This window comes from Coloeus monedula (assembly GCF_965178545.1).
Source record: "Coloeus monedula genome assembly, chromosome: 9".
Lineage (NCBI taxonomy): Eukaryota > Metazoa > Chordata > Aves > Passeriformes > Corvidae > Coloeus > Coloeus monedula.
The window spans coordinates 14,490,438-14,634,616 of NC_138789.1; the positions used below are offsets into that span (position 1 = coordinate 14,490,438).

The 144,179-nt window shown below is 40.4% G+C and overlaps 5 protein-coding genes across 8 annotated transcripts in view; 2 read left to right on the forward strand and 3 right to left on the reverse strand.

The window, feature by feature from the left end:
* Positions 1-28,807: 28,807 nt before the first annotated feature.
* Positions 28,808-39,812, reverse strand: RWDD3 (RWD domain containing 3). 2 transcript variants are annotated; one of them, XM_082287120.1, is made up of 4 exons: positions 39,717-39,812; positions 33,871-34,349; positions 33,044-33,159; positions 28,808-32,945 (listed from the first exon to the last, which is right to left on the reverse strand). In XM_082287120.1, the coding sequence occupies exons 1-4, from the start codon at positions 39,799-39,801 to the stop codon at positions 32,831-32,833; spliced, it is 795 nt and encodes a 264-aa protein (XP_082143246.1). In that variant the 5' UTR covers positions 39,802-39,812; the 3' UTR covers positions 28,808-32,830. The 2 variants fall into 2 exon arrangements, with proteins under 2 accessions (XP_082143246.1, XP_082143247.1); XM_082287121.1 differs by lacking the exon at positions 39,717-39,812 and adding an exon at positions 39,347-39,515.
* A 5,819-nt stretch (positions 39,813-45,631) lies between these two features.
* On the reverse strand, positions 45,632-52,300 carry HCCS (holocytochrome c synthase). 2 transcript variants are annotated; one of them, XM_082286757.1, is made up of 7 exons: positions 52,199-52,300; positions 51,629-51,778; positions 50,788-50,936; positions 50,039-50,187; positions 48,808-48,927; positions 48,179-48,265; positions 45,632-47,936 (listed from the first exon to the last, which is right to left on the reverse strand). In XM_082286757.1, exons 2-7 carry the CDS (start codon positions 51,741-51,743, stop codon positions 47,738-47,740), a joined length of 819 nt encoding a protein of 272 aa, XP_082142883.1. In that variant the 5' UTR covers positions 51,744-51,778; positions 52,199-52,300; the 3' UTR covers positions 45,632-47,737. The 2 variants fall into 2 exon arrangements, with proteins under 2 accessions (XP_082142883.1, XP_082142884.1); XM_082286758.1 differs by lacking the exon at positions 52,199-52,300 and adding an exon at positions 51,941-52,074.
* A 7,584-nt stretch (positions 52,301-59,884) lies between these two features.
* LOC309576270 (TLC domain-containing protein 4-B-like) lies at positions 59,885-82,425 on the reverse strand. Of its 2 annotated transcripts, none has more exons than XM_082287458.1 (7): positions 82,325-82,425; positions 77,124-77,289; positions 72,559-72,648; positions 69,663-69,721; positions 67,724-67,818; positions 65,732-65,805; positions 59,885-62,462 (listed from the first exon to the last, which is right to left on the reverse strand). In XM_082287458.1, exons 2-7 carry the CDS (start codon positions 77,276-77,278, stop codon positions 62,147-62,149), a joined length of 789 nt encoding a protein of 262 aa, XP_082143584.1. In that variant the 5' UTR covers positions 77,279-77,289; positions 82,325-82,425; the 3' UTR covers positions 59,885-62,146. The 2 variants fall into 2 exon arrangements, with proteins under 2 accessions (XP_082143584.1, XP_082143585.1); XM_082287459.1 differs by lacking the exon at positions 82,325-82,425 and adding an exon at positions 81,939-82,073.
* A 14,804-nt stretch (positions 82,426-97,229) lies between these two features.
* On the forward strand, positions 97,230-117,667 carry ALG14 (ALG14 UDP-N-acetylglucosaminyltransferase subunit). Its single transcript, XM_082287102.1, has 4 exons — positions 97,230-97,388; positions 99,612-99,763; positions 104,311-104,433; positions 117,323-117,667. The coding sequence occupies exons 1-4, from the start codon at positions 97,256-97,258 to the stop codon at positions 117,551-117,553; spliced, it is 639 nt and encodes a 212-aa protein (XP_082143228.1). The 5' UTR covers positions 97,230-97,255; the 3' UTR covers positions 117,554-117,667.
* Positions 117,668-131,979: 14,312 nt separating this feature from the next.
* CNN3 (calponin 3) overlaps positions 131,980-144,179 on the forward strand; it is a 24,292-nt gene continuing 12,092 nt past the window's right edge. The window contains exon 1 of the mRNA XM_082287101.1: positions 131,980-132,190. Within this exon, the coding sequence (XP_082143227.1) occupies positions 132,134-132,190 (57 nt within the window). The 5' untranslated portion in view covers positions 131,980-132,133. The remainder of the gene's footprint in view (positions 132,191-144,179) is intronic.

Genomic DNA, 144,179 nt, shown 5'->3' on the forward strand with positions numbered 1-144,179 from the left:
ATATGAGCTTAATCATAAATAGAGACAAATTAAGAAGTGCATAATAATTTTCAGCTCAGAGGCCAGCACATACTGTTCTGCACAGGGATTAATATCTTACTTAAAAACCACTGTACACTGTGATTTGGAAGGAAATCATCTCCTTTCTCATGTTTGCATCTATCTAGCAAAAGGAAGTGATTAATGCTGAAGATATTTTCCACGATGAAAGAATCTCCTTCCTCCACACCTTTTGATCTACTCTCTCTTATTTCTGTGTTGTATTTTGATAAAGGACATTGTACCCATCCATCAGGTCTGGTCTTAATCTTCGTAACTAATCCAGTTCCTGAAATCCTCAGGCTTCATGCAAACCATTAGTACTTGTATACAACTGTATTACCAATTGCTGCAGACAGAAAGCAGCTCCTTGCAGCCAGGCTACCCTTTTATATAGCCTCAATATTTCCTCTTATAAGGAGAAATATAATCAAGACGAGGCACCAGCATTCATGCTGCAAAGCGATATTCATTTTAAAAAGCATAATTTTATGGCAGCAGCCTTATTTCCTACCAGTTGCCAATATATTGGATCACAAGTCCCTTTCTCTCAGAATCAGTACAACTGATTTTTTTTCTCAGAAGGTTTTCCTATACACACAAGAGGAGGAGAGTCCCCTGCCCAGTGCTGCCCAGCAGGATGGTTTTCCAGGGAGGGCTGCAAGGGGCAGCAGTGGAGGCATGGGGCTTGCCCTGCCACTGTCACCATACAGCCAGGTACCACCTCACTCAGGCACAATCACCTGCCCAGCAGGGATCCCATCCATCCTGACTACAAGACCATGCCTTCCTAAAAACACAAAGCACTCCCTTCCCTGTCCTGGAAGCTCACTGCACAGGAACCTAAATCCTACACCTCCATGGTCTCCTTGGTCTTTTGCCCATTCTCCCTTCCCCTCTCAGCTGTCTCTACCTGAGGCCATCTCAGCACACAGCAGACATGGCTTGTGCCTCCCACAGCCTGTTCTCCACACCCAGCTGCAGCAGAAAAACCACTCCAGCAAGCCACAAAGAGGGAAGCTCCTACCTGCAAAAGATACCCCAGCCAGACCTTACAAGCCCCATTTTACAAGAATGCTACCACCTGTTTGGCTATGACATCTACCTAAATAAAGGTTAAATATCAAAAAATACCCTAGTTTTAAAGCTAATTTGAATATTTTTACAAACACTTGTTGAAGGGAGATGACAACTTGCCAGGAGCACAAATGCTCTAGGACGCACTGCATCCCAGTCTGACTAGCAGCATTTATTCCCTGCAGCATATTGCTCAAAATAGGATAAATGCTGGGAAATCTTTCAACTCACAGCACATAGGAGCCACAGTACAAAGCCATGTTTGTTTTAGAAATAAGATTACAACATATACAGTGATTCATAAATATTTGCATTTTATAATTCTTTCTGCAACTGAGTTGGTAAGTCAATCCACATAGGAATGAGATTCTTCTCCTACAAAGGGAATGAGCCACAGAATTTTAACTGCCTGTGAGGTCTGGTCACTTTCTGCCTCTCAGAGCTCTTTCCTCATTTGTGCAAGGCAAAAGTTACTAACTTTTCTTCTGCACATCTTCTTACTTGGAGCTGTGTGGAAAAGGCAGCCATTCCTCAAAGGCCACAGAAGTGGCAGGAATAAAGCAATGGTCCATTTCAAAACAGAGCTGATGATTCAGCCACCTTCCTGCAGTTCCTTCCCTCTATTGTACAAAGAGTGTAAATACTTTGCTGCCTCAAAGAGTCAACACACTTCAGTCATGGGGTCTAAAGAGCACAACCAGACTTTCAAATAGTTTTTACAGTGATATTAAAGAAAACCCTAGCAATACTGGGGAAAGCAAAGGTCTAATTAGCTCCCAACAGGGATGCAGGATAATGCACACCCTCAAGGGAGCTTTTCCTGAAGTCCAGGTATCTGGAGTGCCAGTGCCACATTCTCTTCATCCTGCCCGACCTAAGGATATGTGGAGGCTGGAGATCCCTCTCCAGGCTGATGAATGGCAAATCAAGACTACATAGAATTACTGAGTCGCTTGTATCTCCTTCCTCATACACCATAGAAAGAAAGGGAGGGAACACAAAAGGTTAAAAAAAAAATCCAAGTCACAAAGCAATGATCACATAGCAGCCCAAAAGCAGCATGGTCACCTACCAGTGCACAATGCAGAGACAGCATTACATGGAGACAAAAAAACACCTAAGGCTGCAGCTCACAGCCAAAACACCATGATACAGCCTTCCACTGTGCCTCGTGGGCTTCCTACTCAGCAATGATGTTGCTCTCCCAGGCCTCCAGCATAAGGATTGCCTCTCAAAGGAGAAAGAGAAAATGGCATGTGCAGGACTTCACTTAGGAATAAACAGTCTTAAGCCCTCCTTTCCCTCACTCCTCTTCAGACACTCCTCTCCACCCAGACAGACAGGTATGGTCACTGGGCAGCTTTGCTCTTTTTCCACACTGGGTTGGACTCTGGAACAGGCAAGAAAACGTAAGGCAGAGGTGGCTGCTGCAAACACATCAGCTGGTGTGCCCTCCCACTCTACCCAAGGGAAAGTGCTGCCTTCAAGACAAGCTTGCTTATTGAGTAAACCAGGCTGAGGAGGGAGAAGATAAGCATGCCTAAAAATGAAGGAAAATAAACACACAAACATCACAAAGAAACTGCCCCTGTCTACCTGCCACAGGAACAGTCCTGCACCACTGAAACAACAAGGGCACAGGAGGAGGTCCACATGTGCTGAATCCAGGCAACCAGAATTGTGTTTCAAACCACATTAAGCCAAGTGCACATGCTTAATCTGATGGTTCCCTTCTCCATTTTGGACATCGACTCTTTTCTTTCTTTATCCCATACACCTGGCAAGCTCCCTGAGATATCTCCCAAATTCCAGCAAATACACCAATTTCTGACCATTTGAATGAGGCTGTTGCTAAGCAACACCATTTTCCTTTCTCTTTTGGTTTGTTTTTGGGTTTGGTTTGGTTCGTTTGGGAGATTTTTTGTTTTGGTTTGGGTTTTTTTGTTGAATTGAACTTAGGAGAAAAGCAACATAAGATTAAAAATCTTTAATGTTTTTTATGAAAACAGTGCCTCAAAAAGCAGCTCACTTTTGTGGAGACTAATTGCATTTCCTATATTCTTCACACGAAGTCTTCAAATGAAAAACAAGGTTGTTAATAACATGATGTTACTAATTCTTACCTACATCCCATTTTATACTTTTGGGGGCTCCAGAGCTAATCAGCTCCCTTACATCCATTCTTTTCTTCCCACCTGTACATCTACTCCTCTATGTAAAAGATGGAGGGCCCTTTTCCCAACTGAGTTACAGTAAATATATGAAATTTAAAAATCCACATAAGAGATGACCCAAAGTACGCAATACTAGTGGGAGATTTTCTTTTAATTTCAACAGATTTTGGATCTGAAAGGAGTCAGACCATTTATAAATTTCCTTGCAAACACTGCACATAAAATCATGAAGCTGTTTCTGTAAAGCGGCTCATTAATTTAAAAGGGTGGCTGATCCCTGAAGGGAAGACCCACTTCAACAGGAAGGTTCTGATGTCACACCGGGATTTCATTAGTGTACCGGCTAGAAAAAATGCTGAAATAAAATGTAAATAACTAACTAATTATGCATGCAGTGCAAAATGGAGCGCCTCCAAAGTAATTAGAAATGTCCATACATGGCAGTCAGAACTGCAAGCTGAGCACAGAGGGTTTGTGCTCTCCAGCTATGACAACAGAGCGATCACAGAGACCTTCTAGGCTGTGGTGGGGCAAAAGAGATGGCATTTCCTGTGTGCAGCCTGTGACTAAATTTAAATTAACAAAATTATGGGGGATTGAACCATTGCCAAACAAAGACATTGGTTCATCCTTGTCCATCAGAGACTTGTGTTAAGGAAGGCTGAAATCTTACATTAGCAGAGAGGTAGAACTGGATTGTTTTCAACAGAGCTGAACCTCAGTAAAGACAAATATAGCTCTGTATATTGTCAGTGAAAATGGTGGGAGCAACAAGAGAGGATGAACATAGTGACGAGTCAGGAACTAAGATGTTTCCCTATCCCTTCACCAATTAAAATTTTCTTTTATTTTCATGTCATTATTCTACCTGTAAAACCAAAGGATTCAATGTAAATGCTTCATTATTTTTTTTAGAACTCCTTGTTAGATCTTTTTAATCCTTGGCACAAAGAGATGTCATTTTGGAATTATTTTCCTTCTAATGAAAGTACCATCTTTGCTAGGAGATGTAGGAAACTTTCTTTGTAGAGAATACAATTATGCAGAATGGCATGAATTTTGCTGTCATTTGTAATCCTAAAACTCCTGTGGAGCTATTGAAGCTACATGGGCATTTCAGAGAAGAATCTATTTTAACTCTTAGACACTCTCTGCTTTTTTTACAGCAAGAGCTGTCACTTCCCACTCAATTCTTCTGCCAAGACGTCACTTCTCCTGTGCTGCAATCTGAACTGAGCCCTGTTCTGTCACAGTGATGTGATGCTTACTCCCCGGGCCAGAGGTTTCATTCTGAAAGTCAGGTCACACCTGTAGGAGCATTATTAGCAGCCAGAAAAAACACCACTACTCAGCCTGTGGGTTTTTCCCTTCTAAAGCCTCCCCTCCATTTGATTTAGAAATTGGTAAACTAAGGAAGAGTGTCTCATGTCTCTTGTTTTTGGCTGGGTGTTGTAGGTGCTGCTGCTAGTCCCTTCTTTTTGGTTTTTTGTCATATCATAGTAAAACAAGAAACACCCATCAGTTTTAAGGTTCTTTATGGTTCACACTATTGTCATGCAAGCCACTACATTTCCTCCTATAGATCAACTTTCTGTGCTTCATGCAAAAGTCTGCCTTGTTGTTGCCTTTGTCACATCTATTCATACCATCTTCTACTCCTCCTCCAAAAACGCTTCTATCTAGGAAAGCCAGACTCCTCCTCCTATCTTCAGAGTTATTTAAAGTATTACATGTTACAAGAGGCTTTCCAGCTCAACTAGCAACAATTTTACATATGTTTGTGTAATTCCTTAAATGCCACAGGTCTCTTACGTTTAACCCATACTGGATTAGGAAGCCTTGTTCTCCATCTCCCCAAGGATGCCCTGTGTTTAACCTCTTTTGCACCTTTAGGTGAAAGCAGAGCTTGGCCACCCCCTAAAACAAAGTCCTCCTCTGAAATGGCATTGGTCTAGTTAGTAGGAACTCCTGCAAAATGAGAGCCATCGTCATCACACTTGGCACAGTAACCTACATTTTGGAACAGATGCCAGATAAAGTGCAAACTACTTTTACTGCCTAGTTTCAATGTCTTACTCAAGTCAGGTTTCTGATGTGTGCTTCTGGAGCAAGCACTGCTGTTCCCCTGCTCTCACCTCAGGTCAGCAAAGGCTGCCTTATTAATAACTGAATTTAAAAGTCAAATAAATTTAAGGCAAGTAAACACTCCTTCCCAAACAACGAAAGAGCTGATTATGTGATACCTTACCAGTGCCTTCTGGTAAGACCCCAAGATTATCATGGGCTCTGTTATGATTTCTGTGCAGTATTTTTTTAAAGTGTGATGTTTACTTACCTTGGGTGTTTGGGGTCTCTAACCCAGGGCTGATGTTCCCATGTTTTGAGGGAAGGAGCCTGCCCATTGGGGAGAGCACTGTGGGAGTGAGGCAGGGACGGAGCTGCACACCAGGCTGCGCCCATGCAGCAGGCACAGACCCCATGGTGCAGGGCCAAGGAGGGCTCACCTCGCACCAAACCCCAGCCTCACCCGTACAGGATGTCACATCCCCAGCATGGGGGAGTTGCCATGGGAACCACCTTATTTTCCCAGGCAGAGCACACAGATGCATGCAACCCACCAGGTTGCTCTCAGTAAATTACTGTTTTCTCAAGGGTTCAGTAACTTATGGAGGTGCTTCTTCAGAAGCTGCTTGAAGTGTTATTAAATAAACTCTTTTTGGGGCACTGTAATGACACCTGTGCCACAAAAGGCAGGTGTTGGCCAGAGAGAGAAGGGCAGGGGGACAGAGGTGCTGGGGGGGGAAACGCTACCTGGCACTGCTGCCTTCAGAGCTGCTGCACAGCCCTGGAAACACGGGGACACAGTTAAAGGAGGGAACTCCTATGTAGAAAAATGTGTTATGGAAATAAAATTTCATCTTAAATACATTGCGAATATTGTGAATTGATTGATCCATTATAGCAGACTTCAATGAAATCATTCTTGTAAGTTCCTAAAACCCACAGGAGTTTTTTTAATAGCCTGTAATTTTAAAAACCACCTGCAAGTTTGAAAACATACCTAGGTTGAAGTTTAGAATTGAGAACAGGGCATGAACAAGGTGAGTTTATTGTGGTATGGTTATTAAATAAAAACAAATTATCTTTTCAAAGTTTTAGAAGTGAAAAAGAAACAGTTTAATAATGCAGATACATACTGTATACCCTTTCAGAATGACCAACAAAAAAGGTCAGAAATCCCTTGAGCATAGAATTTAATTGCCAAAATAGACTAAAATAAATAAATAAACCAAAATCAGTGCATTCACAGTCAATTACTTCTCTGCCTTAATAAACTCTTCAGAAATAAACATACATTTCTTAAACTTGAAATACTCTATTCTGTTGAAGTCAAGGGGCGAACACTGGATTCTAAAAAGACAATGGATCCAAAGGGCAAGACACTCAAATTTCTTTGGGAAACATTTGCTCTGTGAGCAGAGCATTTACAACTCTCTATGTGCAGTCTTTGGTTTTTTTCTTTTTTTTCTTTTTTTTCTTTTTTTTTTTTTTTCTTTTTTTAGAAGATAAAGATGGGGGGAAGGGGAGAGAGCTGCTTCTGGTTTACAGGCTACAAGATGAGATTTGCAACATGCCATATTTTGTGTGGTCTAGCAAGCTACTACTGGTTCAGGGAGCATAGTATTTGCAACTGTTTTCCTGGATAATAACACCACATGCAAGTGTTTTATAACCGAATCATATAGAAGGTTTGTAATCCAAATATATAAATACTCAAATAACCTCGTGTTAAAGCAGGTAAAAATGCCAGAGGGAAAACAAATAATAAGAAATCATGTTTGAGGAAAAAAACCAACCAAAAAACAAAAAACAAGGAGAGTGAGGGAAAGTGCTACTGCCATTTTTCTCATGCAGCAAGGTGGTTTGTCAGGAGGTTTACATCCCTGGAAGATAATGTTAAATTATAACCATATTTTATCCGTTCAAATCAGTAACAAGTCGATTTAAACTATCTCCTGCTGAGGACTTGATATGGGGGTAGGAATAAATAAGAAAGAAGAAGGTGCTTCACTGCTTGCTGTATTCTGGAAGTATTACTTATATTATATTCAAGTCATCAGATACTTATGAACTTTCTTTTCCTTTATATTTATACGGAATATTTATTGAATCGCACAGTGTGCTTTTACAAGAAAGTGCTTTTTACGTTGGTTTCTTTGTTCATCCAAAATAAAACTGACAGTTATCCTTTTATAACCTATTCTGAGAACATTTTCTCTTCTTTGAAACTGATTGATGCACTACTTTAAATGTTCCTGCAAATATCGTTTCAATTCAAGTTTCTGCATAATGTAATAAGAAGATAAAAGAATTCTATACTTCAACAAGAGACATTACAAAGCAACTAGAGACATTATCAAGGGCATTAACAAGCTCCTAATAGCAATAAAACCTTTTAACTGTCTGATGTAGAACATGCTCCCACCAAACCACCACATATTATGGTAATTGGCTCCAATTTCTGAATCTTTCATTGTAAAGTTACAAAGAGTTAGGTAGAACTGAAAAATGAACCTGGAATTCACAGCTCAGTTGCTTATCTTCTTTTTGTTATTGTTATGATGGTGTTTTCTGTACAATACACGGAATCAGCATGAACTCCAGCTGCAGCAGCATCATTTAATATTCTGGTCTAAGATTCCTGAGCCTCATCTTATTCTTGTTTCTCAATATTTAAAGGTATATGGTTTTAGTCCTTCCAACACCTTATCATGTAAAGACTGTTACAATGTGTGAATTAGTCATATTTCGGCAACCTCATTTGCTCATTCACTGCAACACACTTCTTCTGAAAGTTCAGAAAATGAAATAGAACTTAACTTCAACGTTCTAATTTACCTTAAGAAATAACCTGGGGTAACAGTTGCTTACTTCTCTTTTTTGGATTCTCCTCTCAAAAACAAAGTTCAGGCTTCACCCAGGGTCCCACAAAAATACATACAAAATTCAGTACACAATAAAAATGAAATGAGAACCTGCAGCAGAAAAGTGGAGAAGTGACATGAGGCTCTCTGGTGATTAACCTGCAGTGTAAAGCCATATGTCCTGCTGACATGTCTACAGCACCACGCCATTCTTTACAGGCTGGCAACCTGTTTACTTGAGAAGGGCAATCCAATGGGTATCTAGAATCATGGTCCAAAAAAGAAGTTGTCATTTCATGTCTCTGGAACTATCCTGGCTTAAAGGACAAGACACCAAGAAAAAATATAATGCAAAAGGAACTCCAAGGAGAAAAAAAAAAATCAACCAACCAACCAAAAAAACTTATAATGCTTCCAGACCAAAGCTTGGTGTTCAGACACCACCAAACCTGCCACGCTTGATCTCCGTTTAACTGACAGGCTTTGGGGGTAGATGCGCAAGAATTAGAAAAGAGACACACACTGGAACCACCAAACAGGATAACAGGACTACACACATGTCTCTCTCAGAAGAGGGAGGAACTACCTCATTTCTGAAGTTCTGGCTGATGGCCGGAAGGACAATCACTGGGACTTCAGTGAGATCATAAAAGCACAGCATGCAATTTCTACCTAGCCTGGAAAAGCAGTTCCACTATTTCCAGTAACATTTAATGGCACAATCCTTTCATTTCAGTGTAAATTAAAGCAATCTTTTATTATTGCCATTATCAAAGGTTGCTTTAACTAGACTCACTTAAAGATTTGTTAAGGTTTTTGGCAACAGACCACACAACTATTACAGTTACAAACAGGCTTTCAGCATGGTTACTGACAAACCTCCTGAAACCTACTCAAAAGAAGAACATAACCAGGACAAACAAACTTCTTTTCCCCCAAAGCTTTGTGACTGTGGTCCTTCTACTGCAGTTGTTGTAAAAGTTTGGGAGATTAAAACAAAACAAAATTAAACCAAAAAAACGAACAAACAAACAAAAAATTAAAAAAAACAGCTTGAGGAACAACAGACCCAGGATACCAATTATGTAGGTGAAACACTTTATCAAAGCATTTTATTACCATGACTTCATTTTCAGAAAATACAAAATGGAGTTTTTGCTTGACACCAGGTTTTCTCCATAAATTCCAGTGAAGTCTGTAAAGCCTTGCCTTTTTTTACTTCAATCTATTGTATCTCTGGTGTTAACTCATTAACTATTACGAGTGAGATATTAGCCTTGGGAAAACAGAAATTGCATTACTCAATGCCATATTACCTTACACATTTCTGTGTTGAAGGAAAGACTACTGTGGTGCTGGTCTCCACCACAGATCAACCTTTTGAATGGTAATATTGCTAAAGACATTTTTAGGGCGTTTTAGATTATTTCCATTGTTAAAACAATACCTTTACAAATCATTACTTTACAGAAATCGAGCAGAAAGAAGCCAACAACTCCAGAGCATGGCAAGAGGAATAAGCAGGGACCACGACACCGTCTTTGGCATATAGCCAAGATAAAAATTGCGCTGATACTGCCTTACGGAAGGGAGACGCGTGAGTTATCCCCCTGCGAACACATTCCTCTCTGATTATCGCTGGGGCTGAGCGACAGTCGGCCCTTCACAGCGTACCGGCGGGTCGGGACCCAGTTTAAATCGCCGCGCTCATGCCTTGGGGCAAAAAAAAAAGAAAAAAGAAATCCCGTGCGGGGAATTAATTAATTAGAGCCCGCATGGAGGGGCTGGCGGGGGGCGGCAGGGGAGCGCCCCGCACGCCGCAGGGAGCGGGGCGAGGGGAGCGCGCAGCGGGGCGGTCGGAGCGGAGCGGGGCGGTCGGAGCGGAGCGGAGCGGAGCGGGGCGGTCGGTGCGGAGCGGAGCGGAGCGGAGCGGAGCGGGGCGGTCGGTGCGGAGCGGAGCGGAGCGGAGCGGAGCGGAGCGGGGCGGTCGGAGCGGAGCGGAGCGGAGCGGGGCGGTCGGTGCGGAGCGGGGCGGTCGGAGCGGAGCGGGGCCCGGGCCGGCCCGGCCGCGGTGCTCGAGCAGCCCCTGGCGGAGCCGCGGAGGCGCTGCCGCCGCTCCGCCCGGCCAAGGGGCAGCCCCGGCCGCCGCACCGCCCGCACCGGCCCGCGGGTCCTGCTCCCCCAGACACGTACCGCTCCCTTCGCCGTGTGCTTCCACACCGTCTGTCTCCTTCTGGCACTCGGGGAGAGGAAAAACCAGTGGGGAGTGTTCAAAAACGTCGATTCGTCTCGTTAAAATGCCGTTATCTTCACACAGGTGATTTACCAGACAATCTGGCAATTCTACAAAAATTTCCTCTCAAAAACTTCCTCCGATCGCGGCCTTTGCTGAGTTTAAAAGGGCACCTATGATATTTGGCGTTGCATATGGACCCCAACTTTAGGAAACGAACCCTCGTATAACGAAGACCCCGGGAGGAGCCCCGGAGTGTCAAGGGCCACCCCCGCCAGCGGCCACCTCCCCATCCCGGCTCCCAGGGGAGGCGCAGCTGCCCCCGGCTCCCCACTCCTGTCCCGCAGCAGGACGTGCGGAAAGCTCAGACTGATCCACAGCCCCGGCCCAAACTTGGCTCTAACAAAGACTGTTGAGCTCTGCAAGGCTGAACTGTTCCTTCAGTACGCAGGAAAATGAAAGGGGCAAGATCAGACAGTTTCTGGTTACAAAAATCAGTTTGATTATGAGTTAAAAAGATCAATGAAATCAAATAAATCACTGAAGGGGGGATAAAAAGCTCCACTGTAAGTTTCTACTAAATGTCACTTTATTTGAACAAGAAAGGGAGGAATGAATGTGAGGAAAGCAAACAGTGTGAATAATCTCAGCCCTAATGATTAATAATTGCTACTTACCTGACATCCGAAGGCCTCTTGAGAGCCCTGGGGACAGAGCTCTGCAGGCACTGACGGGGCTGCTGTGCAGTGACTCGAGGGGTTCATGTTAAACCCCAAGCATGGGGGCATCAGGCTCCTGCACGTGGGGTCTCTACACAATCTCTTCTACATCTTTGTAATCCACTAAACGCAGCAGTCTGGACACATTGAGCATGAAGTACAGGAGCCACCGCTCAGTTCTGGGTGCCTGCTCAGGAGCTCAGGCCACTTCACCATGACACCCTGGACTGACATATCTCGCAATGACCTCTTCATGAGGACAAACCAAACCACACCACTACCATTTCTTCTCCTAATCCTGCCTCCTTTTTACAGGCAGAGCTGTGCAAGCACAAACCCATCCATGGGTTAGGACAGCACCAGCAGCTTGTGTGCTGCCACTGAGCTGTGGGAACTGACTGCAGGAACTGCCGTACCGGTTGGAAGTCTGAGATGAAGCACATCTGCCTAAATCACAAACTCTAGCACAATGCATGACTCATTCTTGCACCTAGAAAAGGAATTGCTTTTGCTCAAGTGGCACCAGCAGCTGAATTTTACAACCAGTTTTCCAGCTTTGTTTGCTTCCTCCTATATAAAAAAGTGGGGCCCTGCATTTTTCAGACAGCTCCTGAAAGTTGTCTACTTCACTGTGCCTGCATAGTACTTAAAACACACCCCATCCTAGACTACCAATTTTTCAAAAAATAAGTGTGCAAAATCAATCTCTTAATAAAAAAAAAAAAAAAATCACAAAATAAAATCCCAAAAAGAAAAAAAAAAGGGGGGGGGAAAGGAAAAAAATACCTACCTTTAAGAGCCCCATCTGAAGTTACAAATATCTCCAGGGTCATTCAAGCACTAGGACAAGTAAGTGGGCCCAGGCTGACCTGAATAAAAGCAGGTAAATCAGCTCACAGCATTATTTTCAAGTAATTATCCAACCAGAACAAATACAAATGATTAAATTTAATCTAAACAGACTGCACTAGGCAAACAGATTCTGGACTGAGGAGTCCACAGAAAACTAAGTGTTTAAGAGCCACAACATTAGGGTGTCTACCACTGAATTTTTGAGCAATATATTTTGATCAACTCTTCTTTCTTCCCACTTCCCCTCCCACCACTTCCTCCCCCTTTTTCATATTCAGTTGTCTGAATTATCAGACAACTCAAATTGGAAGGGAGGACAGGAGTCCATCCTATCCAGCCTGTCCTTAGGACAGGGTGAGCCAGGAGACCAGACCAAGTGACTCCGGGCTTTGTCAGGTTCTTGAAAACCTCCAAGGGTGGAGGCTGCACAGCCTCCCTGGACCCTCGCTGCACTGCCTCCCACCCACAGTGGGGAAAGTGTCTCCAGCAGGCTGCTGGTAGGTGACCCAATCCATCCATCCATATCCTCCCCTGGCTGAGCAAGTCCCCTTCCCTCAGCTTCCCCCCACAGGGCGCCAGCCCCAGACCAAGTTGGTGGCCCTTCACTGAAATCCACTTTAAGGATGTCTTTACTGTATGGGAGATACAAACTTGATGGATATCTAGACAAGATCTGGCAAGTCCTGAGGAGGAGATAATCACTTTCCTCAACTTCCTGGCTTTGCTCCCACTAAGAGAGCCCAGGATGCTATTGGCCTTCGTTTCTGCTTCACTTTTCCACAGACTTGTCCTCAGCCCATCCCGGGGGAACCCTGGGGGTTTCTCCTTCCCCAGGGCACAACTTTGCATTTGTTGCTGTTGAATTTCATGAGGTCCCTGGCAGCTCACTTCTCCAGCCTGGCTAATATTCCCTAAAGAGCAGCCCAGCCCTGGAGTATGTTGAGCAGTATCCCTCCCCAAGCTGCAGCTGGGGACATCTGCACACTTCCAAGTCACCTCCCCAAGTCACTGACCGGGATGTCAAACAGGACAGGTCCCAGAATAGACCCCTGCTACCACACTTGTGACATGCAGAGCAAGACCCATGACCCACAACATCTGAGACCCACCCTGGGTTGATATCCTCATAGCTGTCCACCCATCCAGGTTTTAGCATCCTAATCTGGGTGCCTGCCAGTCTCTCCTATTTACAAGTGTTTTCTCTTGTACTGATGTAACACAAAAAGAAATGTCACTGCACAAACCTCCTCCACAGGCAGTAAGCAACCCAATCACTGGAAAAGACCATTACTCAAAGACCATTACAACAAAGATTGGAGAAGTAAGAAAACCACAGGAATGTCCTACACTCGACTTTAAAGACAAGCTTGTTTATGCAGCATTGCCTTATGCCATAAGTGCCTGAGCAATTCAAGGAGTCATTACAGAGCATAACAGATGTTTCAATACTTTACAGATCTAACAGGCAAGTAAAAGCCACTCCATGCTGCTGTCACCTGCTTCAGTGCAAGCAGGGAAAATGTGAACCCCAAGCCCATTTTTTTTTCACATCATTAACTTCTTTCTTCAGTACTGCCTCTCCTCCGAGTCCCCATTGCCTGTGCCTTTCTGTCTCCCTGTGCCAAGGCCCCCATCTCCCCACTGTCCCTAGAGCCCCTATCTCAGTTTCTTCTCTCCTTTCTACTTTCACTCCTGAAGGACACAGGCAGCCAAAGTTAGTCAGGCCAAAACAGACGTTTTCCATGGTAAGAGAGACCCAGGTGAGCCTCTCCTGACTCTCACCTGTCTCCTGCTGGGGCTTTGCTGCAGGTTGTCTCCAACATTTCATGGCAAACATTTTCCATTCCATTTTCCATTTCCAGCTCTCAACCTTTCTATCATATGATTTCAGGTTAAAACAGCAGGAATTTTGTACAGCTTATCTAGTACAATATGATTTTTCTGTCAGCTGCTGAAAAAAGATTGTAGATGTTAAAGCCAAAAGCCAAAATCCAGCTGCGATTCATCTCCAACCTCACCCTAGAAACTTGACCTCATCCCAAATACCGGAGTTTTTCTAACTGAAACCAAAGGCTTATACACATGAACCAACATCTGTAACCTTAACACTCACCACAACACACTTTCAGCTACCATAAACAGATTTTTCTCAGCTGTGTACGGTTTTTACTGATTAACGTAATACAGCTAAAATAGAAAATACTATGTAGTTTCAGCTACTGAACCTGTATTTAACAGCTGCTTTCTGCCCTGTGGGACTGCCAACGCTGCTTTTGCTCTAGGCAGATAAAGGAAGAGTGTGAGAAGAGCCGCGTTGGCTTAGACCACCAGTGCATCCAGGCAAGGACTCTCACCACGGCCAACAGGGAAAAGGAGGAGAACACATACACCTACAGGGATATTCCCTCTGGCTATCTCTGGCCTTAGAGATAATGCCTTTATATTAATAAGAAAATATACAGGGAAGAACACCTCACTACTGTTTCCCATTGCATTCCTGAAAAAGGGGGAGAAAGCTTCTGAAAAAACCAGTTCTTCCCCAAACTGACAGTCTGCAGTGCTCCTGTTAGAACAGCTCTTCCAGGACACCCGGAGCAAGCTCATGCCCTAAACCTAATGCATAACAGCTCTATAATGCACATGATTTATATGAATTCTACTGGATTAGGAAAGAGACAAATTATATTTCTACCGTTTTAAAACTACTCCCATATTTAGACTTTTTATATAGTTTCACAGAAGGCTCCATACTCTTGTGTTAGCTGTCTCATCTGTAGCAGGTTTTCCCATATTTTCCATCTTCCTCATGTCAGAGCAGTGGTTCCTGAACTGTAGCCCACCAAAGCAACTGATCCCCAGGGAAAGGCACACAGATCTGCATTGCCTTGGTAATGTTCAATAAAGTTTAGTGAGGAGGACACTTCATTCCTCCATCAGCCACTCCTTGCAACTTCATAGTTGCCCTGTGCCGGAAAGGCAAAAAAGGTTGGGAATCACTTTCTGCTCTCCGTTCCAAAGAATAATGGTTTTATAGTGGAATTTTCCAATGAAAAAATTCATCTGATCATATAACCGATTAGGATAACTAAGAAATTCACAAAAGTATGTCTCTGCAGCAAAAGACAAAGATTCCAGAATTTTGCAAATCCTACTCACTAACTGGCTTGATCTTCTAATTTACACTGACATGTTACAATGACCTGCCTACATCTGACATTAAGCATAATTTAATGCTTGTTAATCAACAATGAGGGGAAATGTAAGCCCTGTGTTCCTTATCTAATGCTTTCCCTTTCCTCTGCTGAGAGAGTTAGAGGATTTGCCTTGTTCTGTCTATCATCTTCTTTGGTAAATACCAATCGCTGCAGTAAATCTGGTAAGCAGGCTGACTTCTGACCTCTTTGTTCATATTTGTGCCATATATAAATATGTTGCTGGCAATATTTTCTGGTGGGTTTTTTTAACACATTAAACAGAAATGCATTATAGAATAGAACAGAAGGGAATTTCAAAGTATTATAAATATAGGATTAGGAAACTTGCCAGCAATATCTATTGCTGACAGCTGACTTTATTAAAGTTCATCAGCATTAATTGCCTCATTGTTGAATGACTTTTGCATGTAATTATCACCAGTCTAAACACAGATTGCCTCAGGTACAGTATCTAATGTGATCATGCATTCTGAATCCTATTAAAATAGCCAAGATGTAGCAGAAATTATTCTCTCCCTACCAGTAAGGAAGTGAAAGATGCAACAGAAACAGGGGAAATTTATTTTGTTCAGCCTAAACAGTGTTATTTCTCTGTCTCATTCCAATGTTTCCAGCAATACTTTGGTGCCATGGATGCTGAAGCAAGACTTAAGAGATGCCAATTCTATACCAGTGTCATTTATCTCAAGGACAAGTGAAAATTCCTGTGCCCCACTAGAAAGACAATGCCTGAGGCATGATTGCTAAAATGGGCTTTAAACGTCATGCTATATTTTAATAGACAGAAAGATGGATACATCAATGTCTAAAATAATAATTCTTAGATTATATTTATCAGAACAATGCAAGGCTGGAATTGTAATTTGTAGAAGTCTGAGCTCCAGTACCGTGAGCTAATATCCAAGGAGAGAGGACACACAGCTCCTTCTTTGAACTTCTGTGCTGTTTTAAGATGTTTTCAAGATCTAAAGGCTCAGCATCAAATACAAGATTTCATACTTTTTTTACACCACCCTAAAATCTTCATACCATATTACTATCCCATTCCCAAACCCTACTTTCTCAATAAAAAAATAAATAACTCAATTACTATTCCCTTTCCTCAATGTACCAGCTCTTTTGAGACTGAACAGAATACACTCTACTCTTTGGAATCATTACATGCAATAGACATATAAAGGATTTTTTTTAAAAATGAAATAGAATAAAATTTCGCAATTTAGCTTGTAGATTTATTTAAATTTTTCAAAAGGATCATCTTAAAAGCTTCAATATCATCTTAGAAATTAGTTGCTCATCATAGCCAATTTTGTCAATGTCAAATACCCACCATTCTACTGCATACGCCTCCTTATATGCACATCTACCTATCACCTGCCTGGGTTCCAGAGTGACTTTTCAGACAAATTCATATTCAAGATTTTGCTTCAGCCACAGATTTAACAGAAGAGGGGTTCAAAACTATTACACAGTATTTAGAAAAACAGCATGAAAACCTGTGTTGAATATGGACTTTCAGCAAAGAAAAAAAGATTTGACTATGGAACACAGCTTCAGAAGTTCTACAGTCTTTTTAAACACTACTAATCTGTTCTCCATTTGATGTTGTCTGTTGTCAAGGGCTTTTGCAGTTCTCTTGTAAGAAAAGTAGCTGCAGACATAAATGCTTGAATAAAGACAAAACTTGCCACATGCTACCTTCCCTTACGCCTCCTCACATTGCTTTTTCTCTCAAGTTTATTAACATTAATAACTGGAAGCACTGATGTAGCCTTTTAGGGTATTAGACCAAACCTGTAAATTAATGCATTGGTTCATCACAATTCATTAATCAAGCCTGTGCTGGATTTAACAGACAGCAGATTATTAAAGACACCAAATTACACAGACGAAAAAACTCAGTTCCCAGAGGGTCAGCTGTAATGTGAATGGTTTTGCATAAAACCATAAACCTGCTATTAAATTAAAAACAGGAAAAAATTATGTCCACTGCTTATCTAAAGTAATTTTTTTTAAAAGGGATGCTATGCTAATTTACTTCTTAACTGGTCCTGGTTACACAGCAAAGGACTAAAGGTTAACGGCAATGGCTCCTCTGATGCTTGGTTAAGCAACTTACACTAACATATCCTGACTGAGGTGAGGAAATTAATGAAATTACTACTGTAATTCATTACTAATGGAAAATTGTCAATGTTTTCAGCCAGCAGTTCACACAAATTTTCTGCAGACATGAAGACCTAGTACAGTGACTCATGCTCTTAGACTTGCTACTCTTATTTCAAGTCCTGGCACCATTCATCACGGCCGAACTTTATGCCATGCTATCCAGCAAAGTTGAGCAACCTTTGATCTCAGTAGCTGAGGTCTTTCTGCTTCTGTGACACAGGTTTATGAAGGAAGAAAAAATAACATGCAATTTTCAGCATCAATCTAGGGAATGCTAAAACAGAGGAAAGAGGCAGAATCACTGCAACCAGAATCCAAAGTATAACAAACAGGAAAGGTTGTAATTTTCCAACTAATGATGCCAAAAACAAACAGTGTAAATTAGTGTAAAGTTTATATATCAATTACCAATTTAAAGGACAATATCTGTAGCAAATAGTGAACATTAACAGTTAGTGAAGAGCCTAAACAAGATTGTCCTGTTGTGCTGCGTGGTCCTGGTTTCTCTTTATATTCTTCACTATACCAAAAAACAGAACATCAGACCAAGGATAGCAAAAGTTTCCATCCCAAAAGACAGATTCATCCTTGACTACTCTAGTAATGGTCATATACAGGGAGCAAGTACATGTTATATTCAGTGACTTTGAAATAAATAAACTATTTAATATTACTTGACTGCATATAACAGGAAAATCCTAACAGGAACATCCTTTTATGTTAATTTATAGAACAATGTTAGTTTATAGGACATAATTTTATGGTTGTGGAGTTATGCAGGGAGGAAGATAATGAAGATAATCTTTATGATCTTCCCATTGATTTGCTTTTCATTTGTGAGCAAGAAAGACACTGTTTCTGATGGCCATAAATGCCCAAGAGATGAGAATTGTGCAGCATGCTTCCCAAAGGAGCAGCAGGGTTACATTTATGCAAAAAAAAGTGAAGTCTGAATATCAGTATAGTTTTCCCCTATGAGGAAGAGCAGAATTAAAAGAAGTAAGGAAATCCCTACCCATATAGGAACTCAACAAAGCACATCCAAAACTGCTTTGACTCTTCTGCGCATCCCACCACGTAAGATCTGGCACAACGGTAGTAACATCAGCATAAGGAGAGTTTTTAATGGAAGAAGAGGGCAGATTTGCTGTCACATTCTTCCCCCGCTGTGGGGAGTGGGGCTCTGTGGGTAACATGGCCAGAAAGTCCCTGTACATCACCTATTTTAAGTGATAGATGGTCTCCTCAGGAGAAGCCAGTGCGAGTAAAAACCAAAACATGGACCAGGGAAGAGCCTGCTGCCCATTCCGTGCTGTTGCTCTACAAGCATCCCATCAACTGCTCACAGGGAACAAGTGCTGAGACAGACAGGACCTCAGTACACTCCAACTGGTATTTCTCAGGTAAAGCTGAGTTTAAAAATTAGCATTTCTCATAACTCAGAGCAGGGTATTATAAGAGCTCTTACTCAAACTCCAGCTAACCCTGGCATCACAGTGCACACCGGGAGCAAAGCGCTGTGTGAGAAAGTGTCTGCCCGCTTCGCTTTGAGCTGTTACTCCTGCGGATTAATACAGCAGCAGAGTTCAGAAATGCAGCCTAGAAATCACAGGAACAGTAATGTCTTCATGGAAAAAAGATGCTCAGAATGCATTCAGTGTAAAAGTTTCCAGTTATGTTATTTAATACATAAAAATTGCCTAGACTTCTAAGCTAATTCTCACTGAAATCAGAGGAGTATTGCCTTTGCATACACAGCTATAATATACTGGGAGACTACAATGTACTGCATCAAGCACAGTCCTTTTGCCAGTACCACAGGCCAAATCTTCAAACATTGCACTCATAATATCTTACAATGCAAATCAGTAACCCTTCTATCAAATTTTAAAGCATTTTAAAGCATTGTTTTATTTTTATTCTAGATTAATGTTTTATTACTATTATTATTATTTTAATTTTAAAACATTTCAAAGCATTATTTTGCAAACCCCAGTCTAGCATTCAGTGGGATGGTACAACATAGTCCCATCCTTTATGCCAAGCGTCCCAAATCCCTGGGGGATTAGGGAAACACTTAGCACACATACATAACACTGCTGCAATAGCTGGACTTCTCTATATTACAAGCAGGTGAAAACAACAACTGGTTTAAGAGCAACAACAAAGCACACCTTCTTAGCACTATAGAAATTACAAAACATTAATGTTGAATGTGCTCCTTAATTATACAAAACTCTGCAAAGAATAACATGATTTAAATTTATTATTCAAATGCTTTTAATTTATAACAGATTGCTACTTCAAATACAAGTATTAAATCTCTATTAGATTCGTTGAGGTAATGCACTAATATGCATGACTGAGATCTTAAATTCCTAAGCAGCAATAGTGTTGGCTAGATGCAATAAGGATTACCTTAATTAAAACACTCTCCTCAGCATCTCAGAAGATTTAATCCAAATCTTTATATAGGGCACATTCATTATCTATCTCCAGTTAATAAAAATATGACCTACTTTGGTTACATTTTAGAATTTAATCTTGATTACCATTTTGTTAATAGAAATAAGATACTAAAGACTTTAAAGACAAGCCAAAAGCAATTTTGCCAGCCTAATTAAAATACTATTTAATGGCCTCAGAAGGAGCTTTATATTTATTCTAACTGTGGATGTAGACTTTTTAGAAATGTTTTTAAAATATCAAATTAAACAACAGACTCCTAAAAATATACCTAAGAATAACAAGTGAGGTTTATAACCAACAAGCTTAAAGTAGAGCCTGAAGAGATTCAGAGAAGAACTCCTAAACCCCACAGGGACACTTTGGAACACACGAGCTGTTCTGATAAGCTCAACAAGACACTGCACTTCTGTGGGAGGAGGCCCATACCATGTGTCTTTGCAGAAGCAAGGCTTAAATTAATCATAACACTCCAAATGTAGCATGAAGTTACTGCTAAGTAGTAGTTTCCAAGGAGACATGATGCTTATCAAAATACTCTGATGCACTGGAGGCTGCCAGATCTAAGACAGCATCTGAATGGTTTAGTGAACTTCTTAGCAAAATGCAGCTTATTCTGCTTTAAACCAGGGATGCAGCAGGCTCAGCGAGAAGGCAAAGTTTTGTGAGAGAAGGGGGAGGACACATCCACACCATCAACCTTCTCTTGTACATACTACTGCCATATTAAACAGGATATAAGGAGTAAAGAGAGATCACAGCCGGCCAAAGCATGTGGTCAGAGCACCTATGGGGCCACCACTTCTTCAGAGCCACCCACTCACCTCCATGGATTTCTCAAGCTGAAATTGTCCTTTCAAAGCATTGCTCAGCAAAATGTAACCTCCCTGCACGTATCATCTTCTCCATACAGAAAGGTTGGACAAACGCATGCATCCTATGGAAACAGCATGTCCTTCAAACCCCCACAAAGGTGTCACTTACAATATCCTAAAGCAAAATACTTATTTTTGAAGGTAAGAATGTCGAGTGATGGCTGAATCCAAAGCCTTGTCCATTTATCACCCAACAAAAAATTTTAGCATACAGAGTTCCGCTTGAGAAAATTAATTTAGATTGGACAGCTCTAGCTATTACTGGGTTTCATTTGTTGAAAGGTTTTGAGAGATGAAAGAACCTTGCTGCTTTCAAGAGACACAATGCTTATGGCTTTCTACTGAAAGTGATTATCAATTCCTACATTGAAAACATGAAAGCATTCTGGGTGAACAATGCCACAAACCTCTCACCAGGGTTCTCACCACAAGAGGCAATTCCCAGTTTAATTAAAGTCAGTACTCACTGTTTTCTCTTGATCTCCATCATGTAGAAGCCACCTGCTCCAACAAGGGATCCAAGCAGTCAGTGGCTACACTTGGGAGTTTTCAGAGGCTGGGAGACCAAGTGACATGAGTGACACTGCTCAGAGGAGGCTGCAGGGAGACAGAGAAGCCTTGCTGCAGCCTGTGGTCTCCACTCACACTTTCTGCTCCAACACACTGTGCTCTGTCTGGCATGCTCTGCTCCCCTCCCTCACACTGGTTTTAGCATCAGTTTCTAGTCCAACATCTTTTCCCTTCTCCCTTGTTTAGTATTTTGATTCTATTGCTTCTCTATTTTGTAATTCTTTGCCGGTCCCTTGTCACTAAAAAATGATAAAAAAGCCTCTTCCCAACTCTCAAATACAGTTTCAGAAAAAAACAAGGGTAATGATGCACTTTCATAGAATCATAGAATATCCTGAGTTGGAAAGGATCCACAAGGATCAAGTTCAACTCCTGTCCCTGCACACTACCATCCCCAAGAGTCACACCATGTGCCTGAGAGCATTGTCCAAACTCTTCTTGAACTCAGTCAGGCTTGGTGCTGTGACCACTTCCCAGGGAGCCTGTTCCAGTGTCTGACTACCCTCTGGGTGAAGAACCTTTTCCTGATATCCAACCAACAATTTTGGATGCTGTCACTGGTCACTACAGGGAAGAGATCAGGATCTGCCCCTCTTCCTCCCCTTGTGAGGAAGTTGTAGACTGCAATAAGGTCTCACCTTAGTCTCCTCCAGGATGAACACTGATTTTGCCACGTTCAGTCCAACAGCAGTAGCTGTTGCCCAGAGCCATTTTGACTGCTAAGTGCCCATGGCCAGCAGCATCTTGTCCTGTCTCTCTGTGGGTTCCCAGCTCCACAGCCCCCCAGTGCTCCCACTGGCACACACCCCCGTGGGGCTGCTCTCCGCAGCTCCCAAAGGCTGATGGCCGAACATGAGGAGTTAATTTTATAAGAGAGGCAATTTTGTAAGCCTAAAAAAAACTGATGACATTAGAAAGCTCATCGTAAATTTTACATAAAGAGGTCTTGTCTCTTTATCATGTACATAAATGTCACCCACTGGAAGACTGTTGTCACAAATGCCTCCCATGAGTGCCAGATCTGTCTGTAATATGGCATATAAGATGCTTGTTCTTCTAGCATCTGCACTTTTCAGCAATTATTAATTCCTTAAACATTTAAAACAGACCTTTTCAATTGTGCTTTCACCTCTTGAGGTCAATGCAGCAAACTCAGCTTGTGTGGCTCATACTCTCCCTTTTAACATTCATTTTCAAAGACATATAAAACACTCAGACAAACCAAGAGTCAAAAGCAGACTCCTGAGGCTAAGATCAGTTTTTCCCCGAAAACTCTTCCATATGTTAATATGGAACCCTTTTACTAGGCTTCATGCATGAGACAAGGGATTCTAAAATATTCCTTATCTCAGGGAAAGCACAATAGTCAGGATTTTTCCCCTTTCAACTCTCAGCTATTCCTCTCCATGAGACCATAGGCTGCAAAGATGATAAGGAGAATATTCTAGCAGATCTATCCCTCTCTCTTCCTCTATTATTAAGAAATGGAAAAAATAAAAAACCCATTACTTCCAAAATGGAGGTAGGCTTTTTGTAAGATAAGCCACTCCTCCACATCATGTATTCCACCAAAGGGATTCATATTGGGCTCAGTATCTTCTAATGGTTTCATCAGTTAATATTCAATTGGTTTCAGATAGGCAAAAAGAATTTTCCTTGCACTGCACTAAATAATTTGCCTTTATATAGACTGCATAAACTACATTTCTGAAGAGGAACAACAATTATTGTTCCATTTATATAAGTGACAGATTGACAGTCGACATCCCATACTGTCTGTAGTTTTGCTGTGTAGTTGACTTTCATCATTCAGTTATTTTCTTACTGCTTACAAATGGAAAGACATTTCATGGTAAAAAGACAAAAGGATGGTGTTCTATAGCACAAAGCTCTGGAATTAAGGTCTTCCCATCCTCATGACAGCAAGATAGTCCCTTTGTCAGGGTTAGAAATGCCCATATATACAAAACCACCCATGTAAGTTGGACAGTTGATGGGATAATGTGGCATATAATGTATGTGGGGTGACAGTCAGGTATCCCCACAGGCACTCTCAGTACCAGTTCTCATGCAGCCTAAAACCAGCTTTGATACCCACCTAACCCCTTGTGCCTGTCACAAGGTGGCCAGGAACAGCCACTGCTGCAAACAGCCTCTGCCCCCTTTGCCTGGACAGAAAGGACACTGCTTTCCTGTCTGTTCCAGCCCCAGATGCCAAAGCCACTTTCTCAGCTCTGGGGGCAGCCAGAGTGAAATCCTGCCCATCTGGCACCCCTTCAGCCAGCAGCTGCACCAACACAAACTGCAGGAGAAAGCCAGGGAGAACGCTGCTCTCAGCACGTGCCTGCTCCTGGAACAAGCAAACCTTTACTCTCTTCCCCAGGTCAGTATTGGCAAGTGGAGACACTGAAGTAACACCAGGCCTGTCCTGACCACAAGCACCCTCCATGGAAAGCAGTGGCTTTACCATGCCAGATACAGTTTTCCAGGGCAATGACCCTTCATCACTGAAAACATCATAAGCCAATCACTACACCTTTAATTATAATTAATAATTAAATTATTATTAATAATCATTAGTCCTTTAATTACCCTCCTGTCTGCTTTCACTACACAAGGGGTTGTGAAACAAAATGGACCAAAGAGCAACATTAACCCATTGCACATTCCTGATTTTTACCATATTGTGTAATGATCTTCCAGAATTGCCAAAGTTTCCTATTCTCTGAAGAACTTCAGTCTTCATTTTATCAGTGGAACATCCACCTTTCTTACTTTGGCTCCAACCATAACGAGTACCTGCTAAGGAAGCTTCCCTGTCTGGCCATCCAGGAGCCATTCCTGCAGTCCCTCTCGCACCACCGGAGCTGGGCCTGAGGCGCTTCCCAGCTGCACATCCCACACTCGGTCACACCATGCTTCCATACCGGCTCGAGCCCAGGTGTCCCACGGCAGAGCCTCAGACGTCCTGTTCTGAAAATAATTCAATCGTCATGCAATAACTAAATAACAAAGTAACAGCTGGAGCTGGTGCCTCTGAGGAAGGACCCCGAACAAAGGAGCGACGGGGCTTTATCCCCTCACAGCCCAAGGGCGGGAAAGTCTGGGTTCCTGCCGTATCCCCGAGTGTCCGGTCCCCAACTGTGCCACAGGTCAAGGGCCCTTTGTGCTGCCAAGTGTCGCCAGTTCAGGCCCTTTTCCTGGGGCTTGGGCTCACCCAGAGCTCACCCTGCAGCTGCTCTCAGAGCTCCCTGCACTGAATGTATTCCTCAGCATACCTTTGGAACAACTCTCATCATGTTTGACCTTGAGGGGCAACCTGAGGTTTACTGCAGATTATTTGTTCACATACTCGTTCTTGCTCAAATGTTTCAGCACATTCCAGCACCCCCTCTGGCTTTAACAGGAAAAAAAAAAAGGACAAAACAAAACCAAACCAAAAACCATCCCTCACCTGTGCAGACAACAATCTCTCAAATACATGTGCACAACCTAAGAGCTATCACTTCAGGTTGCCACAAGCTGTATTTTACCATGAAAGTAATCTTTTCCCAGACTGTTCTGGGGTTTGCTTGTCTTTGGTTTTGAAACTTACAAATGAGGCCTACAAATTTGTTAAAAGTTCTGTTACCCCTCCACGGTATTCCAGAAGTATATCCCTTTTCTTTCTGCTGTCAGAAAATTGGCATGAATAGAAACTCTTGCTGCTGGCCAAGAACAAAAAATTAAATCCTTATTGCTATTTAGAAAATTCTGACCCCCCTTGCTGCTAATCCCAAGGGTCCCACAAAATACTGAATAACAGGACTTACATTCACAATTTTCTGCTGTAGTTTATTCCACAGCAGTTGGAATTTTCTAACACTTTATGCATTGCTTTAATGATTTGCTGTTAATAAGAAATTTTTAGGGAGCTGTAAGCCATTCCTACTTCAGATCCATAAGAAACCTAACAGTTAAAACTTCTCTTAGAACTCTCTCACATTCTACCTAAAGCAGGAAAAATTTTGCTGATAAACAATTATCCACAACTCATTTGTTTCAACTTAGCAATTAATTTCTAGAAAAAAATCCATAACTAGATGAGCAAGAATCAATTTTTTCCCCTTTTTTTCATTCCAAGGATTAGCTTTTCATTGTCCCAGCTGCCAAAAACTATCCAGCTTTCAAAAACCAGTGTTCTCCAGTACTGAACAGCTTCACCCTCTACAGTCACCACCTCCCTTTGGGACTGATTACACAACTTCTATTTTGTTATCTTTTCCAATAGATTTGATCAGTTAAATAAGAGCCAGTACCAGAGCTCCTGTGGCTATTACTAACAGTGTTACACAGTGAGTAGCCCAGCTTTCATGGCTGTTCAAGAGCTGAGACCCTAAAAATTGTTAGCATGCTGCCTGTGCTTCCAAGCTTTACCTTTAGCTGTCCCCAGTCTTCCAGCACAAAAAGCTCTTTAGTGCCAGCATCAGGTACTACTGTGTGGAAATACCTGTTCTCCTCTGCTAAGCATTAATATCATCTTCTGCCAGAGCTCAGACAGATGGTAACTCTGGACCACTGAGGGGACATGTCTTTATTCCCACGCTGCTTTATGACTCTTCTTCGTCTGACAGATCTTTTTTTTCACAGCTCCAATATGTAAATTAACAGCTTCTCCTGAGATTTTATCTCTGTTCCTTTATTTGTTTTAAAAAGTATTCCCCTGCTTCTTCAAAATTAGTCTGAAGGAAACCTGTAGCATCTTTTAGTAATTAGTATTGTAAGAAGTAAAGAACAGAATTCATAGCAAGCAACTGCTATCTCCTTTCCTGCAGCTGCTTTCAAAATAAAAATTAAAAAATAAAAGGGGAGGAAAAATAAAGAAATCTGGTGCAATGCTGGAACAGAAGATACACATACTGTGCCAAGCACTGTACAGCTCAGAAACTGTGACTGACACCCTCACATCCAGCTGAGTTTACAGCATTTGGCTCCTTGTCAATACAAAGGTAACCCTGAAGTTCTCCTTTGCCACACGAGTACCTCAGAAACATGATTTTCTGGATTTCTTGTAGCTATTCCAGTGGAGTGTTTTCTTTCCCTCCTGTTTTTGTTCTTATTAGATATGCCTTGTCTAATTCATACTTAAAAGCTGTTTCTTAATTGCATTGCAAATCCTTGCTCCAGAATAGGTTTGCAGTACTTCAATCTTTTCATGCCACTGACCACCATTATCACCCAAAATGATCTTTGAAATTCATGTGGAACTGAAATAGATCAACTTCCCAAGACACTAGACGCTATTTGAGCAAGGACCATCTAACATCTCCATACCAGGTGTCTATAGTATCAATGCAGAAAAAGTCTTGTAAAAATTAAACACTTACCTGAATTCTCCAATTCCACAAATAAGCAGAATTTTTTTTCCCCACAAGCGATTTGTCAACCCCCTTAGCCCTTGCTTTCCAGAATGCCCAAATTTTGTAGAAAATCTGGTCCTGGGAGCTGCTAGTCACCTCTTCCATCAGTGTTCCCAATCGCTCAGAGCCATGACAGCCTGGTTTCCAAATGATGAGACTTTTGGAGTTTGTTGCCTCAACAAAGTCTCTGTCATTCCTGGGTCATCTGAGGACACTTTCTAAGAATTGCATTAATTCCTTCATGGACAGCCTACAGCTCTTGAGTGAGGTTTGTCATTCCTATACCCATGAAAACTTCCACTACTTGCTCTCAGTTCTACATGCCGCTTCTGCTAAAAAGAGAAATGACAATGAAGCTGCATATTTATTTCAGACATTTCTACTTGAAACTTGGATACAGTAGCAACTTCTTTAGTAGCTCATACTCCCGAATTTCTTTCCAGAGAGAAATCAACGCAAACACCCCCTCCTTCTGGCTTCTCTGAGAGCCACATCACCAGTGTTTTTATTGCTGTCTGTCCCTTTCTAACACCTCCACTTCCACCAAATAAAAACCAGCCTCTGGCACAGCTCAATTCATACAGCTCAGCTTCTGTTCAGCATCTCACGTGGACAGTGTTCTCACAAGTAAGTCAGTTATTTTACTTCAAAAAAGAAGTGCATTTTATCATATCTTGACTGAAAGGTAGTCGTAGCACCATCTCCTATAAAAATGTACCCTGCCTCTGTGTACCACTACAGATGAGTGACTGACCAGAGACCAGCAAAATCATTTTCCGTTGGTCTTTTTCCTAAGTATAACTGAAAACCAGAATTTACCACCTTCAGTCTTAAAACTGTGGCACTGATTTTGCTGTGCAGTGTTCCCTGTGACTATCAAAAGTGTAAACTTCAGCATATTACCCTCCATGGCATTAACATAAAAGGAGTACCAGAGAGCTTTCCTGATGTAAAGGTTGGATCAAGCAACAGCCAACCATTCACCTTCTGCATTGGTGGAATTCACTCCCTCGATTCTCTACACAAAGTTCAAGAAATATCCAGCTAATCCCTTCAGTGGAGCAGTTAGATGTTGTCAAAAGTGGTCCCATAAAGGCCTGGAGAGCACCCTGCCTCCACCCAGCTGGCATCAAGATCTGATATAACACACTGGCTTGACTTGTCAAGTTCAGCTCCAGAAAACTCTGATCATTTGACAGCTTCCCATAGCTGCAGGAATGTAAAAGGTGACAATAGGAAAAGCAGCAGAAAAGTAGAGTTATTGTTCTCATGCAGAGACCTTTTGTAACAAGTTTCATCCTAAAATAACACTTTGCATTCAAGGTGTAATAGATAACAATGTATACATATAAAGAATCATAGATACTTACAATGGGAAATACTAATAAAATGTTGACCCAAATTCCATGATCAGCTATGTTCTAAAATAGGATACAGATTACTGGTATCACATTATGAAACACAAAGGAAATTTAAAAGTGCAGCAGTTGCTACCTTATTAGCATAAAATTAAAGCATCTGAGTGCATAATTAACTCAAAACATTAAGGGATTCATCTTTAGAGTCCAAAGAATTCCTTAAATTAATGTATTTTAGGCAAATTTTTCTGTCACCCTGAAGAGTTCTCTTCACTGAAGGTTAATATTTTGAAGTTAGACAACATAAACTAATATAAAAGCCAATACATGAACATAGCACAGAACAACAACTGCAAAATGCTATCAGCATATTTATATTCCAAGTTCCTTTTATGTCTATAATTAAGAATATAAGCAATCATAACTCTTGCATAAGATAACAAAAAATTAAGTATACATACAAAATACAAAACCGCAACAGAGTGCTGCATGTGTTACACACAAAAAAGACAGGATGATAATGCTTAGTACTACTGTAAGATATATTAAAGTTGATTCTAGCAATTGCACTATATCATAATATAAGCAATTTCAGTCTCAAACTCTGGCAGAAACACAGTGAGTGCAACATTTCATCATCTTATTTCAAATGTACTATAGCATGATTAGGTTCATATTTTCACAGATACAGCTGAAAAAATCAAGGGACACTAGGCTTTAAATCATCCATATGCAGGGTTTATTAAACTATTTTTAAAAGGAACAACATAAACAAAGTATTTTTTCCACTATGAAGTTTCTTAAGGCTCATTACAGTACTTCTGCATATAATTCATACTAATCTCAGTGGGTTTGGTGGGTCATTCACATCAGAAGTAAGAGACAAATGATCTTATTATAGGAAAATGAGATGTAACTACAAAACCACAAAAATCAGCCTTATTCACAAAACAACCAAATCTACTTTCAGTTATTTTTAATTTATTATGTCAAGGATTTTCATATATGACTTCCTACAGTGTCTTCTCCTCCCTCTAACACCAAATAACAAATTCGTGAGTAGAGGGGGAAGGAACTAATGAGACTGAATAGGTATGAGAAACAGGTAAATCCCTAATACTGATGTCCCCCATTTTTTCCCTTCTCTGGATCTTTCTTGTTTCCTTAACCCATTTTTTCTTTTGTTCACACTTAATAAGCCAAGGTATTCAAAAAGACCAATCAAACCTCAGTTTTGTCCTAAAAAACTTGATTCTTCAAGTTGTCAGTCCTATGGCAACATCTTTCCTTTTAGCCCGATTTTTAAAGAAAACTATGGTTATACATCTGTGCTGTTCATACAGAAGTAAGCGTATTTACACTACAAAGTCTTCCTAGAACTTTTGAATTTAAGTCACTTCAATTAAAATGAGAGATTAACAAGCTGAAAGAAACCAAGTACCTACAACTTTGATGAAAAAGTTAACAGGTGGGAAAATGCTATTAATATTTTAAAGATTTATGCAAGCAATAATCAATTTACGCACAATCAATACCAGGCACTGGGAAAGCCACCTGGGAGAACACCATCAGGAATGTATCTCTGGCAGGTAAGACTTCATGTGTGCTATAGCTTAGAAACTAGCAAGGCCACAGGAAACAAGGCTTTACTAACCATGCTGTTTGAAGAACTATTTGTAACACAATATCTACAAGAAAGCTAGCTTCTAATTTGTTAAATCATCTTTAATTTGTGGATTTCTTCTTCCTTTCAACTGAATTGTCAGATTCTGATAGTTACATACACTTCACTAACATTTTAGACACTGATATGCATTTTTTTCCCTGCATCTTATTCTTCTGTATCTGTGCATTTTGTTCTTGTGTGTGCTTCGATTCCCTTGGAAGGCAGAACATGCACCACAGGACCCATTTTGATGACTTTTGTGCCCCAGAGGCTTGTAGGCTAGCTCATCTCTTTTTACAATGAATGCAAACAAACCATCAGTTAACAGACAGCTGCAACATCCTTCCAAAAGAACAGCCTTTAAAAATATTGTTTACTTGTCTGAACAGAAGATATCCTCCTACCCTTCAAAGTAAGTGACTGTTTGATAGGGAGGAAAAGCACTTGCTTTAACAGAATCAGATTGACATCAGTTTTCATGTACTCTGCTGTCTGAACAGTACCAAGCTGATCAGATTTGTAATTCTCCTGAAGCACATCAAACCAAGCTAAAAAACTGTAGTCCTTTCCTACACTGAACTTGTGGATTTGTCCACTGTAAGCTAGTGAATAACAAATTCAACTATGGTAAAAATCCATTGTATAAAATGCATTTTCCAACTCCTGAAACACAGAAATCATCTAGCTTCTTACAACAACTTCATTTTGGCAGGATGATGAGTAAATGATCAGGAGAGAGCTGCAACTTACCCAACTGGCACTTTTTAGTTAGCTGTTGCAGAATGCCAGCTCTGACCAAATAGTTGACTAAGAAGGCATCAGGCAATAAAACTCAAAAAAATACATGGGTTTATATTCAAGTGCAACTGGCAATCACTGATGGCCACACATGGCTTTTCTAGTAGGCAGGAAAACTTTAGTAAATCTGCATCTAATCTTGCAAGAAAGATGATCACAACAACTTACGCCTCAATTCTTTTTGAAGTCACATGCAATTTGAGATCACATGAGTAGGTATGCCATTCAACTTGATTCCTAAAATCAATGGATTTACAATGCATCTGGCAAAATCTGACAACATTTAGTTTTGCAGAGAGATACTGATTATGTTTTCTTATGCTGTACATGCATAGGCCTTTTCTTGAGTTTGATACTTGTCAGATCTGTCACACAGTATGAGGAGAGAGCCTCTGAAGCTTTTCAAAACTTTATACTGCACTGACACACAATTTTTCAACAGATATTTTACCTGAGAACAGTTTGATTCTGGAAACTGTAATTTAAAATACATGTTATTTTAATATTTTAAAGATACTTGTGTTTTGTTCTTCCTTATAAAAGCAAGAATTCATCTTCACATACACTTAAAATGATAGAAAATTAGATTTCCTGTCTCTCAGGAAGCCATTTCAAAATAATATAGAACAGATTTGTAAAACCTGTTCAACCCAGTCTGTTTTCTACTGTGCCTGAAGTATTGTACTGATAAACATGAAAGACTAATTAAGAAGAACTTTGCTACTATCTCATTAAATTAGCATCAGTCCCTAAAATAGCATGCAGCATACATATTTTAGACACTCTTTATTAGGAAAATTACCAAACTCCTGAAAAACTTCAGAAACTTTCAAACAATCTACAACCCTTTATGCATCTGTTATCTCAAACAGTGAAACATAAAATCTTCCTAGTCTGCTTTAGATGCTTTCCTAGAATATACAAAGAAAGAGGTATGATCTCATGGTCTGAGTATGAAACAGGAAATCAGATCCTACATAATGATTAGCCAAACCGCACTTTTGGAACTAAACAAATTGCACTGGTCTTCCCCCAGCAGAATGGAAATAAATTAGTTTATACTGAATTGATCAAATCTGTTTAATTAACACAGAATACATGAGACATTTGGCTTCTGGGATTGAGTTTTAGAGAGCAGTAAAGCACGTGTTTAGCTACATGCTAAAACCAACTGAAGTAGCAAATGGCAGTGCTAAGTTACTAAGAAACTCATGACTGCAAGATTTTTATTGCTAGATAATTTATCTAGTCTTGCTACAGAATGGCTTCAGGTAAAATAAAAACCAAGGGATACACATTAATAATCCTAAGAAATAAGTATCCAATTCTCCCTAGGTAAACAGAACTTGCACAACTTGCACAATTTATAAAATTATGCATATAATTTGTAAAACTATACAGATGTAAAACACAGACTACCGATAAAAAAAGAATATGTAAGTTGGTCAAGGCCAGTGACCAATTCAAAAAACCCAAACAAACCTTGACAGAAGTCTTGAAAGACAGAAGACTGAAGTCTGTATATAAACTGCTCCAACAGTTTAATTGAATCAAGATATCTAAAGCTGCACAGACAGTAAAACCAGATAAAGTGTAAAAAGACATCTGTAAACTATCAAAGAAAATATTACAATTGGCTTTAACTCAGCTTTTCATCAATTTAAAGCCTCCATGTGGGTGTTTTTATGCATTTTAAAATAAAAACTAATATTCAAAAAGACACTTCTAAGTTTTTTCAGGCCCCAAGTGACATGAGCTTTTTCTTCAAATCAACCATCTAGCATTTACAGTCAATTAAATGGAGAGAATGAAAAATTAGCAGATGAACTCTTAAGGGATATTAAGTGTACACTGTCCTCACATATTCAAATCTGTGTTTGCTATGTTTCTTTATAGAAATATCTTCATATAATCTTACAAAGCAAAATTAATCATGCTTTCCAGCAGGCCATTATCAATAAACTCTACCATGAGAAGGAACAAAACATTGAAAAACAGGGACTGCAAAACAGAGTCTGACTAGAAGACTATGTTTTTCACATTATTTCTTCCCAATCTCTCATGCTTGCCATGCAATTATCACAATCAACATCACATTGGTTGGAAAAAGCTATTAATACATAAATGCCAAAAAATTATCAGTTCTTAATGTGCCGCCTTCTTGCAAAAGGATGACTACTACTGGTATTTTTTGCAGAAATGCTTCAACATTGTTTGCCACAAGTCCTTTCATCTTCCATCAGCATCTGCAGTCAACTACTGCTTTGGTCAAAGGTCCAGTGTTTTCTTTTAATTTTATTTAAAGAGAGGAGGGACAAACTCAGAGAAAAGAGCTTTAAGTCCTGCAGCTTCAAATTCCTTTTGTAGCTCCTCCAGTGCTGAATATTCTTTGATTTCGAATGTCTGAAACCTACATTGTGAAAGAGAAAGTCATGAATATACCTAGATTTGTCAGAATGTAATTACCAATTCTGTTACTTTTCTATCCACAACAGTACTAAATTATACCTTTTATGCTGTGACTGTATTTCTGTCTCACACAGTACACTCATCATTTTCTCTTTGCATTTCTTTCCACCTGAGTCCACATCTACCTTAGAAGTTTTCTGAAGAATCAAGTACTCCTAAAAGACAAAAAAATCCCAAAATATTACATGCCACCTAGTATTTTCAAAGTTTAGTAACATAAAAAAGCCCATTGAAAACATAGACTTTTTTTCAGAACATAGCAATCAAACTTTGAAAGTGCTCATCCCAAAAAGTGCATGACTGCTTCTATTAATCAGTTTTAAGTTAAGTGCATGCCTAATTGATTTAGAGAACATGATTAGAAAAGCCAAAACATTCTCCTCCAACATCACCACCAAAACCAACCTAATGCAGTGGGAGGTCAAATATACAGGCAAAAATTTCAAAGCCCAGGCATGCAGTAGCAGTACCATGTGGTTTTAAGTCAAGGAAAGAGACAGTTAGCAATGAGTTAGAAATATGTCTGTTATTAACTTCTCACCAAAAAATTTTCAACTTTCTGGAGCATTTGGGAAATACAGGAAACTGAATCTAGGCATATTAAGGTCAGGGAAAAAAGGGATACAGGGTATAATTACAGTGGGAAGCAATGCAATACAGGCCACAGGTGTACAGGTATCACTGTAGACAGAACTGAATACCTTCTTTTTTTTAAATACAGAATAAAGTTGCTGGGCCTTCCTACTCTGATAATGATCAATTTGTTTCCAAAATTGCTAATCTTAGAAAAACACACAGAAAATATTCAGACACAGAGGTTTCAGTGGTAAATCAATAGAACTAGTCAACATTCATTGCTCCTGCACCTTAATGCTGCTCCTGTCACCCTGAAGAAGAATCAATATTATCTTGCCCATGAACATCAGTCTTCCAGTCAGCCTTAGATTTGAAGCCCATTTTTCCACAGTTTTCACATATTTTGCCTTTGCTCTCATGTGATCTAAATGCAAAAGAAGCATCCAGATACCATCTTCTGTTCCTTTTGACAAAGCAGTTTTTTCATTGCAAACTGTTGCTGATTGCTTAATGACATCTTTAAGATGCTGCTGTACCCAAAGAATCAGATCATGCACCATGGGTTCAGAAAGATGCTTCTTTGCTTGTTCAAGTAATTTATCTTTCACGTCCGTGCATTGGGCCCTTGTAAGCTGGTCTGAGTTAACAGAAATATCCGGTAGAGTTGATGGGTAATTGACTGGTAAATGAAATAACAGCTTTAAAACTACATCTGTATCCAACACTTCTTTCACACTGATTTGAATTCTAAATGAGATTCCATGTGTTTCTGGAAAATATTAAAAAAAAATAAACATTAATAGTTTGCTTGAAGTTGAAATACATATATATCACTAAATCATGTTATTTTCTTTAACAATTCAACACAAATAACTGCCATTTCCTCTAAAATAAAAGGAGGTGATTTTTTTTGCAGGGTGGGGGCTTGCAACCAATGGCTCAAGCTATACCTGCAGGGAATCCTGAAATGAAACACTTCTGTAGCATAGCAGAAAGAAAGTTATTAACACATCCTAAAAAGCATTCACACCTTTTGGTTCTTTCAAAGTCTAGACAAGCCAGTAATAAAGAATTGTCTCTCTCAAACACATAACTCAGCTTCTACAACTCAACAGCAAAAGCAAGGACAACTGAAAATAGAGACTCTGCTGGATGGACTCAGCACTGCTCTAAGTTTGCTCCTAAAGAAATCTGTAAGACTTCTAACATCAATACTAATGCAAGGCAAACAGACTTGCACGGGGTATTTTTTAAGACAATCATTCAAAAGCAGTTCCACACTTAGGAGAGGCTTGGAAAGAAAAAAGTCAGATTCTTTGTCCCCTACAACTTGCAGAGAAAATATGCTTAAATCTTTTCTGCCAACTCCTCTACAACAGTTGCACTGACATAAGGAAAACATCTCTGTTGGACACCTGACCCTAGATACCACATATATAAATATGCATGTACTCATATTAATGTATGTTTATATATCTTCATATCTGCTCAAAATATGTTGCAGGTCTACTTAAGAAAAGAATTATTTTTAGAGTGAAAAGGATACACACAGTATGCAACAGGAAAAGCTAAAGACAACATCATCCTGATAAATCATAAAATCAAAGGTGCTTAATATGAAAGTTATGTACAGTCATTCATGAAATAAAACCTTCTTAACTGAAAGTGTCACACAAAAACAATACAAAACTTGACAAAGTGAAAAGCGGGGACAAAGACCTAACCTACTTTTGCTCCTCTGCCATGAAGTAAGAGCGTATCAATCAGATAAAAGATTATCTTCTTCAGATGTTCTCTGCTTCACCCCTTTGATGCATTCTAAACACTTCACCCCTTTTCTTTCAAAAATTGCTAAAATGTCAGGTTGATTCACTCTATGAGGGCAGGAGAAGCCAGATTTGAAAGGCAGATTAGAGCAGAGCTGAGTTTCAGAGCAGGTCTTTTGAAGTGACTTGTGCTCTTCCCCCCGTACCTTACCTTACCTTCCTTTACACGGCAGTCAGTTGAATTATGTTTGATTAGTATTGCTGATGCCACTAACCAACCTCTCACAGTGCCCTCTATGATTTTATATTTCAAATCTACTAAAAAAGTGAAAGAACCTAAAAGTGACTTGGACAGACAGAAGTACTTTAGAGAGCTATCCAAGGGCTTGTTTCCAAACCTCCTTCCTGGGTCATACAAAGAACTCTCAAGGTCAGAGAAGCCACAAAGTAAAATGAGAAAAGCCTCCAAGCCCAATAATCAAATTCTAGCAGTACCAGGAAGACCACCACCTTCAAACATCTACATCACTACCTAAGACTCAAATCCAGTGGTGAAAGCAGTAGATGCAGATCCACTGAATCCAATGAAATCACACCCAACCATGCCTGTCCTTATGGGCACCATATGTTAAAAGAGTCGCTTCCTGTCAACAGGAGTTTGTCTTCAATCCTCCAAGACCCTATCAAAGGCTCCACACTACTTTTAGGGCAAATGTATTCCTCAGAAAAACACCAGCCTTGGAAGAGACCCTTGCAAGTGGTCAGTAGCTACAGAGGAGGACCTCAAACCTTCCCATTTCAATCTCTGTCTTCTGCTGTCCTGAGAAATGTCTCCTCCTGGGCTCCAGCAGCGGTAGCTCCTCTGCCATTACGCCAGGCTCAGCACACATAACCACAGACACAGGCAGAAAAGCCTGTCCTGCGCATCCTGGGGCCGCGGTCACCCCTCTGGCCACCACAGAGGTGTCTGCACACACAAGCATTGCACCAGACAAAGTGCTGCTACCCCATGCCCTTCAGCTGCCCCCTCTCAGGGCAGCCTCACCAGGTACACAGCCAGCTGGCATCTGGCTGAACGGGATTAGCATTATTGTACTTCTCCCCATGAATCACTTTATTTTAAACTATGTCATCAAGAGATTTTAAAATGCACAGCCTATACAAATTGAAAAATACTACTCCATTGCCAGCTTAATTACAGTGACAGAAAAACATGTTACCTTTCTGATAATCTTCCTAAGATTTTTCCACTAGCTTGTCACAACAGATCTCACCACAGCTCAGAAGTAACAGAGGGATAGAGAGGCCAACCCTGCCCCTTTGACAAGAGCCTCCTGCTGCAGTGATCTTATCTTAAACCTGCAAAAATCTCACACCTTTCCTTGTGATGAACTAATCTGTAGGAAGCAAAACAGCCTCGCATCCCAAGGTGTATCACCCTGAGCCATCGGGTAAAGCCCAGCCGTGCTCATTTACATCTGCTTCAGACTTACTTTTAAAAAGAAGAATCAGTTCAAAACCTTTGCAGGGCTACAGCATCTAAAGTTTATTTAAACCTTGCAGCATCCCTTTTCTGCACCAGCGCTGCAGACACTGGCAGAACAAAGAGCAAACCACCGGCGCCCTGCGCAACCTGGCTCCAAAGAAATATTTCCTTTGTTTGCACATGCTACAAGGGCCGAGTTGTCTTCACAGCAACACAGCAATTATTTCTGAAATAAAAGGTTGGGTATGACTGTTCTGCTGGCATTTAATGTGCTAATCAGACTAAACTCAATACATTTTAACTCGTTTTCCCCCATAGCTGCGTGCTTATCAGTATATTTAGCTCTAGCATTCTTCAGATTTTTTCTTATGTTCCATGTCAACCAGACAGATATCCCCCTCCTCTCCTGCCCAAAGGCATTTTATGCAACACATGCAGTCTATTTTTAAATTCAGAAAATGGCACCTACTAACGTACAAGCTTAGAATATCTAAATATACTTTTATAGCAAGCTTGGTGAACAGACCAAAAGAGAACAGATTAACAACTAAATTACGGATTTCTATCTGTAACACTAATCTTTGCAAATAGATATGTAAGGTAAAAAAGATATGCCATAATTAGTTTATTTAAATTCATCCACACATTGGTTTTGATAAAAACACATCTTGCATTCTGAATACTTCACTGTTGAATTCCAAAAAGCCAAAGTTTTTACCATACCAAGAGACCTGTAAAAGCATTCTCTTACATTCCTCAACACCATGAATCCCCAATGGCCTGCTTTTTGATCCCATGGATCTACACACAAATTACTCTTAATGTCTTACAGATTGTATAACATAACAGTCTTCCTGGAAGTTATGTCTGTGCACCATTTGTCAATGACAATTTACATGGTTTGAAGAGATAAAGGAAATGTAAGCTAATGACTGAAGCAAAAGTTAATTGTATACTAGAGGATTCTGCAATTCCAACAAGTAAATTCCAAGAGGAAGAAAAATACCAATAATCATTGTTGTAAAGAATCTTTTCAATTCCAGCAGAAAACTATGTAAATCAATCAAATATACCTGATCCTAACATATCATGAACACAGCCTGGTTAAAGGCCCTCCAAGGTCACATAACATTAATATAAATAAAATAGCCTGTTCCTATTGTGCACTTGTGACACCTCATTTTATGTACAGGAAGGTTTCTAAACCTCTTACATTCTGGCAACTTATAAACACAAAATCTTTTCCATATATGAAGCACAGAGAAGAATGTGCCTATATTTCTCAACAGATTTGGAGGAACAGACGTGTATTTGCAATGTTCAGATACGCTCACATTTTTTAAAATTAACATCTGATAAGCCTGGATACTGTTTTTTTAAACTATGCCCAAAATTAACATTCTTGAACTTTTTCACTTAAAAATAAAGCTCAGTTGAAACATTTCATCAATCATATTTTAAAGATACAACCCTAAATACCAATTAAAAAAAAAAAAAGGCAGAATAACATGCCTGCACTGGAGCAGGCGGTGCATCATGCATATTGAGATACAAAATTCTGGTTTTAGATTACTGTGATTAATTGTGCTCCCTGCAGACACAAATGTCTTCATCCAACCTCTCCCCTCAAGCACAGTCACCTACAACAGGAACAACTGCCCAGGACAATACCCAGATATTCTGAGTATCTCCAGAGAGGGAGACTGCACAGGCTCTCTTGGCAACCTCCAGCACTCAGTTACCTGCACAGTAAAAACGTGTTTCCTTATCAATCCCAGTTCTTTAGGGCTCAATACATACATGTGCAGACAAAATCTGACACCAGACCACTACATCCATCTTTAGCAGCATTCCCCAGGACTTCACTGCAGTCCAACCTGCAGGAAGCTCTCCCTGTCCATCACTCTGCTGGGGAGCAGCACTCTGCAACAGCTCCCAGGACACTGGGGACCTGTGATACAGAATATAGGCATATTCTGTGTGCCTATGTGCATGTGTATCTCTCCCCAACAAATATGTAAGAGTTGTCACATCTGTGGTAGGCACTAAGCAAAATTTACTAATTGTCTGGATCTGAACAGACACCAACACTTGCATATCCAGCCTGACAGCAGCAGCTATTATACACTGGAACTATTGAGATTCATTCTCCCTTGCTGAAGGGGCATCTTCACAGCAGTGTACAGTGCAGACTGATAAAATCCATCTCTTAATACTACGTTCTGATCAGTGGCCACCAAGACTGGTGCAAAAACCATGGAGGCGTCCAGGCTTCCTGCATTCCTTGCCTACATCATCCAGCAGATGATGGGGGCAAGTACTACCAACCTGATCATTCCACCCACAGCAGACACATCAGCCTCGGTACCCCGTAAAACCTACAGCCGTACACATCTTGCTGAAGCAGGAGAACATCTGGCACGTCACAGTGCCCCGGTGGTCACCTTACCCCAGAAAAATATAGAGATGACCCAACGCTTCTCATGCACTGCAACAGCTCCTAGTCAGTCTTACCGGATAAATACCTGGTCTTCATAACGCGTACAAGATTCACGTGCTTGTTTACCTAGCGGGCAGCCAGCCCATTCTCAGGCTGCTCCTCGCTTGCCCCCAGGGCGCGCAAGGGCCCTGAGAAGGTCCCTAACTATAACCGAGCAGGGCCCGCTGGGCTCCGTGTCCCAAGCGAGGCGGCGGCACAGACACGCGGCGGGGCAGGGACACGCGACAAGCGGCAGCAGCGAGGGACCGAGCCCGTGCTGCCCCGGGGGCTGAGCCCCGCCGTGAGCGGCCACGGAGCGCTTCCTCCCGAGGCTCTGCCGGGCCGAGCCGCCGCGCGGGGCAGCGGGAGAGCCCGGGCTGGGGGCAGAGAGCGCGGCCGCGTCACCTGAGGCCGCCAGCACCTCGCAGGCGCCCGGCTCGCAGTAGATGGCGGCGAGCGCCGACAGCTCCTCCCGCGCCAGCTCCGACATGGCCGCCAGCGCGCCGCAGCGCCCCCTGCCGGCCGCGGGGCCCGCACCATGGCCGCCAGGGGGCGCCGCCGCGCCGGCCCGCGCCACAGCGAGAACAAAATGGCTGCTCTGCGCCGGCTGAGGCCCGCGCTCTGTCCCTCCGTCCCTCCGTCCCTCCCTGTCCCCAGGAGCCCGCGCCCTGTCCCTCCCTCCATCCGCCCGGCCCTGTCCCGAGGAGCCCGCGCCCTGTCCCTCTGTCCCTGCCCCGGGGTGCGGAGCGTTGTGCGACGATCTGACCCATAGTGAGGAAGAGACGGCTCGGCCTTGGGCTGCACACGACCCACGGAGTTGCATTTGCACACACCCCTGCACAAAGAGTTACTAGAATATAAAATTATGTTTCTTACAATCAACTACTGTGACTTCGCAATCCTGTTACCAGCGCTCATACCGAGGTTGTGCACTGCCAACAGTACAATTAACTCCCAGGCAAAATCATTCCGTATCTTCTGTTATTACAAAAATCACTTTAAAAAACAAGGGCTGGGGGGGTTACTTTTCAGGAGATTATATCCTGCTACTTTTAAGCCCCTAACTTGTCTTGAAATAACAAGAACTATGAGGGGGCTGAGCAGGGGAGGGGGGAGATGCTGGGAGAGAGCAGCACTAGACTTGGCAGCTGTCAGAGAGAAGGCTGTGGTGGAAATTGGCCTTAGAAGTGTCTCCATTCTATTATTAAGAACTTCCTTGCCCCGGTCTTTCCTCCTTCTCCTCTGCTACTTTGCATATTCCATTTTACATGTTTAAATAAAAAAGTCGATGTAAATGTCTTGAATTGACACTATCACTAGACATGGAGGTCCCTATGAATAAGTTACTGCACTCTGACATTTGGAAGTCATCAAATGAGACAGTATAATGTCAGCTTGATATTTTTCACTCTATGAAAAGATCAGCTTCATGTCAAAGATCTAAATTCCATCTTAATGTAATAATTTTTCTTGTATTCACAGACAACTGAAAATGCTAAATATTTAAATTTGAAACGAACTTCTACAGTTACAATCTGGCCTTCATAGTCTATTATTATGAAATTGAAAGTCAAGCTCTTATTTCCCCTCTTCTTTTTTTTTATTTCTTCAAGCATTGCAGTGTTTGATAGAATATTAGCCATATTCTCTAAATGGATAGTTTTCCATCAACATGTGGCAAATAGTTAAAAAAGAAAAGTCTCGCTTTTTAGAGTAAGCCTATATTAAACCAGCTCCAACATCCTGTCACAAAATGATTGTGCCACCACAATCTTCCACTTTGCCTGACAAGGCAAACAGAATGCAACCTTTCATACATAGGTAAGATTAGTCTTCCCAGTGTTATTTGCAAAAGCAGTATCCTTTGCCTTCCACTCACTATAATTACAGCCTTAATTAGGTGTTGTTTCAACAACCACCAGTGAATACATATAAAATGGTGCATTTAGACCGGTTTTTCCCTAACCTAACAAGCAAATCAGAGGAGTAGACAGACATTTGGAAAAGAGTTAATTTGGAACATCCATCTTATTCCTTTTACCATCATTTCCATGCCAGCCCCTTTGCCATCTCATTGATCGCAGCTGCAGGCGGTCCTAAAAACACACGTTCCAGAAGGCATTAAAGGACCACTAGGAAGTCTAGATGTCACTGCAGTTGCCCATTTTGCGCTCATGAGACAGACACTAATGAGGAACCCATAACCACAGCAAAGGTGACGGCTGACCAGTGCAACACAAACCACCTCCGCCTTTTGGCACTGCTGCAGGACAGCTGCAGTTCCCATATTTTCTGGTACAACAGTGCTGCCAGCTCTAATGCAGCCAAAATGGCATTCTTACCAGTCAGAACTGTTCTTACCTGAGTTAAATAGCACTGCTTTTTCAGAGGCCTGAGAAAGAAGCTACCATTTCTCTAATAACAACTGTAAGTGTTATTGCAGTGGTAGAAGTCTTAACCAAAGTGGCTTGTACAAAAATGGCAGAGATAAACCAACAGGAAACCTGTAAAAATCTCTCCAAATAAACTAAGAGGCAAAAGCTTGAAGAAAACAGAAGGACAAACAATCCCGGTAATTGTGTAAATACATGATAAAACATGGAATTATTTTTCCCCAGTATTCTCAAGTACAGTTAGTGGAAAAGTTTTCTTTTTTCTTTTCTTATTTTCTTTTTCATTTTTCTCTGTTTTTTTTACAGTTGAAATAAACTCATTTAACAAAAAGTTTACATTGCGAATTAAAGCTGCCAAAAGTTGCATTGTTTGCTGTAAGGTTAAATTTTCATGAGATTTTGCTTTTCAATTTTTGAAAATGAGATAACAAATTCTCACCGATATATTTTAAAAAATCTCTAATTTGAGGAAAAAGCAAAGCGGAGGAAAAACCTTTTCTACTACTTTTGCATTACTTTTCTTTGTAAGTATTTTAGAAGCAAGTTTTTCATGGATTTGTGATCTAGCAGTGCTTTTTAAAGGCACTTGCATTTATCCTCCATGCATCAAACTGCTCTAAGTCAATTCCCTGAGACACTTAATCTTTTGGCAGATGGAAACTCATTTTGAAAGTGTACTAATGATCAATTAAAGCATTAGCTATCTCTGCAGACAGGAGGTTTATGGGGTCATAGTCTTCAGAAGCTGGAGGCAAGAACAGCAGCATGTTAGCAAAATAGCTAAAACTTTCTGTAGTTACCACAAAATTGGCAAAACATTGGAAAACAAAAAACATGACAGGTTGATTTTTTTTGCCATATTATGTAGAAAACAAATGTTATGGTTTCTATATTATGAGAGGCACAATGGTTCAAACTGAACATCAGCAAAAGAAATGATCTAATATTTTAAATTTTCTTAATGAAGCCTAATAACTATCCCAATATTTCCAATAAATTTACATAATCCTTTGAAAATTGGATTCATTCAGACTCCCATCAAAAATATGTACCCACGCCACAAATATGAAGACACATATTACGAGGAGCTGCCATCGGAATCTGTGGCTCCCCGGTAAATAATGTGTCATTTCACACATGCTCAAGGCTCCACAATTAGGTTTGAAGCCAAGTCCTCTGCCCAGAAGTTTCTATGCAATGTGATGTGCAAGTATTAAGACCAAATAGCTGTAACTGTCACATTCATAAAAGAATATAAGATTCTTCTTCTAGGAGGTTGACAAGTCATTTTTTCTTGAAGGAGAAGCACCTAAAAGTGATTAGCCATCTAATGCAAAAATCTAATGCTTTTTATGACATGACATGTCTAGTATGACCACAGATTCTTAATACTAACATTGGTGAGAGAATCAATACTTACTTGATTCACTGCATAAAGATCTTTGCATGCAATTTACCTTGTACAAACATAGACTAATAAAGAGAACATATTTTCTTTCAGTGAGAATAAAAATGCATGAAGTTGCCCACTAGAAATTTGTAAAAAGCTAGCAACCCTGTGCATTTTTAAAAAGAACATATGTAAAAATACTTGTGGGTAGGGAAGAGTATGATACTGAGGACATAAGCACATCTAGCATCAAGTAGTATAGCCTATCCTCAAAACGTTCAGCTTCCACATCAAGTACATTGACTTGTGGAACCTTACTACATGGATCCTCCTCCAGGTGTAAGCAAAGGGAGACAGAGAATTAGCATGCCATTCAATTTAGTAAGTGTTGGGAACAGATGTCTTTGAAATGTGATGATTCTGAAAAAGGCATTTCTACCCTCTATAAAAACCAAACTTCAGTAGGAGTCCAAATATTAGGCAGTGCTTCTTAGTCTACCAGTTCATTTTTAGCTGCTGAGCTACAGCAATGTACCTGTGCCTCCATCTTTTGCGATTAGGCACATTAACTACTCTTCCCCCACACTTTGATACAGGAGTGGAACAAACACAATGGGAGTGCATAGGATGACAGACTATTTATGACTACTTTCAGAGCACTGAGAGGTCCTTTGCCACTCTCACACCTTTTGAAAGTAGAACAGTATTCATCAGCGCATTTGAGACTTCAAATTTACAGAGCACATTAAAGTCCTGATGGTGAATACATTATGTAAACACTAGACAGCATTTCACACTAAACTAGCATGCCTCTTTCACCTCATAATTCAAAAGTGGTAATTCAGAACATTTTGCTTTGGGAGTAGAAAGTAGCAATAATCAAGAAGGGACACAACTATCTTCTTACAGCAACACAGTCTCCTTCTTTTACAGCAAAGCAGGACAGAAAATTTTAAGGCTTAGCTTAAAATTCTTAGAGGAATTGAAGCTAGGACCATCAGCATAGTATGAAAGGAAGGAGCAAAGGTGTTTCTAGGGCACAGGGGAAAGAAAAATAAATGAACAGGAGAGCTACAGCTCCCCCTTCCAAACTGCCTGCAAAGGCAAAATGTTGCAGGCTCAACAGATGTCAGGAACTCCAGGCATCCCAGGAAGATAAGCCTCTGAATTACTCCCCAATTACAGAGCACTCGTGTTGGCCAGATCCTCACAGGACAAACTGCAGAAGAGCAGAGAGCTGATCCATCGTGACTGAGCAGGGAGGGTGTTGGAGGCAGAGCACCCAGTCTGGTGCCCGTGTAGTGCAGCAGTGCCAGGCACCCCAGTGCAGGGGAGCCACTGCAGCCTGAAGCAATGCCAACAGCAAGTAGACAAAACCCATACCTGAACGCAGAATAGCTTCCTGCTCCAGGAAATAAAGGTCAGTACCATTCCTGACAGTATGTGACAGCATGTGCATGACCCAAGGCCTAATTACAGTTGGAAGTGTTATGCTGGAGTCCTTTTCCACCAGTCCCAGAGAGTGCAGTTTCTGGGCCCTGCAACATCCTTCAGAACACGTCTCCAGGGCAGGCCAGGAGGGCACCCCTAACTTGTTTCAGCTGCAAGAGTCAAATACCATAGGTCAAGCAGGGCTTTGATAGAGTAAAGCAGAACACGGGTGAACTTTAGATATCTAAATACAGAACTAATTTTACAAGCAGGCTTTTTTTAGCGAGTGTCTGCATTTTCCCTTTGGAATGTGCACAAGGTTAACCTTGGTTTGAGATGTTGGGTTCCAAAATTCTGTTTCAGCCTGACCGGGACTGGGAACCTGATGTCACTGCAGAATTCCCTGAAAGGGCTGGATCAGGGTACTTCTTCACTTTCTTGGGCTCCATGAACTCTCCATACCTTCCTATACTTACAAAAGAAAGGATATAAATGTATTTATTTATGCGTATACACAGATTTCTTTTAATATAGCCTGAACAATAGCTTTTCAGTTAAAACATCCTTCCTAAGGATTAAAAAAAAAAATCAATTAAAATCACTGTTTTTCAGATTTACATTGGAATTATAATAATTCTGACATCCATACATCATGCATCAAGAAACCCAAGCCTAAAGAAGAAAACTCCATTCACTTCCTTAAGTCTTACTGCTTGTAGAAATTAGTTATTTTCATTTACTCTTTTTTTTAAATTTCCTTGCATTCCTCTCAAGTTAGCCAGACTCAGGATGAATATATTTTTTGTCATAATATATAATAATATGTAATATGCTCTTATTCTCAGAACTGCTCTTTCAAGTTAGCAAACATCTGAATTTAGTTCCTTGGGTTTTGGTTCTATATTCACCTGAAAAATGAGTAAATATATATTCAAAGATGTGACAATACTTAAGTTGTAGTAATATACAATAATACCGAGTAACGATATCAAATATATCCTCCATAGCAAGATTATAGTTGCAACAGACTATAATCTCATATGACACATGCAGAAGCTCATCTTAATAATTCTTACAGCTAAAAGTATGATCACCAAATACCAAAGTTAAGAAAAGTATATTTATTTGAGTCTCCTTTTAGTTTGATGACAAAGTAGTACATTTCATTAATAGTAGCACAGAAAAGAACAATTTTGAATCTGTGGAAGATGGAACGTAACAGGAGATAGTAAACACATGAAGTGGCTTGTGACAGTTTCCCCAGATTTGGCAGCAATTCCAATTTCCATAATGCTCTCCACATCATACTGCTGAAATCAACAAAGCAAACTCGTTCTTTTGAAGCTTCTGAAGTACTCCCTACAGTGGTGTAGCCTTTCCGTATTTAGTTATGAGAAATACAGAATCCTCAGTGTATCAAGCTGCCAAATGCATAAACCAACAGCTACAAAAATAATCCCAAAAACAACCCACCACCCCAAAAAGAGTGCTCCTCAATCTTTACTGTTAGAACAGAGCAGTTCCTTCATTGTCAGATATGCTTCATACAAACTCACTTTTCATTTATATCATCCATACAGTGCCTACTCAGATGGAATTTTTTTCTTCTGTTTATCATGCATATATCTATATCTGAATCACTGAAGGTGAAAAAGGAATAAGCAAAGTGGATATGGGCAAGAGCATGGTTTTCCTCTTAGGATTCTGCATAATATTTATTCCTACCTTGCACAATAGTTGCCTCTGAAGTAGGAACTATTTGTGACCATTAGAATTCTGAAGTAGGAAAGCTTCCCTGACTAGTTTTTCCCTAAATGGGAAATGACTTTCCTGAAACATTGAGAAGAGCTTCCCATCAAAAAAAAAAAAAAAAAAAGCTTCCAATGTCAGTTAAATATAGGCCACTTTCAGAAAATGAAATGTACAGCTAGTTCCCCGTTAAGGCTGGGGAGTTTCAAGAAGGCAGCTTCCCCTATCTGAGAAGCTACAATGTAATATTGTCTTACTCCTTTCCATTCTCAAGTGTTTTGCACAGCACCTGAAACTTAATGAGTTGTGCAAACTTAAAGGTATTACAGTGGAAGACTTAAAAGAAAAAAGTTAGTTTCCCTTACTAAGCACAAACAATAATCAAATCTTTACACCGTGCATCGCTCCTAGAAAACACTCCAATCAACCCTGGCACTTTTCATACCCTTTTAGCCCAGTTATATACACACCTGGAATATACTTCACTATACTCACATGTGTGACTGTGTAGTCACTCCTCCTTGTGCAATTCCTCATGATATAAAAACCCAAGCTGTAATATCATTAACACAGCCAGGATGCTGAATACAGATGCACTGCAGGAGGTTCTTTAAATAAGGCTTAGCTCTGTCCTGAATTCATTACATGGCACACATTAAGGACATAAAAATACTAAAATAATGCATTTTCTTACATCAGAAAACCACCTTCAAATTCAACATTAAATATTCAAATAAATAGCCATTAAATATCAATTTTTTGTCCTTTAAAAAAATGCTGTTTTAAAAGTAACACTTATTTCCTGCTTCTAACTGGTGTTCTTCTGCTCCAAGATAAATTGCAGATTAAGGCAGGAGTATATTCTCCTTTTCTACATAACATACCTTTAAAATACTCACACTACACTACACCTCCTTTAACTGATTAACTGAAGTTTTCTGAGTTAGTATGTATTTGAATAGGTAAAATGTGAAAACAAATACATGGTTCTACAGTGTAAAATAAAACATGTAATTTGAAAGAGTCCAGATCTTTTACCCTTTATTCATCATGGAGGTATCCAAATACTTTAATTATGTGAAATAATTTATGAAATTTCCAGTTTTCACTAAGTAATACTCAGAACTCCAGTCAGAATCAGAATAGTAATGTATTTGGAGCAGCACTCAAGTCATTAAATGAAAAGAAGGCGAGCTTACGCAGAATCTGAGACAAAGTAAGAAAGGCTTCCCAGTTTTTAAGAAAATTAAGATACATGTTTTTGCCACTGTAACTTTATTATTCCATTTGAAACACCACATCACATTGGTGTACTTAACAAGAGATTTTCGCACCCCCAAAGAACAGTGGTGATGATGAAAGCAATGACAGCTGCAGTGAACTTCTCTCTCAAGTCCTGATATTCACATGTCCCTTGTCTAGGAGGAAAGTGGTTACTGTTTGAGTACACACCACAGCAGCAGTTAGGAAGTCCAGCGCCACCAGGCCACCTTCACTCTGTCCCAGACGGCTGAGAGCGAGTCCAGCGCAGGGCGCACATCCAGGATGGTGAACTGGTAGTTCTTGTCCACTGCTCCGCCATCATAGTAATCGATAACATAGCGCACTTCCTTCCCACAGCGGTCCACTATCCAGTCGTGCCGATCAAAAGGCAGCTCGTACCTGGAAAGGACAGGTAACAAGCCATGGAGATATTTTAATGGATGTTATGAACCTGGGAGAGGGACTGAAGCCCAATTCAAAGTTTATTTGTCCGTAAGATCCCATTAGTACTGCTATTTTCTGGCAATTCTAACTTGCAATACCAGTTCTGAAACATCGTTAAATTAATTCTACACCATGGTTTCAGACACACGTCTCTAGCCTCCCATCTCACTGGAAGACCTTCTTTCCTGCCCACGTACCCCATCCATGAACGTATTCTGGCTCTTGGTGAGTACTCCTTTGCTTTGCCTCCAAACCGCATCAGTGACGGCCCACATGGACATTCCCTGTGCACACAATTAAAAAGGAAAATAGTTTTTACCTTTTAAAACAGTCTTATTTTCGGTGATTAAACCACTATGGTAATTTGTTTTAGTAACATAGAAACTGAGCAGAAGAAAAAGCAACAGTAAAAAATTAATTACACATAATATAAACCAACTTTTTTTCTTTCTTTAAAGGTTTGAAAAGCCACCCAGTTTCTGCAAGCACTTACTGCTGGTACAATAAAGTATCTCTGATATGCTCCACACCATTGTTCTAATTTGTCAACAAGGCAGTTCTCTGCAAATCTAATCCACAGATTTAATAAAGAACAGAAAATCATAATCCAAACTACTGTGTAACAATGATCATGAAATTTCAGAGAAAAATATATAATACCAAATGCTTAACTAGTCTGTCTCTTGTAGGAACAGGGACTATGCTGACCTAAACAAAAAGTGACAGTTTGCTTTACAACAGTCATGCTAATCTAAGTTTACAACTCATATCTTTGTTATAACATAATGACAAACATTCCATATGCAACATTTCATATGTAACGTACATAGCATGTAAAGCTTCCCACTTCAAAATCTCCTTCCAAGCTTGCTCATTATTTTGGTTGTGAATCTTAATAATGTTGGTCATGTCTTCACTTGTTATGTCATCGTCTTTCCACCTCCACCTAAAAAATAAGAAGTTGAAAACAGTTTATAAACATTACAACGTAACTACTCCACCTTCCTCAGTTTATCTGAGGAACTTCTGAATTGAGATTTAAGGTTGTATGCCAGACACAAGACAAGTATGCAAACTTCTGGCTCATCTGCTTAAGCATCTTGAGAATCACTTCATTTTCTGTGCAACTTATCATCAGAGAGATCCACAAATCCTACATAGCTAAATGAACAGCTTAACTGGATCAGAAAGTTATCAGAGTGTGCAAACATCACCACATCCACAGTATTCATAAAAATACTTAGGAAAAATCCCACTTGTATTCCTAATGCACAGAAGTCCTGTATTCAATACATTTTGCAAACACTTAGAAACACTTTCCATCTCTCTTGACACTGCACTGTGACTGTATGCGTGCTTCCTTTACAACTGGCATAACATTTAACACACTTCAATGTTTACAGGACCAAAACCTGTATGTTCATACAGGCTGCTCACGTCATACTGTGTTATGAACCACATCAACACATAGAACAAAGATTTAACTTGTTCCTAAAGTAAACCACCTGTAAAGTTCACCTGTTCGAGAATGACAAACAAGTCATTACAAAAGAATGAGGAAACACAGCACAGGAGGGTTTTTAGACCACAGGAGACATTAATCATTCAGTTATTTCTTGTCTACGCTAAATTCCTGTAAATACCGAAAATATCTACTTGCAAATTTCCCCACTTTCAGCAATTCTGCAAAGTTAGATGCTCTCACATAGAACTTCTGCTGTCATTTTATATGATTAGCGTGAAACCAACTGAGTTTGAAAGCTGGCAATCATGGAAACTTTGTCTATGACTGTGCATGGACTTTAATTTTCTGAGCCAGTAGCAGTTGCTTGACATTCCTTACTATCTTCCTGATCACTAGAAGACACATGGCCTTTGAGACCAACTCACCCTTTAAAAGAAAGAGGTTTATAAAAATAGTATTTTTTAAAAGAGCTACTTTATTATTTACTGGCTAAAATCCACAAACTCTCAAAAAATAATGAACAATAACTAATGATACTAGTTCATGAATTCCAGGCTCATAGACACCATCTGATAATTCACAGTGTATTTACCCTTTTCTTAGCATAGCATTCCAGAACATTTGCTCTGAAGGGTAGACCCATTTCTTGTCAGAATGTGCTCTAGGAATAGAAGATTCTTCTCTAACAGTTGACAGTGGAAATGGTTGACCTGGGGATGGCTGCTGATTGGGAGGAGGCATCTAGAGAACAAGGAGAATCAACAACAAATTAGAGTATTAACATTTTTTTAAGTTACAGTGTTCAAGAAAAATCAAAGCATAATCAGTCAGCTCCTACAAAGATCAAGAAGTTCAGCCTTTATTTAAATCCACTGAAATTATCTTTTTTTGCAGCAGAAGTCTCTGCTCAAGTTTGTCATCAGAAGACTAAAGGAATGCTTTCTGCCTCAACTTCAACTTTCAAAAGAGCAATGCTTTCTGTAAATCAGAGGAAATCCTGGAGAGATACTAATCAGAACTCAACCATACTGCTATTACACAGAACCTAAAATGCACTAATGTATCATAAAAAACATATGGAACTAGTAAGTAGAGAGCAAGAGATATTTAAAAACTGGAAAACCACCAGAGATGTAAATTTTAATACAATGTTAAATAAGATGTAATTTGTTTTGAAATAAAAATTTTCACACAAAAGGAGAAAAAGCAGCATTTAAAAAAAAAAAAAAAAAGTTACTTCCCAGAGTTTCCAGCTTACATTGTAACACTATTTACATTTCCAGGTATAATACTTCAGAAGAAACAAGACTAAAGAAAACATGTGAAATGAGCAAAAGTTACCATATTGCTGGGATCTATGTCATCTTTCACTTGAGATGCACCAGACTTCACAGGACATGCTACAAACTCATAAGCTCTTTCTTGATGTGCAGGAACATCATCTGTATTCTCAGTTCTATGATCAGCAGTCTTCATGTGCATTGGACAACCTTAAACACAAGAGTAGTATACATTCTGCTACCAGATGAAAACTCTAAGACGTGAAATGGAAAAGTTCACTGAAGGCTCATGTAAATGCAAACGGCTATTTCACTCTTTCTTCTGAGCTTTTCAACAGTTTTAACTGCTCTCTTTCCTGCATCTCAGGACCCAAAATCATTATAAGATCTGAGTTTCCTGTGTAGTCTTTGAATATTCATTTCCTACCCCATGCTGGCCCCAATACTGAATTGTTTGTACTTAAGATTTCCTCAGGGAAGTTAACCCAGTGCATTGACTAAGTCAACGGAAGAGCTGATGTCCTTCTCCAGGCATTCATCTCACCACCCTTCTGCAGCCCTCTTCCAGATGCACAGGTTTTAGTGACAACCAGTCAAGCAGTCACCATCTCTGTAGGGGTTCCCTGACCCTCTGTGGTGTACCGCACCACAGAACAGATTTATATGGCCCCTGTGAAATGGGACAACTGGGGGTAACCCACAGGTTCTACAGCAAGCACCTCCTGTCTCTCCAAACAAAGCAGCTTACACAGCATTCTGGTGAACAAACGACTCTTCCTGAAGAAAATTTACTTGAGAACGAAAAACTGAAGTTTATTTGAAGAATTTCTCCCCTACCCCCAAAATTTTTCAGTCTGGTTTCCATGTAGAGTTTAATTAATTTAGGTTTCAAGAATGATTACCGCTCATTTTTTCCTGATGCATGGGACATTCTGACGGCGGAGACGCCGTGTGATATTGCCTGGATGCATTCGGTGACTGCTCTGCAGCAGCCGGGGAGGATGCGGACAAACCCATGGCCTCTGCACACCGGGCCTTTTTAGATCAAGTTTCTGAAGAAAAAGAAAGCAAACATTCGTAACACAAATCTACACTGGTTATTTATTAAGGTGAACGGCAAGTGCAGATACAGTGCTGCACCACAATTAAAAAATTAACTGAAAAATCGATTTAAGTAACAAGCTTCTAGCCCAAACAGAAACCCAAGCGCCTACCAGGGCTGCCCCGAGCTCCTCCCCAGCCGCTCCTCACGGTCACTGGCGGGGGCTGTGCCCGCACACCCCGTGAAGGGCAGCGGCTCCCGCCGGAGCGCCCCGGCCCCCGCCGTGACCGACCCGCAAGGTCAGGGCAGGCCCGCCCCTCTGCGCGGCCCGGCGGCGCCCCCGCCTCAGCGCCCGCCCCCAGCGCCGCGGCCCCCGGAGCTGCCGCTGCCCCATCGCACTCCGCATCCTCCTCCTCCTCCTCCTCCTCACCTCGCCCGGCCCGGCCCGGCCCGCGCCTCCGCGGCGGCCCCAAGCTCCTCGCGAGAACGCGGCTCCGCTGCACGCCTGCGCCCGCCGGCGAGGGGCGGGCACGGGACCGGGCCCCGCCTCGCCCGGTGCGCAGATGCCGAGGTCTCGCAGCGCGGGGGAGGCGCCGGGGGAGCCGGCGGGGAGCACCGCCGGGGACAGGAGCTGGGTCTACGCTTGCCAGCGACAGCGAGCTGTGCGAACCGAGGCTCGCGGTAAGCCCGGGCAGCTGCGCTAGCGAGAGCTACGTGTGCTTGTACCTCGTGCTGTGGGCTTGTTTGCTAAATCGTTATCCCTTATAAATAATTGTTTAAGTGTAGAAGGGACTCACAACGTACTAGCAGCACGCATCGTTACCGTAAAGGTGTATCCTTTTTGGTATTAAACTTGCAGAGATAGTAAGGTTCTTTAAGATTATTTTTGAACATCAACTAACCAAGAAAAGTATCACTTCTCTTTTAAGATTTCCTAAGAATATTGCCTTATTTCCAAGCCAGAAGATGCAGTTTAACTATATGTGTGAAATACCGTGCATGACACACAGAAGATGGAGCTCACTGTGCATCAGAGCATGGAATACTACCTTCATCCCATCCCTTTTTGACCAACAAGTGATAAGACCTGGCTACGTAGTAACCACTGTAACAGTAGGTACAAACCCCACCGACTATTTCAATGTTCATCCCACCACATGGACTCTCAAGGGGCTGTCGAATACAAAAAGCAGGTGGGGAGACGAGGAACATTCATTATAAATGTAACAGAATTGATCAAAAAATAACCATAGCTTTTCCCCCAAATACTCTATTTCATTGCAACAATTAAGAGTAAAACTAAAGTAGACAGGAATTTAGTCTTCAAGTGACACAGTTACTACAGTAGCTTAGGATGAAGAAAAATCAAATTCAAATCTGAAAGAAGGGTGCACATAAATACAGAAATGAGTGATTCTCTCCCATTTCTTTCAAAAAAAAAAGATCACAAAGATTTAAAAAGACAAATTCTAAACCACACTGAAATAGTTGAAGCAGCACTATTTCAAAATATATAACTACCTGAATTTAAAAAACTTTTATATATTTCTCTCAAGAGTGCTTTTAAGATAATTTTCACATCCCATCTTTCAAAGTAGGATCTTTCTTATTAACAAGGATATTGCCATTCAGTGTGAACATGAAATAAAAATACAAGTATAAAGCAATATCAAATATTCATCCTTTCAGTCATTTTTGCCCTTTTATAGTCCTGATTACTTAAGAGGAAATTGTTTTCTACCCTTTCTGCATGCAGAAATTATTACCATATTGAGAACCTTAAGACAGAAATGTAGCATCATGTCAGTAACTGAATCTCTACTATATGCCCTAGAAAACATTCTGATTGCCTCCATCATTTCCCAGTTTAGGCATATTTGGCCTTTCTGTAGTATCTAAGACTACACTCACAGTAACTCCTGTGTAAGCAGCACTAAACAATCATTTTAAGTCTTCACTTGCTACACATACAGAACCACAGAACAGTTTGGGTTAGAGGAGACCTTAAAGATCCTCTTCTGCCAACCCCTCTGCCATAGGCAGGGACACCTTCCCCGACACCAGATAGCTCAAAGCCTCATCCAAGCTGGCCTTGAACAGGGGCATCCACAGCTCCTCTGGGCAACCTGTACCACAGGTATCACAGGGGAATATTTCTTCCTAACATCCAATCTAAACCTGTCCTCTTTCAGATTAAAGCCACTCCCTCTTATCCTATCACTACTTGCCTCTGTAAAAAGTCCTTCTCCAGCTCTCTTGAATCCCCTTTACATACTGGAAGGGACTCTAAGGTGTCCCCAGACCCTTCTCTTCTCCAGGCTGAACAACCACAAGTCACCCATCCTGTCTTCACTTAACAATACTGTTTAATAAGATCCTCCCACAGAGCAACTGAAATCTCTGCTTCTAAGTATTTCAAGTCAGTGGCAGAAGGACTCTATGGTAAAATAGATTTTCTCTCTTCGATGTTCTCAAATGGAAAATTGGTTCTCCTCCTTCCTCTCAAAGTACATAATACTGTAGATGTCAGTGTGCCATCTCCCTGCTTTCCGCCATCACACTCCACCAGAAGCAACAACTGCACTGTGAGCCATTGTATAGATAATCGTTTTCACCCTCTGTTAGATACGCCAAGTAGCAAATATTTTTTATGCAATATAAAGCACTTTTTACAAAGATGACCAAGGTCCCAATCTCAATGAAGCACACGGTCTACCCTTAGGTATATTCCCCTGTGAACTCCAGAAAAGCAGAGCAAAAGAAGATACCCCACAGTAGCCCACCATCTAAAAAATTACAGATATCCATTGCGAAGATTAAATAATTTTTTTCTTTAAATCTTAGTACAAAATTACCACGCCAATACAACGAGTGAAACAAAAGTTTTCAGCAAGAACATGAAGAGTAATAAAAAAAAACCTGGGGAGAAAATGAAAAGCAACTTTGCACCTGAGTATGACAAAGAAGTGGATATACAAAATACTTCCTATATCCTACATCTTAGGGAGAGATGATGTTTCTCATGCTTTAAGCAAGACTTGTTGAATGCATCAGTTTAGGAATGGCTCACTGAAAGGCATCCCTTGCTCCCAGCCATGCTCAGCCCTTCCTTTCCACCATTCAGTGTTAAAAGCTGCCTAGTGCCAATACGAAAGCCTCTTACCAAGCCCCATTGTCCTTCCTCAAGCAGTTGGAAATCTGACCTATATAGCATCTGACCCCAAAGAATGTCTGTTTCCAGAAATTCCCACTCACTTTCTAACAGACCAACTAGTTAATGAGTAGTTTACTACACTAGGAGTGTAAAATTAGTACCCTACGTATATAATTTACATATGCAACCAAATACCCGTCAAAAGATGAGAGGAAAAAAAGTAAAAACACTGGACTGCTTTATGTTTTCTTCTAGTAACTTAACCATTGCATAACACAAAAAAAACCACAAAGAAACATGAGTAATTCCTGAGCTTGGAAGCCAGTGGTTAAGATATAAAACAGCAGCAATCTCTAAGGATGCTCGAAGAAACCTCTGGGCTTTACCACACAATTCATGCTTCCATGCATACGTTGACTGCACATACAGAACCTAGGAACTGCCATACTGAGGAACTGAATTGCTCATCTTAGTGTTCAGTAAGGGAGTGTGTAGTGCATCACATTTATACTGCACTGACAATAGCAGCTCTTTATCCTTAGAGCCTTCAGACAACTGTCCAGCCTATGCCCTGACACATGTGGTATTACAAGAGAGTAATACATTATATATATATATATGAAAAAAATATATAATATAATGATACTATCCAATCCAAAAGTTCTTCCCCAATACACAACAAAAACTTTAACTGTAAGTTACATTCCTGGCCCTACTAATGTCCTACACAGAATTTCAGCATTGAAAAGTCCACCCACCTGAGCAACAGTGTGGCTCAGACCTCATACACTCATCTTCACCTTCTTTAAAATAAATAAGACACAGCATGGAATCTCAAGATACCATGAAAGCCAGTTGTTTCAGAATTGAACCCCGCAAAAATTGTTCTTTCATGATGCACTCATTATAGGTACATAAGCTCTTGTCATATTAAGAAAGAAAAATTCACAAAATAAGAAACTGTGTTCCTTTTCTTTATTATGAAGTACCAATACCTTGCATACAACATGCAATTTATTGCTTATTGACATTATTGCATATATCAAAGGGAAAAAAATCAGCCAATATCATTTTATGCAAGCTCCTAAACTGTTCAAACAAAATACAGAAATGCTTTACAATATCACTGAAATGCTAACAAATAATTCAGATTTTTTTCTTATAATAAAAAGTATATTTAAACCTATAATACTTAATCATTCACCTTACTATGACAGATTACTTTTATCACCAATCTTCAGAATCATTATATTGCATTTTTAAGTTCTTGTGCCATGATAAGGATTGCTACTACAATCAGGTCACGTTACTAGTTGAATTTAATAATGTGATCCTGACATTTTGTGACAGTATTAGAATTTACTGCAAACCAGATTGTCAAGATTTACCAGAAATCAGTCTAGCAGGATCTACAGTTTTCATCCTTGCTCTGCACATCAGTTAGATAAACTCATCAAGTTTCTTCTTAGACAGAAGATTATATAAACGTTTTTGAATTACAGGCTCCATTACTTATGCCTAACTTGTAACTCATTTGTTCCAAACAGGTTTTGTAATTTGATTTTATAACAGGTTAGGTGTGCTTATTCTACATATATAGGTGTCTGCCAATATTGAAGAAAACACTGGTAAATGCATGCTAGAAGCAAATCCAGGATATTTGGATGTGTGCATATTAAGTGTGCAAATTATATAGCCGAGCTTATGATTAGCCCTTTTCCTCCCTTCCCCCTATGATTTGATGGATTTTTCTTGTGAAACTGGAATAGGATTACTATAAACAAAACCACATTGCATTTAAAATTTTGTATTCGGTATTACAGCTTAGTATAAATATTTAAATGTTGCTTTCAAACTTAGCAAATTTTTAAAAATACCAAAATTTTAAAACTTAGAAGACAATTTACATGCAACGTGTTCCATTTGGGTGCAGATTCTCATATACTTAAATACTTATAGGCTCGTAAAAGCACGTCCTGTCCACAAGACAAGTACAATGTTTGACATCCCACACATAGATTAAAAATAAAGATACAATACAGAATATTTTATTTGCTCTTATATTTTCAATTTCAGTAAGTAGGAAGTTATAAATAGCACACTGAATCATTATATGGTTGATACCAAGCCATGCTGAACTCTTCATACTTTACTCTCTTAAAGACATTTCTTTGACTTACAAGAAGGTTAAAAATGTATATACTTCATAATAAACAGATGCCCTCTCAGTGCAGGACATCACACAATGAAACTGTTCTCAGAAGAAATTTTGCCAAAATATTTCTTATACCAAACGATAGAATTTATTCTCCATAGCTACCTTCCATTCTTCACTGAGCTATAAAGTGCTTGGTTATTATAAATAGAACAAGAATGTCAAAGGAGGTAGCTAGTAGAAATTTTTAATGGATAAGAAACCTTACCAAGTGTTACCATCTAAAAGTATGACTTGATGCTTAATCCCAGATCCCTAAACAACCCAGGCAGCACATATTTCATCTTCTCTGCCATAAAAACAACTTTCAGGTTGCTTTCAGAAAATCCTAAGACCTTCACCTGTCTAACAGAGATTTTATCCAGGTTTGGATTAATGTTAAAAGTTCATAAATATTATCACTATTTCCATTTGACTGCTATCAATCAGAATATCAGCAATGCTTGCTGATAGTACTGTTCTTTTTCTGGCTGTATTCCACAGACAGAGAAATTTGACCAGGAGCAAACTTCCCCTCGTGAAGTTCCTTGTAGCCAGATAATGCTGTTGTACAGTAGGCTATTAAAAATATCAAAGGGGCTTGTGATACTTTTCAAAGTGTTCTACACTTGCACTTTTTCATCTGAAAATTCTAGTCCCTTTCTGTTTGCTTTACTGATGGTTTTCAGCAGCAGCCAACACCACACCAGACCCTAAACTGGAGTAATTGTCAAGCAGCCCTTTTATTTTCCTCTGAATGGCTCAGCAGAAGCATCACAAAATTTTTCAAACTTCTCTATTAAATGGTCTTTTACAGAAAGCTTGTACGTACATATGCTTAAACACACACAAGGCCATGAGAAAAAGTCCTCTTCATACAGTAATCAACAACTGGTATTCCATTTTATACAGCTTGAAAATTTTAAAGAATAAAGTTTCATTTTCCATTGCCAACAGACACACAGAAACACCTAAACCTTTCTGCTACGTATCAGTCTGCTGTAGTCCCAGCTACAGCAGTAGGAAGACATCTGGATCTCTGTGTGTGTACTCAAAACCTCCTCCTCCTCCTCTCCTCTTTAAACCTGCCTGAATGCATGTCTTGGGGTGACTTTATGATGTGTATCCCATGTCGCTGGCCTATGCCCAGGAATTAACTTTGTGCCTTTCTATGCCTCTAAACTGATGCATTTGCTCGCTCATGTAAGCTTTTATCCTTAGGGTAACGTTAGTTCTGCAATATAAGTAATCTTCTCCCACAATATTTTAAGTAAAGATGGAAGTAATTCTCTTCCAAACACTGTAACTAATTTACCTTTTAAAAAACTCTAGTACAAAATTTGGAATTGTTAAGAATTTATATATTAAGTCAGCTCCCCTCATTTTCCTGTGCATATATTTCATTATTAAATTGATTATTTTTTATGCACTTAAGTTATTAAATTACTGAGCTCAGTCAAGATAGCAAGTACTTACAGAGGTAGAGTAGGCTTCAGAGATGTAATTCTTACCAGTGAAGAATTCACACAACCCATACAGCATCTCGTTTTGTGAGACTTTCCACTGAAATCCACTGAAACACTCACTGAGAAAATGAGTATTTGAAGTATAATTCCTCTCTGCAAGTACTCATTCCAAAAATCAGTTACAGAAAGCCTGACCTACCCTTCTCCTGTAGAGTTCTGAATGTGGTATTTACTCATCTTTTGATGAAAAATTAAAGCCATAAAAAAGGGTTAACTTGCATTTCTACATACAGCCTAACCGGTACAAATAGTCTCTCCTGTGATCAGCGAGCTAATTTTATGTCACCTGGTATTGAAGAATGGAAAAGAAAAGATAAACAGCAGTTTTTACAAGAGTCACTCCTTCCATTTGATATGCCCACAGAAAAGACACCTGGTGACATGCCAAGAGTCTGCTTTTACAATGCATCTGTTAAAAATAGAAGTTTTAAGCCACTAATAAGATATTACATTCAAAAGCATTTGTTACAATGCTAATTGTCATGCATTTACTTTTTTGCATAAAAAAGCAAAGACACAAGCTTACAACATTAAATTTCATTATTTCACTACATTTTTAAAATTAATAAAGTGCAATTAAAAATGGGTTCCTCAGCTATCTAATTTGCTGTATTATAAGCTTTTAATGGCAGGTAAAAAGTGCCCTATATACTACTGTATTCAGTACATCACAACTTTGCTGCCTGTTTACTAAAGTCTTTGCTGAAACCACAACTGTTAATAGTTTTTTCATAAGAAAATTTTCTTCTGATGCATCAGGACATAACTGTAATAACTTTTTAAAAAATGATAAAATTTGAAGCTAATGCATTGCAAAATAAAATTTTAATTACACTAATTTTGTGCCGCAATCCAAAATACTAGCTGTTCTGAAAGAATTTGTCCTACTGCTCTTCAATTCTGGACTGTTGGCCAAAGTGTAGTATGCAGAGTTTTGGATTGTTTTTTGTTTCTAAATCTAGTTTTAACATTAATTTAACATTTTATTATAGCTTGACTTACTTTTTTTTTTTCCCCTATCAAACACAGTCTATCTAGAAGTGGAAGAAGTAGACCATTTTGATGAATGGCCTCTACTGAGACCAAAATATTTAAAATACTGAAATATTAAAATCAATGCTAAGAAATGATAAATTTCAGATACTTTTCATGAGTTATCACCCCAAGAGTTTCTCCAAATCATCTTCTCAGTTTTCTCATCCTACTTCCCTAAAAAGAAAAGCAGACTTCTACTTTCAAGCGTAATTCTCCAAAATGCTTGAATTTACTCAATTTATTTTAGAAAAGAACAAGCTATTACAAAATTATTAAATCACAGGGATCTAGTGATTTAAAAAGCAAAGAAAAGAGTATTTCATATCCATCTTTAAATCATAAAGATGATAAAAAACACAGCCTTTTCACAATTTTGCATTAGGTACACTGAAATCACATTTTAAAAGATACCAGGTTCTGCAAATTAGCATAAAAGAGAGTCTATTTCTTGGAGCAAAGCAAGTCACAGGATCAACTCTCACAGACTGTGGATTTACTGGTACCCAAATGAGGCACTGTGCTCACTCAGATCATACAGCTCAACAGATTAATTGCTAACTCTCCCAAGGCATAAATAGATTTTTTGTCTGTAGGCCTGTGAAATATTAATAATCATGGGGTCCAAAAAACACAAATACTAACAATCCTTGCTATCTCCCTTAAAAAGGCAGGATTGGGAAACTGTTTTAGAAAAAAGCCTGCCCAGCTGAGCAATGGAGCTAGGCTGTTAAAAGTGCATTTTACACAAGTCCAAACAATACTCCCTGACAGCATTTTAACTGGGAAACTAAACTCATTGCAGCTGCCTTGGTAAAAAGGCATTTCAGCCTATGCATTCCTCTTGGGTCTTACATCCAACTTCTGTAAGCGGGGAACACTGAGTCCCTCACCAGGGAGGACAGCACAGGGCACTCACACCTCTGACTAGGGAGGGGAGAGCTCACATCACCCAGCTTTGTCAGCTGGAGCAGGACTAGTCACCCAACACAGGGAAAATATGCTATCTTTCTGTTTGAAAAGAAATTGCTTTAACAGATTGCTACAATAATTGGGATGTGCGCTAAAGTCTCAGTGAAAACAGACACTTTTAGCAAACCTACACCAAGGAAAAAAACCAGAAGTTAATCAGTCCCAATTCCAGTTAAAAGAAGTGAAACAAAACAAATTTACACTTAAATATAGCTCTCAAAATTATTTTAAATAAAACAGAACTCAGAATTTCCCCAAATTGTATTATAATTGAGATTTAAGACTATTCCTAGATGGCAGGATTCCTCTCTGATGACTTCCAAGCCTTCAAGTTCACAGAAGGAGGAACTGAGTACCTATTGACAAATGTGTGGTATAAAAAAAATATATGTGTCTACAGAGGTCAACTGTTCCTTCTGCAGAATTACCATACAGCTTTAGAGGAGTTTGGCACAGTTGATACAAGAGTGTTTTTAGTCAACACCTCAGATTTCTGACTTGATTAACAAGGAAAATGTGACCAAAATTCTGAACACTTCGTATCAAATAGGTCATTTCTGTGATAAAAGAAAAAAGTATTACTGAAAGTTACACATCACATATACAGAAGATTTTTATTTCTTTGCTATTAAACTTTGAATCCAAATAGCCAATGGTTAAAAATACTCTGAGAAGAATTGCAGCCCTTCTCAAAGGTAGTAGCAGCAAAGGAAAAAGCGCTTCAGTAAGAATTATGCCATTTCCACGCATCATCTACCATATTAACTTACAAAAAAAAGTTCCATGGGGAATTTAGATGTACTATTGCATGTAACCTAGCACAGCAAATGGTAATCCTTCCCATCAAAATGAGAATTTTAACAACTTTTAAGAAATCATATGGTCTTATAATACAGCATTTTAGATAAAATTATTTCATAAATTTCCCAAAATGGTTTGCATTCATATAAGGCAGAAAAAAAAGCAGTAAAAGTCTTCACAGAATCAAAGCCAAATTTTTAGCTTTTCTTGCAAAAATTAAAAAGTTGTCAAGAATGAAATCTTGATTGTTATTCCTAGAAGAAACCATAGAAATGTGCCTGGAAAATTGCACCATAATCAGGAGTTTGGGGAATTTTTCATTTTCTAAAAAAACAGATATGTCAGTATTCACTGGATTTATAAAACATTTTAATCAGAGAAACCTGAGAAAAACACTTTGAACACACTGGTGGACAATAAACAAGTAATCAGTCTCCTCCTTTCTAATTTCTGATGCTTGCAACTGCTTAGATCAGGCATGTGGAACTCATCTGTGTGAGCGTTTGCTTTTATTCCTCACTGGACAGGATCCGCAAAGCGTGGCCCTGGGTGTGCAGGCAGTGTGGCTAGGGAAAGAGTAAGGTCAGTACAGAGGTAATACCTTGTTTCCATAATAGGAGCATTCCATGGCAGAAATGTGCACTGTTTCAGTGAACCCAAAATATTTTCATAGCAGAAATTTCATTTTATGTATGATTTCTAGGCAGATTTTCCATTTCTATGAGTTTTCGCTTCCTTCTGTCCAATAAGACAAATGACCTTGTAGCATCCTTTTGCAATTTTGACCATCCACATCACATTCATAATATCCAAGACAACACTTGAGATAATCCAGGCGCTCTGGGCTGCAAATCCTAATCTCTGGAAACCTTCTGTTCCAAATGAAGAAATTACATGGCTGTAATATACAGGCATGACGGCAATCCTCACCACGAAGAACACAACTGTCATCAGCACACCATTGATGATGTTGGCCTTTGAAGATCTGGGATATCCCAGTACTTCAAAAAACCACCTGCAAAAGAAGTGTTCACAAATACCAGGCAGACTTGAAGCCATCTCATTAAAACTTATTCTACGTCATGTTTCTTTTTAATTCATCATTTATTAATTCTTTCTACCTTTATTATTTCTAAATTATTGCACTGTGTCTTGGCTTAGTTAAAAATTCTTCTGCTTAGCTGTACTTTTTGCCCACCACTTAAGCCGTGTATGATATCCAGTATATTGCAGAATAACACAGAATATCCTGATATGAATTGTAAACCAGTTTACAACCAATGTGCATTTCAGTGACTATTGTGTAATATACATTCATAAAATTATCTTTTAAAATCATAAAGACATATTTATTACTTGCTATTATAGTTCATACCAACAGCAGCTAAAATTCTCTTTGTTTCACTGAAAGCAATTCTAAAATTGCATTTGGATTTGGTAATCCAGGTGGAGCTCTAATTTCTCATAATTGGGATTTTCTGACTGCTTCTGTTCAGCCCAAAACCAGAACATTTTCAGAACAAGACATTGTAAGCTCTTGATCATATCACATCTTGGAATATTATGCAATTAAAAAGATAAATCTCCCTCTCCATCTACTACTGGGTCATAAATGGTTTTTAAAAAAGAATTCTTGCAAATTTATTCCTCAGTAGCCAGGCATAATTTATCTATTGCCTAGCACACAGAACCCGAGGGTTGAAAAAGGAACAACAGACTCCTCTAATCCTTTGTTATTAACACTTAAACCAGAATAAACACAAGTCAAATTTGTGCAGCAATGGCAGGCAGAACAAGAGCAAAACAACTTAAATCACTGTATTCATAATGAGGGATGGGGAAAAGAATGAAATAATCTGGTTTTTTCCAGTAAGATACAAGGCTAAAATTATTTAACAAAAAACAGTTCTAAAACTGGTTTTAAAAGTAATGTTTAATTTAATTACCTACAGATTACAACCCAGGTAATTATAAATACACTAAAAAGATTTGCCAGACATCCAGTTCTAACAGAAATATTCCAGAAATTCATTAAGCATGCAATTAGGACAACTAAAATACAGGCACTCGAGGTGGCAGTCCAGCTCAGAAGCAGGATGCCTCACCACAGAAACACTGGCATGATGAAGAGAAAAACCTGATATGTTTGGTCAGACTTTTACAATCAAAGCCTTTACTTTCAATGATATATACAATGCAGAAAAAAAGTAATGTAAAAAATGGTTTTCAAACATACTGCAACATGCCAGTATAGGTAATTGGACATCTGTTTAGCAACTTCCTTCTCCCAGCAAATTAAAAAAAAAAAAAAGTCTGTAAATAACAGTTACCATTACAGTTTTACCCACACAGTTCAGAATTAATTATATAAATGCTGATACTAACATTAAATGATCTAAATGCTTGGCATGGAGACAACCTCCAATTAGAGATCCCTAACAACACAGACAGGAAATACACAGACAGTTCTGAGATTAGAATATCTTTTTATATTTTAATAAGAGCTCTTTTGGTAGTACTAAGAATGCAAACAAGAAACATAACGTAAGTCGTTACCATTATCCACTTCTTACTGTCTTAAGGGTCTGATTCACTTCAAATGTAATGGGAAAAAAAATCATGCACTAATGAGATGACATCCCTTAGTGCAAGGGACTTTATTATCTCCTGCAGCAATTTCTGCTTTTCTGAGAGAGTGTTAAATGTCAGTATTCAAAGACCCATAATCTCACCATAGGCATTTTGAAAGTATAACATAAATTCCTTTTAAGAGCCAGATGTACCACAATACCTCCTAACGCCACAGTCCAAAAGGTAAGCGTCAGTGTAGGAACCCACAGGAACCCAGCATGACATCCTATTTTGGTAGAAGCTGGGACAACAGCCAGTCACTAGGACATGAGTATCAATATAAAACCTTTTTTCTTCATTAAGTCTGAAGGAGTGTTTATTTAGTCTTTAGTTTCTCTGCACACAGAGCACAGGCTACGACACTGTAATCTACTCCTCAGCTGCACTGGGGCAGAGGAGAGCAGCCTTTGGAGAGCTCCATTATCTCACCCTCTCCTCCTCTATGTTTGAGTTTACCAAACTAATGTTCAAAAGGGATCTCAGCACAATCTTTTTTATTCGTAAGAGCTCTGAGGAATGCTACAGTGTCATAAAACACTTCAGAGATTACAGTCACAATGCAGTAATGGGCAATAGCCTGTCTGCAGGAGGAATACAGTTTCTATTTGCCTTATCCTTTCTCTAACAGACATCTGGAAAAGAAAACAGATGCCACACATGCATCAGTAAAGCAGAAATGCACTCCAAAAAGCATGGGTAAGAAAAAGGCATCTGATACACTGAAAGTTCTCATCCTACATTGCAAAAAATTAGAGGAAGAGGAGAAGACTGCAGCACTGCTCTGTACCAAAGCCCCTCACCTGAGGTGAAGCCTTTCTGGGCAAATTCCTATCCCCAGCTGCGTCCTGGTGGCTACAGAGTAAAGAGAGAGGCCACCCTCCCCACAGCACCATGAAACTCCAATGACAGCTTTCCCCTTGCTGCAATGTGTGACATTATCATCCTCCTTGTCTGATACAGCAGCAAATCAGGTAGAAACACTTGAACCAGCAGCCAGGGCAGGCTCTGACTCTGCAGGAAAAGCTTCTGCCCCTTTGTTCTCTAATCACAGGTGTGAAGATTTACTATTTAAGATCTATTTAAGTGCTCAAAATACAGAAGTATTTTTGAAAGCAAATAAAGAATATACATTCATATTATTCTAGACATTCATATGCATATATTAATATTGATCCACATGTGTGGGATATTGGAAAATAGACTTCCAAGTTATACAGGGCAATGCAATTCCATTCTAGGATCCTGATGACAATATTATCTTGCTTCTTTTCCTGGTCCACGATACCAAGAAAAAACATCCATACTGAAGATGGCTTCATTATAAAAATTATATTAATATACAAAAGTTAGTAAACAATATTTTATTTGTGAACTTTCTTGTTTGGAATTTTCATAAAAATCTGGCATTTCATAAAAAACCTGGCCTAACCTAAAAAGGAAGTCAGGGATGAATACATTAGTTACACTGTTGCAGCTATAGCAGCAAAATGTTTTCATAGCAAAAAAGACTTTCATATAGTAATCCTTAGTTCAATATATATAAATTCCCTCTCAGCAGACATACAACAACTATAAAAAGACTTCCTAAGTGACAGAAATAATAATGCAGATTGAATTTTAAAAGAACTATGGAAAAACTCCCTGACCACTTACCGCTGATTGACAAAAGGAGTGGAGAACTCTGCAAGCAGACGGAAGTTTCCAAAGTAAGCCAGAAGACCTTTGCTCTGGTTAGCAAAACAAAACAGACATACAAGAATCAACAATGTAGATGTGAAATTGTCATCGAGTCTCTAAGTGTACACAGAATGATACATTATCTCAACTTCTTCAATCAAACTGAGTTTGCCAGCTGAGACCACCTTTCTTGCACTTTCAAAAGAAGGTTTATCACAAAAGCTGCAATTGTCCTTCAGGTATTTCCAATCAGTAGCTTCTTACTTCAAATAAATCTTTATAAGACCTACAGTTAAACGGCCATGGAAAGCTAACTAGAGAAGACCTGCACAAGTAGTCATAGATTATTAATTATCATCATAGTATTACTGTCTAAAAGAAGTATAAGTATTTTTGACTTTTCGATGTTTAAACAAGCCCAAAGAGAAACACTGTATCCTGAAGAAAAATCTCCCTGCATTGTTTTAGGACCATATTTTGCGAAAGCGAAGACGAATTCTCGGCTCTTATGTGACAGCAGGAAGGGCACGTGAAGCCCTTTCTTCCCTCCTGCAGAGGGCAGGGGCGGCCCTTTCCAGCAGCTCTGCCAGGTCCCTGCCCGTGGGTCGGAAGCCGGGCACAGCTCCTCCCTGTGCCACATTCACACCACACCCCTCCAGCTGAGCCCTTTCCTCCAAGTGACACAGCACAGCCTTGGATCTGCCTTATCAGTTGGTTGTGCTGGAAACAGTATCCACTTACACAATGGCTGGGTAAACAGCAGTTTGCAAATGTAGAGATAAAAAGGTTGGGGGGTTTTAATTTCCATAGGTTTCCTGATCAACCTATGGAGTGTGTGGCATGATTCTTCCTTCCCCCATCAAGCAAGCAAATACCCACAACTTCAAGCTCCTCATGTCAGTTTGCACTACACCAAACAGAAAATCTGTGTGTTTAACCAAATTCTTTCCTATCCTCAAAAGTCAATTTGGAAATAACATACTTAGGAGTAACTTTCTCTGAAGACAACAGACTGGGAGCAACACACTGACATCCATGGGCAGAGCTATATCCACATAGTAATAAATGCTTCAGAAGAAGTTCACACTAACACTGCTTTCTGTTTCCTCCAGAAACAACTAATGAATTTTCTGTAATGGGGATTAGCCTTGGTAGTGGTATTTTCATTTATCTAATATTCAGCTCTAATTCACTTTCATCCATTATAATATTAATAGATGTAATTATCTTCAACCAGAAACAGAGTATTTACTTGTCAGTGTACTTCAGCCCCTTTAAACTATTACATGGGAAATCTGACAGTAATCTGGCATCTCAACACTTTTAATATTATAAGCCTGGGATTCACACAGTAGGCAGGGAAAATATCATTACGGTTGGAAAAGACCTTCAAGATTGAGTCCAATAATTAACTGTGCTCACCACTAAAGCATATCCCCAAGTGCCACATCCACACCCCTTTCAAACTTCCAGGATGGTGATTCCACCACTTCCCTGGACACTTGCCTGACCACCCTTTCAGTGTAGAAATTCTCCTACTATCCAAACTAAACCTCCCTCGCACAACTGTGGCCATCTCCCTTCATCCTCTCACTTGTTACCTGGGAGACAGAAGCAGAACATAAGCACTTGAAACCATTTCCTTCTAACTTTCCAACTAAATATTCAAGCTTGTGGTTTTATTTAAAACCCTTTTCTATAACCATATGAAAAGCTCTTCTGTCAAAGTCTCTTTACAGCAAAAACTGAGAAAAGTTTTAAGTTCAATGAAGTTACACATTTTTGTTGGAGTGTAACATTGAAAAGGCATGCCCTTACCACAAATAACCGATAAAAACATTTAAAAATAATGATTCAAAGTATAAATATGCCTCTCATTAATTTTTTTTCAACATTAAGCAAATGAGGTCTATAAAAGCCATGTCTTTAATCTCATCTGCTTATGTTACAAGAAAATACAGCACTTACCAGTACAAAATAGTAAGCATAGAGAGCTGCCAAGTGATGTATTACAAAAAATTTGTCACCAATTGCTTTCCAGTAGTAAATAATAAGCAACAGATCTACAAGAGAGCAGAAATAACTATAAGGAACAATTTATTATACAACCATTGACCTCAGAAGAGTTTTTCTAAGTTTTAGAGATATACCAAGATATGGCATCAGTAGAAACCCTCTGAATTAATGATCTCTGAAGAGAACATTTTTATCCTAAAGACTTTACTTCAGTCAAACCATTAAGCAGCAGTATTCTCCCAACAATTTCCACAAATGGTTACTTTCCACATCAATGGAACTACAGATGCAATAACCTTAGCCAAAGTATTTTGGAAGGAAAAGGTGGATCCTGAATCTCATAGTGACTTTTCACACTTATGACCCCAAAAATCTGGAACAAATGACAAAAAAAAAAGGCAGGAGGGTCTCCAGGGGGCATAGCAAGCATACAAATACGTGCAACAAATGCTACTATAGAGAACCTCTGAATCAAAAATTTAATTATACCAGTAAATAGGGAACCATTTACCAAAAATATTTTGCAAGAGGCATTTGGAGTAAGAATCATATTGGTTTTATTTAATCCAAATTTTCCAGTTACTTCAAAAATGACATAGCAGACCCAAGTTAGTGTTATAAAGAAAGCTTTAACATAAAACAAAGCAAAACAAACAACAACAACAAAAACTTTCTTATCCCATGATGGTCTGAGAATTCAGAAGATTTTCTTTTCTGTACTGAAACAAGCAATTTCTGTCCCTTCTTCCTGCAAATGAGTACTTTGGACTGGAATGTTATTGACCAAGGTTCCAAATCAAAGACTTTACCCCTGTGCCTTGATCTCTTTTATATTCGCTATCCTCAGGCAGGGCTCTACATCATCTGACATAGCTGCTTCACTTCCTATTAATAATTAAACATCAACTATATAGGGAAGTGAGAGAGAATGAGTGGCCAGGTTGAGATGCCTGTTCAAAGGCATTCATTAATTCATAATGAAACTTTAATGTATAATTATTCAAAAATAGATACTGATTAATTTTAACATGGCAGATGAAGCTATGAAAAAAAACAGACACTTAAACTACTGCACAGTAACTGAGTATGCTGATCACCAGATTATCACTTCCACTGGGCTGAGAAATCTAGTGTGAGATAACCAAGTCCATGGCCCAGTCTCTAACCAGAGACTTCATCCTAACATGAGAAGTTTTCACTAAAAATAGTCCAAGTCACAAGTTTTTGCTTTGATAAGCCAGTATAATCCCCACACAACAAAAAAGAAAGCTCCAATCCATTTTTTGTAGCAAAATTCCCATGCCAGTGTTAGTTGACAGAAAAACTAAGAACATAAAACATATGGAGGAATAAATAACATACCAAGTAAATAATATTAAATTACCATGTTTTATACATGAATAAATTTTGACTTAAATGACACTAAAAGATGGGCAGGCAGGATCCTATGGTATCGTTTGCCTCAGCTTGTATCGAGGGTTACTAAAATTCTTCTGCCAGCATTCTGAGGTCACAGGAAGAAACTCATGATAGAAGAGTTAGGAGTTGTAGGCACTGTGAAGAGAGTGAAGGGCACTGCTCTAACACCTTCTCAATTGGCCAAGGGACAAAACTGAGCTGGAGCTGGTGGTTGCACATCAAACCATCACAAAGCCATACAGTGGCATTTCCTCAGTGCTTGAGGAGATAGTCCATCTTTCATATCCACTAGCAAGATCCTGTGATTTCCCCACAACCCACAAATCCATTAGTGATTTGAAAAGCCGCAGTAGAAATTGTATTGTATGCACATATCACATCTTCACCATAGTGGCTCAGTATAAACATACAGGTATAGTGACTCAATAGAAATAAACAGGTTGTGCATGTTATATACATGTTGCATAATTACCAGAAATGAGGTAGCCTGTGGTAATAGCAATATTCAGCTTCACAATTGAAGGGTCACCCCTGCAAAGATACCAAAAATACATAGTTACAGCCTAATTTACAAAAGACATACACATCTCAAACACAATGCCCATCAGAACACATTATCCTTGGCTGATCAGTAAGGTATTATGCAATCTAGTTAAGAAGGGTTCTAATCATAAAAGTGGATTCCTTTCCCACCCAGATAAAAGATATCTACTAACCACCCTCATCACGATCAACCCCTGCCTTGGCATAGAGACTGCCCCAAGAGCCTTGCTAGAGACTTGAACTGACACGCAGCAAGCACTCTGAGCTGGCTTCTCAGGAAACTGAGGATAAAAGAGAACAGTGCAGTCAGTGCCTCTTAGCCCTTTAACTGACACTCTGTGTCTCCATTTTTGTCTTCTGCCAGTGCTAAAACTTTGGTAAGGATGAAAAACATATCTTGCTCAGCTGGCACTTTTCGTATTCATTTATAGGGATAAACAGAGTAGAAGGACACAGGAAAAGAATTATTTGCCAGTTCTTTGGAGCCAAAGAACCTTTGAGCAGAAATGCTTTTCGGAGTAGTTTCCACACCTTCTATCCCTTCCCTTTTGGTGCCAAACATTCAGCAGGCAAAGCTCTTGGTAGCACACACAGCTTCAGTTTCTACAGAATGTTCAACAAACCCAAACTTGTGAATACAGCTCAAGAAAGGGAAGCATCCACATTACAGCAAGCAATGTTTGTTCTTCCCTCCACTGTCCTCTGTGCACTCCTACTTTGAGGAGTTTGGTAAGCAAGTCTTTTTTCCTTGGCATAAGGATTGGAACTTGATTTTTTAATTAAATTGTGCAACTAATCTAGCTATGTTTTGTGTAAATATGAATTGAGCTTCAAGTGACAAGTCAACAGATTCATAAAACGTGGACTGCTCAAGACAAGCTGTGAAAGTAAGCCTTGCTGTAAACCTTTCCAGAAAAAAGGAACCTAACTGTGCTTACAGCCAGCTCCAATACAAAATCTGCCTCAGCCAGAACACAGTAAAATGCTATTACTTAACTATTTTTTCTTAATCCTATTGGAATTGAGCGGTGGAAGAGATTTCCTGTATTATTACAATCTGATCACTAAATTTTAAGGCTTTCTTAGTGTCTAAAACTAACTGTTTCCCTCAGTGAGAGGATAGTTTACAGGAAAATAGGACTCACAAAACCAGAATTCTGCTGCTAGGTGAAGAAAAATCATTACCAGGAGAGTTTGGAGCTTACTCCATCTGTTAAGACTGGCCACAGAGGCTCTTTTAACTACTGCTTGAAATAGGAACATTTTTCCATGGTTTCAAAACCTGATTTCATGAGCTACATAGGTTGTGGGCTGAGTGCTTCTTTAGGTTTAGACATAGAGCATAAACAGATGTGTTCTCATAATGTTAGCAGAAACTCTTTACATAGAGCCCTCATGTTAGAGCTCCCAGCTGCAGCAGCATCATAACTAAACTTTTAAGTGGTCCCAACACAGTTCAGCACATCACCACCAAGACTAAGCCTGTGCTCAAGAGCCTTCATATTCTCCAGAGAACATGCAAAGGACTGAGTATATGAAATTGGTTCCGTGATAATTGTAGACATGACTTAACTGGATGGGACAGGGAATGGTTCACTTTCCTTCTTTTTTTCCCCCAGAGAATGGTCACTTGCAACAAACCTTCTCTAGGCTTTCTAAACCAACACTTCAACAGCATATATGGCTGCACTGTCCATCTGTCACACCCCTTCAAGAGGAGTCCATGTTAGAATCCCAAATTAATCTCAATAAATGGAAAACTCAGAACTTAGTCTAAAATCTTCCAGATTTCTTGATCTATCTCCTTGAATAGAAAGTGCAATGGAATTAATGGGCCCTGATGTTTGCAGGCCAGTTTTGATGCAAGCAAGAGTGTGGAATGACAAACAGGGAGTGACTTGAATAAGCAAATGGGAAGAGCTCTCTGGTGATTGCTAAGGAGGTATGTGTGGCAAACATGCACGAGCAGATAAAACAAATGAAAGCCCACATGACTGACTTTTTTCCAACTTCTTTGCAGATAGAGTCATATAAAATGCTAATCAAACACCAAACTTGAAAAACTGTCATGACTGTGAACAGTAATAGGAAAGAGCTTGTTCTCCTATGAAGCTACAACTTAATCCACTTATTTACATCTTCTCCCTCTCCTTATCTGATCTCTACCACCTCCACATTTTCTACCGTGTGATCCTCACCACCACAAAAACAATTTCTACACCGTCTATGTTAGCTAGTCTCTAGTACATACAGAAAAAAAGGAAAAGTTTTATGAGAAGTCCTAGACCATCAAAAAATGTATACATACACAACACTGATGCTTCTCTGGAGCTTACCAATGCTCCAGTCTTTGTTATGATCTACTGTATCTATTTTCAGGCATTACCTGATAGTAATACCACATTTTCTCTGCACTGAGCCCAAACCCTTTGCAGGGTTCAATGGAGAACTTTCACACAGATAGACACTATCCAGATCTGCTACAGCTTTTCAATTTCACTTTTAAATGATTACTGTAAATAGCAGAGTTTCAGTCATACTGACTTAGTTACAGTTTACTCTTTAGCAATTTAATATGCTATTTCAAATCAATTGCTTGTATTTTATCTATTCCACTTCACAGAGACACACTGAACGAAGACATTAATACTCACAAAATAATTATCAAATTTTCACATAGGACAGACATAAAAATGAACACATCACCACTGCATATTTTAAAAATGAAACAATCATTCAGTACTTAATACATTGCAGGATTTTTTTTTCTTCTCAATTATGTTATTTTTACTGTGTAAACACAACATATATGTAACATGCCTTACCAGATATGGTCAGCATTAACAGCATCATCGTACAATAAAATATATAGGCAAAACCCTCCAACCACCAAGGCGTGGAATGTGGACACTGTCCTGAAAAAGAGATCACAGTCACAAGGAGGTACTGCCGTTCACAACTCCCCCTGCTTAAGGCAGGATGTTTCCAAAGGCATTCTCAACTGCACCCAGATACTTCTGTGGAAGACAATCATCTGTTCTCTATGCTACATCTGATCACTTACACAATGACAGGTGAGAAAAACAGTCAAAAAAAAGGACTCTATTAAAATGGGGTGGGGCTCGTGATATTAGATACAAAATAGTCTATTATATCTTAATATAAAATATTAAGATATAATAAACTGAGATCCAAATTTTCCTCTAATTATTCCATATATTAATGAATCCTTAAATACAGTATGACATCTAGTTCTCTAACAAATGTTTTCTGCATTGTCCTATTTGCTGGAAAATTTGTATGCTTTTCATACTCAGATTAGCCCAAGAGTCCTGCAACAGCAGGTTTCTCCTTTCAGGCACCAAATTAAAAGACCCATAATAAATCTAGTTTGGGTTTGGAAAGTGGCATTAAATGAAAAACCCTAAATTTCAGATAGAATTTCTAGTGCATTTGAAGTAGATTCTGGTTTTCAAAGAGAAAACTTGTATAACAAAAGGTTGTAGCTGAGTACCTGAGGTATAAGAGCTACAGGTTTATATCAATTAGTAGCTCACAGCTTTGTATCAGACAAGAGAAGTATAAAATCAAACTCACAGTAATCAAGGTTGCCTTGTCCCTACCTGGGTATTGGACACTTTTTTCCCCTGAAGACAACAGTCTCCAGTATACAGGCTGCATGCACAGTGTAGATAGACTCTGCATATTAACAAGCATTTACTTATAGAGAAATATCTATTTACAGAAGCCCCAGCAGGGTTTCTGCCAGCACACAGGCCAGGGCCACTCCTGCCCTATTGAGTCCACATGTATTCTTGGAAGGTAGAACAATGCAACAGGCATGGGTCCAAAATGTGTAACCTTCCTCCTCTAGCCATGGATTTAACACTGCTATAAGCTGCATCTAATACTGTGTAACTACTGTCTGCTTTTCCACTTTCCAAGTGTAACTAGAAAGAAAAAAAATGATGTGAAAAAATATCCATACTGAATCACGGATACTGTTTGAAAGATGAGAACTAAGTTCAATGCTGTGTGATTGGAAACACTTCACACCATATTCACAGCACCAACAATATGCACACAAATGTACAGATGCTGTATTCTTGTCTTTGTACATATTGAATACATGTATTTGGAAGTCATTAATAATTTAAATGTCCTTAAGACACTCTCAGGAGTGAGTCTAAGCTCTACCATGCAAGATTTGAAGAAAACATCTTACTTCCTACAGAAGACTTTGCAAAGAAAGAGAAAGTTATAATCCCTATTCCATTTATATTGTTATCTATTGGCAATATGGAAGATTCTGTAACTTTTCATAAAGGAGACTGTATTTACAATTTTTTTCAAGAGTGTCCCTGTGCTATATTCAGCAGCATTTTCAACAGTGTTCTAGAAAATGAATGGTTAGTATAATATGAGTAGTCAAAAGCTGGATGAGAACAATTAATAACCATTATAGCACAGGCTGCCCTCCTGCTCTCTCTTCTTTTAACAAAGAAAATTTAATTATCAGAATTTTAATGATAATTAATAGTTTAATTAAAAGGTCTACTCTCGCAACACAGGATTTAAAAGGATAGGAACTTTTCTTTCTTCTTGAAAACAAAGTACAGCATGCAATACTAGTGTCTGAGAAATACCTGGAATTTTTGAACTTGAGGAGAAGATAATGCTGCAAGAAGGAAAATTTGTCCTAAAATATAGCTCATTAGTTTACAGTTGCAATTTGTCTCTGAAGAGGCTGTTTATCTGAACCTTAGTGTTTAGAATACAAGCTATACACAAGTAGAGCACTTGAAGGGGGTGAAATAAAAATTTAAAAAAAAAGAAAAAGAAAAGAAAAAGCAACAGATTTCCTCCTTAACTCTGGACTTTGAAGCTTCTCTGTAGAAGACAAGGCAGAAGGGAAATAGTACAACAGTCCATTTTAATATGGAATCTAGGTCAAGCTATCAAGCTCTGTACATTTCCTTGAAATTTTTGTCAAAGTTTACATCCTTTAACCTCTCATTAAGCTGCAAACAAAAAAAGTTGCACTGCTAAGCTGCAGATTTGCTCCTTTATTATTGAGTATACATTTTTTTTTTAAACTAATTAATAGCAGCACAAGCATGTATTATAGGAGAGATGACAGGAATATATGCACAACAACTTGAAGAGTTGGGACAAAATATAGCTTTAAACTCACTTTGAGTGTCTGCATACTTTAGATGCCAGAAGCAATTACTTTATTGGTTCATAATTCTTGGAAGGTCAGAATGAACAAACTGACAGCATGGAAAATACAGTCAAGAGCTGCAGCTCAAATGCTTGATTACAAAGCCCTCCAAACTGTAACAATATATTTTCAATGCTACAGCTCATTTCAGGCAGATGCCCTCTTCCAGACCCAGCTGAGCTGATAAAAATGCATAACCATCCTCTGTGCCAGTTTCCTTAGCACTGCCAACAGAATAATTTGTGTGTGCACTCCCTGCACCAGTTCAATATAGGACAAAATAGCAACCATCTACTTTTAAATAATTTAAATTAAACCAAAGGATTTTACTGGGACATAGTAACTGTCTCCACCTGCAGAGGTCTGCAGAATAAATACATACTCGTCTACATTCTCTGCACTTGCAAGATACTCCATGAGGTATCTCTGTATTTTGGTGAAATACTGGAGTGACAGGGCAGTTTGACAGAGCACTGTGTTTGGTTAGCAGAGCTGAAGTAACACAAGCACAGCTAGCCTTTCTTTCCCTTCATGCCCTCCTCAGTTATAACATCCACAAGATGTTGATGAACCATGCTTTGTGTTTCATGCCTTCTAACTCCAGAACTGGATGAAGCCTGGGATCATGACCCATCTGTGTCCTAACATCCACATCCTGCTATTAACCCCAAGGAAAAAAAATGTGCAAAGAGGTAAAAAAAGACATAGTCTGGGGTACTGTATCAAGTTGAGCAGTTAAACACCTTACTAGAAAGTAGCCCAGAGATTATGGAGCAGCTTATTTCCAGCACACTTGTGATGTGTAAAACAATTCATGTTATTATGCAAAGCACTACACCAGCATAGCGCTACCAGGCATGGGGTAAGTTCTCATAAAGCCTATTACACAATTCAAGGGCCATTTGATGTGGCTTACAGACAATAGTTCAGCTTCAAATGGAAACAGTTTAGTTTACTTTCCCTGTCTGCCTCTATTGTTAATTGTAACAGAGAGATAAACCTAAGCTGCAGTGATACTGTGAACTGGCATCCTACACAGTTGTTCTGGCAGATAGGTAATTATTCGAAGATGGAACTGAAATCAAAATGGTGCCTTTAAGAACACTGCAAGTGGACATTTGCCAAATGGAAGGGCAAGGCTATTTGAGTTGTTAATGCTGCCTAGAACAATGGAAACCACTTTAAAAGTATCCACCAGATACTAAACAGCACTGAGGAGGAATAGCTTTAAATTAGGGGAACATCTGAAAAAATATTTTAAGGCTGTAATAGGCTACTCAAAGTCATACTGCACCAATTAATTCCAACTGGAGAACCTTGTGTACTATACAGACCCTTTCAGAGTAGTATGTTGCAAATAAAACCTCATTGATCATCCCATTTTCAATTACTATCTTAGGCTTCCTTTACAGCTTAAAAGATTCACTGGGTCAAACAAGTTTCTAAAAGTCCTGTATCTGAGGAGACAAGTGTAATGCAGGTAGATCCATCCCACTGATGGAAGCGCAGAAACACCAAGGGATTGAGGAATGTTTTAGGACTGAGTTTCCACAACTCCTTCCTGCACGTGCACCTTGTGTCTGCTACAGCTTCCCCCTCCTCCTCCTCTTGCAGTCTCGTTCCCCAGCACCACACACGTGTACCTGACTCTCTTCAATACTCCACCAAAGCTTCATTAAATTCCTTGGAAAACATTAACTTATATAAAACGGTTTATAGTGTAGTAACACCAAGAGAACAGACAGCAAATTGTTTTGCTCCCAAAAGCATGACCAGAGATACACTGGGATTTAGAATAAATTGCAATAATTTTGATTTTCATATATGTTTGAAAAGGAATTTTATATCTCCTCTCTTTACTAGAAGCATCACAGAGCATCCCTTCAGCTTATTACCTCTCACCAGTTTTCTTTTTTTACTCACCTTCACTTGGGCATCACTGTCTAAAAAAGCGTTTAATGTACGAGTGTTTGTAATGCTGTGTTTCCATGAAAGGGCCTCAACCTTTCACATGCATAATTTCTTCAGTGCCTGGAGCCAGCCATCTGATCTCAACAGACATTTAACTAATAGGGCTTTCTTCAGTCTTACACATACACACACAGATGGTTCAGGTGTCCATGATTTCAGGTAGGTCAGTAGCTGCTGTTGTTTTGAACATCCTACCTTGAATTCCATTCGATCTTCCTTTTTTGGCTGAGATTGTTAAAACCAGGTGTTATTCGTGTTGACATCCAAGAACTTAAAACATGGAACAGGAGCTGAAATACAGTAAAACTGGCCACAGCAATGCCAATAGTCAGGTTGCTGAAGTAAGCCATTGTTCTTCAGCCTGTGAAGAGAAGTAGAAGGTAATTTCACTCTGTTCTCCATTTAACTATTTTAAGCAGACACAGAAAGTGTTTTTGACACCAAACTTGTCAACAGAAATATTATTCACTAAAAGTTTCTACCTGTTCAATATTTCTACTTAAATATTAACAGTATAAAGTAGGCCCAAACATTTAAAATAAAAGTTGCATTTTGGTTTTGTTTTTAACATTTGCATATTATACATTTTTGTGGCCTAAAATTGCGTATGTTTTATCTACACAGAAAGGGCAGTGGAGACCACTGACCAGCGCAACCACCAGCTCTGAAGCCTTCACTCCTGTCCCAAGAAGCTCTAAAGTTAAAACTTGTTTCATTATTGCCAGATTGACTGCTGCCAACACAATTTTAAAGTGCAACAAGGAAATCTGCTAAGCATAGAAGAGAGGTTTTTGGGTCAGCTCAGAGAAGCAATATCCTCACTGCAGCTCTGTTTGTACACTTCCAGAGGCAGTAGTTCCCAATTCACACTGTGTTCACAGTTGAGAGCTTGTCCTTGTGATAGTCTGCAGGCTCTCACATTTGAGCTTTTTTCGTTCACAAAATTCCAAACTTCGCACAATTTCACACACACTGAAAGGCTTCCTATCATCACAGCTGATTGGCTTTTCAGTTGCTGGTTGTTCAGCTATTTCATGAGGTCTAAATACCAAAACAATTCCAAACATAAGTGTCAGTCTCTAAATGCTTCAGCCATTTCTTCTGAGTCATCAGTATTTGCAACACTGAATGATATTTTCCCAGAAGCCACAAACTTCTGACATACATCTCCAATTTGACAGTGAAGTGGTTTATACTCCAAGACTGGCAAAAGTAACAAACTCAAAAAAATGTCAATTTATATTACATTGAACAGAAAAGGGGGAAAAAAGCCAAATGGCTTCATTTCAAATATTTAAATAATTATTTTAATATCTGTAAAAACCTGCTGTCACTTATTTTAGTTTTATTTAAGAAAATATCTAAAAATAAAATGAAGATTTTTAGGATAGCATAATTTGATGTTACTACAGAAACCTAATGGTCAACAAAAGTGATCCGATTATATAATACATTTATGTCCACCTTTATTTCACATGCATTACAGACTGACTGAACATGCCTTAGATTTTCGCAACTCTATCTGCATTGCCGATGGTAAGAAACTTGAACTTCAGGAGAAAAAAACTGAAAAAAAGTCCACCATAATAACAAAATAACAACTTTTTAAAAAATTAAGTACACTGTTGTCACTTTGGGGTGTAAATGGTGAGTATATTGAAATACATTTATCAGAAAAAATATACTTTCATCTTCAAAGATTTAGAAACAGAAGGTTCAATGGTCTCAAATTTCTCCCCCTCAACCGCTTCCTTTTCTATTTAGTCTCCCCAGAACTGAAGTTAATAAAACTTCCTCTGACTAGTACCCACAGAGCTACATGTATAAAAACAGAATGCAGGACAAGTAAGAGCAGAATTTACTGAGTGAAACCTGCCTCTATCATCGAGATTTCAAGTGCTTACTTCAGACCAGCTTTAATTCTGTCCTAGGGACTCCACAGCTCTTGGAACATATTTGATGTGCTCCTAGGGCCTATCTTCCTGCCCAGTTGAACCCAAAAGGAATCCACCTTGCATGCTCTGGGACAGCTACGCAACACAAATCAAAGGGGGTGACCAGATGCTACAGTTTGTAAGTGCATTTTTAATCCAAACTAAAACCTTCATGTACACACGCTGCAGTGCATTGTATCACAATTGATTCCAGTTGTTTTCTGATGACCTGTTCTAATGCAGCAGCATATAAATCCTGCATACTTTTTAATGTTACTCTATCAACACCTCCAATTTCAATTACTATCCTGAATATTCAGTATTCTCGATTCTCCACATATTTCTCCCTTTGCCTCCACTGACCAAGAAGATACAAAATACAAACCAAACCTTATACCTTTTTCACATAGTTTAAAGTACCAGAGACAATGGGTGTTAGGCTAAATTTTCTAAAAGCTTACCATTTAAAGAATAAAACAATCAATTTAGTATCTACCAATTTAAAGCCGCTGAGAAGCACTGCACAGTGTCCAATTCCAGATTCTACCCCCAGGGACAAAACTTTGTTATTACGTTATCTCATTTGTAGCAACCAAGTCTTCTCTTGGACCATGTAAGGAAAAAAAACTCAGTTGGTTTAATTAATGAAGGAAGCTGAAATCCAGGTTAAGTACAATTCTCTTCAGAAAAATGGCAAAACCACTGAGCATCAATCACACCTACTTCATCCTTTTGATAAAATACAGCAATTCTCATGATGCTACATTTTATTCATCTGCAGTGACTGCACTAGTACCTCTGAGTTTCAAAGACATTGACAATCTCTTGGACAAGAGAAAACCATGTTTTGTTTTGTTTCCTTAGTACCAGAAGATTTTATTAGATAAGTAATGCTTCAGCATTTGACAGGTGTTCATTTTAGTACAGATTATGGAATTAAACAAACCTTCCAACCATCCCTTGAAAGAAACGCATTAGAAGACTAATCTTTCTCCTAAGGAGCCTGTGGAGGGAACTAATTTTTAAAAAAGGTACTTGCGTGGAAAGCGTATGATCTGACTTTCAGCAAATGCAGAACCATGAGGTCCACAAAGGAGAAACCAATGACGGTTTTAGAGATGAAGAGAGGCAGAGAAGAAATTAATCACTAAGCCTCTGTGGTTGGTGTCACAGACACTCAAGTTTTTGCAAGTCTGATTTCATATATGCTTATCAAGATGCTGTTTAAGTATATTAACTACCAAGTGCAGAATAATTTCATGTTTTACTTCAGCAATTAAGAGTGTCATATTTTAATTCAATTCAAGGACCAGCTGTAAATATAGCATTTCACATGTGACGGAAAAACAGTTCAGCTATAAACACTTTATCATATCTGTAGGTTATTTTCTCATATCTCTAGGTTGTTTTCAACTGTATCCTGTTTAACATGAAAATTAACTGTTGTTTACCAGATATTCTTTCCATTTACAAGAAAAATTATGTGCGTTGCTGAACCTAAACGGTTTGTTGCATTGTGCTTGTTGACTTAAAACAAGCACAATAAGCTTCTGATTACAAATTTCTTTGACAGAGGCCAAAGTCAGTAAGCCAGGCAGCTTCAAATACACTGTGGGATTTTTTCCAAATATCTTCTTGTAGCTGTACAGCAAAGTCTGATCAAGATACAGAACTTCATGGATTATACATGAGCAGACACTTTATCACCCAAACTGCATAGTCATTGATTACTGTTCTGTCAGCTGATACAGGGTTTGAGTTAATGGGAGGCTGGGTGGGGAGGAGGTTTAGTGTAACTACTTTGTAATTCAGGAAAAACAGTACTGTATACAGGTTGGTTCTTCACCATTAGTATTTGCCTTGCTTACTCAAAATTACTGTCTTAACCATTCAGTTAACTACATATGATCAGAACTTCACTCTTGCAGCTTTTCAATGTAGTCTTTAGGTAAGTAAATATTACCAAATATTTGAAACTAACATTTTTCAGCAAGGTATTGCTTACATGCCTAGTGTGATTTCAAACTACTCTATTGACCCAGTAACTCTGGAAAGGTTAATAACAAAGGGTTTTTCATCATACTCCACAAGAGCTAAAAATACATTGGTTTTCATTTGCTATTAACAAATATGCAGTGGTTTTCCTGCAATTCTGTTTCTACTTGAAATTTAGAAGAAAAAACTCAACAATATTAAGATGCAACATCCATTCATCCCAATATGAAAACACTATGAACTCCTGATAGAAACAGGTTGGCACTTAATGAAAGAGTATAAAGGAGCAGAAGAGTTATCAAGTGTTGTACCATCAAAAGCATTTAGCATTTATGCTCTCCTCATCTTACTGTTTCCACATCAATTTTTCACATCACAAAAATAAGAAATGTAGCAGTATAGCCACAAGACATGGTAAGAAGGTGCAGTGGAAGGTTTAAGGCCCACAGCCCTTACTTTGCTCGAGACCGGATTTCAAGATGAGTTGGATCAATTTCCAAACAAGATTACACCGTAAAGCTGCTAGTGATACCGGGACATCGCATGAAGTACTGTGCTCTCCTGATCCGCTTAAAACTGAAAGCCAAATCCAATAGCTGTAAAACTTGTCACACCTATGTGCAGAGAGCAACATTGGACTACTGACTGTTTGCACACTTGATAATAAGCCCAGTAATAAAACATCTGCAGTGCTGGAGCTTTGCTGTGCACTTGGTTCTGAATGGTAGTTCCTATTATTGATATCTTACTTACCTCAGTAAGCAGCGTTAAGGAGAACCGCAACAAAATTCAAGCTACTCACACTTAAGCCATTCCCTTTTCTATTTAAGGCTATTCACACCCTAAACTCCACTCAGCTTTCTGCTCTTAAAACACCAAAGAAACCAGCAGATAAGGTACGCTTTTCATAAAGACAAGGTAGCCAACGTGAGGTGCCCGCTGATACCATTTACCGAATTTCCTCAAACCCCGCAAGCAGTCTGGAGTCGCAAAGCCCCCGAGAGGGAACCCGCAAGACTTGGTGGGCGCGGAGGGCCCCCAGGCTGACCCCGAGGGGCGCTGCCCCCGAGCCGGGCATTACCTCGCCGTCCCGGTCACCCGCGGCGCCCGCCGTTTGCACCGACCCGAGCGGCCGCCGGGCGGGCGGGCAGGAGCGCGGAGGCAGCGGGCAGGAGCGCGGAGGCAGCGGGCAGGAGCGGGCAGAAACGCGCACCCACCGCGCTCGTTCCGGCCGCGGGCAGGCGCTGCCGCGGCGGCGGGAGGAGGCGGCCCCGCGCAGCCCTGCGCTGTCAGCGCGCCCCGCGCCGCCGGCTGCGGCCCTCGGTCCCCGGGGACGGCCCCGCGCCGAGGGAGGGAACGGACCGCTCCGCGCAGCCCCGCGGGGCGGGGGAAAGCGGCCGCGCCGCCCCCGCCCCGCCAGCCCCGGCCTCTCAGCGCCCCAGCGCCCTGATTCCCCACCCGCCGCACCTGGGAGCGGGGCTACGGGGGCTGCGGCGCCGCCTTCTCCTCCTCCATGCCTTCCCCGCGGTGTCGGGGACGGGACAGCCCTTCCTGGGCGCAGGATGCTCCGGCGGGGATCGGGTTACGGCAGCCGTAGCCTTAAAGGGGCCGAACCGCCGCCGCCACCTGCCGCCGGGCTCCGCTCGCCGCCTCCGAGGGGACGCGGCTTCCCCGGACCCTCCCTCCCTCCCGCCCGCCCCGTGCTGGCGGCCGCCGCCCCCTCTCCGCAGCCGCCCCCTCTCCGCAGCCGCCCCCGCCAAGGGCCGCGCAGAGCGGGGCTCGCTAGCCCACGGAAATCGCCCGGGAGCATTCCGCAGCTCCTCAGCGCGACCCGGACTCAGCCGCGGTGACAGCGCACGGCCGGGACCGCCCGCGCGGGCAGCGAGCCCCGCCGGCCACCCCGGCTGCCACCGCCGCCCCTGCGAGCTGCCAGCATGGGCTCACGGGGCCCTGAGCGCTGCTGACTGTACATGGTGTTCGTGTTGGGGCAGGAAAATGGCCAGTCAGGCACAGCACCTCACCTTCCAACAACATTTTAGTCAGTGTGTCTTTCAAATACACAGCCCGGTTGTCTGAAATGTGTCACGGGAAAAATGCTGATGTGACCGTTCGTGCCTTAGGAATGCATTTATGCACTCCTTGGGAGCACTGTACAGCACAGAGTACTGCCAATACTTGCTCTTTTCTAAATTCAGTGCAGTGATTTATAACAATTTTTTTTTTATTTTACATTTTTGAGCTGTTGTGTTGAAAAACAGAAGCAAAATTACATTGGCAAAATTACATTGACAATATTAAATATGATAGACAGACACAGTCTTTCACCAACTAGAAAATTTAATGGTCATGACTGCTCCTCTTGGCATCCTTCTGCTATCATCCACATCTTAAACCCCCTCAACTTTACATTTCCATTAATGATTTCTGATCTTTCAGATCAATATATTAAAAATTCTCCTCTAACAAAATAATGATGAAGGTATTAATATATATGTCACCCTATAGATTAAGGTGCAGCTGACGAGTCATCTACCCCACTAGGTACATTGATCTCTCTTGCGAGACATCTCCCACTGCAGGAATGCTCTGGCTTAAGCCTGAACAGAAACTGATGTTGGCTTGCCTTAATGCGCCAATCTGCAGAACGCAGAAACCCAGGTGCTGATTAAGGAGGCATTGAGCCACTCCTGCTGCAGAAGTGGGAACCTGTGGGAGGTGGGCAGGGCATACCACCAGCATCTCTAACTGTTTCCAGCCAGTTTGGCTTAATCCATTGCTGGACGTGAACCAACTACGAGGTGCTTGTGTAAACATCAGAACTATTGAAGTTTGATTTTGTGTGGACTTGTGTCTTATGATTGACTACCTTTTGCATTGATTTTTGTTAACAAAATCTCACATGACTTCCTCAGACAAGTGAAAGGGATCCCATTCCTGCTTCCAATCTCCTTCCATTTCAAAAACAGATGGACAAATAAAGACAGCAATACCATTTCAACACAATCTCTTAGTGAAAATAAGATTAAAACCTCATATTTTAGTCTGATGTCATATCATTTTATTCCTGATATAAATGAATATTTCAACCTATTTTCTACTACATCTGCAATTTTTAGTGAATCAGAACAGCCACTAAATCCTAAGAAGTCCATGGTAACCACTTTCAAGATGACATAAACCATAAAAATTCCATGAGAATTTTTTCTTCATTAATTTACTTTCCAAAGAACAGCCCTAAATTTTGCTTAATACAATATCAGTGACTTTGAAGCTTCTTTACACATACTCCTTGCTCTTCTAAGTTGTAACAGCTGTGACACCACTACTCCATATGGACAAGCACTGGACTTCTGGGGTGACAGAGGACCTGCAGTGGCAGCAAAGGCAAGAATGGTTGTCCTCAGGCGTGCAGGCACTAGCAAGGACTCTTTCCACTCATGGCTAAGAAGCAAAGGCCAAAGGCTCTGAACAACAAGCTCTGGCACATTTACTTGCTGTGTTTTAAGATGTGATTTCTCTCAACTTCCTGAGGTTGTGATCATTCTAGGAGAGTACAACAATGAAAGTAGGTATTTTTTTAACATGGCAGCCTGTGACCTGGAGTCTCTACCATAAGAGTGTGGTAATACCTAACAGCAGAGTAAAACAGACACTTGAGAGTGGTAATGTCTTAAACTGAATGGGTAACTCTGCCAAAGACCACTTATCAGAGCTCTAAGCCTCAAAACAACCCATCACCATTATGCACTTAGAGGTTAGGAAGCGTCTAGGAGAAGACAAAAACCAGACTCTCCCCAAACCTTTGTATCGGGCCTGTGTAGCACACAGCCTACCAAACAATTGCTTTGGCCCAGTGTGCTGTGTGGGTGAAACAAACAAGTTCGACCTGCCTCGCTGCTCTCCCCTTGGCCTGCGCTCAGCACGTTGCTGAGCACGCAGCAGATCGTGACCAGAGGCAATGCCCTCTTTCAACAGCCGCATAACATGTGCTGGTTCAGAGCTGCTGACTGTAAAGCTGAGAATGGTGATGCTCTGAGGATTTCTGGCTAGCAACTGCTCTCCACATGAGCATACAGCAGGGCACCTCTCACACTTTTGACAAAGAAAATTTGCTGATAAGAAAGAACTGGCTATGGGAAGCATGAAGGCATTGCATTAGAAGGGAGACCTATAGACCTGGTTAGATATGGCTACCATATTCAGGTTGCCTTAGATTCGTTGTCTGTCCTCTTTTCCAACCAGAATTGTTCTCTAGGGAGATTTTGAGAACTGAGTATGTCTGGGATTCTTGGTATCTAATAATCTCATCATATTACTGCATACATGCAGCAGTCTCACCTTGGATGTCCCATGTCCAGCAATCCCAGAGACCCTCAGAGCAAACACCATAGGCCCATATTGCATAGGCAATGTAATGCCAACAAAACTAAGGGAGTGCTCTACCACTCCTACAAAGCGTTGCATGAACATACCACACAATTACTTTGAGCATTTCCAGCAAGTCCTAGAAGTATTAGGCTTACTGTACTTGCATGATGCAACTGGTGCACCCTTTTGTGCATCAGAAATAAAGTAGCCAAAGGGTGCGATCAAGAGGCACCAGAGCAGTATCACAGCCAACTGGTTGCTGTACAGTGACCACAGTTTGGCTTTCACAACTAATACACCTCTTCCTCCCTCCCTTGTGATACGCAGCCACCACCTTCCTTCCAGCTGCTGCAAAGCACAAGCTGCCATTGCTAAATGGCAATGGTCAAGAGCTGACCTCAGTAACAACTGCAACTTCTGAAGTCAAACTTCAGAACAGATGTACAGGTAATGGGCTTGTTGCTAAGGTGGGCTGCAGAACAGAGATTTAGCAACACAAGTGTAGTGGTTTTGGTCCAAAATACTCATTACTTACTTACTTACCTTCTGTATGGCATTGAGTGGGTGTACCGTATCTGTTGCCATGCACCAGCTGCAGGCAAAGTGGAACGGTGCAATGGAATGTTCAGAAAGATGGAACAACACGTTGTGTACCGCAGGGAAATCTGATTGTTGGGTGAAAACCACCTGTAATGTGGAATGCCTGTGTACCACTGCTTGCTGAGTGTCACTTCCATAGCTATGCTAACCCATGACAACAAGGCAAAAAAGAACATTATATTCCACATCAACACATATGCATAGGAAAGGTAGGGAGGACAGGGAGGTATCACAGTAGCACTTGCATGTAGCAGCATAATTCTGTTGGCTTCAGCTGAATCATTTACACTATGTAAGAGAAAAATGGGGCTGTGCTTTTCATTTATCCTTTAATTACAATAAAACTTATTGATTATATTGATGATTTTCAGCTTCATGTCAATTAGACCCATTAATTCCATAAATGAAGAACACATTTGTATAAAATGGATGGGATTTGTTACAACAGGGTAGTAACTGGAAGGCAGCCCACCATAAGTAAGTCAAAGTCTGCAGTAATCTATCCTCAGCTAAGCTGTATACACCTGTTCCATACCCTTCTCCTTCTGGAATTACTTTCAGAGTGGCACTTCAGGTATGGCAAAAATTTTTGTCAGATGACTGTTCCCACTAAAATCTGCAAGAGGGATGTGACCATGAAAGAAAAATACGCAGCAACCCTTCCAAAGTATGCCTGTAATTTCAGAATCGTGCTTTCCCAGAACTGAGCCCCCTTCTGCCAAGAATGAAGCCTTTATCATGGTTGCTGTACTAAAAAGTGAGACATAGGTGAGAAAGAAAAATACTTTTAGAGCATTTGAAAATTATTTCAGTTGTGGTTTTAAATTTACACAGGATGTAACTAACCTTTCTGTCTGAATTTACCCATTGTAGTAAGAACAGATCTTAATGAATGTTTAAAGTCTGAGCAGTTTATGAAAGAGATTATATAACATAATATTGTAGAAGCAGTGGATTGAATTCAGTGACCCAAAAATGCTTACATTTATTTCTGTCTTAGGAAGTTCCTAGGTCTACCTGTCAGCAGCAGGAGATATTCTCAGAAAATCAATTATACATGTAAGCAAAAATATAATGGAGATTAAAGAACATAGGAAAGAGCAAGCACAACTCTTCCTTCACAACACTGTGAATCAAGAGTAACTTCACTGAAGCCAATGAGTTACAGTGGTGTGAGTGAGAAAAGAACCAGCTCCATTGTCTGAAAATTACTCGGACCACCCATGGAGTCCAATCACAGGAACTGCAGGCAGCTAATATTGCAGCATTTAATTCAGAAAGCACCAAGATTGAAAAGAGGAGACTGAAAAGAAAGGATCTGAATTTGGTTTTAGTAAAAAAAAAATCCTGGAAAATGGTGAATGAAAAAGAAAAAAAAAATACTCCATTTCTAAAAAATCCTCCCCCTCCAAAAAGAATTTGCATAGACAAAAGAACAAATCTGTGTGCTCTGGGCTTTTTTTTAACACCCTGCAGGTACCCAGTTAACAGTTGCTGAGCTGTATGCCTCCCTGAAGGGAAAGTGTTATCTTGGCTTTCCTAACAGCAGACCCATTTTGTGAGTTGATGCATACTGTGCTGCACCTACTCAGATGAGTGCTACAGAACGTGTGTCACACCTTTCCAGCACAGGTCACTGTAACATATCCAACCACATTTTTAGGTAGTAATATGCCTTCACTTTCCCTGCTTTAGTTCACTCCCTGTAAACACATGCTCCATTTTTCATCTGGTCAGTGAGTTTAACTTTCCCAGCTCCTGTCACCTCCCACTTGAGAGAGCACTTCTGCCAGTAGTACTTATTGTCCATAAGAGAACAAAAGCTTGTTTCTGGAAAGCTAGCTGTTCATGAACCTCTTCCTGTCCCTTCTTCAGTTTTTTTCCAGTTTTTCTGTCTTCTCCATTTATGTCTTTCATCACAGGCTGTCTCTTCCATCTATTTACACCTCACCTGCAGCATTACCCCCTCCACTGGTACTATTGTCCTGATTATGGCTGTTCAGAAGTTACTGAGGACCTGTAAAACAGCACATTGTGAGCTTACCATGCTGCACTACAAACCACTACACTGATGCACCACGCCAGCATTATAACAAGACATCAAACCACATTAAGACAGATGTGCTGAGCATGATCCATAGAACTCACAGGAATGCCATCTCTCTTTTTCTTTTCCAGGTCATTCTGTCTCCTCTTTTACCCCTCTTCCACTTTATAATCTATTTTCCTAGCACCTTTTCCTTTTCTGTCACTTTATTTTCTTCCTCCCCACAGTTACCATCCCCTGGATTCCTTCACTGTCTACCTCACATTCCTCCATGCATTTTCTTCCCTCTGATGTGCCTGCACAAAGGAGTATAATGGAGGCAGTACTGCAGCTTTGTTAAATGTGTCTTTGGCTCTTTAATAAACAAAGCTGTAACTGGGTGCATCTTTAGGATCTGTAAACCAGAAAGGTCTAGAGAAAGCATTTCATTCCCAAAGGCTTAAGCCAGAGAGCTCTGAGATTTAGAAAACTTCTTGGTTCCCTAATTTCTGACATGAAGCACATCACAAACAGCAGGAGGAATCTTAAATAATACCAGATTCTTTTCTTCACATGCACATATTTCCTTTTGCTTTGTGAGTCGAGGCTCTTAGCAACAAGAGCACTGTAGAACAGGGTAGTGACTAGAATTTGATGATGTCAGAACAGCAGAAAATGGAAGAAGATGTACTTTGTAATGGGACACAATTGCAAAGAATAAAATTGGTGCCAAACAGTGCTAAAACCAAACAAAATATTTCCCAACAATTCAGCATACAGAGGGTCAGAAAGCAATCTGGGTTTTAACATTCTTAACTGGTAATTAAAATCAGCATGATTCAAGTGGAGAACAAAACAGTGCTTGTTGAGAGGAGGTATTTTGTTTTATGTGATAGCATCAGATTTTCAGGTAAAAAGGCAGAGCACGTGCTTTGGATGATGCTGAAGATGGCTTCCAAGCCTTGCTCAGCTCAGCCTAAACTCTGGCACACGCCACAGCAGCTGCACTGCATGTCACTGTGCCTCCTTCAGCACACACCACAGCGTGGAAAGAATGGTTTGCAAGGATATTTTAATGGCAGATGTGTTAGCCTGAACAGGTTAAACAGCTTCTTCAGACAATATAATTCCCTCTGAGTGCTTGGTCAATTTTTACAATTTTTCCAAAAACTTTCTATCATATTTAGGGATTTTTTGATCCTCTGTTGATCTGTGAAAGCCTTGAGGAAACAAGGAAGGAAAATTGCCTGATGACACAAGGAAACAGTAAGACCTGGTCCACACTCACTTCAAGTATGTCTAAGTACTGTTGAAATCCATTACAAAAAAACTGAATAAGAAAGCGAGAAATGTTTTCCACATAGTTCTCAAATGCAGTACTCAATAATACTTGTAATAATTACATATTTTTCAGAGAACATAATTTTAAAATTTCTATTTCTTAAATATTAAAACTTTTTCATTTCATATTTGGGGATAGATATTAAAGTGGTGTAATACATTGTTTCAAAAGTAAATATAATTTATGTCCAAATTTTGTCAGTTTAGGAGGTCCAAAATGTACTATTCATTTCTCCTTTCTTGCTAATAATGAACTCTAGCAAAGCCCCTGCTTTTAGCACTGCTACTTGTTAATATTGTAATTCTTTTCTAGTTTTGCACTGGCACTATTACAGATTCTGACCCAGGGTTTAATTGTTAGTCTTTCTTGATATCAGGAGGTCTAGTGCTTCCCCACGCCCCCAAGGCCTTGATCTGCATGTTAATTCATACAGACATATTTCTGTTCCTCTATACAATTCTAGTTACAGGAAGGATATCATACTCTATACTGCTAACTTTCAAATCTAAGATTTAAGACAGCAGTCCTGATAAGAACATACAAAAAGACAAGAAACTACATTAAATACAGCAGTGCTAGAGTTCAGAAAGAAAGCTTGCCTTTCAAATCAAGTGAGGAATTTTGTTTAGGCTTCTACTTCCAGTGACACTATTCAACACCATACATTACTGATTAGACAAATACTGGAAAAATATAGACTATAAAACCCAAGAATACCTAAAAATAAAGAAAATACAAAAATAATCCTAATTCTATATATGAGATAGAGATAGATAGATAGATAGATAGAGATTAAAAAATGCTAAGGTGGAAGAGTTTCACCATGAAAGTGTATCATGCAAACATTATAAGTGGATTTGAAAAGTCATTTTGTGAATTGCACCAAATGTCTTGTCTAACTGAATAAATTGCAGAAAAATTGCATTGTGATATACACAAATTAGAATATCTTGGTTGTGGGTTCTTTTTAGTGTTGCAAATTTGCTTTTATTTTGTAGTAAACACACACATTTTTGTGTAATAACTCTACTGGGACTGCTTGAAGAGTCAACATTTCAGCACCTGCTCATCTGATTTGCTGAATAAGGGACATCACACATCTGGAGTGCCTCAGGCGATGTCCTCTTTTTCTGTGTGGAAATTATGCCCCAGTGGAAACAGGAATCTCACCACTGAAAGTGGAATCTTTACAATTCAAGGTATGTTGGACAACTGTACCTGCACATACACAGACCAAAACATTCCAGTCCAGTGCCACGTTCTGCAGTGCCAGGTCAGGTGAGTTCCGGCCACGCTGTACTCCACACATACCCACTCTTCATTTGGAACAAACTTGTTTTTACTTTTGTGTGTACAGTACTCTTTAAAGGTGATTGCAGTATACCTTAAAAACAGTTCATCAGTTAAATAATAATAATGATAATCATCATCATCATCAAGACTTATACAAGCTCTTGGCTTGACTATTAGCTACTTAACAATTGCTTGTATTTACAATTGTACCAGTCCTCAAACACAAAGGTAAAATCAAAAAGACAACATATTTTTCCTTCAAAGTATTCTAAAAAGAGTATGAAATCACATGTAAAGTTTCTTTTTTGGAAATTATTTCTATTATTTCTTTGTTTTAGTCAGTATTAGTAAATTGGAAGCTGACATTGGAAAGTGACACAAAACTTATGTTTCACATGTGTGAAGCTTTTTCTTTTCGGTAATATATTAATCACAAGTCAGCAAAATAATTAATACCGTAACTTAACTCTAAGCAATTGTCTCATTATCACTGTTTAACTCACAGGCACTGGAGTCGACCAACTAACTCTCTTGACACCTTAACAATGCATTAAATTCACAGTAACTAACGCAAATGGTTTATAATTTCCTAGCACTCATTAAAACTGTAATAAAGGCAAGGACATTCTTTTCTTGTACTGTCAAACAGAGACAGAACAGTGTTACACATCACCTGTGGTTGATGAAAAAAATGTGAGGGGTATCTAGTTTTAAATCTTACATTATCGCATAATTAAAGACTGTTAAAGTACAGTGCAGAAGGCAAATTATATTGGCAATAGCCGGACTTTACACTGTGACATCTTTTTCTTGATGGGGTTTGCTGTGCTTGCCATCTTACATATTTTTGACTAAACAGAAAGAAAAAAAAGAATTTCAGATTTTGAAATTTTAATATTTTGTCTTGCAAGAATTATACACAAACATACAGAAATTAAAACACTGAGATACCTTTGGCAGCCCTTGCAAACTCTGCAAAGAATTCAATTTATCTCCATAAGAGAGAAACTCCACAAGAGCTGGTGGAGTCATTACATTCAATTGCCTTAAACACTACTTGATCAAATCCCCAAATCCACGGCCACACCTAGCAACATCCCTAAAACAGTAGTCAATAAATGACATATTTTTAAACACAACTGCTTAAAGAAAAGATGGGAGGAAAAGAAAATGAAAGACAGTGTAGAGCAAAACCAGAAGACATCTTCCCTTCTCCTTTAATATGACCAGTTATTTCCAGCTCCAGCATGGCATTAATTCAATGCTAGACCTTTAGAAACATAAACAGGTCAGAAAACCATCCTCACTTTCAACTGAGTAGCCTTTCCTTACAGAGTAGGGTCTCAGTTCTGCTGCATTTTGAGTGCTCATAAGGAGAGACGGGTGAGAATGCAGAAGGATGAGACGCCCTTTCCTCAAGCCTAAGATTGCTGAGAGCTGAGCACTGAAATCCAGGGCCATGACAGCAGCAGCAGCCCCAGAACTGCCTGGGTTTCAGTCTGAGAGAGGAAAAGCTGTGCACCCAAAACGAGCTGATAGCCTGGTCTCATCTACCTCCCTGCCCCCGCAATGGCCAGTTTTCTGACAGCAGGAACCCAGGAAAGGCTAAACCAATGTGCAATTCTCCTCACCCTCCTTACAGGTGCTTACATGGAGAGCTGGGGAAAACCCCAGTCAAAATGCAGCAGTGAATATGTAGAGAATCCTACATCCTAACCCCCAAGTATCCTGAAAATTTCATTTAACATTACAGATCAGAAGACATATTTCCAGGAGATTAAGAACAGACTTCAAATCTATTTTTAGGAGTGTTTTAAAAAAAGGCCCTATTTTCACAGGCCAGGTGGCCTGAGGCACCCAAGTGACCTCCAGGACACTCAGTACTTTTAAACAGCAGTCTCTTTCTCTTGGCCTTTTGAACAGATAGAAGAGCATTATTTTACATTATGTTACAGGGACTGCTCCCTCAACACACTACCCAGTCATTACAAGGTGCATTATGTAATTTCGGTGCTGTCTACTACAAAAGTTCCTGCTTCATAAAAGCACACTGAGAATGCACCCAAATGGTTACCACGCCTTGTGTCATCAAAGCCACACATACCAGCCCTCCAGACATTCTCTCAGATGTAGCAGGTTAAAGAAACATCTGCTGGCAGTGTGGCTCACGCCTGTTAGAGAAAAACATTTTCCTTACAAATTGCTACGCTGATTCTAAATTCGTACATGGTATTTAGACCCAAACAAATTTCTAAAAATAACCTCCTCTCCCACTTCCAAAGACTATTTTCAGAAAACTTGACATTGCCAACAAGGGGGAAATGTTCAAATAGTAGGAGTGAAGGATACCTTATTTATTGAGCTTTTGTAAACTCACATCCACTTTGCTGTCTGTCACTGAAAATTAAAGTGTAAAGAGAAGCAAATGTGAACGACGGAAAAAATAAAAATTTTAAAAAGTTTTTAGTATGGAAAAAGTCTCACTATTTGGGGAATTTGTTTCCACTTTTTTGGCTATTTAGCACAAGCACTGTTTAAGTGTTTGCAAGTGCTGTATTTTTATATCTAAACAAATGAGACTCATCTTAAATATATACAAGAAGTGCCCTAATACCAGGATGCACAGCACTAACTGTAATGTTAACATAAATATTACAGCTGTTATTGATTGCAAATACAAATCAGGACTTCTAAAATTACATTCCTTTAATTCTAATGACTCATAAGAAAGTGAAACTGCACTTGGTCCAAAGTAATTGAAAGTAGCAGCTGTCTAAAGGGACAAATTTTGCCACAGATTGGCTCTGATAACATCCTAATTCTGCCTTCAAGTGAGATCGGCCAGTAGCTTGTCTCCAGCTGATCCCAAATGGTCTAGTCCACTGATTAAATTAAAAACACCTTTCCTTCCCAACCACAGAACTTTTTACAATACTTAGGATGTTATTGTTCCTCTAGAGTATTCCGGATGCAGTTTGCACTTCTAATATTAAAGAAAAACTGTGAGAAACCCAGTTAGAAGCCTTCAGGTTTTGTCTAATCAAAAAGCATATCACTTCTCTTAGTGTTTCTAGAAACACCATAAGCACATAAAAGGAAATAATTGCTTCCTGTAAAAAAATTAAATTTATTTATGGAATGCATCTGTTTTTACAACTCCCTTCTATGAAAATATCATGCAGAAATTAAGAATAATATTGAGATATGTTTAAATAAATTACTGAGGTTTAACATGATAAATGGTTCCACATGACAACTTTTTCCAGTAGCAAAGCCTGACTAAGTGATTCCTGCCCTTTTCTCACTCAACTGCTTCTACCATTTTGCTAGTTTACTCAGCAGTAGTGCTGATGCAACTGTTTGTGGAGCTGCACTCTAAGCCAAAACAAGAAAAAATGACCTCATTTTAGAAAACAACAGTACACTCACTCTTGTTCATAGGCCTAATTTTAGAACCCGTAATTAGAAGGAAAAAACCCCAAACATTACAATTATTCAAAGTGCCATTTAAGAAATCATGAATATAAGGTGTATTTCAGTTGAATGCAAAGACTCTTGTTTAACAGTTAAGAGTCAGATCACTTACATGTGGAAACTTAGAAAGAGAATTACTGATAGCCAAAGCTGTCTACATTTCATTTCAGAGGAAAAAAAAAATTCTATTTCAAATACAGCCTTTCCTATTGGAGACAAAAGAAACTGAAACACAAAGAGAGCGAGCTTTGCTCAGTTGCCTTTAGTACCCAGCAGTGTAACTTTCAAAGAAGACATGCACCCCATGTACCAGTAGGCTTCCACAGAGAATATTCACATATAAAAAGGAGAGCAGCATGTCTTTCTTTGGAACATTGTCTCACAAGCAGTACATGGAAAAATCCTGTACCTATTTTTGCCTATTCAAGAGTTTCAGAGTTGCAAAACAGTGACAGATTATTTAGAACAAGTGTGGTTCATGTCTCCTTCAGTAAGAAGTTCACAGCAAACTTCCTGCATCAGTAGCAGAGGTGTCAGAGGCAGCCTCTGCACCTGCATCACTTTCTGTCAAATGACTTTTCAGACCAAGTGCACTGCTTCTCCCAGACACACAGGTCACTCACTCGCAGCATCAGTGATTTTGCAGACTGGAGGGCAGTATCCAGCACTAATCACTGCCCTCCTCATGGAAATCCTATACTTCACCTGCTTCACATACTTAGCTCACGTGTTGTGCTAAATTTTGGGAGAGTTCTTGCTTTTCATATTAGCTTTCATATGCACAGCTGATGCTGAGATGAAGAATTCTCAAGACACTTCCCACATTGGAATCATGGCCAAGCATTCAGCACACAGCTGGAGGAGTAGACAGCAACCTGCTTTCTTCAGGACTGTTAAGCTGTTGCACTGAAGTCTCCCAGGCCCAGAAGGTGGTATCAAGGGAGCAGGGAGTTGCCGTGATGAAAAAACACAAAGACACCTATGTCCTGCTGAGAAAAGGCATAATTAGCAGCGTTACACTGCCAGTGGGATCTTCATGAGCTCTGCTCAGTTTTCACAAAGGAAAAAAAATATCCACAAAACTTTATTGCAACTAGGTAGCAGACTGTTGCTTCAGTCTTTAGTTATTCTAACCAACCTTAACAAACCCTGACTCCTCCCTGAAGCCTTGCAATCTTCTGCGGATACTACTTGAAAACTATATCCCTTACTCTTGCAAATTTAACAGTGAATTAGCAGACTTCAAGCACTAGCTGTAGGAGTTTATGAGGTAAACTCACTGGTTAGCTTTTTAGACTCCTTGGAAGTCAAAAACTTTGCTTTGCATCCAATAAACTCTCTGCTCCAAAGAACAGGTATTTCCCAGTCTGCATCACTCTTATCTTTTCCTCTTGTTTTTAAATGCCTTCCATCTTCCCTGGGTTTAGGTCAGTTTCTCATTAATTTCACCAAATACCTTTACAGAAGAATTCTGTATTAGAGGGGGAAGTATGTACGTACAGAATAAATAACATGAAAAGGAGAAAAGGAGTTGAAGCTTTTTATATCACCCTCTATTGCTGAGTTTCCAGGACTGTTTCTTGGAATAAAATGCCTAATAAAAAGCAGTTCTTCAACACTTATGGTACAAAAAAAAAAATAAGAGCAAAGGAAAGATCTTGAAAAGTCTTGGAAAAAACACACCTTAAATAAAACAACTGCTAGCTACACCCACTGTGGCAACCAGGATAAATTCTACATCAATGACATTATTTTCATTGAAGAGAATACAAGCGGGGAGAAGACGACCATAGACAAAATTAGTATTTAAATTGTCTATATAATTTACTGTCTTGTTTTAACTTAGTAGTTAATGTCCTGAAAAGGTACTGTGGGTACTTTCTTCTGCCATTGACTTGCATCTCTATTTTCCCTACTTATTCGTTTTATGTAGCTAATTAAGTGGAAATCAAAATGAATTTTTGAAATTCATGCATCATCAACAGAACTTTTAATTAAAACCTTGTGGCTTTCAAATGTCAGCAATGACCAGTCAGTGAGATACTTTTTGTGAGGTTACTCATTTGGGTGGAAGACGAGCTTACCATGGTAATACTGTTTTTAATAGTCTCTGCTTAAAACAACTGCAGAATTATATGTTACACTGATGTAAAGAAAGAAACATAATCTGTAAAGCTGTGGAGCATGAATCAGAAAGATTCACTTCAGAGCCAAAGACGGCAAAGGATTGCTGGAGTATCTTTTACTTGTATGACATGCAATAACCATTGGAATCCACAACTGGCACATTTTTGTTAAAAATGAGAAAGAAACATTCAGCTTCCAAGGCTGGTAGGAACACAAAAAGTCCAATTTGTTCAGAATGAGTAAGAGGAAAAAAAAACAGCCGGAGAAACCAAGGCAGACAGATGCAGAATTGCAACGTGTTTGATCTATTGTGTTTGTGCACTTGAGGTACAAGTGCACAGCTGTCACGTTTCATGTTTGACAACTCACCCCATAAAGCAGTAGCGTCAAACCTCTCCATAAAGCTCCAGAGTTCATCGCTCCTGATTCACTGGCCAAGAGGAGCGCCTTGCTCCCTGGCACATAATTTAAGGACAATGATGAACAAACTCTTTCCTAATCATAAAATGCAATATCTTACTCTTTCTATCAAACACACGTCTCATCTGAGATTAGTCCGATGGCTGAATCATCGCCATCTCCCAACAAAGACCGGATGCTGACGGAGACAGAAAGAGTGCTGATCTGTTGCTCCACGCTTCTTACTGAAATAAAAAGCTTAAGTACTACCATGAATGAAAACAAGAACCACGACAAGGAGTGAAATGTTAATAATCTTTATTTTATGAATTGCTGCAGGCTGTGTAACCTTTCGGTCGCATGTGAGCAGACGTACCTGGGTCAGTATCTGTGCGCGGCAGCGGAGCCCCGCTGCGCTGTCCTACCGCAGGCAGGTCCCTCTCAGCTCCTGCAGCCCGTGCACAGCGGCAGCCTCGGCCCGCGGGCCCTGAAAGCGCCGGCTCTCGTTCACCCCGTGCTTACGGGGGTATTTCGGAGCCCCGGGACGCGCGGGTGCCAGCGCTGCTCGGAGGTGCGGGGAACCCAGGGCGGGCACACGGGGAGCCCCTCACGCCGCATCACCGCGCCCGCCGAGCCCCGCCCGCGGCCCCCACAGCCCCCGGCGCCACCACCGCGCTCACAGCGCGCTTCGAAGGGAGACTTGAACCGCGCCGGCCGCCGTACGGGGAGGTGCCACTGCCGCTTCCGCGCGGGGTGGCCCTGGCGGCGGATGGAGGAGCTGCCTGTCGTCGTTGTCCTGCTCCTCCTCCTCTCCTTACTGCTTGTCCCCCTCGTGCTCCTGGATAAGAGGCGCCGCGGCCGGCGGACGCCTCCGTTCAGTCTCCTGGTGGTGGCCGGCTCTGGTGAGTGGGGGTTGGCGCCGACGGGAGCGGGTGGCGGCGCAGAGCTGCCACTCCAAGTGCCGGGAACTACGAGTCCCGGCATGCAGCGCGGCACGCAGCCAGCGCGGCGCCGCAGCCGATGTGCCTTGGCGTGTGCCGGGAGTTGTAGTCGCGGCGGCACGTGTCGGCAGCCGGGCCGGGGCCCCGCCATGGTAGCTCCCGCGGGCCGGGTGTCCTCGGGGCCGCCGCCTGTCTTTGGGTGTTTTGGTTCTCGATTGGAGTCATTGTTATGCGACATACTCATCTTGGGCATTTTCGTCCGTGTTTATGTCCGGCAGTTCAGTTTCAGAACCTTTCCCTCCAACAGCACGTGCATTTCATAAAGTGACGCGCGAAGGCATCGATGAACTGGTGCAGGACTGACACGTGCAGCTTCTCGGTCTTCTGACTGAAAATCACTGATGGTGATGGATTACTGAGGGCACGGCTTTCCAAAGATTGGCACGTCCCTTACATACGTGGCATTTTGCAATTTACCCAAACCACCTTGCTGTGATTTCCTTACAAGAGTCACACGTGAATCCATTAGAGGCAGGAATGTCACCCCACGCTCACAAGGGGGTATACTACTCCTTGTTACCCCCCAGAGTTGAAGGGCAATTAATTTACCCAAAAAAATTTTTCTTTAAATTTGCAGTTGACAAATACAGGCCAGCTGTGATTTCAGCACCTCAGTATCCCTTTGATTTTTACACACCAATGAATTGAGTAATAATCCCAAAATCTTTCTGCAATCTGAGTTTGACTGGCAGTTTTATAATTCTTGAGGTCATCTTTACTTCCACTAGGGCTGGAAATGTGTGTGCTTTCCTTCAGTCCTTTGGAATCTAGTTTGTCCGTATTAAAAGAATACTTCCTCTATATATAAGCTTACCAGGTCAAATAATGCATGTCAGTTAAGATTCATGTAATGTTCAAGCTTATTCTGTGAGACTTTTAAGTAGAAATCTCCTGCTCTTCTGTGAGTGCTCAGATAATTGCATTAAAATTTGTGAAACCTTTAACAACACCACTCCGGGGAAAATATCTCCAAATGAATTTGAAAAATACCGTCATGAAATTGTACAGAAAGGTGGCCAAGTCTGGTGCAATGCTGCAACATTGCTTGTCAGTTCTTGTGCTGCTTGTCCTTGCTTGTCAGTTCTTCACCAGCTACAAGTGCTTAACCTGCGCAGCAAAGGTCTCTTGGGAGCCTAGAGACACCGAACAGCAGGAGGTAGTAGGAATACATTTAGTTTACTGTTTTGATCTGCAACTTCCAGCAGAAAAGTAACACATCCAGTAAACACTTATGGGTGCAGTTTCATGTTGATCTGATCTCTAACTGCTTTTCAGGAAACTCAAATGACCAAAAAAAAAAAAAAAATTAACCCAGCTCCCAAAAAGCACAGTAAGTACACCCTCCCCTTCTCTCTGGTTTAGTGCCAGTTTAGCTCCGGGACAGAGTGACCCTGCAGTAGAAGGTTGTGAAGGCCTGTTCAAGGGCAGTGGTCAGAGCAGCGGCTGGAGAAGGACAGCTTGTTCTGTCAGCACCCAGCGGCTGCACCGCTGTGGCTGCACCGCTGTGGCTGCAGGGTGACACCGCTGTGGCTGCAGGGTGGCACTGCTGTGGCTGCATCGCTGTGGCTGCAGGGTGGCACCGCTGTGGCTGCACCGCTGTGGCTGCAGGGTGGCACCGCTGTGGCTGCACCGCTGTGGCTGCAGGGTGGTGCTGCTGCCTGGCTGGTTCGGTGTGATGAGCTGGGATAGTGCAGCCCCTGCTCTGGCAGGTCACAGCACAGGGCAGGGTCAGTGGCAGTTCTGCTTCCGAGGTGCAGCTCTGAGCCAGATCCCGTCCAGCTTAATTTTGACCATCGCACCATGGGGTGGCCTTTGAGTACAGATTACAGTGTCACTCTTTGCCCGGTGTTCTGCACTGTGTACAGGAGATTAAACACAAATGTCAGATGCCTGTGTGACCCTGATTCAATCCCATTTCACTGGAAAACATCCATCAATACCACTTCAGTGGGAGCTGAGTTCTTTCCATGTTACCATCCTCTAACTGAAGCCTTTACTCTCAGAAGATACTCTCACTCATAGTAGTAGTACCAATATGCTTTAAAATGAAAAGTGACTGATTCAGCTGAAGAAATGGAAAGCTACGAAATTTTTCACATACTAATTGCAGCTTTTGTTTAACAGGTGGGCACACAACAGAAATCCTGAGGTTACTGAGCTGTTTGTCAGAGTCATACTCTCCTAGACATTATGTTTTGGCGGACTCAGATAAGATGGGTGAAGCTAAAATACGTTCTTTTGAACAAAAAAGAGCTGAAACATACTCCAACTCCCAGGTAACTTGTTAAATATACTCATGTAAGAAAAATCTTAACATGACATTCTAATTCAAGGCAGTTTAGAAGTGGTTCTTTGAAAGGATATTTATATAATCAACAAGTGGGTTCGATTTTCTAGGTATTGATGATCACTTGCACTAAAGCTCAGCTAAGGGTGCCATTCTATGCAAACTGGTTCTAGAAATAAAATAAATAAACACTACTAATTAATGCTGTACTAGAGAGGCACTGAAAATGCAGAGTAAATATACCTAAAAAGAGCAAATGCCATTCTTGCTCTCAGTTTTCATTACCACCTTCCTTACTTTCTCTTAAAAGCCTTTACCTCTTGTTTAACATGTTAATCCACTTAAAGTGATGAGAGAATGTAATTGTAGTGAAAGTGACTGTACAAGGAAGGCTCTCCCTTGCTCAAGAAAAACATGCTGAAAAGAAGTCTCATAATTTTGTAAATCAGCTAGCCATTAAAGTGTTACTTGTAGCTGTAAGAGTACTGGGGGCAAAAATATGGCAAAGGGGATTTTTTTTTTAGTTTGGCATTTCCATCAGTGACACATAGTATTTTTTTTGAAAGAAATTATATATAAAAATATTTTATCTAAGAAAACCATAATTTAAATTGTATTGGCTTTGTGTGTTTCTAGACTGTCTTGGTTGTATTTCTAAAATAAATTATTAAACGTGTGTTTAAAAGGGATGCAAGGCCTCTGAATGTCAGTTTTCTGACTGATAACCTAAGCAAATGCTGAACTCCTAAAAATCCTGAAAAAATCATTAAAATATCTTATCTTTTTCTCAGATGTTTGCTTGCTTTCAACTAGTTTGCTGTATGATTAACAGACAGCAGCATAACTGCTGACCTAAAGTGGGATCTGACATCCAGTGAGATTAGTAGAGAGTATTAGTGGAATAAGTACAGTGGAAATGAATGTTCTGACTACAGAAATCATAAGTTCTTTTGAGCAAACAGTACAACACACAGTAAATTAATTATTTACATGGTGTTGATTTCATATGGTGCACTTCCATGGTCATCAGCAGCCCTATTGGGACAAAAGACTGTTGGACTCAGTACCAATGATTTTCAGAATAAACCCTTTTAATGTAAGGCAACTGCTGCTGAGGTGAAGAACAGGCTCACTTAGGAATGACATTTTTAAGTTTGTTCACCCCAACTTTCACCTCTCATTGTGCACTGAGGATGGATGCTTAATAAAGTGACCAGAGGTATTTCCTGTTCAGAGAAATCTTGCTGGGTAAATAGCCATTCACACAGTCATGTTTGCTTACCTGAAAAATTTCCAACCCTAAATTATTAGATTTCTTGAAGATACATATTTTCAGTATTAAAAGGCTATGTGGTTTTCATAGTTCACTTGTTTTTGCTAAGCAGCTTCCCTTTTATAAACCCTCCAACTACTAACAGATCCTGTAGTTATATTTTCCCTCAAAGTTGAAAGCCAGAGGAACACTTTTGGCTGCATGTGGGTTTGATGTCTGGATAACAGATGCTGATGTTCCTTTGACCATTCTCTTTCTACTGAGAAAAAGTTTTTAGAGTGAAAATGAAAGATAAATTTTGGAAAGTAAAGATCACATGCCTGTAACATATATTTGCTAACTTTCAGAGTGTGCTTTCACACACTCATACACCGTATGTGTTTTGTTATTGGGGACACTGGAGATCACCAAACATTTAAAAATTATGTCTTAGTAGCTTCTTACAGCTTTGCATAAATGAAAGGGAGAAGTCTGAATGCTTCAACACATGGTCATTCTCTTCCTCATCTTGTTAAGGAAGTAAAATTTTTCAGGACTAAGGACCAGATGGAAGACAAATTACAATGATAATGTAACAGAAAATCAGTGATATAAGAGAAAATTAAACACACACACCTCCCCAAGTATTTTTCTTTTTCATCTGTGGTCTAGCTCCATTCTAACGGCTATTCAGGGAGAAGGAAAGAAAGCCAGAATGAGCATCTTGCTTACAAGAAGAAAAATGCTGCACCTTGACCCACTCAGTCTCTTGAAAAAGAAATCAAAAATGCCTCCTATGAAAAGTCTCTGGTTCTGCTAATCACTGACCCCTTTGTTGCCCCCCACCTGTAACCACAACTATTCCATGTGGATGCCCCAGAGCTGTTACTCAGGGAACCTTCTGTGCTCCTACAGAACCTGTTTCAGCTGCTGTCAACATCCTCTAACAGCAGAGAGACAACTTAGATTTGTTGACTGAAGAACACGAATTCCTATACCCCCATTGCTCATGTCTGAGATGAGCAACCAGATTAACTAACCTTTACATAAACCTCTTCTGACCATATGTTCTTTTCCATTTTGTGTTTCATGAGAGGTACTATGCTAAGAAATATTTTTTTCTCAGCATGGAAAAGAATTAAGTAAACCCAGTGTCTTTGCAGGCATTGCAGTATATTCAGATAAGCATATTATAATAATTCACAGCAGTTGCAGTTTCCCACCAGCTTTTCCTTGCATCCTTGCAAAACAACAATATTTACTAGGTAAAGGACTACATCACTGGTTTTGAAATTACATTATGGACTTGCCAGTTTGGAACATTTGTTTTCAAAGAAAAAAAAAAATTCATCACTTACAAAGATGTAAAGGAAAAAAATGCAACAATATGACACCATAATAGATAGAGGAGAAATGCAGTATTCCAGCAAAATAGACAGGATGTACCTTTGTCTGGAACATTGACAGGACTTCATGAGGTGAGAGTCTGGGATTACAGAAGCATCTGGCAGTGGCTTTTAAACAAACAAACAACAACAAACCCCCCCAGTTTTGTTTTTTCTTCTTATTATTTAGGAGTTGTTTGATGTGTGGACTGAAGTCCTAACACGACATAAACACTGATGTGCAAAGTTTTCAGCATGTTTTTTGAAAAGTATAGATAAAATCGGCCTGATCTTGACTTGAATTCTATGAGTAAATTTCTGCTTTGGCACTGTTTGGAGTTCCTGCCAAGTTTTGCTGAAATTATTTGGGTTTTTTAATGATGAAGAAAATAATGTACAGTTTTTTTGTCAAATACTCTTTAACACCATTCTTACAGTGAAGGTTCATCTGAATAGTTCCATTGAGCCGTGATCTGCCTAAAACCACCTTACCATACCCATATTTCTTGCAGGGCTGAGTACTACGCAAGGGTCTAAACTCCACTTACAGCATTTCTTTTTATTACCTGAACTCTTCCAAAGCTTTAAGAAACAGAGGCAGTGATAACCAGAAACCTGTTGAACAGGGAGCAGGGGGGTTGTTTGTTTTTCCATATTCTGTTGTCATAGTAATGCAATCAGAGTTTCAACACCTACAAATAAAACATAAAAAAATCAGTTTGTAACACCTGTTAATGCCTTCCAGTATCACAACTATTAAAGAAACATATCACAGTGAAACAGGATCATTTCTGTCAAGAAAATTAACATTCTGCATTTACAAGTGTTAGGAGTTTTTTTATTCTTTTCACCTTATATATTAAAAAAAGTCCCAGTTATTGCTATTCAAAACAGATTTGTACTTACAGTTTGTACTTACTGTACAGCTTTTGTCATCTCTCAGGGGCACAAACCACCAGGACTAAGCTCTGACAATTAGCAATGTGCATTTGAAGTAACTGGGCAATTTTCAGTATTTAGAGTTTCTCACACCCAATGTAAGTTCTTCCAGAGTAGTAGTGATCTGGTGTCCCATGTGAACTGAGATAACAACTACTATCCACATGTCAGCATCACTGAACACTGCACTGCAGCCGCTACAGTTGTTTCATTTAAATTGTCAACAGTGTCTGTCAGGAGGAGTGCCTTCTGACATAGCAGTAATTCCTAGGGGCAGCTCCTCTGCATCGAGGTAAAGCCACCTGCGAGGAGGGCAGGCAGCCCAACAGCTGCTCCCTGCTCCCAGAGTTTCAAGACAAAAAGACAACATCCTTGCTTTATTAATTTGGTGCTTTTTACACACAGTGAATCATCTTCACTTAGGGAAAGAACAAAGAAAGTTACTTCTTTACCTCTTTTTTATTTAATGATAAGATGTTCTTTCCTGTTTCTTTAGGCAAATACTTGCGTTTTGAACATGCATCATGCATATCTTTTGAATACTCACTGAGTACTCCTTTAAAGGATGGTGAGAGTTGCTTTTACGTTTTTAATAGCACTCCGCGGACATCGGCTGGGAAAAGCCGCTGCATTTCCCGCAGCGCAGCCCCCGGGAGTTTCAGGGGCCGGAGCCCGCAGTGCGGCTCCGAGCGCCGCTGGTGCCCACGAGGTGCCGCACTCGCCCAACACTCCCGGCACAACTGCGGGGACTTGCCAGTGGCTTGGAGTAACCTGAGACGGGACTCAACAATAGCTACACGGTTCTAGTATTTCTCTGTACTTTTTATGCTTTACTGTATGCTTTTTATACACAAACTAGAGTAAAAAAAAAATTAAAAGGTTCCTACAGACAGATTTAGAAAGAAGGAGCCACAGCATTCTCAGAAAAGTAACAGCTCCTCTCCTCGTGCTCTTTTCCAGTTCACCCTTGATCGCATTCCCAGAAGCCGTGAGGTTAGACAGTCTTGGATCTCCTCTGTGGTAACAACACTATACTCCATACTTTACTCTCTTCCTCTCACCTACAAACGGAAACCAGATTTGGTAGGTAAAGAAAATTGTAATTTATTGAGAACTTGCTAATCCCCATCATGAAAACACTTGGAATATCAACACATTGCAGACTGCATCTCATATGTATGCTTAGATTTACAATTCACAGGAAAACTATTTTTAATGTTAAATTAAATAGTGCAGCAATACATCAAGAAAGAACAGGTTGCACTGCTGATGAATTAGAATAGCAAATACCAGTTTTCCCTCTCGAAGTTTGCAAGTAACATCAGAGAGTCACTCCCTTGTTATGCTGGTAGAGCTAGCAAAAACAAGATTGCTCCTTCCTGATAATATCTCTTCAGGATTGCAGCAGCACAAACTATGCCTGAAAGCCTGGTTATCCTGTTGGCTGGACTTGCTTCTAAAATGGTATGACCAGTCTGGCACAGACAGGTTCAGACCAGCACAAATATATACAGATTCAGTTCTTGTGCTTACATGGACTTTTGAGCTACAATGCATATTTATTTAGTCTTTGGCTGACTGACATTAATTATCTCATCTAATGACAAAAAGCATCACTGCTGAAGTAGCAACTCCTCAGCACTTTAGTAGCTTTTTCAAGCTGTTCAGAAAACTGCACTCTCATGCTAATTACATTTATTTTAAAATATTCCACACATTTAAACAAGGCAGAAGCATTCAGGATTGTCAGATGGTAGAACTACAATGGAGATATTCAATCCATAAAGTTTTGTGTTAACATAAAAGGTAGTGCACTGGTCTCCTAGATTTAAGTCTTAAAATTCTGTAAGAAAAAATTTGGTTACAGCTGGCTTCTCGCTAGAGTTGGTGTCATCTTAAGGAGTTAGTAATCTAAACTTGAAGGCTTTTTAAATAGCATTATGTTAGCAGAACTTCAAATTCATATTTTATGAGTTTTAAAATATTTTAATGAAGCATGTAAAAACTAGTGCAGTTACAAGGTATTTTTCATAGTTTAGTAGTTGCATCCATACATGCACAGAGGATACTTGTAAAGAGACTTCTTAAAAATCCCTCTGTGAACTGTGTAACTAATTCCAAAGAGGCTTTTTAATGTTTGTGATATTTTGAATGTTTAGAGAGGCTGCTGTGAGTAATTTGATCTCATTTGCTTCAATAGTACTGGTCAGTTCCTGTCAGATCAAAAGCTACTTGCTTGCTGGAGTTTTCAAAGCAGTTTAGTGTGCAGAACAACAAAAGTAGCTTTTTCTGCAGTTACTGTTTTTCAAGCCTATTTCGAAAACTAGAGATAAAACTGGGAGAGGGGAGAAGGTGGCATATTCTTTCTGCAGTGATTTTGATTGGGGCAGAGGTGATAGTCAAGTTTGTTTACATGAGCAAACAGAAGAATGTGAGTAACATAATAATCACTTTGCTACACCATTGTATTAGGTTAGTGTATATTTATTTTTTTACTTATTACAAAAGAAATTGACTGGAAAAATATCACTGTGTAGCTTATTATAGGAAGCAGGAAGTTACTAATCTAATTCTACATTTTCTCTGTTTACCAAAGGAATTTAAAGTGACAGTGAGATTTACACATAGAATTATTAGAAATGGTGTTGGAATTGTGAACTGTGACAAGCTATCAGAAGACTAACGTTTTTGAAAAACACTTGCCCTTGTAAAATTAAGGATACATTTTAGCAAGGTCTTTAAGCCCGTTGCAGTGTTTAAAGTAACCCCTGTCTCAAAATGAGATCCAAAGAGTCTTCATCGGTAGTTAAAGAGCTGCAGGGGAAGGCAACCCCAACTACTTTTTGTCAGGTGCAATTATCAACCGCAATAGCAGCTGGCAGAAGCATCTCTGGCATTGTGGCAAATCGTGTACCAGTTGAAAGCTGCTTACATACTACTACTTGTGTGCATATCTTAGTTTAAGAGTTCTGTAAAATATAATAACTCAGAGAGCTGCAAAGATTTTAAAACACTTATTTGAGGAGACTGATTCAGGGATTAAAATGCCTCACATTGCCAGTGAAAAGACTGTATGGTATGTGAAGCAACTGGTAGTATTTAATTGCCTTTCAACAAAAATGTTTGCAGTGAATTGAAACTCACTCTACTCTTGGCAAAATGCAATGCTTAGTAATGTAAAGAACTAGAAAGGCTGGGACAAATGCTGGCATTCACAGGACTCATCTATAACTTTTGGCATAGAAATCAACAACCGAGTTTAGAAGCAAGCACCATATTACATCATGCTGAGAGCTTTGTATTTTTAAACAGCAGAGCTTACAGAGGGTGCTGTACATTTTCAGTCTAGACACTGGTTTTATTTAACTGCAGGAGTGAAAGACAACTTTGAGTTGCTTCTTAGTCATTTGTATGTATGAGTGATGCCCAAATCCTTACCTGTGATTTCAGGCTTGTCAGAAATATGTTCATAAAGGAATGACTGAAGTCTTCTCTAGGTACCCAAAATATAGAGAAACACAGAAATGTTGCAGTTGTCAAGAAATGCAGGAAAAGAGAAGTACTGCAAAGGGAGCCCAAAACCATTAGGTGCACAAAGGCAAGATTTGGAACAGATATGCTAGTTATGCCAACCTAAGCCTATCTGTGGAGTGCAGATAGCTGCAAAAGGAAACAGCAAACCCAGCTGCACAGGAGTTACTTGATGTATGCTTTACTTGATGAGCACTTTTGTATCTCACACTGATCTGGCAAAGCTTCTTGGTTTACTTTCCATGAGAAATCAGTTCCATCTAACCTTTCTTCAAGACAGTAAGTTCAGAAAGAACAAAACGGCTTCCTGGAGATCTTTGCTTTCTTGCAGGACTTGACCCACACTTGAAGTGGGCTTCCAGAGAGTTTTAGAAATATAAAAGTTAGCTTAGTTGTTCAGCTTGAGATCATCTTCAGGAGGCCCATTTCTGAGTTACAAGCATCTGCGCTCTGCAAAGTTAAGTCCCTTTAGAGACATGAAGCCAAGTAACAATTAAGATGTCAGAAGTGATGATTGGCTTCTGTAGCCAAGAATTACAGAAATAATGTGTCAGAGTGTTTTGCAGGTGAATGTGTGGTGGGCAGTTTTTACATCATCTATTTGCCTTAGATAGGCTTCCTATACAGAGACCTAAAATTCCAGGGAAGGAAAGGCTTGTGCCAGCACACATTGCCTACACCTACTTTCCCCCAGAAAAGCTTTTAAAAGCATTTATCAGCTGCAGCCAGACTTAACATGCAGTCTCAAAGATTGCAAATTCCTACCATGAAAACAGGCAGCTGGTCAGAGAAAAGAGACTTTTATTGTCTTTGTTGAGAGAAAGGCTAAGAAGAAACATAAAACCAGAACAAGATGTTATAAGGTCTGTTATCTAGGAAAGGATGCAAATCCTTCGTATTTACAGAAAAATTAGACAAGCTGCACAGGTATTTTTTCCAAAGATAAAGAAAATTACTGCATCTTACACAGATTGTTTGATATACAAGAAGGACAAAACTAAAGTTACATCTTTCCTATAATATGCTCAAGGTCAGTCAGTAGATACAAGTTCAAAGGAAGCTGGCCTTCTCTTCTCTTGCTGCTTACTGAACCATTGTCCTTGGGCTAGTTTGCCAACCCTGAAGCTAGGTTTTCAGGTGATCTAGCCTTTTGTCTGGGTCATGATTATCCTGGTCATTCTGGCATACCTGAAAGCCAAACTGAAAACAAAGGATGTGCACCTGCCACACAGCAGAAGCTGCAAAATATTCTATCCATAGCCATAGATGTATCCAAGCCATAGATGGGTTATGTAACTGGGTCAGTGATTTGCTATCCTTTAATATAATTAAATTTCACCTAGAATTGTGCAGAAATGCTGCATAAAGTTCCATAGTAGATTGCACATTCTGGACCCTTAGGACCACACTTTTTTTCCTTTTCTGGGGACACTTCTCAACAGTTCCTACTGCCTCAGGGCAGTACAGAGCCTGAAATAAGTAGATATTTTCAGATGACTGCTATTTGGAAAAACCTGGGTTAAATCAGGCTAAGAAGACGGTCCTCCCACATTAGGGCCTCCTTCCTGTGGGAAGTCTGTAGTAAGTTTACATTTGCACAGCAAGTACGTGCTCTGCTGTTGCTCCCTCCCCACCAGCTGTCAGTTGAATGAGTGTCTCCTTTTTAAACTTCTTTCTAGAAGCCTGAAAGCTGCACAGCTCACCATGCTTGTAGCAATCTACCTATTCTTTTATGACTGCACATCACACATGCCTGGTCCCCTGACTGGTTAAACTGACTGAGGCGGCTTCTGGTTACAGAAGTGTTCACACAGTAAGCTAAATGAAAGGAGATCATTATTTCATTGAGCTAAGATTTTCCATTCTTTGTGCCCTGCCCAAAATATCTTAAGTTCATAACACACTCACAAATTACTGTGACAAATAGTAAGTTATTGTCCCTTATATCACGGTTCTAATTGGAACTTTGTGGAAAGCTACAAAATCTGGGTGGTGGCGTTTTTTTCTCTATTCATTTTTTAACAAGTGAACTTTGTATAATGCAATATTAGGACTAACTGCTGCATTCTTTTGTATGCTGAAGCTTTCCCCAGTGTTTTTTGTTCTTTTGGACCAGATTGACAGTATGTCTGATCTACTCTTGTGCTTCTAGGATCAAAACAGTCAAAATAAGCAAGAGTAAGAACACTGGATTAAGACCTCCAGTGATACAAATTGTTTCATCTAAAAAGAAACCAAAGTGAAAGCATTGAAATTTGTGTTTAACTTCTCAGTGTTGATGAAAATGAGTCTTATTCACCCCTCCTACCTTGTGTACAGCTACCCTGCAGCCACAATGCAGAATTACCCTGTGCTGAGCACAGATAAACATCTAAAGCTATTCCAATCAGCTGGTTCAAAGCTGAATTGTAGCTCTGCCCTTTCTGTGACTGCTCATTAGACGTGCCTATAGACACTCCTTTTCAGAGGGAGGACAGAAGTAGCAGTAAAGATGAACTGAGATCTTAGCTTAGATTTAAGGAGGCATTTTTAGACCTAAAAGAGTCTTAACTCATCAGCTATCAGGCTCATTATGAACCTAATGAACATCCTGGTCACACTTCCACATATGTTATAAAGCATAACAGTCTTGCTAAATCTAACCACTGGTATGCAGATACAGACTGCCAACACCCCTAGGTTTTACACTTAGAAGGTATTTCAGGCAGGTATTTGGTGCACATTCCTGCTTTACCAGCTTCAGTGATTAGGCAGTAGCTCGGAGATGTTTTATGTACATTTAAATGTCATGTTTAGTTAACCTAAAATACTGCTTTCAAATTGAAGTTAAACGAATGCCCGATTAGTGAAAGACACACTGAGCTTTGCAATAAAAGGCTCATTTTAGGCTGCTATTAGTAACATACATGAGTATATTTGAAAGTCCTTGGATTTAATTTCTCCTTTCAAGTAGAAGCAGGCTACTAGAATAAGCAGTATGTAAAAATTATTTGTAAAGAGGCTCTAAAAGGTTGGATGGTATTTCTCATGGTGACCAAGATGATGTAGTCAGGTTCAGATTCAGCCAAGGTGATGTTGCTGAAAGCCAGATAGTACCTAGTGTTGTAGCTAGAGATGTAGTTTAGTAGCTACCATTTAATTTTCTTGGCAAAGGCCTTTTACTGAATTCTTTTATGACCAACTTTTTCATCTACACTAAGTCAAATTTCCTCTACTTCCTACTAATTTGTCAGCAGCAATAAACCACATACCCGCTCCATAGTAACATAGGCAGGGAGTTAGTTTATTCTCCACCCTGTATCTGCTTTGGTAATCTTGTTCTTTCTTAACCAACCTTCTACCCATCTCCCATGGTTTCTCAAAAGACTCAGTAGTTGTTTTGTTGGTCCCACTGACAGCCTGGGTTTTCTTGTAATGTTTTGATAACCAACACTAACATTTTCACAGACTTGAGCCTTAGTACCAGTCTCACAGCTGTCATTTATTATTATTTTTAATTGAACATTCTGTGTTTCTCATTTTACGTTTGGCAACTAGGCTGGGAAGTATGCTGATGGAAACTGCCACTCCAAAGACCTTTTAATCCCAATGACAGACCTGTGACCTGGCATACAGGGGCAGTTAGGTAAGGTGCCTAAGGTTAGACTCCTTAGAAAAAATTAAAGCTTGCATGTTTCTTTAGACATTCAAATGAAGATTCTCAAACCTTCCTCACTAAGCCGTTGCCTAACTTCTGACACTCTTAATGACCCCAGTCATATCTTTTATTTTCATCAGTAAAGCCCTTGGGCATACCCACAAGCAGACCTGAGCTGTTTTAAGTCTTTACAGTGTCAAATAGCCACATGCACAGCTAAGCTCCTGTGCTCTGCTGGAATCCAGGAGCTTCCCTCACTACTTTGTATGTGGATGCTGATGCAAATCACATCAGCTGAGCCTCTTCCCTTGTCTCTTGCCCCTGAGGACAATGGGTTGGTAACTCTGGGTCAGGCCTAGAAGGCAGAAGTGACAATGCCTAATGCTGTTATGATTAAATTCTTACATCTAGTTCCTAGTGCTTTTGCAGAAGCTCTCCTTTTCTCCTATAGAAAAATCCACTAGGTAGGATTTTCCTTTCTCTCTCTCCCCAAACCTTTAGAAAGTGAGAGCTGCATAAAAGGTGATGCTTCCCAATCTATTTCATTCTATGATGAAAGTAATACTCAGAAACAAATAGAACTCCAGCTGTGTAGTGTACTGATTTAAGTCCTTGCTCTTTCACTTCTCTCTTCCCCACTCTGGCATTCACTAATCTTATTTATCCTGGTTAGGTAATCTGCCTGTAGGACCACACATGTCTCTGCTTGTTTTGAAGAGCACCTCATTTACTGGGTGTATTGTACAATAACAAGAGCTACTGTACCAGTGAGATCCAGAGGTGAAGAAGAAAGGTTTTCATGGCAGTGCTACAAGCTCAGCTGCTGACCAGCCCGAACACAAGCTGTTGCTGTAGGACACTGTAACTTCCTTCTTGCACCCCTGATGATTCAAGTGATTTAGACAGTAGAAGATAAAAGTGTAGTCAGGTATAATTCAGTTCTACCTTAATTGCCTGATTTACATCAGACTACACAGCTAGTTTTTTGGCATTTTTTTGTCCTACCTTGCATTCTGCAGGTAAGTTCAAACAGCAAATAGGGTGTGAAGTTTTAGCTGGTTTTGTATGCAGGTGGTGGAGGAAAGTGAACTGGATAAGATCTTCACTCTTCAGAAAGAATAAACCAGTAGGTATTTAACAACCTTTCTATTGTTGAAACAGAACCTGAAATTCTTCTTTCTCCCCATCATTAGCAATAATAAGGAGCTGTTGAAAAAGGTTCCTGCTTTTTTTAAACCGTAAAAAGTATTAACAGTTCTAAGTTAATTTTTCTTAAGGTTCAAAACTTGAATTTTCAGACATACTAAAGAGCAGGACTAGCAAAAGCTTCAATAACAACACTCCCTCTCAACATGCTTAAGTATTTGAGTGTGAAGTTTTTTAGACAGTAATACAGTATTAAAACCAAGCAAGTGCTGGTGAGCTCATGAGATGCTGTAATTTACACAGCAGAATACAAATCAATTCGTTGCAGATTCTCTTCTTGTGCCACAGAAACAACCACCTCCCCCATCAAAACAAAAACCACACAAATGAAAACATTCATTATTCCTGTAACATAGAAATACCTAATGGGTTTTTTTTCCTACATTGTTAAAAAGTAGGTACATTGCATAGCAGTTTAAAAAGTAGGACTTGCATAGATATATATATTTCTATATCATTCAGTTAACTCAGCTTTGGTCCGTTTTGTATCACTCCACTTGCCTTTGCCTCTCTTAGTAGTTGTCTATCACCACCACCTCCTATTCCCTTAGTCCTATCTCCAGTTGTTCAGCACTGTGGAGTAGGGAACAATGCCAGAATGAAGGAGGTCCAAGCAGTGTCCTAAAGGTCCTCCAGGAGATCACTCCATGCCTGGTAAGCAGCACAGTCTTCAGTTCACACATGCACATCCCAGCAGCAAACAGCATTGCCACACTCCCACCAGCCCCAGCCCCAGGGAGCAGGGCAATTTTTCTGCTCTTGACCAGGTGACAAAAGGCCAATCTCTGCAGAAGACATTAAGGAGAACAGCAGGTGTTGCCAGTTTCCTATGCAAAGCAAAACACAAATTAGTTTTCCACTTTCTACTAAGTTTAAGGGGACTTATGTTGTGCTCCTTTTGATTGTTATAATTTGAGAACATAAGTAGTACTTAAACACTTGTTCTTTAAAAGATACACAGCAATTGTATGTTTATGTACTTACAAGAAAAACTGCAAAGCATTTTTGCTTTAACCAGTGACATTTAATCCCAGTGAAGCTGCAAGCTCTGCTTTCAGTGTTTTCACTGGTAAATGTCACTCTGCTACAGTGCTGCATTCACCAACTCTAAAGTAGCTTTTATCAGCAGTGGTGCCATGTGCCAGTGTTCCCAGTGTTCCCAGCAGTTCCCAGACTGCTGGCTTAGCTTATTTGCTTTCAACAGCTGTGGAAAATATCTGAAACACAAAGGCAAGAACTATTCCATTTTTATATAGAAGTGATTAATAGGAAATTAGATTTATAGAGTTGCTGAAGGTAAATGTTGTATTCTGATCCTTTACTTCTAAACTTCCAGTAATATACAGCTTGATTAGTTTATTGTCCTGTTTAAAGTTTGGTTTGATTGAATTGGAAGTGAATTTTAGTATGTAGGACTTAGGTTACAGACCTGACTGTGAGCCCAGGCAGCCAATGAGCCAATTTAACAGTGAGCTGGGCATTTCTTTGCATTAGAGGTGCATATAAATGGTGTAGAGAGACCTGGAGCACTGGCTTCTGGGACAATCCCTTACAGCTTCTTGGCAACAAAGTTGGAACCCCCAGTGACCCAGAAAGACCTTGGACAATTGCAGCTCAAGAGGTCACAAAAGTGACACAGAAATTGTCTTTGCCACCTCTTTCCCCCTTTCTGCTGCCTCATTAAGGAAGGCTGAACTCAGAGATTTTCAGAGATGTATATTCTACAGGCAGCCTTGTAGCTAAAGTAAGTAGATACTGAGGGAAGTAGATAATTGTAAATAGTTATTTGAGGGAAGCACCCTCAATAGCTGTTTGACCTTGTAGAGGCCCTGGTCCACTCTGGTCCAATAGATTCCTGCCTCTTCCCCACAGCATACTGATGATTGCCATGGGGTTCAGTAGGAGATACTGGTATTCTGCTGGTGGGGAAAAGCAAAAGCCTTGGTCTTTTTGAGGTGTAAGACATCAATCATTCTCCAAAATTTACTTTTGAATAGTGTTTTGAAATTCACTAGTAGGAGTGCTCATCTTCTCATCTTTAAGGAAGGCTGTAGATGATTCAGTTCCTTTCCATCATCCTTTCTGGTTTGTGTGCTGGCAGGAGCTGAACAGCAGCATTTCTAGCTTGCACATTCCCAAATGATTCCTCTTCTTTATAACGTACATATTTGTTTTCCCAGAAGTTTCCCCTGTATTCCTTGAAGAGTGTATGATGTTGGACTCCAAGCAGAAGGACCACTGGTCTCCCTTCCTGCTGGCAGTGTGAGAGGGAGTAAGTAGGACTGGTCAGACCAGATTTTTGGAGGGGAATTGCCGCTGCAATTGCAACTGCACCAGTTCTAGGTAGGACATGTCTGCAGACACGCACTGAAGATTAACTGAAGGTTAATCTTCAGTTCTGATTTACAGATCACAGGCCCCAGTTCAGATAGTGATCTATTTGTTTGTGGGCTTCAGCAGGTTTATAACAGTCTCTTTCAGGGGCCAGTTCCTGAATCTAAGCATTTTGGGATAGGAACATCTATAGTCAGAGTATTATGAGGATTTTGCATACAGAAATCCTATAGAGCCACATCTGCTTTGTCTTGTTTGAATTCATATGTGTGGAAGGGGAAAGAGCAGAAGACATGAATTACGATCAGATCTTTTTTTTTTTTAAAGATGCCGAGTCTATAATTTTCCTGGTCCTTTTTCCTGCATGCAAGTGCTTTTCCATGGATCAAAGGGCATCTGAGAAGCAGCTTACAAATGATAAACAGTCAGTAGAAGCTATAAACTGAGTACATCATATCAAAACCTGAATATAGGAGAGGTATTTTATTATGATTTTAATTTTGATTGTTGCCTGTTTTGTACCTCAGCAAAATAGTAACAGCAGCTCAGTGTGGCATTTAGAGCTACATAGAGGTTCACAAATAGACCCATTTAGTGTTATTTCATTACATGATGTTTTGTGAGTACACTTAGTTTGGAATTCGTTGTGGCAATTACCTCTGTGTGTGCATCTAGACACAAAGATACCAAATACTGAAAGGACTGGAGCTGCTGGCCAGGCTTGATAAAGGGGAGAAGTACAATGAAGTGTATGGCTTGAGGGAGACCATGACTGTAAAAATTCAGCTTGTTATAAAACCTGCTCTACAATTCTCAACTTCTGGGCTCAGTAGAATGTTAGGATGGCTACCTGACCTAAATCATATCCACAACTGATGTTTTTTGTGTCAGACAGTGGAAAGTAAAGGACCAATGCTTGAGCTTTCATAGCAGACGGAGGCTAAAAGAATGCAGAGCCATTTAAGAAGGAAGACAGCTGGAAGGGTGCCTGAGAAGAGGGTTGCAAAGAGAGATGAACATCAGTGATCACAAAGAAAACTAGGGAAGAGGATGGGTAGGAGACATCTCAGAGGATTGGGCAGAGTACAGACAGATTGATGGAAAACAATGGCAGTGAGGAAAGGACAGGAGAGAGGATGGCAATAGAACAGAAATGGCAATAGAACAGGTGGCAATAGAAGAGAAAGGGCTCAGGGAGCAGTGAAGATAAGACAGTATGTGTACTCCAGGTAGCTCTACTAAAGCAAAGGGGAAGTGGAGTTCCTGTTCAGCAGTGGTGCACATTTTTGTCTGTTCACTTAAAGCTGGATTTTGAATTGGAAATCAGTAGTTATACTGTACATTCAACTCACAAAAATAGTAAGTAGTAAATAATTTATTGGGGCTTTAGGTGCTTCTTATGCACTTGTCTGAAACAGCCCAGCTTCTGCAGGGATGCTGGTGGGTTTTGCCTGCAGACACAGGAGAACACATTGTTTCCTATGCCTTTATTTTCACTACAGTAACAAATGTTATTACAAATAGACATACCTAAACATGCCTTAAGTTACATGTCATGTAGTCATGTACCAGTATTGCACTCAACATTCCTGCAAATTAATTAAGCTTTCCAGAAAATACGACAAAATGCATCATTTAGTTTACAGATATGGAAAAGTTTCTTTGAAATGCAAAAAGGCAGCATGTGTGGTTGTCTTATGTCCTTACTCACCAAGCCAAACATATAAAAAACAGATCTTCATTCTCAGTAGATTGTAGAGTAGGATTTAAAGTGCCAGCATGGATGTGCTTGAACTCAGGTTCAGCAGGAGGTTTGAAACCACAGTATATTGCTCTGATTTCAAAATTCAGGTATGCAAAGTTGATGCGTTCAGCTTCTGAGCTATAGAATACAAAAATAATACAAAATAAGTACACCATTGCAAGTTCCAAATTCAAGTATCTGTGAAGTTGATACCCTAAACTTTCAAGATTAAAACTGCATGCAGCATGTTACTTGTAAGGGACTTTGAGAAAACATCAGCAAAGTTGTGCATTAAGAAATAGTTCATTTAAGATCAACAATAAAATCAGAACATTTTTAGAAACAGTATTACAGTCTGTTGATTGTGGTAAGAAAACACAGCATTGCAATCATCACATCCCCAAGCTGGATTTCTGGGGCTATGATCAAGGCAAAGCATGGGTGAGAGAATTTGGGACTCTGTAGCTCCAAAGCTGTTGCTTTTAAGTGAGGCTTCCCCTTTATCAGTGGGATCTTGCCATGAAGCAGGAAAGGAAATGTTCTGAACTGATTGTTATAGCCCTGAAGCAGAAACTCAGATTTTTTTCCCTCACCAGTGTATCTTTTACAAGCTGGTGAACTTGGAACAAAAAAAAAAAGGGGTATAGGGCCATGCTTTTATAAAAGAACTCTTTATTGCCATGTAACCCCAGCTGTGCAGAAAAGTACTAATTACATGGTAGTATTTAAGTTTAGTGAGAAATTTCTTGCCTGAAATTAATTTTGATACCAAGTGGAGTGCCTAATATACCCTGGTTTAAACCTTTTACTTTTAAGCAGTCTGTTTTTCAGTTGAACAATGTCTAAAATTAAAAGAGTACATTGTTTTGTTGTTAACATTTATACATGAATTTGAGATCCTCTGCTCCAAGGACATGACATGTTTTTGCCAAAACACCTTCCTCCTGTATGCTTGTAACTGTCTCCTAGTGTTTATTAAAAATAAAAAATAAAAAATAAAACCAAGTCACACCTGTCAGCTAATAGATTCTTGTGAAGGTCCTAATACATCAGCCCATTTTTGATCAACTCTGAAGTGTCTTGCTGACTTAAGCCAAGGTTTAAGAGGTTTATAAGTGGATCCCAGGTTTAATCCTAATTCAATTTCTTTGGCTTTATTATGTGCACAGGTTTCATGACTGATACTGATACAACACAAAGCTGTGACTGAGAGTGGAAGCTGTTTTGATTATATAACCATGAGTCAAGGAACTGTAAACTTTTCCTTCATAGAAGTAACCGTGCCATCTCAGAGCTCTTTTCCTCCTTCATGACATGTAAAGAAATATGGTATTTTTGACAGCTACTTTGAAATAATATCTTTTGTTTGCCCCCCCATTTTTTCAAATTCACCTGCCATTGCCGTTTTTGAAATACATTTTTTGTGTAAGTGTAATTTTAAATGAATATACACACTTCTAATTTTTTGCTGTATGAAAATACTTATTATTTACTTTTGTAATGTGTTTCATTTCTTTCAGATATTGTGCAATGGACCAGGAACATGTGTTCCTGTCTGTTTATCTGCTTTTCTTCTTGGCCTTCTACGAATAAAGAGAACAATCATTGTGTATGTAGAGAGCATCTGCCGTGTGGAAACTTTATCCCTGTCTGGAAAGATTCTTTACTACTTTTCAGATTATTTCATTGTTCAGTGGCCTGATCTAAAGAAAAAATATCCCAAGTCAGTGTATCTTGGTAGAATAGTGTAACAACAGAAGAAAAGCTAAGCTTTACCTAAAATAGACTCTGTAAGCTCCTCACTCAAATTCCTGTAGTAATTTATTTTCAAGAATTCCTGTTACGAAATTAGGCTGGTACTGAAAAATGAGACAATAAAGATTTCTCTACATTTCAGTAAAATTTTTGTGTAGTTGTATTTATTGCTATCATGTAGGTGTGTTCACCAGTAACCCATAGTGGCTCTAAGTCTATGCTGCCTCTGTTTTCATCTAGTTTTCCTGCTATATGAATGGTAATTTTTGTCTACAAATAAATATGGGAATTTGTATGAATGTAGCATTTCCTGTAAGGAAACTTTGTGTCATTTTAAAAATTGTAAGCAACAAAGTCTTTTCTAGCACAACAGGCTTTATTTCCTTTATGCTAGCAGTGAAGTCCCTTGTGAATCCTTCGAGTATAAAGGAAACAGTTATATTAAGTTGGCTTCATGACAGTTTGTACTTTGTAGTCTTCCAAAACCCGCAGAGCATTTAACTGGTATTATTTTTCCTCTGGTCTTGTCAAAGCTGTCCTTATGATCTGTTGTGCACCTTTTGAAAATTGTTGCTCACTTCTTAAGATAAATAAAATAGTGGCAAGTGTCATGCTACAGGCACAATACTTACCAATTTAAGAGGTAGTTTCTTCAAAGCTTATGTACAAAAAGCCATACCAAATCTACATCAGAGCAAAACTGTCAGCTGGGGAAATTGAACTGGTTCAAGCTCTAAAATAGAGAAAAAAAATCGGTAATAAGGGAAGGAACAGAGTTTCCCTCTTTTTCTGATACAGTGAATTTGACTTTCAGTATATCCTGTTTTCTCATTTCAAGGACCTTACTTTCAACAGTACAATATACACTTAAGACTTTGCCATGAAAAATGGTATCCTGTATATTGGAACAACTTTTAAAAGGTATTTTGTTGGCAGCAAGTGTGTGAAAGCATACGCCAGCATTTCACATTCATCTGGCAAAATGTAATTCTACAACTATCCCACCTATAAAGCAATATAAACACATCTGTCATCTGTACACACACAGAGCTATGTGGCTGGCTACAGAAACATAAACAAAGAAAAAAGCTCAAAGAGGAGTAGAAACGCCCTCGAGAGTGCACAGCCTGACTCTGGTGAAGCCAAGAGCAGCTCCTCACGCTGCCGCTGGAGGAGACTCTCGGAAGCCTTTTCCTCAGCGTCAGATGTCAAAACGTTGCAGCAGCTATTCTGGTAGGGAATGGGCATGGAATTTAGCTCAGCAGAAACAATGGTTCCTGCTGTTAGGAAACAAGAGTCCAGAGGAATAGGCTGCTTTATGCAGAAAATCATTCTAAATCATCAGAAAACATTGTGCAGAAAACTACCGTCACGATATTGCAAGGCCCTGTGTGGGCCTGTGGGGAAGCCAGCTGTTACAACCTGTCCAACAGGCTTAATAATCCTCAGCATAAGCAGAGGCCCTTGATGTGGTCACATGTGAGTTCAGAACAGGGAGTTTTTGTGGGTTTTAACCAAGATTATGTCTGAAATTAGAGAGCCGTTAATAGGTTAAGGCTATGTGAGAAGGACTTTGTGCAGCACATACTGAGGTCCTTGAAAATTACTTGGTTGAAGTAAATCTGATGTGTCCAAGGGCTTTTTTCCCCCTGAATCAGAGTGAGGACTATCTTATGACTTTCTGCACAGTTGCAGATAGTTTGAGAAGTTGGAGATACACTGTACTTTATTATGGCGACTGGTAATTTGTTTTACTTCAGTGCTTTCTCTCCTGAATCTTGCTTTCTGTTTTGCAAGGGAACTAGAGTAGAGGGGAAGAGGGCAGAGGCAGCCTCTTGCTCTGCTGCGGGTGCGGGGTGGCGGCGCAGGATCGGTGTCCCGCGGCGGGGGGAAGCAGGGAGGAGCAGGGCGGTGGATGCGCTCCCGCTCCTCCCGCAGCGCCTCCCGCGCTCAGCAGCCCCGGCCCGGCAGCGCCTCGGGCAGGGGCACCCGTCCGCACCCTGCGCGGGATTCGTACCGCAGCGAAAGCATCTCTGGCTGCTCTGTTACTCCCTCAGAGCCCTGCCCAGGGCAGGATTTGGGGTTGTGATGTGCTTTCCAACTGCGGGTTCATAAACTTTGTGAGTCTGCCTTTGAACGCTGTGGAGTTCCAGGAATTTTCTTTCACCTGTCACCTGCATGGCAATGACTACTGCTAAAAGAAAGAACTTGGCCTGTTCAGACTTGTCACCTCCCATGTAAACACTCTGAAGGTAACAGTAGATTTCTTTACAGGAGGCTGTCCTGAAAATCTGAATTGCTCCAGGCCAACTGATGTAGAAGAGTCTCATTTTCAAGGATTTGGGAAGACTTTTCCCACTTCTCTTCACTGCCAGCCTTCTGGGAGAGCAAAGCTAAGAGTATCTCAGCCTGTGTTCCCCCAACAGCACATTCCTTGCTCTGGTCAATGTGGGAAACACAGGTTAAAATAGCACATACAAAGTGGTTTCAAATTCAGATTGTTGGCTATGAGAGTGTGGGACACTACCTATTCCCTGGTACTGCTATTTTCCTTACTGGCTCAAGTGCCTACTTGAGTTAAGGGCATTTACTTTTCAGCTGTTTATAATTAGTTCTAGCAAGTGAAAACTTGGATTAGAAGTGACCCAGAAGTCTGTAAAGTTGAAGCAGGTAGTACTGCTCTGGAGAGCTCAGAAATGGGAAGATCACAGCCTAACTCTGACCAAAGCCCTCAACAAAACACTGCATGACAGCCTTAGGAGACAGTTCAGAAAAAAGACTTCTGGCTCAAATGCTCTTAAAGGAAGTTTTGTTATCAACCAGAGCGACCTTTCCTTGAAAAGATTATCTCAAATAACTGCTAGTTCTCTCCAAAAGCACAGTGGAGCTGAAGTAAACTAGCATTTTGTTATTGAGAAGCTCTTTCTTATCTTTTGTTTTTAGAAGGTGGGTACGACCAAACAGTCTATTGTTCTAGGGGAAAACTGCATTCTTCCTCTCCCAGCACAGAACAGAAAACAGCCCTCCCAGGGTCTAGCAATCGACTTAAAGGTCGCTGACTGGATTCCTTAAGTTTAGATTCTTGGGGTTTGCTATGTCTCATTTTTTCTCTTAAATATTAGTATTATGGCAAACACGTTTGCATTACATACAAGGAATGTTTGATGTGAAATACATCACCTCTTGTTCTCCATTTCCAAAAGAGGAAACCATAATACCTTATATTTAAAGCAAAATGAGGAAGAAGTATATTCTTAAAGAAAGCAAATATGACTTTATGGAAATATCATCATCAAAATTGGCAAAGATTTTCAAAGAGAACAGAAGGCATCCAGAAGTTCTTTCCCTGAGTCGTAGCATGAAAGCCAAATTCTAAATGAGTTTTAGTTATCAGATTGTTTTATCTAGATATGCATTAGCTGACAAATATTAAATATTCAGAGTTGCTTCTCTTTTGACCTGGTTGTCTCCTAGTGGAGAGTATGTAATGTACATTAAAGACAGGTTAATTTTATTTTTAAAAAGGAGGAAGAGAAGGTGAAAGAGGAGCACCAGTTAAAATAACTATAGAAAAGAAAAAGAAGTTGAAAAGTAAGAAAAAGGTTGACTCTTGATAAAAACAGCTTAAGAGAGTATTTCTATGTTGTACCAGAAGAAAGCTAAACAGACTGATCTGAAAGCTTAACAGACTGATCTACTTTCAGCCAATGATTCAAGTTTCTACAACTCAGCCATGGCCATTCCAATAAAGTTATGCTGTTCTGTTTCATTTTGCAAGACATTAAGGATTTCTGGGAACAGTAGTCAAAGTCTCAGGAACAACTTCTGAAGTTGTACTCACATAATTCTTTAGATACCTGTTTTTTCATGCAAAAACATCCTGTCATAACAAAGGACAGTTAATGCCTTGAAATAGAAGACTGTATACAAATAGCACATAGATAATTTTAAACATACAAATGCAAGTCATGTTTGTAAAGCAAAGAGATCCTCTTAAATCTGTGCAAGGGACTCTAGAGCATATCCAGACCCAAAGTGAACACCTTTTCCAACCTCATTTTCACCTCCAGATGAGCTTATCAGTGTGCCTTAGCCAATGTGCAATCACAGACTGCATCCAAGCAGCAGCCAGTTTCCCTGGGACAGGAGAGAAAGTAGGATGCCTACAGGGAAGAATAGCTCAGAGGGAGTTAGTGGCGCTTGCACAAAAACCTTTACTTTGTTTAGTGCCAAGTGGAGCCATCCAACTGAAGACATTTTTGCCCCACACTTCAGTCCTTGGCAAACAGCACAAAAGACTCACTGACACCATTTCTCTCTAGCTACTGTGCCTCTTACATCTTCTTAATGGAAATGAAGGCTTCTAACAGACCCTCAGGTTGCTCGCAGCACAAACTGAGCTCTAGACCTTTCTGAAACTTGAATTTGACTTTTTCCAATGACCATACTTCCTGATAGTGTAATGGTAGTCTCATGACCAGTATTGTTGAAATCAATAGGAAGTACTCAGAGGCAGAGGTCATCTTGCATAAGCTGCTTGGTAACAACCAGAATTTTGCACAAGAATTCAAGAAAACCAGTAGCTCTCACAGTAACAGCTTTGGACAACATTTTTCCTCTGCATTGCTGTTTCATGCTGCAATGGCAATGGAGAAGGAAATGAAAGTGGCATATGATACATGAAGATGGACCTTTGTTGACATACTGCTTTACACTCAGGTCACTATTCTTCAGAGCGTAACATTTCCCATTTAGAATTTCTTGTATCTATTTTACTTCCTCACCCAAAAATTTTTAACATGTTTTCTAATCCAGTTCATTAACTAGTCAGACAGAAATATGCATGCAACAGAAATAAGCAATCTCACATTTAGCTGTGCCAGGGATAGGCTTTAACCATGCATGCATCTATAAAAAGATGTATTTGTTGATTGATAATGTGAGTTTTACACATAACTTGTGTTACCTTTGCATGTACCTGAGGAACAAAGCTGAACAAGATGTTTGATGTGTTTGTTATTCTCTAACAAGAGACAGAGTAGAAGTACTAATATTTAACAGACAAAAATGGGGGAAATGAGGGTCTCTCTGAGGAATGTTTAATGTTTCAAAAAACTTAAAACACTTTATCAGTTATTATGCATATCAAACAAGTATATTGTAAATTGATGAATTAATGAACAGTAGCACAGACACTAGTCCACTGTTCCACCCAGAATGTTTCATTTGCAGTTTGGAGTGCCTTTTTTTTCCCGAGGAAGTGTGTTGGGGGTGAGACAAGTGCTCAAAGAGATTTTGTATGAACTTCAAAGGAAGACAGTATTCTTAGATGGATTAAATTGTCCTTGCACTATGCAGCAAATAATTTTTAAAGGAGTCCATAACAAAGTTATAGTATTTTTTTAATATTGAGATGAGCTTTAAGAATTATTTTAGACCCTACACTGAAGTTGCTGTGCATAATCCTACCTCTTCTATGCATCAGTACACAGTAGGTTCTTAAAATCAAAAAACCCTCTACTTGGTTTAAGAAAGTGGATATTTGTAATGCTATATCAACAGTCAGATCTGCTCAGTTAGCATTACTGTAAATTCTACTTTCAGCTGCCAGTAGCTTGGCAATTAGAGTTTCCTGCTTTATTGTTAAACACTGCAATTGAACTCTGCTGCTTTTCATTTGTGATCCAGCTTGGGATGTCAGCTGACACTGAAATGAATGTCCTAACCTCCAATTCAGTGGCTTAAAGGATATCTCCCCAGCATTCACTGCCAAGATGAAATCCAGAAATTATTATTCAGCAGCAGTAAACAGGGCCTGTTTTTGCAGGCACCCATTTGTAAAAAAGCAAGCATGACAGCTGGGAATTACAGTTAAATGTGCTTTTTATACCCACACTGAAAAGCAGAATATTAAAAGTAATGTAGCTGTATTTGTAAAGAAGCACTTAAGTGACATCTTAGCAGCTCTGCATTAATACGTGTAATAATTCCTTTAAAAAGTAACTTCATATCAGGGTACACCAAGTCACATTTTTCAGTGGTTAGAGGAAAAATAAATACCTTCAAAAGTTATTGGTGGAAGGATCTCCACTCTTCTGTTACTTCCAGATAGAAGATGACCACTGACAAGAAAATCTCAGAGCACATCCCAATTCTAAACATATTTTTCATTAAACTCCAGACTAGAGAGAATTCATTAAAATCTTCATCTAACTTTTTATTTGAATAACACTAGGGGTAGAATAGGAAGGCTGAGGAAATACAGACAGAGCTGCTTCCATGTAGAGTGTTACTTTGGAAAGATTGAACAGGTAATTCTGAAAGAAATTGTTACTGCTGCCTTGCTGCCCTAACACACCTCCCCCCCTCAAGTTCTTTCAGGTTTGTTGAAGAATCAGAATATATCACAAAGCAGTTACGATTTTATACTGGTTAGACTGAATTTACACAGTTCAGCACTGTGCCATGATGTAATGAACATTTCTATATGCTCGTTTGCCAAGCTTTTCCCCTGAAGAAAGTTTGTTATAGACTGCAGATACAACTTTATTTTGTATCTGTTTACTTACAGTTTTAACCTCCATGACCAGAATTTTCCTCTGTGTTTACAAGTAAACATTACCAGTACATTCTACTCCATCCCACAACCCCTTTTGGAGCTGGGTCAACACATGCAGGAACTGCAGATACAGAACTGAACCATCCCCACACTGCATTTATTACTGAGCAAGCACACCTAGCACACACTAAGTACATCAGATTGATATCACTGAGTTTCAAAAAATAGGTGTTGCTTGCATTAAAACTTAAGCAAACAATTATTTTAAATATTAAATCTTTGATTCAGTTTGGGAGAAAAAAAAAAAAAAAAAGAAGGGAAAAAATACTTCTCCATAGCACCAAAAAAACACAAAGCCAAAATAAACAAGCAAAAAAAAAAAAAAAATTGAAACCATCAAAAAACCCCCACACTTAACATCATCTGGAAATTCTGAAGTTTTGTGGGATGCAATGTGAGCATAAAATGGACAAGATTAATGACCTGGGATAAAGTGGCTAAAAACCTCAGCATTCTGTATTCTGGTACAGTCTCAGTTATCTGAGCATCAGCTATTCCTAATTCCCTTCTCTCCCCCAAGTCTGAATCACATCCTCTGACATGTACTGAAGTACATTAACAGTGACATGGATTATTTGAAACCTCTCTTGTTCAAACAGATTTGGGATCCAAACTATTGTAATGACTGAGTTTCCATGCCATGGTAGCCAGCGTCTGGCTAAATGCCACTGTATCTCAGCCAGTCATTCATGTGCAACACTCAGCAGTCTTTGCACCATTCCAGTCCCAAAAAACCCTATAAAGCACTCTGATGATCACTTGCTATTTTTTTTGCAAATATTGTTTTGCTCTTGAAGTTATCTTAATTTCTAAGTATAGCTTTTTCATGAAATTTCACAGAAGGATAATGAACGAAAGTTAACAGAGAGGCAAAAACCAGCACATTTTCTCAAGCTTGTAAGGATACCATGTCAGAGGTGGAAAATATTTATGACAAGGAATTAGTCTCATTTAGAAAGCACTGCCTAGATAATTAAAATTGGAAGAAGTCACGGAATTAGACAGCAAGGAGAAGGGTTTTACTCCTTTTTTTCTATGTAAAGATTTTGATTATTAAGACTGGATTAAGTTTATTATTACTGGATAATTAACCAACCTTTTAAAATATCAGCGCTGCTCAAGAATAGTCTTGTTCCAATAAGTGAGCACAAAGACTTTAACCATCAAAGAACTGATCTGGTTACAGGTCAATTGTTGTAATTATTTTGTGTTTGGCACCCAAATAAATAAATTTGAATAATGCAGCATGAAGTTGCATGGAAAAAAGTTACCACATACTACTTTAAATCAATTATCTTGTGATGTTATTATTGGGGAACACAATGGAGAATGAAGAAAAAAATTGGTGTTAACACACCAGTCCTTGAAAGATGTGAATTTGTTCAGACCTGTTAAGAGCTGCACTGAAATAAAAGCAAGGAGAACATGCTCAAGTGGCATAAAAATCAATTTTAGAGGTTCAGAAAGGGAGATAAAGTGTTGAAATCAATCTCAGATCATGCTGAGCAGGCATCAGCCGAATAGTAAATGTAATAACTTCTTCTGCATCCTGGAGAGACAGAAATTGCTTCTTCAATATGTATACATGAAAACTTACATTTCATGTGTATAGATGGAAAGTTAAAGTGGTATCCAGAAGCCAAGAATTACAGAAGCACAAAATACCACAAAGTTACAGTTTTCTCCCTTCCCCTGATTCCTTCACAGAGCTATCCCCTCCAAAAGAGAGGGCAAAACTGACTTACAAAGCTTCATTAAAAAATAAGGAATGTTTCAGGCTTTAAAGTCATTCTACATCAGAATTAATGTGTTATAATCATTAACTTTTGCATGCATTCAGAGTTTAAGAGTGGAACACCTCCTTAATATTCCATCTTTATAATTTTGAGGCAGTCAGGCAGCACCCCCTTCTCCTCAGGGCAAAGGTGCCTGTGGCTGGGGTGTTCCCTCGGCTCCCAGAGCAGCAATTCCCGTGAAGCTGCAAACAGCAGCAGCTCATGTGAAGACCACTTGGCCTTCCTCTCTGTCATTAGAGAAATACAGTTCAAAAACAGTTTTGGCAGTAGGTGTGTGTGTGCTCATCCTTTATGGCTCATTCCTCTGCCACAGGGAGGAAAAATTCTGGTGTGTGCTGGTTGGTTGGGCTCAGCCTTGGCTCATCCAGGGCTGCCAAGGAGGTGGCCTGGTGAACTTCAGGAGCTACAGTGTGACTGGTAGGAAGTTTTAAGAAGAGCCATCAGAAGCAAAATAATTAAGAAGGAAAAGGCCACCCTTTTAACAGGTCTAGTGTTTACAAGTAGCACAAAGAGACAGTGCCAAGTTATTTTCCTACCGAAGTCTGCCTTAAGTAGAGATACAAGAACTGAGTTGTTTTTTTCTTCACACACGTGAAACAGAACAATGAAGAAAGACACACCAAGTCTTGTCTTCCTTGCAAGGAGCAGTTCTGGTAGCACATGCTGTCCCTGCAGGCATTTCCTTTGTGTGTATTGCTATACTGCTGTTGTAGGCAAACATCTCTGTGAAATGAAACTGAGGGCTGTTAACACCGAGTCAAACACTTCGGCACCTCTGTGCTGGTGAGACAGTCTGGCTGCAAGTGTTTAGGTCCTACTGATGGAGAAGTGGAGCCATCAAGTAAGAGGGAGAAAGGGCCCTCTGATCCACCTGCTGCAAGCCAGCAGACTGCTGTTCCCGTGCTTGAGGAGCAGAATTGTAAAATATGTCAGGCATTTTGATTGCACAGCAAGCAATCTGAAGTCCTTTGTTGCCTTCTGCTTGTTTTAGCAAGTTAAAAACCAACACCAGCAGCAAGCCTTTCACCCAGTCAGGGAGGAGGCAGGGGGAGGCATATGACAACACAGGACCCCCAACAGTAATCAGGTTGCTGGTAAATTATTTTTAGATTATTTTTTTCTATATTAGCACGGAATGTACTTCAGCATTCAACTGTTCTTCCAGCTATACCCCCACTGATAAGAATGCAGCTATCACAGCTTAAGAGACGGTCACGAACCTCAAATAAAAATTAAAAAAAGCAGAAAAGTCTCCTTAAGCTTATTTATGAACAGCTAGCACCACGAGGTAACAAAACCCCCTATTCTCATAAAAGTATGGGGGACAGAAGATGACATCAGTGCTAGAATGAGTGAAAAAGTAATAGACTAAGAAGCAAACATTTAGATATTTTAACAAACTGAATATATTGTTTTGGTTTAAGTACAGCTTAATCTCTAAAAATACAAACATGTAGGTAACTCTTTCTCTTCAGCAAGTTATTTTATCATAAACATGAGTAACATATATGTCCTTAAAAAATAGTCACAAAGTGGAATCTTTCCCAACGTTAAGACCTGGGCTCCCAGTATTGCAACTGTCAGAACTGATGCTTAAAATCTCTTCTCAAATAGAGGGACTTCTGCCACAACACACTTTGAAGAAAAGTCTGTGTTTGAATTTCCTTTTTTTTTTTTCTACTTCAGTATTTTAGGTTTGGTCCTATGCAATTCTCTGAGCATTTTGGCTTCATGTGCATCTCAGAAAACATCTCCATATAAGGGAATTTACTCAAGCAACATAGGGAAAACACAGAACACAGATATCAGATAATAATTCCATCAAGGCTGAATTTGGCCCCATGATTCAGTTTGTGGTATTTGAAAGAAGTCTCTGTACTTAGTTTTTCCAGATGTTGATTTTAAGACACTTGCAAGCTACTTTTAGGTAGAATTAATGACTGTCGAGAAAATGCTGTCTTCTGTAGTCTGGTACAGAGGAAAGGAGAGTGGGCTACGAACACCTCTTAGTGCCTGTAATTGTTCTACAAGGCAAGAGGATCTCTCATGGGATGATAATGGTCTGGTAAAGTAGTTGAGAGGCAATACAGCACACGTAGAGCATGGCATGTTTAATCAAAGTACCAAGGGCAATGCTGCAAACCCCCAGAATGTTCCAAAGTAATTAGCAGTATGAGCACAGCATTGTTGTAAAGTAGATATTTGAGGTAACATATGAATAAACATTATACCAGCTTACCTAGGACATGCATTATTTTGAAAAGGAATCCTAAGAAATGAAAGATTAGGAACAGCTTCGGGTAGTACTAAAGCTCTTCTGTAGAGTTCTTATTTTGCAGTTTCAATGCTGTTGCTAATGCTAACCATCAGTAAGATTCAAGTCTTACTGGAGTCACAAGTTGTATTTATCCTACAGCAATTTTAATAACTTCAGTCACATAAGTTAATTAGGCTAAAACATTACTGAGCGTTGGTGTCACCACCACCCTGGGACAGGCCATTTCACAACTGGGAGCAGTTAACACGCTGACATGGCAGCCTGAGAAAAACTCCCCCAAATTCAAGAGAATTGCAAAAGGGCTTAGTTAGCTCCCTGCCTCTTAGCTGAGGCACATCAAAGGGGGAGCGAGCAGTACAGCCTTCCTTTGGCCTCACCAGGTCAGTACACTCACTCACTCACTCACTCAGAAGTATTCCTTTTTCTTAATCCTTAGGAGACAACACAGTTGTAACTCAGAAATCCTAGAGTATCCTTCCCCTTCCTGAAGCACCGGGCTCTTGGCCAGCGCTGTCTTTAGCCAGCTCCCCCCGGTTACCTGCAGGCCAGCGAGCTCCATCGACAGCAGAGCAGCGTGGGACCCCTCCTCCCCTGAGTCACCTCCTGCCTGTACCAAGGCAGCACAACTCCTGCTTTGATTTCTCCCTGCACTCCAGTACTTCCAAGCTCTGTAGCTCCCACTTCCCACCCAGGAACCTACTCCTCTGCTGCAGGCAAAAATCACACCCATGACCACAAACACACACAGTGGTGTATTTCTTCATCTGCTCCTACCCAGCCCCACGGCTGGTACCACCATTCTCCCCCGTTCAGAACCCTATTCCTCTTCCTCAGAACAGCCACACCACTAGGCAAAGCATTCCTCCTTCCCCTATAGATCACCCTTTACAGCTCATACTAGCAAATTATCTTCCTGTACGGAGTTTAGCTCTCCCAAACTAACTCCTTTATCCTTTAGGGAAACCATCCCACTCCTCCTCAGCTGAGCCAGCTGCTTAAACCGAGGCCCTTTATCAGGATCAGATGGGTAAGAAGGAGACGGTGCTGCACCTCTGAGATGGCTAGGCTCGACTCCACCAGTAGGAGTCAACAGTCTCCCCCCTGCACATCTTCAGCCATTGAGGAGAACACAGAAATCAAATGTGTTTCTGAAAGTTTGATTGAGCCACATTGATTCTATAGATTATGGTGGAATTACACATGGGATAATTTAAATTCAGGGAGTTTAACTGGACTACACATATGCTTATAATAATTCATGTGCAAGAATATTTGCAAGATTATGGTCCACGTTTCCAAGAAAACACTTAGTCTCTTCAGAGCTCTTTTTCTCTCATTTCCAACTGAAGTCATCAGCACGTGTTTATGATATTACATGTGGTGGCTGAAGAAGTTATTACAATGTCACAAAGAGGATTATGATTTCAGGTGGGGAATAATTCTTGTACAAATCCTCTTTCCATACAAACAGCCTTAGTAATAAGAAATGTGGAAAAATAGGGCAAAGATAAGAGATTTACCCATAATGAGCCAGATTGCCCAGTATGCTCCAGCTGCTCTGTAGTGCACTGATGGGCTTAAATTTGCTTTGTGTTGTCAGAGTGATGCAAAAGACAATGTGTTTTTAACTACACTCAAATATTTCTTGTACAACCTCTTCCCCCAGGTGTGAGCATATTACCGATCACAGAATAAAAGGCAACAATGACCCCAAAAGATTGGCAGTTTTCTAATCAGATGTTCAGTATCAGCATAAAAACAACAAATGGTATTTGTGCCCTGCTCAGATGAGGTAAAACCCCCACAAACTACAGGATTTATTTGAGGATAATTTAAACTTAATTGTACAGCAAGAAAATGGCAGGCCATATTTTTGCCTGCTACTAATCAGGACCATTTTATTCCAAAATTGATGAAATGTATAATTTATGGAGCTGAGAAAATCATACCAACTGTAAATGTCTCAAACTTCCCAAGCCACTGTGTATTGCAGCAAAAATGACTGAGAGCATTAACAAACAGTGTCCTGATCCAACATTACTTAAGTAAATGGAAACATTTCCAAGGACTTTGGAGGATGTTGAATCTAGCCCTAAATCACATGTTCTCTGAGGTCATGAAAGATGAGTTTATCCCAACATGAATGTCTAAAAACTAATGAACTTTCATTATGTTTATGTGAACTGCCATTTCCCTCACCCCATTCTTCAGTTTCCTGCCTCTCTTGCAGAGTTTCCTTTTCCCAATGGGTTCTTTAGGCAGTTCTGCTTCCTTTAATTAGGAACAGCCCTGGCTGTTTTCCTTAGAGGCAGTGCAGTGGAGAAGCGGTTTGAGTTGAGCTGATCCACAGCACCACCGTATGAAACAACCTCCGGGCTGCCCTGCAAGTTCCTCAGGACTGTTACAGCCCCACCACAAGTCCTTTGAAAGAGGCGTGTTGGTTTCAGCTGGAGTTAGACCACTTAGCCCTGGTATTTTGCTATGAAATTGAAGCACAGACCTGTTCTCTGTGTGGGATGGCTAAGTGGGCCACAGCTCCAGCAGCCAGCCTTACAGCCTGCTGTGCCTTATCCAACTAGTCCTACCAGTGGATCATCTTAGGATATTTATTTTCAAATTTATTAAAATTTAACCGTATTCAAAAGGCTACTTTAACACTGAAGGAAACACACTGCTGTATTTTCGGGTCTTCACTCCATGGACCAAGTGTTCACTGTGTACTCGCTTTCCAGAGTGGTTCCAGTGCCGAAGCCAGGTCCACCGCTGGCTCGCAGGAACGAGCGCTCCCTGGGCTGGATCTGGTGTAATCCCGCTGGTATGCCCAGCACGTGTGTGCCCTGTGCCTTCCACAGAGGGACGGGACTCCCACGGCTCCCCAGCGGCCACTAACACAGCGCAGCGCTGTCTTTCCGTGCCTTAACGCCGTAGGGAAGGGGGTGACCCGCACCAAACTCCGGAGGTGCTGGCTCCCGCAGGAGCCGTGCCCAGGAGCACATGGTGCAGAGGAACTATGAGATCGAGACGAGCATGAGCCCGTCGTCCTGCTACACTTCAATCTCACTTCGACGACTTGTGCACGTCTTTCCTCCGTCTTGCTCCGTCTCCCAGCGTTGTTCCAAGTTTCCTGATATTCTGTAACCCTTTCAAGGAATTTCACAAGTAGCTCAGGCCACGGCACAGTGCAAGACAGAGGTGTGCATGAGCGTTTCCCCGGTATCCAGCCCTGCCCGCGGCCGGTCCCACTCTGCCCGGGTTCCCCGAGCCCTCCTCTCCGGCGGCGGTCCCGCACTGCCCGGGAAGGGCCCGAGGGCAAGCATCGCCCCGAACGCAGAGCCACCGCCGTCCTCCCAGCTTCCCTGTCCTCAGTGCCGTCATCCCGGTCCGGCGGGGGCTTCCCACTGCATGCGGCAGTTCGGAGGCCCCCGTGAGGGCCGGGCAGCGCCGGACCGCGGCCGCCGGTGCCTCGCCGAGATCCCCTCCCCCCCCCCACTTCCCCGGGTCCGCCGCGTGCCGCAGCAATCCGCGGCGCGGCGCATTCCGCGGCGGCGGCCCTCGGTGCCCGCGGATTCCTTCCCGCTGACGTCCCCCCGCTCCGCTCTGCTCCCCGCCCCGGCCGGACCCCCGGGCGGCGCCCGGCGGCGGCGGGCGGGGCGGGCCCGGGCGGGGCGGGCGCCCCTCCCCGCGGCCCCGCGCCCCCTCCCCGGCCCGCAGGGGGGGCTGCCCCGGCCCCGCGCCCCGATTGGCGCTCGGCGGCTCCGGCGGCCGCAGGGCCGGGCCAGGGGGGAGGGACTAGAACTTTCCGCGGCCGCGGGCGGACTCTCATCTCAGCCCGGAGCCGCCAGCGCCTGCGATCAGCGCCCCCGGACCGCGGGAGACCGCCGACATGACCCACTTCAACAAGGGGCCCTCCTACGGGCTCTCCGCCGAGGTCAAGAACAAGGTACGGGCAGCGCGGGGTTCGCCGGGCTTTGTCTGCGCCGGGACGGCGGGGCGGGACGGGACGAGGCGCGACGCGACGCGGGGCTTCGCTGCCTCCGGCTACCGGCGGGGGTCCCGCCCGCCCCGCGCGGTGCAGGCGCGCAAGATGCGCCCGCCGCCGGCCCGGGATAGCGCTGTCCTTCGCGGCAGCGCTCGGGAAACTTGCGGGCACCGGAGAGCTGTCAGCGCCGAGCGGACCCGTGTGCGGAGTCGCGATTCGCGCGGTCGCCCGGGCTGCACCTGCCCGCGCCGGCAGCCCTGGCACGGGGCATCCCGCTCGTCCCTTCTCCTCCCGCCGGGGCAGGGCGGGGCGCGGTGCAGGGGCCGCAGCAGTCCCACAGCCAGCGGCGCGGCGCGGCGGGCAGGGTGCCCCGGCGGGGCAGAGCCGGGCAGGGCGCGGGCGGTCCCGCCGAGCGGGGCGATGCGCGGAGGGGTGCGGGGGGGTGCGGGCGCTGCGCGGCTCGCGGCCCCCCGCGCGGCGCATTCCAGCCGCATGACATCATGGGCACGGGCGGCGCGCGGCCAATCGGCGCGGGGCCCGCACAGACGCGCATTGTCCGCCCGCCCCGCCCCGCCCGCGGGGGCGCACAAAGGCGGCGCGGCTGCGGGCGGGGGTCCCGCGGCCCGCGCCCCGCGGGGAGCCCCGCCAGCGGGGACAGCCGGCACGGAGAGCCCGGCGGCCGCCGCCGTGCCAGGGGCTGTGGTTGAAAGCGGCAGAAAAGCCAGGGCTGACAGCAGCCGGGCCCCGCGGCCGGAGCGGCGGGCGCCAGTTGTGCGCGGCTTTGCTGAGGTTCTTCTCATATTCTTAGGAACAAAAGGTGTCTCGTGTTGTCCTGTTATAGTGGCTGCTACCTTGCAGCGAACAATTACCTGATAAGAGGAAAAACCTTTGCAATAAAAATTACACCGCTAAACAAGTGGGGATAAGTTGGTGCTCAGTGTCTTTATTCACAGGCTTAAAATCTAAACCTGGTATTATTTAATAACCGGTTGTTTCTCACGCATGCCTGGTTTCAGGCTTCAGCAGATCCCCAAATCCTGTTTTACTTGTAGCTGAGTAGAAAGGAGAGGAGGGAGAAAAGTCGTTCCTTTAAACATTGTAATTTATGCTTTACAAAATAACATTTTGCTTTTTTTTTTTTCTTTATTGGCTTTCTCAGGATGGTTGTGGGTTCTGCTGCAAAGTTTGATGACATCATGTAACCAAATGTCTTCCAGAGTGGTTGCTTCCAGCATCTAAACTTAGTGATTTATCTACACCATTACACACTGAAAAAAAACCCAAAAACAACCCAAACCTAAAAAAAGCCTAAAACGTGTAGTGTGTTATTGCATGTTAATTAGGAAGAAAGTAGATGCTCTTCTACTTTAAAAATTATTGCAAAATTACGTAGGCTTACCAGTGATCCCTTAATGGGGACAAGATGGGAAGAAGTTAGTTCTTTGTTCTTTCTTTCAGTTTCTTATTGCCATCAGCTTCCTTAGGCCCTCCTGAGGAACTGTTCCAAGCCCATGCATTAGCAGAGGGTTTGAAACTGGTGTATTTCACACCTTTATGCAAAGGGCCTTCTACTTCATTTTGCTGAGTTTTGTTTCACTCACATTCTCTGCCTTCAATGCAAATATTGCAGAGGGATGGATGTTTGGGGGCAGCTCCAGTTTACTTGTTTGCAGGTTTCTGTTGCGTTCTTTGGAAATGTCATTGCAGCAGTGCCATAGAAAATAATTCAAGTGCACCAAAGAGGAATGAACTCATCTCCCTTCAAAAAACCCAAGCAAACAAAAAAGCCACCAATGAACAGCAAAAACTCCAGAAGAGATGTAGCCTTGAGCTTTTAGAATGTTGTTCTCACTGTAAGAGATCAAATTTCAAAGCAGTTGTGTTATATACAGATATATTGTGTACCTCCAGTCTAGCATCTTGCATGTGATTGTGGGTTAGATGTGTGTCTGTCTGTTCATCTGTATAATTCTAGAGGATCAGCAGATAATGTCTCTGTAAAGATCAGAAATGCCTTTTTCCAGATTTTTCTGTCTCATGAAGATTTGAAGAATTAGTTTCCGACTCTTGGAGGATCAGTTTTTGCTACTGATTATAATCACGCTTTCTAAAATATTGGCCTTTGTGCAAACTATTGTGTTATGGGTTTTTTAATGTGCTCTTAAGGTAATGTTTGTAAGTAGCTGTAGTACCTCCCTGCTTGAATCATAGTGTTAGATACCCTTGTTTGAAATTTTCAGTGCTGATCCCAAGCAATGTTTTTCTGCAGAAAACAGACAGCTTCACAGCTATGCTGCCTGAGGGTCCAGCTGTGCTGGATAAAAAAATCCTTAGGTTTTGGTTTTTATTTTCTCATTTGACATTGTATTAGTGTTCAGAGAAACCTTTTGTTTGCTGTGGTATTTGCATAGATTAATATAACATGTCCTGATACTTTTTAAGAATTTTATTTAATTGAGGTTCAGGATTCAGTCTCTAAGCTTAAAATCTATGTCTAGTTTGGTGTTTAGGGATTTTTTTTCCTTTTTTTTTTCTTTTCCTTTTGAGGCTCCACCCTTCTCTTGTTTTGCTACTTACCTTAGTTCACACCAATATGGTGTCTGGTCTCTGTTAGGGGTCTCTTTTCCTCATTCTTACAAAAAAACCATGGAGTTTGTGTACTGGTTCCCAGCTGTAAGGAAACTTGTCTGCATGAGAAATGTGTAGGTAGTCTTAACTAGTGTAATCCCTTTGAAGCTGATTCCCTGTTTGCTTGAGATCACAGAAGATATTTGATCCAAAACAAATATTCAGTGGGGAGCCCTTTAAACTGATTGAAATGGATGGTTTCTTCTGCAGGCAAGAAATAATTTTCTTCTTGAGCAATGGGGGAGTTTCTGCAGTATGTGAGGTTGACATAGCATGAGATGATGATGCAATTAGATAAAGCTGCAAACTCGTTTTTATATTTGTCTCTGATTTATGCTCCATTGTCTCACTGCAGAAGGTGTGGAACAAACAGGAACACTGGGCAGCAGGAGGAGAGGTTCCAGTTCATTCAGCTGCTTCCTAGTGACTCCACCCTTCCCATGGAAATGTTATTTGTATGGGGCAGGCATTTATCTTCTCCCTCCTCTTATGTTTGATGCAGTGCCAGTTTCATCTTCATAAGAAAGTAAGGATGGGCAGGAGTATGGTTTGTATGGGGAGTTAAATTTTGCATAGCATTTATTGCATGTCCCTGACTTTCCTTCTGAGCCATGCCTGTGTTAGGAAGCTGTCACTGGGCAGTACCATTTTACAAACTTTTTAAAGACAGCGGAATAACTGAGGTGAGTTATCCCATCCCTGCAGCTGCCACGCTGAAAGGTGGAAAAGGAAGGGAAACAAACTTTTTAAAGGGAAGGCTGTTAGACAAGTGAAGCCTGTAAACAAAATATCTCCCTATTTTGCAAGTGTGCAGGAGGGCAGTAGTGTTTCTTGCTTTCCTTCTTGAGGGCAAATACAGATTAACAAAAAATAATTGAAGTCTGTGGTGAATAATGCTAACCAGCCCTAAGTATGATTATTGTGTTCCTCTTGAAACTGCTGAGAAGAAAATTCTTGTCCTCTATTTTACCTGCTACACACCAAATAAACAGATTTAATTGCGTCCTCCAGAAATTACTTTTTTTTTCTTTTAATAAATATTTTTATCTGGGAACCAGATTAAAATAATTAACTTTCAGATTTTTTAATTAGTGATTTAATAGTGAGATAAGTTTTGGCTGTCTGTGGTTCAGCTGTTAGGCCCTCTTCTTCCTCTTTCTCATCCCTGCTTTCAAAACAGAAAAATATCCTTTTCCATTCTTAAAATGCAACTCTTCCTACTATACATTTGCTTTACCATTCCATACTTCCTCTAGACTATTTTCCTTTAACAAAATTTTAGATTTGCTCACCAAATTTTATGAACCCTAGGTAAGAATGTTTGCTGCTGATAAAAGTGCATTTCTATTAATGTTGTTTGAAATGATGTAATAAATATTGATACTGTAGTGGATAAAGGCAGTGAAAATTTAAGCTTTGAGAGCAGAGGACAATAGCTTCTGTCATCATAAGTGACAGTATAAGATCTCTGCATTCCTTCTCTCTTGCACGTAGACAGCTATGTAACTTTTAAAGTAATATATTTCATTTACAAATTTTGAATTAAATTCAGATGTTTAAAATAAGAGCAGCCTGCATGACCGTCTGCATTATCTTCATTTTGTTGCATGGGGAATAAATAAAAAAATTAATATTTTAGTGCTCTTAGAAATATTGTAATAGAAATATATACTGAAAATGGAACTTCAGAGAAAGTGGCAGAAGACTTTATAGGAGCAAGCATTAAACTTCAGTTTGCTCTGGTTAATTCATGGTTTCTGATAGTAGATCATAGCTCTTGAAGTTAACATTTCCTAGCTAAATATCAGTTTCACTGTGGAAAGCATTAAAACTTTTCTTTTTGTGTCCAGTTTTTGTATTTTTTTCAAAGAACTGTGATTTTCTTCCAGCTAGATACAGACATTGGTAACAGATCTACAGTTCAAGTAAACCGCATAACTTTGTACTTAATGGTACAGTTTTGATAATTGAGTCAACAGCAAAACTGTCCATGAAACATAAATATGACAGTAGAATAATTCCATAGTTAAACTTACCATCAATCAATATTTGGCACAATAACTACGTGCATCGCTTAAAAACATGTTGGTGATATAAAAAATGAAAAAATGAAACCATCTATTTGTCAGTTAGTCTTAAGATAAATTGGTTGTTGATACATTAAAAAAATGTATGAGAAATCTCCTATTTGTTTACAATTTCTCTGCTGGTTACTTGTTTCTGATGCTTAGTTTCACTTTGACTGACAATGTTAAATTTCAGTTACTTGCATTCAACAACACTTACTCGAGCATGGTCCTGCTGCCCTCCACTTCCAAAGCATGCTGTGTTCCTTTTCTGGGCAGATGCTTCTTGCACTTCTGAGAACGTGTTTGCACCTCAGCTGCTGAAACATGACTTTAGTCTCTTGCTGAAATTTTGCAGAGGATTTTTTTTTCTTTGAAACCCAGTGAATCACTGGTGTCACTGTTGTCCGCAGGGATGGCATGAAGAACGACACAAATTCAGGTCAGAGAAGATGGTCAAGGCTGACTCTCTAATGCCAAAAACCCATCTTTTTATAGCATGATTCGCAATAGAGAAATTACATGATTGGCCTATTGATTAACCTCCCACCAAAATGATTGGTTGAGAGAAATAGTTCCCATTCTCAAAATATTATTCTCAATGAACCAAAACAATATCTACTGCATTCTCACAACACTCTGCACCTGCAAGTAGTTTACAAAATAGGAAACCGTCTCTCAGCTAGTTTGCACGAGAACAGAGACTTTCACAGGAGACTGTAAAAGGTAGAAAATTTCCCTACTAGCCTCTTCAGCATCTATACACTGGCTTTATTAAGCTGTAGTAACCTATCTCCTGGTGTTAAATCCTGTGTGTGAAGGGTTCTCATACTGACTGAGAATTGGTATTAATGCAGATTAATTAGATTTTTTTGTTGTTTTTAGACAAGCAAGATAAACCAGCAGTGGAGAATCTTACCTACAATGTTTCCACTCATCTTCATCCTTTACTCTCTCAGTGTGTCTACTCTACCTTGATGTGTCTAATCCATTTTCCACTTTCACCATTACAATCTCAGGACAGGTCTGTTCTCTTAGGCATGATCAAGTGTAGGTTTCCAATTCTGTGGCTACTTCAATAGAAGTATTAATACTACAGCACTAATAAGAGGTACAGACTGATGGCGATGGAGCCTATGTAGCATTGGGTTGAGAGTTCATAGCAGGGATACATCTCTTTTTACAATGAGCAGAAGCAAGTGATTTGCCATGGAAACACTTCTCTTGCCAGCAGCTTGGATGTTAGCACTCATGCCTGTTCTGCACACTTGCCCAAGCCCACAAACGAGACTTGCCTTTGGGAGCCCTTGCACAATCCTGCCTGGTAGATATGCCCTGTACCCAGTGTCACAGCTCGGGAGCCCCAGAGTAGATTAAACAGATATATGAAAGTGGCTGCCCCGGGAACATCTGTTGCTGTAAAGCACTGATACAGGAGTTAACTTCCTTTGCCCAGTGGTTTAAATCCCCAGAAAATTTTGACACTTCATTGCAAAGTTGGCAGTTATCTTTTGGAGTCCTCAGACCTGAGGCATGGAGCAGCGCAGGCCGTGCTTGAACTGCAGGGCAGGTGTCACTGCCCGTCTTAAGCCCTGAGTGAGGGGTGTAATTTCCAGTTCTGCCTCTCATCTTACACCATTTTTTCTAGGAGGAAGGTGATGAATGGCATGGCATAGCCAGGATTAGCTCCTGCTGCCTCATGAACCTCAAGGCAGAGGTGGAGCACCACACGGGTCTGCTCCTGTGTGTGGGGACAGCACAGACAGAACTGCCAGTGCTGCACCAGCATGGGGCACAAGTAAATGAACAGTGAGGATGTTGGCTGAAACTTTTGTTATGTTTAACCTTAGTAAGCACACTGTGTCTGCGCTTTAAAATTTAAAGCATTTTCTGTGCCTGTATAAAGTGTATTACAGTGACCTTGTTTATGGCAGACTAATAACCTTCTAGTAAATCTTACACTGGTGGTAGAAAATCATAAAACTTGCTAAGGTTATTTTTTAAGGAGATAAGTATTGTGCATCCTTTGAATGCAAGCTCACAGTGTACCTCCTATGACTAGAACACTTCTGAAGAAAGCAAATAGAGCTTGACAGTCACGACAATTAAATGGGATTAGCGGCCTCAGAAAATAAAAACTATGATTTGCATTACAGTAATGCTTGCTTGTTTAAAATTTACAAATGAATGTGGTCTTTATGTGGTTTCAGAGTTAGACTTAGCTTAAAATTTAGAGAAAAATACTGATTATAGTCCTGTAGATGAGTCAATACCCATAAAACAGATGAATGCACACATTCTTGTGGGAGAGCAGCACATCACTGATTTTTGTCTCACCTTGTCTTTTTTTGACAGAACATTAATTTGGATGCTTTTTCTTGCCTGCAAATAGTTTATAATTTGCCTTGGAGAATAAAGGATAGACACTTCTTTGTACTCAGAATTGTTAGCTTCTGTAGCTGCATAACGTGGTATACACTGGGCATCTGACACGTCCTTTTAAGGCAAACTTTGTAGAGATTCCCATCCCCTATGGAACTGTACAGGAAAGGCCTTCAGTAAAAATGGGCTTGAGGCCAGGACACGTAGGGCAATTTGAAACAGATTTTTTCTAAGTGAGATCATGTGAAAATCTTTCTTTTTTTCTTTAAGAGAGACTTTTGCTTAAAAATGCTTTTTGTAAGTATCTGATTCTAAACAACTGTTAACTTGTATAGCTATGTTCAGCAGCAAATACTCTCTTTTGAGTAAATACATTTGGTTCTGCAGTAGTGTCTCACAGTAACTTATATCATTGTTTCTATTTAGTGGGGTTGAATTACAGTGTTTTTCTCAAAAACTGTTTTGACTTTCTTCAGGTGGGTTGGTTCCATGTTTGGGACTTTTTTTTTTTAAGCCACAGTAACCCTTCCCTCCTCCCCCTGCTTTCCCCCCCCCCCCCCCCCCCCCCTCAAACCTGTTCAGATTTTAGTAGATATTTAGAGGGGGAACCTAATTACACTTCTTGCTGCTTATACAAATCTCTCTTTTACCCGAAGTGGACGCTATTCTGGATGTATAACTGGCAAAGGCTGGCAGGCATTGGTGCCCCTGGAGTAGCTGGCAGTATGGGGAGGCCACTGAAGCGAGGATGAAGTGCTGCTGTCACAGCCACGGTCTAGTGCCCTGCTTGGACTCTCCCCAGCACCTTGCCCAGTCCCAGCAGCTGGGCTAAGCAGGCTTTAAGCCTTGGGAGCCTGAGCTTGCCCTGGTCACTGATACTCATTCGCTCATGGAAACCAGACTTTAACCATTCAGTGCCTTTGCTGCTTCCCTTCCAAGACACAACCCTGTCTTCTGGGGTCAAGGATTTTTCTTGAGGACTTTATTTAGGCAGACCTTTATACCAAGTAATCCTTAAGAGGTACAGTGAAGTGAAACAGTATGTAGCTTGTGCATACACACAGGATCTGAACGCCAAGTGGTTTCCTAGGTTTGGGCAAAACCGAAATATTTCTGCGCTTTCTTGCTGTTCTGAAACGCTTGCATGAAGATGGAATCTGATCTCCTGAAAATCCTAGCTGGCTGAATTATAGATGGATTCTAAACAAATCTTGTCCTGCTTTGCATGTTTGTACCATAGCTCTTCCCAGGATAAAACTGGATGTCACTATTGTAAAAATCTTACTTTGCTTTCCTGCTAAGAAAGCTCTCCTGTTATATTGCTTTCCTGCTGATATTTCCACTGCTACAGCCTCTTATTTACAGACAGCATTATCTTAGTATCCCTGATTTTGCTTGAATAAGAATAATTTAATTAAAAAGTATTTTTCTGTTGTCCCTAATCAGTTGACTAAATACTAGAAGTCTTCACAGAAAAAGGTGAGGCATAAAATACACATGCATTTGGGAAGGGATTTGGTTATAGTTAAAAGTTCATGGTGAAAAGCAGCTCCTGCCTTGCTGCTGACATGGACCCCACTGGAGTATTTCCCTTCTGTGTTGAGCATGGGCAGAACACAAAGTCAGAGCTCAGGCCAGTACACACCAAGCAGAAGGATGTGCTGGAGCAGGACCTGTACTGCAGCTCCTGTTGTGATTCCTGCTGTGTGACCAGCCTGAGCTGCCACTGCTTTGGTTCACTTCATAACACTGCGGGAGATCAATCAGAAGTTCCATTATATATCGTAATTGGAAGGCAATACAGTGTTAAGTCAATGAAGATGTAGTTCATGAATGTGTAGTTCAGGCACGTATCTGGTGTGCTAAGACTAAATGCTCTTTGCTTAATTTTGCAAGAAGCTTACCTTGCAAGTTCCCTTACCTTGCTGACATTGTTGTATTAATCAGGCCCTATACAAGTAAAAAGTACAAGTAACTGTTGGAGAAAAAAAAGACTAATGCCTTCTTACTATGGTCTGTCTTGATAGCAGGCTTTATCATTAATAAATGATGGTATGAAAATGTCTTTGATATGGAAAGCTACTTCTATTTGAAAGAATCTAGATGGTTTTAATAAAAAAGTAAACAAAGATTGTGAGATTAAATATCAGAGATAAAACACTGGTCTTTGAATGAATGGAACAGTATGGGAACAAAACATAACTAACAAAGTTAGTTGGCCAGTGCACCTGAGCATTTTCTTCTACAGAACAATTATGGAACCTTAAATAATTGAGGATTGAGACATCTCGCAGTCATTTGCAGCACAGCATTGCCCCCATTCTGCTGGGTGGGTATTTCAAACCTGCTGTCAGTTCAGGTGTGCAGCATAATGACACCACAGCTTGCCTTGTGGCATCCTGAGTTTTGGATGCAGTGTGTATGTGCATCTCCTACCCACCCCCAGCAGTGCCAGCTGTTCTTTCTGCTTGTGTTGAATTGCTGAAAAACACTGCTTTGAAAGTTTCTACAGGGTATTGAATCAGAACCTGTTACTTTGGAGTTTGACTGTCTTTTCTGCTTTCACACTTGTACTTTCTTCTTTACTCATAAACTCCAGTGTAGCAGGCTTATGGCTTGATTTGTACGTTACTAAAACTATCTTTTCATTAAATAAAAAGTTGAGCTAGAAGTTCATGTAATCATAAATTTTGTCACTTTGTCTTACTTTTCTTAGACTTTCTTCTTAAAGATGTATATTATTAGAAAATTAAATAAACATTTTCTAGCGTGTTTATGGCCATCAACCTTTTTATTAAAAAAAAATCATTAAAACACTTTTTATGTGGTTAAAGCATGACTTGTCTGGGTTGCCAAATCCAAAATATTTTTGAATGTTTCCTGGATTATAATCAGCCTTGTGCATCACCTACTGAACTTAAATTGGTCAGAGATATACCCAGGAGGGGGTGAAGTGGAGGACCAGGAGCAGCAGATTATCATTGTCTTTCATTCTTTGTGCCAAGTTCATTCTTGCAATATTTTTGCTGGCAGTAAAGCAAAACCAGAGTATGAAGCTGTTGATAGACAAAGTCTTCTAAAGCTTAGGGTGTGAAACCTGCATTTCTTGTGCTTCTGCTAAGAAAACTAGCAATGGGGAAAATTACCTCCACCAGAAAAACATGCTATGCATGAATTGAAAGATTTTGATCTACTACCTTTATGAAAGATAAATCTAGGCAGCTCTTACTACTAGAAGCAGCTAAAGGAAGTTCTCAAGAAATCATGTCTTTCACCTAAATTACAAAATTGAATTGTTATGTGCAAGGATGAAATGGCAGTAAGAATGAGAGGAATTTGTGTTTTCTGTATGAATACCTATCACAGGCACCTCAGTGAGCCTGTTCAGCTAATGTGAGTTCATGGAGTTAAATTGGTGCAGGCTGACAGGCAACCAAGTAGTGTCACTGCAGTTGGGTGGGAAACGCTGAGCACTATTAACTGGGAAATGCCTGTTGCCTCAGGACCTGCTGTGTCATCTGTTCATTTCCCAGTCAAGCCTGGCATCACAGCTGGCAGCAAGGAATCAAGTACCTGAGCTTACTGGGTGCGGGCAAATTAGAGCGATAAGAGCAGAGTCTTGAGGTTTACCTTTGGAAAAAGTGCTGAGAAAATGCAGCACAGACTGTGCCTATGCTTGAGAGGCAGAAGGAATGTGCATTTTGAGTAAATTTTACAGCACTTTCTTTAGTCAACTTTTCTGAGAGGTGTGTTTGAGTTACCAGTTACCTGCTTGCTGCTGTAGAACATAATTACTCTGGTTTTGGTAAGTGAAGAGGGTTTGAAGAGAAAAAAAAAAAAGGTGTGGAGAGAGACTCAGACTGAAATAATCAGATTCTGTAGTCCTATTTGGAAGGTAAATTTGAAAGACTTGTCAGCACAGTTGGGCCTTGGGGAAGGGCTACCAAGTCACAATACAGTTCGCTTATAAAATTACATATTTAGAAGGCATTCTACTGGGGAGAAAAGTGAATAAGCTTGAAAGAATATATAATTTCCTGGGTTTCTGTAGTAGCAATAGATTAAAAAACTATTCTGAGAAAGACTGAGTGATGATTGATGTTACTGTTTCTGTTTGCAGGTTCCATCTAGGCTTTGAGAACTACTGTTCCACCAGAGTTACAGTAACAATTGTCTCAGGAGATGCTTCCAGGGTTGCTACTGGAAAAACTAAATTGTTTTCAGATGCTTTGGAGTTTTTTTCTGTTTATGCACCAGATTGTTCTGTATGATTTTTTTTTTCCTTTCCCCCACAAAAGAAGATTAACTAGGCATCACTGAGGTCTGTCAGGTTACCAGGATTTTCCGTGCAGCACTCAGTGTGTTGTTTCAGGAGACAGTGCTGCTTGTGATGTCATAGCCTGCCCAGATTTGCTGTGTCATATCAGTCATACTGGTGGTGGATTTCAGAGCAAGGAGAATTAAGTTCCCATCAGGGACTAACAGGCTTTTGTTCATTGGGTTGGACCAGCTGTGTTTTAGCTGAGAAGAAATTTCATATCCCAGTGTTTTTTTGAAACAAAAACCAGCAGTGATTCAGAATAATAGGTAGTGAATACTACTGGAACCATGTTCTGTGAAGAAATATAAATAGTTCAGCAATATACAGACTAAATAAACAGAGCAAAGGAACTCAACACCAAGAAGTATTATGTATGGTGGCATGACCAGAAGGTGCTACAGTTGACAGTGGAAGCTGATGACTAAGGAGAATTGGAGTTAAAAGCCAGAAAATTGTGACTATGACAAAACATGATAAGAGCAAGAAGTGCAAGAAAAACTGAGAACACGTTTGAATAAGTGAGGGCATTGCAATAGCTGCTTGAGAACAAGAG

Coding starts and splice junctions, on each gene's coding strand:
- RWDD3 (XM_082287120.1), bottom strand. CDS start 39,801: ATGTCGGAGCTGGCGCGGGAGGAGCTGTCGGCGCTCGCCGCCATCTAC. Junction 34,350..39,716: donor CGAGGTGCTGGCGGCCTCAG/GTGACGCGGCCG, acceptor AATATTTTCCAG/AAACACATGGAATCTCATTT. Junction 33,160..33,870: donor GTGACAGGAGCAGCATTAAG/GTGCAGGAGCAA, acceptor TTTGTCTTTTAG/GAGTACTTGATTCTTCAGAA.
- HCCS (XM_082286757.1), bottom strand. CDS start 51,743: ATGGGTTTGTCCGCATCCTCCCCGGCTGCTGCAGAGCAGTCACCGAAT. Junction 48,928..50,038: donor AATGCTATGCTAAGAAAAGG/GTAAATACACTG, acceptor CTTATTTTTTAG/GTGGAGGTGGAAAGACGATG. Junction 47,937..48,178: donor AGAATACGTTCATGGATGGG/GTACGTGGGCAG, acceptor TGTCCTTTCCAG/GTACGAGCTGCCTTTTGATC.
- ALG14 (XM_082287102.1), top strand. CDS start 97,256: ATGGAGGAGCTGCCTGTCGTCGTTGTCCTGCTCCTCCTCCTCTCCTTA. Junction 97,389..99,611: donor CCTGGTGGTGGCCGGCTCTG/GTGAGTGGGGGT, acceptor TTTGTTTAACAG/GTGGGCACACAACAGAAATC. Junction 104,434..117,322: donor ACAAACGGAAACCAGATTTG/GTAGGTAAAGAA, acceptor CATTTCTTTCAG/ATATTGTGCAATGGACCAGG.
- LOC309576270 (XM_082287458.1), bottom strand. CDS start 77,278: ATGGCTTACTTCAGCAACCTGACTATTGGCATTGCTGTGGCCAGTTTT. Junction 72,649..77,123: donor AAGATCGAATGGAATTCAAG/GTAGGATGTTCA, acceptor TCTCTTTTTCAG/GACAGTGTCCACATTCCACG. Junction 67,819..69,662: donor CACAGGCTACCTCATTTCTG/GTAATTATGCAA, acceptor GCTCTCTTGTAG/ATCTGTTGCTTATTATTTAC.